This window comes from Labrus mixtus, chromosome 2, assembly GCF_963584025.1.
Source record: "Labrus mixtus chromosome 2, fLabMix1.1, whole genome shotgun sequence".
NCBI lineage: Eukaryota > Metazoa > Chordata > Actinopteri > Labriformes > Labridae > Labrus > Labrus mixtus.
Window position 1 is genome coordinate 18,433,005 of NC_083613.1, and position 140,786 is coordinate 18,573,790.

Here is a 140,786-nt window from a genome sequence, read left to right on the forward strand (position 1 = left end):
CCAAAGCTACCCGAACAAAGTCAAAACGTTTGAAGAAAATGTTGGGCACAATTTCGATTGATTTAGCTTGGCAAACTCAAACCATGATGTTCATTCAGTCTGTGGTTCAAACTGGAAACGTTTTAGCAACAAAAAGCTGAGGTCAAGCCCCCTGTCATTGCCTGGAGCTTTTCTACAGCTTTCTATCAGGAAATGAGAGGCAAGGAGGAAGAAAGAAGAGAAACATCTGTGCAAATGTTTTACGGGAGGAGCCTTGTAATTGTGAAACCAGACCATACTCAGCAGTTTCTCACATTTTACAAGTGGGTGTCGAAGAAAGGGGGTTGGAAAGAGATTCAATATGGGGAGTTGAGCAAACCTTGAGAACCACAGGTGTGTCAGCCACCCTTTGTTTAGTCGCACTTTGAGATATGAGAGCAGTTGAAGGACAGTTGGTATATCTGCTTTTAAAACTGGCAAAAGTCCCTATAGTTTCTGTCCTAATTGGGATTTTGTTAAGTTTAGAACTGCAAATAACTTTTTACATTGTTCACTAATTCAGGCGATCAGTGTTCCGTAGAGCCCAAGGTGATGGTGTCAAATGATTTTTTTTTGTTTTGAACTCAATCACTGTTTTAGAGGAGGAAGAAGAATTTTAATTATTCATATAAATGTTCGTTTTTAAATATGAAATCAGATCAGTTTAACAGTTTTATTATAGAATTCATCGCTAAACAAAACATCTGTCAATTAACTGAACAGTTGACACCTTACAATTGTATTGTTGCAGCTCTACTTTATGTAAAGATTGGGTATTATTAAATGTGAGGTACAGTATGTAGGAGTGAAAATGAGTCAAAGTACAGTATGTGGTTCAGACTCGACTCAGTGTGCTGACTACTGCCAAACAGCTGCATCGGTTTGCACTCCTCTGACAGAATCCTCAGTAGTGAGACCTTGCACTCCTTAGAGGACAAAGATAAGTAGAGCTGAAAGCAGAGAGGAATATATAATACAGACTTCTTTAGTATGACTTTGATGTGTAGCTTGTCCAGTTGGTTTTAAGTGAACCTAAAATAATGCATGCATTCAAAATGTTGCTTTCTAATTGTCTTGATTCCTATTTAAGTCACATAAAAATGATCTTATGACACTGTAACACAGATATTTCTGACTAGTGAGGAATAATGCCCAATGGAGTCTTCTTTTTCAGGTAATAAGAGAACTGTCCCATAATTCCCAATGATTGACATCTTGTCCGGCATGATCCTGCTTCAACTGTTGTCACTTACACAAGATAAAAATCAGACCATGAATTCATGTTTTCACACATTTCTGCAATCAACATCTAGAGATTTGTTGACAAGCCAAAAACTCTGCATACCTTGAATCACCCGATGCGTTAACTTTAAACAGAAACAATTATCATTAAATACAAGGTTTCTTATACAATAAAAATGTTTGTCACCCATAGACACAACTTGGCAACAGGAAATACTGTAGTCATAGAATTCTTTGGCTCAGCTGTGAGCCAGGAAGCTAACAGCATGCTAGCAAGATTCAGTTAAAACATTTTTGTATGGTTCTTGTGTTGAAAAGCAAGACTGGACAGCATTCCAAATATGTCACCTTTTTTAGATTAATACACTGCCTTCTCCACTTCTTACAGTCTTAGGAGTCTGAAGTTATCGGTTGACAAGTTAAACCCTAACTTAATAGATCTTTCTATAATAAAGTGTGATGGAGCTGTATGGCCACAGAGACGAGTCGACCCTTATTTACTAGATTTTATATTCCTTCATGGGGATATTTTCCACTTTTTGCTTTTTTTTTACGAGAACACCACGGGGTGAATCCCTTAGAATATTCATACAGCACTCACCTTGACAGACCTGCACTTTTGTGTGTGTTGGGCAATATAAATTTAAATACGGATGAAAAAGAAGTACAATGGAGCATATTAATAGCTTGTGTCCTTAGTATAGCAAAATAACCACCATAATAAAAGTGGGAGGGGGGATGGTGGAAGACCCAAGTTTATCGATCACGTGTCTTAAAAAGATGTAGAGCTCGCGTCAGAGATCATTGTCATTCCCATGAGACGTTACCTTAAGCATTTGGGGTAAAGCTGAGGTTAATTTACGCGTGCAGTCCAATGTTACAATGTTACAATTCACTTAGCAGACGCTTTTATCCAAAGCAATGTACATCATAGAGTAGGTACAACACTAATCCATTCATACACCACCACAGTAGCAATGCAGGGTTAAGTGTCTTGCCCAAGGACACATCGGACATGTTGCTCAGCTGGGGATTGAACCCTCAACCTTTTGGTTGAGAGGCAACGACTCTACCAACACAGCAGCCCCAGCAGTCCAGTTACTGTAAAATAAATTCAAACATGATTTACTATAAGTTTTAAATAAATCAAAGATTACTGAGTGTAAAGTAAGTGATTCACAGAGATGATAGATTCAAAGAAACGTCTTTTCAACCACATGAGCAGATCATGGGTGTGGTGTCTCCAAACTAAGCAGCATAGATTATTCTTGTCTTGTCACATTCCTCTGTAGTCAGGAGGAGTAATCAAGATCATGGCAGTTATTCAGTGACGTGCGTCACTTTAATGGTTTCCTCATGCAATTTAACATAGACTGTGTCATGTGTCTCATTTCATGAGATTTGTATGACTGAGTTGGTCTGAAGTAAAGCCTCCAATGGCATGCACACACAACATGCTGCTTTGTGGTCAGAAAGTTTCCCAGGAGAAGCCTCTGTGACTGTGTGAGGCCAGGCAATGATGCATGAGACACAGGATTTTAACACTCTTGACATGATATCAATTTGTTTTTGTATTGCAAACTTTACTAAATGGTAAATTAGTTAACCATGATGCATATATACTTAATCATGAATTGACCCTTTACATGGTCCTTTTATGCTAATATGTCTATTGTTACAAAGCTATTTTATGATGAATGCAATCAAAAAGATTACATCGAATGTCTCCCTAATGCTATGCTTTAATATAACAGAAAACTAAATGAAGCCAATGAGAATGTATGAGGATTTATAAAACAGCTGCAGTGCTAAAATAATCCCACTACTGTTACACCGAAGTCTAACAGACTAAGCGTCTCTGTTCTATATTGTTCTCGTGAATTATGGTAAAGCAAGATTTAATTTACTTTTACAAAGGACGGTCCAATGTTTCTTGTTGTTAAGGGAGATAAGAAAGGAAACTCTGATGCACATTTATAGAACTGGACTGGCTCTTATCATTGCTGCCAAATCAATATCCAGTCAAGGACCATAACAGGTAGAAGAATCATGAACCCACAGACAAGTCAGTGGTCAGGTAGGCAGTGAAAGGCAGGTAAGCTAGGCAAATGCAAACTAGATTGGCAAAGATAGCATGCAATTGGGCGGGGATATAACCTGCTGTACTTACTAGGGAAATGGGGGAACAGGTGTTGCAGAGATGGTTAGGCCAATGACAGGGAAGGAGTTACTGCAGGGCAAGAGGGAGTGGTTGGGTCGGTTATGACAAAGAGTTGTTTAAGGACAGGGAAAAGGTTAGAGCAGGTTATTGAATTAATAATTATCTGGATGAAGTCAAAAGAAAGAAGTCTTTGTTCATAGGGTCTTTGATTAGCACAAGGAAATAGATAAGGGTAGGGATTATCAAGATTTACCTCACACTAATCAAACTATAAAGAAATACTAGACTTGATCATTGCTTCATGAAAGCAAGATTTAAAACGAGACTCTTGCATTGGTAACCAGTAATTGTATCCAGGAGCCAACCCCATAAAATAGTTTAAAAAGATAAATGGATTTTCAAATGTTCAAAGGTAAGAACATTGTGCAGTTAAATGCTGAAGTGCAGTCTGTTCCACGGTACAACTGAAATGGCTGTTGAGGCTATCATTGACTTTATTTCAAATTACATTAGAGTACATGACTTAATGGCATTTGGCTAACCAAGGACTGTAACCTAGTAAGGCTGCGAGGCTATTCATAGTTTGTCTACTGTATGTCCATGATAGCAAAGCAATCTGACACACTATTCTGACCCTGCACTGTTCACAGGTCTATTCCCAGCTAATTTGAACTCTCACACATGCAGAACTTGTGAAGGATAAAAAGGATAAGCTAATATTATAATTGTGATACATTATGGAGTCAACTTGGAGTTAAAGCAGGCCCAACCTTGTAATTTATGGGACTTGAGATCTCATGAACTCCTATTTATAGATTAGAAACCAAGCATTAAATTAGGTTGTGTGGTTTATCCTGGTTTGTTCAAGGAAGTGTTGGCATATCTATGCTACAAAGCAACGTGTACAGGGTTACAGTATTTCTCACTGTTAATTTGCATTGGAAAGTTCCCCTACCAAAATGACTTCAACTTTGAATAAACACAGAAATACCAGGTCTGTTAGTTGTAATTTCTTGCATATTTACTGATTTTGTTTGTCTTCATCTTTCATTAAACACTATTCCCCATAGGTTATTTTAAACCAATGTTTTTTTAGCTGTGAAAACACCCAAGATATCTCCCAAGACTAACCCATCAGACATGGACCTGTCACACATGTCCCACACTGAGGGAGGTGGTCTAACCTGCTCTCACAGTTGCAGAGGAACTCAGCTAAACGTGAATGACGTCTTCACACCATCCCTTTTGTTGTTTGCATGAAATAAACCGCTTAAAGTTCAAGTGAACAGAGCCTGATATTTTTTTTAAATAAAAATACCCAATCCAGAGGATGTAAGGACATTTGTGGGAGAGTAGTGCATTATGTGTAAAGGGATAAAGATGTGATTCAGGGACTTTCCCCTCCATGATTTCTCAAAAGCAAGGTTTAGTATTTTTCCCAGCAAATTATCAGATTTTAAAGATTATTGTCACGAAGCCATGGTGTTTATTAAACAATTTTAAAATTAAACTAGCTAGTTGTTCATCTCAGGGAATTTAAAATAATTTTAAAATGGGAAAAAGTATATAAAAGTATGAAAAGTTAGAATCTGTATGAGAAAGCGCCATAATACTTATTCGGTCTATAATGGAGAACAGACAATGGCTTGGTTACAGGAGCAAATCCACATCAGCTGCAGGCGTGAACATCACAGCTCCTTTTTTTGTCAACATGACCTGGAAAAAGCCAGATATACTCTTATTAAGTGCACGTGGCTCAGACATTAAACAGACCTTTAACATGGTACATGTGCAGGGTGTTAGCTAGAGTCAAACAGAGACACAGAAATGTCACTCATCTGGATTTCTTTAACCCTTACATGAGACTATTGGAAGTATGCAAAATATTCAGTGGGCTTTTTCAGTTTCATTAATAACAAGTCAGGGTTTGTGGTCACTGTTGGACATCTGGGCTTGATTAGTGCGTAACAGTTTGTTACATAATCTCCTACATTTTTTTTCCACTTTAAACCTCTCTCCCTCACCACTAAAAAAGTAAAAACAAGAGATATATGGAGTAGTAATCTTGTATATCGTTTTGTTACTGTAAATTAATCCTTTTTGTGAAGCCTAACTGCTCTTTGTTTTGGGTAAATGTTACTATTTTCTTATTAATGCTTTAAACGCAAAACTGTGATTGTGAAGGCAGTACTGCTCTCGAGGCCTGTGTCCACTAACAACCTGAATTTCACATTGACACCGTATACCGTTGCAACGTCAGGAAAGCTGTCACATGGAACTTCTGCTTCCCTTGGTATAGTGACCATTAAGTCTGATCAAAATAACTCAGTGCTTCTATTAAAGGAAATTTGACAAAGAAAGCAAAAAACAACAGATTAGCAGTAGCCTTAAACCTGTTAATTGTACCCTTGAAAAAACTAGTCTTGGTGCATAATATTATGGTATACAAGGGATATGATCCAATGCCAAAATTTACCTTAAAAATGTGACCATCTGCCTTCAAATAGTTTTATATTGACAGTTAATTTTACAATGTTTTAGAGGTGCTAACACCAGACACACATGTAAAAGGTGAACTAGAGAAATATATCTAGGTATTTCTGTAGTGCCCCCGTAACTTTCACCCTGGGTGACCCTCTCCCCTCTTGCAGGATGAATCATCGTGCTGGTCTTCAGCTGAGACGCTCCGCAGAGGATCTCTGAGCAGCTGAGCTCATTACCGAGGTCATGGGCTTCAGATTAGGAAGACAGATTTACTCTCAGAAAGTGGGACGACACATTTATTCACTATGACCCACTGTCAGTCTTGAACACCAAAATAACTTATTTTGTCATGTATCGGATGTAATGAAACAAAAACATTTCTCTGCATATGTTTAAGAGTAAATGCCAAGGGAGTTGTCCGTTTGTTTAAGGTGATGAATAAAGTTTTATTTTCTAGTGTTGACATTTATGGCTGACCTACACTTTTAAATCAATTGAGGAGAAGCAAAAACACATCCCCCCTCTTTATCATAATGTTCCTTTTTATTGATCTCTGATTTATCAATATAATTTCATTAGGACATGTTCAGGTGTGAGGGGGCAGTGTGGTGCTTGTTTTTCTATCTTTGTGAGGACTAACGTGACATTTAAGAATGAGGAAATGTCTGACAAATGGGGGGTTTGTCCTGTCTTCACTTCCTCAAATGACTGTCTAGTTGCTAGTTTAGACTTCTTTTTGGGGTTCAAGATTTAAATCATGTCAAGAGGAAATTGTAGAATGAATTGTTGTTTAAAAAGCAAGGTATACATATACTCCGTATTAAAGTACCAGTGTGTATGCGTGTGTTTGACTCGTGTCAGGGTATCGTAAATGAGAAATGGGCGGGGAAAGACGAGAAGGATGTTCACAATGTGGACATATTTCAGTCGAGTTTCTGCAGAAGGAGGAAGTGAGTAATACCTGTGGACAAACTAGAGATAAGAAGGTTTCACTCTGGCGAAACTGAAAATCTGATAAGATGATGATGACGAAAGAAAAATTGGAATGAGTCAAAGGGTTTTATTTTCCGAAATGATGTTTAATTTCGTTGCCATTTCGCTATTCTACCAGTAAGCGATTCCCTCGCGTTCGTCTGCAGGTCAGTAGCGCCCCCTGCTGTTACTTCTTCAAACTGCAGCAAAAGTTGTAACCCATTGTCTGAATGTCTCATGACGCTGTGAGGGAAACTTACAGTCTATGGTGTCAACAGGTCACAGGACTTCATACTAGACTACAGATCAAAGTCACCCTGAGAAAAATGAGTGACATGGCCCTGTTTTTATTCAGTCTTTATTTATATTTACATATTTTTGAGGCTATTTTTTAGAGCACATGTGATTACATATAGCCTATATATTTACTACAAATGTCTTAACACAATATCACAGTTTATCTTAACACTAATAGTAGACAAGCAAGCATTCTGTGAGGATTTTTTTAGTTAGTTTTGACTTTGTTATAACAAAGATTTTTTTTTTTTGTTGGGTACATGTTTTTATTTTATTCAAAAAGACCAACCTGGCTCTTTCAACAATCAAATTCATAATTTATTGAGAATCTTTGCTGTGGAGAAAAGTAAAGCAGTTGATCACTTTGTCCCCTGGCAGCATCTTCAGACATTGATAAAAACAATATAGCCTAGCATCAGTATTGCCTCTGATGACCAACCCTTTGCCTTTGAAGGTTATAAAGGGAAATATTCATTTAAGTCTGTCTCCTAACCAGATACAAACTTCTAACAGAAGCTTTAAATGAAATATTAGGAAATAGCCCTAGCCATACAGGAGTTAATTTAAAGTAGGCTACACAATGAAAAGTATTTCATAGCCTATAACTTTAGGTAGGCCCTATACTAGATGGATTCAAAAACATTGCCTTTTTTTAGATTACAAGAAATTTGCCTTTAAAACTTTATTAACTAATTGGCATAACAGATTTTCCTGAGAAACATGGTATCCCTACTAATCCAAACTGTATTAGTCCAGCAGATGGTGGTATTGCACGATTAAACCATAGACTGTAAAAATAATAATAAATAGCGGGGCGTGTTACCAGGGCTCCTCCCACCGGACCCTACTGCGCAGACTCTGGCTCCAAATGACGTCAAAATCGCAAGACGGAAGCGAGACGGAAGCGCCCCTAAGCGGCATATTTTGGCTTCAAGAACGTTGAGTGGGAACAGTTTTCGTAACATCAACAGAGGGTCAATGAGTGTGTTGAGGAAGGAGTAGCCAGGTGTGAGGGACATGAGTGTTTAATGCATGGATGTAGGTTAACTGAGCATAAAGTCATTTTAAATGCCTCCATTTCGCTTATGTTTGCACTGACGGATGTGTACACGTGGAAAGCGGAAACGACCGTGTTGAATTTTGTTGCTGTATGTGCTTATTGAACTACTCGAGGACGAGCAGAGAGAAGCGACAAAAGGTCGGTTTAACCCTGCTTAACTTTATGCTGTTCACAAGATTTATTAGCAAAAGGTAAGTAGGCCTAAGCTCAATGTGTGTGAATCATTAACATTAAGAGTAGGCTACCAAATGCATTGCTCGAAGTTATCTGTCCAGTTAATTGTTAAACCAAACCCCATTTTAAAATCAGGTGTTTGACAGCAAATGTATATTTTTCACAGTGAAAACGTTAGTTTCAACATTAAAAAGACTGCTGTCTTATTCGCTTTGATGTCAAGTAAAATTCGGCATTAGTCATTAACTTTGATGCCTCGAAGTCACATGAGCGAAATAAGAAGTAACACAAAACCTTTCTTTTTTGTCTTGTTATTTAAACATTTAGACTATTTTAAAGAACATTTCTGGCGTTCATCTGCTCGACTTTGGGACACACTATAGTCCTGAAGTAAACAGTCATTAACTCGAGTTAACAAGTCAACAAAGTTGCCCTTTTTTCAGCTGTCTTTGTGATTGGCTTGCTCTTGGCGTCCATCATCAGCGTCACGTGGTAGTGACGTGGCTTATACGTGTGCTCTAAAATATTGAACCTTTAAATCGTTATATGTCCTATTTGGTTAAAACAGATATGCTTATAAATGTATAACGATTTCTGGAAACTTTTTTACAATTAATTATGGTAGTTGTTAGTTAAAGTAGCAACACTGTAAAAATATTTCTACCAAGTAAAAGATTCGTACTTCGAGTTTTACCGTAATCTCACTCATGCTCTTCCACTACAGAATGTCCTTCACTCCTCCCCCTCATGTCATCTGGGAGTCGGAGGGTCTGTTGGCCTACCTCCATCCCCAGCCCTGGACCCCAGGATCTGTTGTTCTGGAGAGCAGCACCCCTGGCAGCCTTGGAGGCAGCATCTTCCACCTGGAGAAGCGGGAATTATTAGCCTGGCTGTTGGGGGCGAGAACTGTTGCAGAGCTGCTGTGTGACAGACTGACAGTAAGAAGGTGTGCGCTAGTCAGTAGACCCCGCAGAGACAGACCGGCACAGGTGAGTGTTGTATGGCCTGAGGATATTCTGATTTTCAGTCCATGGAAAGCAAAAGAATAATAAGTCTGATAGAAAATAATGTTCTGTATTTGTTTTGATGCTGAGCAGTCAAGCATTTGTTAAATGTTAGTCCTGTACTCATGTGAGAGCCTCAAAAGCAATTACTAGAGTTATTCCCTGGTGGTAAAACCAGTGATTGTATTAGGATTTGTAACTACAATCCCATGAGTCTGAGCAGCAAATGTGCTCCGAGCACCTAGTGGGAGGCATTATTAACAATTATAGTTCTTGTGGGGATACAATGAAAATATAAGCTTATTAATTTCAAGGGATTTAAAGTGTAAATAAAAAAATAGTTTTGAAATTATAAATGAAAAAACATGTAGACATTTTGTTTGAACCTGTCATTTTTTTTTGTAAATAATTTCAAATGGTTAGGTGTTAAGTTGGGGAAAAAAATGTCATTTTGAACAACTAAATACACATTTATTACAATTTCTTCAGATCCTTGTCCTCCCTCTACATGGTCTTGATGCAGACTGGCGCCCTCACCTGGCCGAAGATGAGGAGCACAATGCTCAGGACCCTGGATACTGCACCTCAAAGACAGCTCCCCGATGGAGTGACTCCAGCTTGTCAGACATTCAAGCTAAGATTAGAGCCAAACTCCCACTACCTGACGCTCCACACAATCTGACTTTCCTTGGGGATGATCCAGCTCACCCCGGTCTGTTTTCACGCATCGTTCGTGGGGAGGAGCAGCAATGGCGGGTGTGGGACGATGAAAGCCATGTTGCCTTTTTGACTCCTTTTCCAAATTCTCCGGGTTTTACTGTACTGGTCCCACGACGGCCATTGACCTCAGATATATTCAGGCTAGAAAAAGAGGACTATGAGAAGCTGGTACTGTCGACCCTGAAGGTGTCAAAGCTTCTGGAGGAGGGTTTAGGTGCCTTTGGAGTGGGGCTTATTTTTGAGGGTTTTGAGATTGACTACGCCCACGCCAAGTTGATACCACTGTTTCTACCTCCATCAGGGACAGGAGATGTCAGCAATAAATCATCACTTCCTGAGTTTTACCAAACTTACCCTGGGTATGTGACGTCAGAAGATGGACCTATGGCCAGCCAAGAATGTCTGAAGGAACTCCAAATGAAAATTACTCGGACCTAAGGCTTATACCTACAGCTCAATAGTTGCTTTTAGCTGTAAAAGGAATCCCTCTCTGCCTTAAGTGGTAAGAAGAAGTACGTAAACTAAACGTACAGCTACTATTGCAAAGGCTACAGGCTGTAAAGGTTTGCATGAATAACCTTAACTTAATAATAAAAATATTATAAATAAACTGCACGGTACATTTAAGACTGACATAACCCTTTGGAAATGTTCCTTAAATTTAAATTGAACATATAGTTACTAAAGAACCTGAATACAATAAGGATAGACCAGCAAATTGTAAGAATTTCTGTCTTTTTCTAATTTATTAACAAAGTAAATTGTAACTAAAAATATTAAAATTCATGTACAGTTAATGATTTGTAAGGACGTTATATCATCATTCTATCCCTCTCCAATTATCAGAAACATTAGTGATTCTTTACAATCATTTTTCATTCTTTGACAAAATGAAGCTTTACTTCAGTGTAAAATTATGTTTGTATAATCAGCATTAAATGCTATGACAAAGTTCCCTCGTGGAGTAAAATAATAAAGACCTTCTGAAATCATAAAGCTGTCACGATCTTTATCTGTTGTTGATGGACGTTGCACTGAAACCGAAGCTTAATTAAAACTGAAAATGGAAAGGAAAACCACAGACATAAATTACATCAAAGCATTTTCACTTGAACACCACTTGTTTCTTAAATGTTATTATTCTAGTGGATACAATTCTAATCTTGAAATTTTCCAAATTGAATTCCCTCAAAATAAAAACAGTTACAATGTAATGCAATCATTAAACTCCCTGTTTGTGTTCCTTTATTAATTGCAGTGTGTTTTGTACTTAGTTAACCAATCACACAACCTGCAGGCTCACGCATTACATTGACGCTAATTGGTCCCAAAGTGGATTCCTGATTATTAAGCTTAATTAATGACTTGCTAAGTGCTAAATCAGTGCTCTCTAAACCCGATTCCCCCCAAGGCTTTCATTAAAAGGGACACAAATAGGCCTCTGTGTTTTTGAAGGGGGTTTTTAACAGCGGTCGCCATGGCAGCTAAAGAGAACAAACGCAACTCTTCACTCAACATTCTTTTTTTCTTACTCTAAACCTGTTCTGTGATTTTATTGGATGTACTGAACATACATTTAAAAATGTAACTGCCTTAGAAATGTTTGCTATCATATTGTGTAATACATAACAAGGTTGCAGCTTTTATTACATATTAACACACCTTCATTACTTATTATCCCCAACGTGAAACAAGATGACGCACTCTGCTTTTGGATAAGTGTCCTAACAATGGATTTAGAAAAGTGCGCCTTTAGTAATAGTAAATGCAGATTTCATTTGCGGCTTTCACATAAATTCAACATTTTTTTCTCACAGTTAAACAAATGACAAAAAGATGATACTCTCAGTCAATAGTCAATCAATTATGAAGTTATTGTGATAAGGCTTTGCAGTGCATATCTCTTACAGGGTAAGAACCTGAGCATATCCATTTTTTATTTTAACAAGACTAATTTGATTCAGATGAGGCTTAATCACACCATGTCATCCTGAGGCTTCTTAGAAACACTCTGTGCACAGCACCTGCCTTCCACACGCTCCATCTTTGTGATGTAGAGGAGAGGCTCAACGCTGCAGCTCAGATCCATGATGGCGAACACGCTGATGCTGATCTGGCAGCGGAATTGCAAGAACGTGTAGTAGGGCACAAAGGGCATGAGAGCCACAGGGGGCAGGTAGTTGGCTACGATGATGCCGAGGATGATCAGAACCATCTTGAAGGCCTTCTTCTTCACTGGGTGCATCTCCTCCTTTCCTGCCACTGAGCGTCTAAGGACCCAGATAACAGAGATGTTGCAGAAGACCATGACCGCAAAGGAAAAGAGGATGACACCACTGAAGACCTCGTTGACACTCATGACTCCTAGGAAGCACTTGGTGAAGCCGTAAGCTAGAATGAAGCCCCAGACCACAACAGATATACCAATGCGGATCTTATTGTCTCGTATTCCACTGAAGAGTACAGGGTGGACCACAGCCATGTAGCGGTCTAGGCAAATACACACCTGGAACAGCAGATCCATTAAGGCATGTTAGAGTATAGAAATGCTTTTAAGTAAGAGGTAAGACAATCTGTTTGAGTTTGTGTGGAGGGAGAGAGTTACATTTGACTACAGATGTGATGTACTCAACAAAACAGTTTCAAGATGTTAACTGACCTGATGTCATTTAACAATATGTCTGAAATTAACTATTATATTGTTTGTGACTTGAAAGGGGTTGAAAAACAAAACAAATAATTTATTTTATTTAAGTCTTTTTGGGCCTCAAAGGACCCGGTATTATATGGGCAACAGGTAAAAAAGGCCATGGTCTAATGTGTAGTTTCATAGAAGTCCTAGATATCAAGCATTGATCAATCTGCTGTACTGTATGTTAACATGTGTAAAAACTCACGAGAAAGAGTGGAGCTACATCTTTGATCCCGTAGGCGAACCGCTGAGAGTACCAAATGCGGCTGTCATCCAGTAGTAGCCTGTTGGTCATCTCTATTGGCGTCATCAGACCGAAGTATGCGTCGAGAATGGCCAGGTTGAAGATGAAGATGTCACAGGTGGACGCGTCGCTTTTCCTGGTGGCAATCTGCCAGATGACCAGGAAGTTACAAGGTGTCCCGACTGCCAGGTTAAACACCTTAACCCCGAAGTAGAAAATGAAGCCGTAAGGTGCAACTGCGCATACAGGGAACTGATACCATGGTGGAGTTCCACGGGGGCCACCAGGGCTGGTGGAGTTAACATAGAGGCTGGCAGATGGGCTGAGACTGGAGTTGAACATTGTGGAGAGGAATTTGCTTCTGCTTGAGGGAGAGGCTCGGATGCTAAGAGAAAGAAATTGGAGTAAAGGGTTAGTTATACTTATTTACATTTCAGTGACCCCTAAATAGGCACTTCATCAAGATGCAGAAAACCTACTATTTATTCTTCAGTCACATATTAACACTCTCTTCAAAGAACCCCCACAAGGAACAACACCAGTCAAAAGCAGTAGAACCAGACTTCAGATAAAAACAAACGTACCTTAACACAATTCCTTGTGTCATGCAGTCCTAGTCCTCTTCTAGTCCTACAAACTTTCTTGCGCACAGCACATTATCTGTGCGGACAGAATCTTATAAAGACGCTCCACGGGGACTAATGCCATGGTTGGATTGGGCCCGTCTAAAAGGGCATTGTTTCTCTCTTGTTGTATGATTGGGTGTTAATGCAAGTAAGGGTTTCTGAAACATCTTGCCTGATTGGATGGTTTGGATATGAACAACAGGGAGGTTTTAGATTTAGTTTGATAGGGTTGGCCATAGTGTCCATATATAGACATATTGTTATACATGCTGCATGAACAGAGATTTTCGCTTTCTTGTCATATTCTCTAGTGCTTGAGTCATTCATGTGTTAAGACGACCCTTTGCTTTTGAGGAGTCTATATTGTTAAACAACCTGCATGAAGGCTAATAATGTCCGCACAATCCATTCAATTTCACTTTTGTTGTGTGGCACCAAAGTGTTGATACGCCTTTGCCCGGTTGTTGCATTATGAAGGCATGAGTCTTGTAGTTTCGCATTGCTTCTGATGTGTTGATTCTTCTTCATTTCTGGAACCTGCAATGGCATCAAAAGGGTAATCTGATTGCAGGGTTGTTCTACAGCCCCGCAGCTGAACATTTGTTCTCACTGATGCAACTGTACACTTTCAGTAAACAGGTGATGCAAGGTCAGCATAAATGAGAAATCTAATGCAAGGTGTTACTGATGTTCTGTGGTAGGCGTTGAGAATACCCTGTTTAGAATACGCGATTGCAAAGTCATGACAAACACCCACTTGCATAAGTTATGTTGTGATGTTATTTTAAAATGTGTCATTACATAACTGACTAGATGAGTGTCTACGATGAGTTTGGAAAAAGGTTGTATCTGTGTTACACAAATTTATGTTAGAGCTATGCAAAATAACTGATACATTTTATTATATATAAATGCTGCATGACTCAAGAATGCAAACAGGTGTAGGTCTTTGCTGCATGTGCAAATGCCATGAGAGAAAACGTCAGCACTGGTTAACACTCATGTAAGAACTGAAAAGGAAACAAAAAAAACATTTTGTAATGCATGCCAGGACAACTAACAGCAAAGATGACACAGTTCTATTTTTGCTATTTTAGTATTTTAATCCGTCACCCAAACATTTGTCTTGACATTTGAAAAAATAAAAGATCAAATATTAAGGTGTTAATGTCAATTCTTTTCTGTGGGAAAAAGTCCAGATCACCAGGACCCCACAAGGTGTTAAGTTATTCTAAGGATAATAAGGTGTTACGAATATGTAAAGTTTATAAATAATAATAATGGTTTGGTAGGGTTGAATTCACAAGAGGCTCTGAATGTGCAGAAGAAAACAAGCGTGTAGACAATATGTATGGCCAAAGACTATAAAAACATTCTGTGGCATAACTACTCATTTAACAACAGACACTATCAAAACAGAACTTCGCTAGCAATAACAATAATTGGTTTAACGCACGCCATTTAAGGGTATTTGCATCACGTTACCAAGCTAGACAGAGTGCACAAAAGAACACCTGCCATAAGATAAATACAATTTGCAAAGTATAAAATAATGTTTGTGGTGATTGTGTGCAAACATACAACACCAGGATAATGCAGCAGGACACCAATATTACTGTGCTGGGGGGAATAGACAGATCTGGGAGCTAGGTTGACATGAAATGTGCTTAAAAAAATCTCACAGGGTAAGTGAATAAACGTTACTATTTAATGCTCTACAGTAACCGAAAAAAAAAAATCGGAACAATGGTTATTTTGACATGGTACTACAAAAATAATTTGTGTACTTTTTTGCTGTTAGTAGTGTCCTAGCAAGCTTCAGGCTCTTGGTGAAGTTTATCCTGGACCTCTGATAGTACTTACTGGGACAGCTAATGTAATTGTATCGGATACAACTAAGTTTTCTCAGAGGAAAGCGTAACAGAGATAACTGCTAACACTTTTGACACAACATATTTTTTTACCGTGAGAACATGTTCAGTGTTATGAAATTGCATCATTGGTTCATTTAAGTAAAGTTAAATATTTTCATCTTCTGATGCAATGCAAATGCACTCATAAATCCAATCTCCATAAAAAAAGAATCGTTGTGAAAATACCTGGTAAAGCATGACTTTATAGTAGCCTATTTACAAATCTGCATCATTACATCATTACTTGTTTGGGCATCTTTTAAATTTAAAGACCAATCAGATTAAGTTTCTGTAGAAGGCGGTGAGATTCACTGAGTGGTGTGAGCTTTGGGAGGGTGCTGAGAACCTAGACATAGAAGCTTCGCCACAGGCAAACTTGCACTGGTAACATAACTCGGGTGGCTGTAGCTCAGTGATTGGTCATCTCTCAGCCGGAAGGTCAGGGGTTCAATCCCCAGCTCCTGCATCCCCACATCGAAGGGTCACTCAGCAAGACATCACATCCCAAATTGCTCCAGCTGCTTTGTCAGTGGTGTATGAATGGATGTAGTTAATACTGATGGATACTTTCACCTAACAGCCACAGTGTCAATGTGGTGTGAATGGGTAGGTGTCACCGGCATTGGAAAAAGCGCTTTGAGTAGTCTGAAGACTAGAAAAGCACTATACAAGCTCAAGTCCATTTAAAAACACCATTTGCTTTTCTTTCATTCTTAACACACCTCTAATGTGAGTAGAAGTTGATGTATCCTCTCTGTTCACAGATAATTCAGATATTGACAGCACCTTGACCTTTGGGTCAGCCAAAGTGATGGAAAATTTGAACGGCAGCAAAACCAGTAATCAGACCAACACAGAAGCAGATGTCAGTGTACTTATCTGGTACCTCATGCCCACTGTAGTAACAGTGCCAACACTGGGGTTACCAACCAATGCTCTGGTCTTACGCCTTTTGCTGGGCAAACCTGGTGTCTGCTCCACCTCAGAGATCTTCACACTCAACCTGGCAATTTTTGACTTTCTGTTCTGCATCATGGTGATCGTTGAGTACAGCCGACTACTGTTGATTAAAACGATGGAGGCCTATAACTTCCTGGCTTGGGGTTTGAATCAAGCAGGAGGGCCATTGTTACTCTGCATGTTGAGTTTGGACAGCTACATGGCTGTCTGCCATCCCCTGGTCTTCTTGCGGCTCAAAGATCCAAAACTGCGACTATTCTTGTGCCTGGGGACAAGTGTTTTAACTGTTGGATCTTGCGTTTTGGTGAAGCTCAAGTCGTCGTTCAAGTGGAAAGTCATTATGGTGCTTCAAAGCTGTGTCATAGTGATCATATCAACCTGCAACATCCTGATTCTCAAGTCCCTCCACCAAGCCGGGCCAGGCAAGAAGAAGGTTCATCCTGTGAAAAAGCGGGCATTCAAGGTGGTGCTGACTGTGTTTGTGCTGGTCAACATCCACTATATCCCCCCTGTTATTGAGTACCTGATTAGAGAGTTAGGTCCCGAAATTTTTAGGCCCTTTTCATTCCTCACCTGTGTGGCCTACATAGCTTTGTCCGTGAGCTGTTTCGTTCAGCCTCTGAGTTATCTTATCCGCACCAAACGACTACCCAAGATTAGATGTCTCTGTGGCTCAATTGCGGAGAAAGAAACAGTGGCAACTGTGGCAGCGTTGCAACCTTCATGACATGTAGAAACCAACATAAGGGAAGAGAGTGACTTCAAACAACCTGGGGACTTTAATCTTCATCCTATTCTGTCTTTTTTTTGCCATTGCTGCAGCTGTTTATGTGTTTGTTGAAGGAACCAAGGATGACAGCAGGAACTGATACTGATAAGTTGTTCCTGGATTGCACATAAATCAAGTTGATTTTTTATAACTTTGAGTCAAAAAATGACTTTCAATGTATTCAAACTTGAAATTCCTAAACAACTTTTTTTTCTTTATCCCTTGAGTCTTAAATATGGTAATTTAAATCATTCTCATCTCTTATAGGCGGTTTATAAAACTAAGAATGAACCTCAATTTGTCCCAGACTTAAAATAAGCTGCTGCCTTAAATTGTTTAAAAATGTAGGTACAGTCATTGTGACTATTCCTACTTGAAGACTAGACAGACTTTCCCAATTTATCAAAATATTACTCTTTACTGGTACAAATAAGGGTTGTCACAGCTGCCAGATTGATCCTTGGACTATGGAAAAATACACCTGTACCTTAAAAACTGGATGAAATTTGTTAGAAATAGTATCATTTGAACAAATGTTAGTTACAATCAACAGAAAGGTGAGAATTTAAGCGGACATGGGACTACTGTCCTGCTAACAGCTTTGTTGGGACAAATTTCTAAAACTACTGCATTTTTATTTTGGATGTCCCAATTGTGCACTTTAACCCTATCCCTTTGGATATTTTGTATCTCAAAATGATGATGCTGTCTGTATATCTTTAAATAAATGAAAACTTCGTATGAACATTCTTTGCAGTTTATAGTATATAGACATATATAGATATATATATATATTTTTTTTTTTTACAATATTCTCTTTCATAAGTATGTCATCTTTAAGGACACATTTGAAAATATGACTTAATAAAACAATAAATGCAATGACACATTGTAATGCTTTATTTGGTAAATCAGACAAATAGGCATTGCTATTATAAAACACTTCAGGCAGTATCTGAGGAAATGAAATTGATTAATGGAGAGCAATGGCAGTGAACATCGTTCATCTTTTAGCCTTTCAACAAAAAAAAAAAATCAAAGATACATCTTGATGTGTATTGAGAAGATGAATTTGTTAACTGTGAAGCTGTGTCTTCTTTTTGCATAACACCTTAAAATCAGCAATAAAATATCACAAATGCAAACCAGATACAAACATAAGAACTGTACAGGCTGTTCAACAGCTTTCCTGTTTTACCTCTTAGGTAATATAAGAGAATGTGAAAACTGTCCTGTGTTCAGTGTATACTGTACATAATAAAACTAATCTGACATCATTTGTGTCTCAGAAGAAAATCAAGTTAGGATGTAACATACCAAATCATTTATAATGGAAAATATTGAGTATTGCAATAGTAAAAGAATGGTTGTGAACATAGGTGCCTAATGATTGACATACAATTAAAGACAATATGAGGGCTGTATCATTATTAGTTTAAATACAGAATATTATATAATTTATCAAAACATTTGATCCCTGCCCCACTAGAGAGAGAGAGAGAGAGAACATGAGCATGACAGAATGGATTTGACCTGGACTGACCTCCAGTGCACATGATAATTAAGACACGTCTCGTCTCCCCCCCACCATCTCCAGTCTAAATGGACTGTACAACAAACAAACACAGAACATGGGCAATGACAATGTACACAGTTCTGTGTGCAGTCCAAACAACATTTGAATGAACAGTCAGGTACTTTGTAATTCAAAACACCTTGATGGTTTACATGAGTCAAGAGAAATGAAAAAGGATGTAAACCTGGTAATTAATTCTTTAAAATGAATACTCCTATTTGACCAATAAATAACTTTGTTTCCTTTCTGTTTGTGTAGCTGATACAAAATATAACTGATATGTACAAGGAAGTAAGAGATTAGAAAAATAAGTTTTCAAGTATTCAAGTACCGCCAGTGATGAAAGCTGATGAGTATAAACCTGCTAAGAATGATCTTTAACTTTCCTATATGAATATTAAATTAAAAGAAATTTAACAATAAGAAATAATACCTATTAAAATACATTCACTGCTGCCCTCAACGTGATTTCTACATATTGTTCATAGGATGGATCATCTCATCAGTCACATCAGATACATGACAGGAACGTGCAGACTAAGTGGTTCCTTCCAAGTTTGTTTCTTGTCTTTTTTTTATATTAATTTCAGAATTATTTCTCCAAAGTTTCTGGTTTTAAAATCTAACAATGTTCAGATTGTATTCTTTGAGTTTTAAATTTTGGTTCTTGATATTTGCAATTTATGATTTTTATTTTTGTTACACTTTACCCATGGAAACTGTTTTAAATGTGAACACATCCTCCCTCCCCCAGCTCCACTGTAATAAGGAATCCCCTGATAAATAGCAAACATCTAAAAACAACAAAGAGATTACATTTACTCTGTGGCACTCTTAAATGATCCAAAAAAAACAAACATAAAGTTTCCAGAACTTTATGCAAAACAAAGGTTTTACTAGATAGATTTTTGGGTTGCTAGCAAATACTGAATTTTTTACACTTCTTTCTGTACAACTAATCAAAAACAAGACTGCACCCGAGATTGTGCACAAAGAAACTCATATCCTTTCTGTCACTTTAATCACTGCAGAGCCTGCAGTCTCAAACGAGTGACAATATTTAAAACAAAATCAGTAGCATTTGGCATAAACTCACCAAAGACCACCACATTACTTTTTATTTTTTTAATAATGTACCTTGCACATGTACTCTCTGATATGTTGGAGTGATGAGTCAGTGGATCTTGTTTTTCATGTGCTGGCAATCTGTCCATGAACACGGAAGCGGTACAGGCATGTGTATTCTACATGACCCCAGTTAGTGAGGACACGCAGCTCCACATATCGATACACCGCATCACTGGGATTCTACATGAGTAAAAAAAGGAGAGAGAAGTATAGAATGAAAAAAGAAGAAGACAGAAATTGTAAGAGTAGACGAAACCAGTGCAGGAAAGATAGAAGACAACAAAAGATGTTTGCAAACAATTTTTTTGTTTTTACACAGAACAGAAAGTAGGTCATGTCATGATGTTTTTATATTTGTTGATTTCTACTCACCGGCAGCTTGAAGGTCTGTGTTGATTCACCATCTTCATTGTAAGTGAATGTCCCCAGCAGAGTTCCTTCTTCTGCGTCGTCTTTCATTCCCTGTGAAGGAGAACGTTTGTCCTCTGAGATTATTCTAGAGCAGAGCAGTTATAGGTCAGTATGCTACGTTTCTAGGTCCCCAGCACTCACATAGACTTCAAAGTCTTTGGGAGCAGATTCGATGGTGCCGGTGGGAGAGTTGTAGCGAGGGAGGTGGTCCAGCGTCACATGAGTTATCCTGATGGGATGAGACAGGGAGATCACAAGAGTCCCCTGGACACCGTGAAATGCCCAACATTTCCCAGGGAGAAGCACCGGGTAGCCCTGCGAGTGAAGAGGGGGAGGACATATAGCCGTGAGTGTCCAACAAAGTGCTAAACAGATTTAACTTACAAAAGAACTGAGAGAGAAAGCAGGAGGAAGAAGAGATGGAGGAGAGGAGAAAGAACTGAAGTGAGACAGAACGGTCAGATGTTTTCAGAAGAGGGAGGGGAAATTGAGATGACAGAAAAGATGGAGGCAAGTGAGAAATAAAAATGACGAGAACATCTTTTACCTGAATAACAGTGCGTGGGCTTTCAGATGGGTACCACAGAGGGATTCCGAAAAGGGTGACACAGGCGGAACGGATTCGATACGTCTCTGAACACCTGGTGCTGATCATGCTGGCCCCTTAGCACAAACAAAACCACATCGTGTTAAAGAAGGGTTGAAATGAACTCATGAATAATTTCATTAAAAAAAAAAAATAATAAGAATAATTATAATCTGCTCTTTTAACCACAAAGAAACATGACGATTAGACACCTCTGAACTAAAGCCCTTTACAAATGTAAATCTGAACCAATACACTAATCTGTTATTATTGGTTTTTAATCATATCCCTTACCTTATTAACTATCACATGTTTTTGTTCAAATGAAACTTTGCCAGCATGACCACAGAGAAAATGTAACGTGGGTATGTAAATCATGAGACAGTGACGTGAGCACCTACCTTGAGTCTCCAGTGCAAAGTCAGCCATTTTGTCAGCCATGGGCCGTCCGCAGTCTGGGGAGCTTCCTTTGTCTCTGAGTCTGATAGCATCCTGCTCCTGATTCACATTCACAGGCAGTAAGCAACATAAGTAAGTGCATTCAGTATGGTTTCAAAATGGTCAATATTTGGATACTTGTTGACATCTCATCACATGATTTAAAACAGCACAATCTCCATTATCTTACTGATCGACGTTATCCAACAGTACAGAAACTTAAGAAGAACCTCACGTCTTGTTTTTAACCAAAAGATGCTCCGACCCAACAAAAGAGAGCATTGTCTGAAGTGCACAGATACGTTGGCAGCATTTGGCTAATTAAAAACTATAAATTAACCAATATTACATGACTGCAACTTGTATATTTGTAGCAGTGGCATCGAATCAGGTTTCACTATCCTCTGACTTTTACTAGCATCGTATTGTGAGAACATACAGAGTCAAATGTATCAACATACACCTAGAAACAGATTTGCAAACCACCATAGAATTGCACTTACAGTATATGAGTAATTGGTCTTAAATGACATCTACAGAATCTATTCCTTTCCCTACCTTGATGCGGTCTGTGAGCCACGCCTCCATGGCCTGTTGGAGCTCTGGGGTGAGATGGTTATCGATGGGGGCAGAGTTTGTTTGAGGGCAGGGGGCCGGGGTAGACAGCTGGATGGAGGACAACTCCTGGGACAGCTACAAGAAACAAGAAGTCTTATTGTAGCCACACAATGTGTAGTAAACAAGTCTGGTCGGAAGACCAAATTAAATAACATAAACGAATGATGAACACTTTGAGTTTGTCAGTTTGTACACATCTATCAGTGATGTCACCTTTGAGTTTTGGGCTTCTAAAGCTTGGATCTTGAGGGTGAGAACGGCAGCCGTGTTGCTGCTGCGTGTCTGGTGATCCACCATCGTCTTGCCCAACCCAGCAACCTCCTGCTCCAGACGGAGCCGACTGTTTGCGTCCACGACATCAAGTTTTGCTTTCATATCCTGCATGTCCATCTGTACCCTCTCCTTCATCTAAGGGGGAAAGAAATGAAGTCATCACTGTACTAACACTGAGATCGAATGAGAAATGTTGAGAATTTCAGGTAGTGTCATACAGATGAGGCTCAGCAGGTTACGAGGTCACTGCAGAGGCTACTACTGGTTAATTAAAATCTATATGACTGATGAGAAATGTACTCTTGGTAACCCACACACTCTCACACTTTCAAAACAGGTTTCTAAACCGAGTATATTTTCTACCTAAAGAAGTATTGAGCCAAGTTGGATTGATGCATTTTTCCACAACAACATTTAACTTCAGTTTATTTCCCACTAAAATCATGGACGGATATAGTTTGTAAAAAGGACTGAATATGGATCTATTTTCATTTTTCTTCAGAGTTTCACTCTTCTAGAGTACTTTAAAGTTAGACGGCACAACAAAGAAACCTACAAAGTCACAGAGGAAATCTGTATTCTCTCTGCACTTCCATGTGATCTCCAGTAGATAGTACTCTAGCACAGATGAGTTTGACCCACTCTGGCTTCTATCCTCGCATCAATAGGCAGGACTTTTCAGATTTTACAGACCAAGTCTATGAATGATAAGGAGAAAGAAATGAGCAAGGACACAGAGAATAACAGAAGAAAAGGAGGCAGAATTGTAGGGAAGTATTCTCTTACCTGGGAAAGAAGGTGTTCCTGCTTCCGCTGCAGTTCTATCTGTGTCAGCTGCAGTTCCTCCTGAATCAAACACAGATTCAGAAACATGAACTCTGATTTTTCATAGAGGCCCCAAATCATATTTGTTTCAGCACTTTTTTTTGGCAAAATGAAGGCCTCTCACTTCAACAAAAAGCTGATGATCGGCATCATACCTTAAGACCCTGCATCTTTGCTTCTACAGCAGCGGACACAATGGCTGGATCCTAGAGGGGTTGGAAAAAACACTTAATACTTCATGCTAACAGAAAAGTCCCCACATTTGCATCAAACAAAAACACCCAAAATAGCTTAATTTATTCTGTATCAGTATATACTGTATACAAAGAAGGCCACATGATACTTTTGACAATAAATTTCCCATGCACTTAAAAATCTACTTTAAATCTGATAATCTATGTGCTTTGAAGATTTAAATGTAAAAATCTCAAGACTGAAGCTTCCTTTAGAGAGGAGTGGTGGAGACATTCACAATCAGTTTTCAGTTTATAGTCAGGAAGTTTAAGATTGATCCTGAAGAAGCATATAGATTCCATGTATTGCATAATCTTTATTTAAATATGCATGACATGCATTGAATCATATTAGTTCATTGAACAGAAAAGTAATTCATCCATCAACATGTCGGTGCAATTATCTGTACCTCCTTAATGAACAGATTTTTTAAAATGTCAAAATACTGTAAATGTTACTGAACACGGGAGAAGTTTGATAATCAGATTTTATCCAAAGCTAGAAGTTAAAGGAACTCTGAGGGACTAACCATTTGCAAAAGCCCACAGATATCTATCCTCCCAGTCATTTAATATCAATGAATTTTATTTCAACCCTCCCACAGAATGAACCAGTGAGATGAAGATGAGCTTTCCTACCACCACAGGTGTAAGATGCATGGTGTTGGGTTGAGGAGGAGGAGGAGGAGGAGGAGTGGAAAGGATAACAGGTTGACTCTGAGGTTTGATTTGTGACGGGGTCTTTGTAACAGTCATGCGGGAGGTGAGAGAGGTCAACACAGGAAGGAAGAACCAAATACCTGGAGAAAACAGAACCAATGGGGTCTTAACACACAGCAGAGACACAGTCTTCACAAAGTAAACATCACCTGCTGCAATGAACCTTCGTCGATCAAAGGCCTTGACATACAAAAGCTGTGTAATGAATGACATTTGCTGTGACTCATTCAGCCTGAGTTGACCAAGCTGTGCTGCTTTACAAGTCAAACTAGGGCTGCTCGGTTGTGACAAAAATCAGAGTCATAGCCAAGTTAGTTAATGCGCACACCCTCAGGCTCAGGTTAAAATCCGACCTGTGGCTCCCTGCATATTATTCCCCACCTGCTCTCCCTGATATCTGAATCGCTCCACTGTCCTTTCCCCCCCAAAAAAACATTACAAATATAATCACGATTTGTTTAATTGATATTGAGACAATTATTTAACAAGAGTACTCAATGATTTTACAACATCTGGATCACAAGCATTCATCCAACTTAAACACTTGTTAACACTTTGAAAACAAGCAATACATAAAAATAGCTCAGTCAAAAACATCTCAATATAATACAATAAATTAGCTGTGTTTTTGAGGTAGTGTTGATGTACTCTTGTGGCCAAAATGTAACAACAAAAGCTTTGAACATTTACAGAACATGACAAAACAAAACCTACGGACAAAATGAGCACACCTCTGCATGCCATGTGCTCAGGCGGCACAGTTATTGTTTAATCTTGATTATCTTGTTTTCACGATTGTGTAAAGCCATAATCATAATCGAATTTCGATTAATTTCCAAGCCCTAACGGACATGTTGACACTCTACCCCCGCAATTAGACAAAATGTAGGTTTTAAAGGAAAACAGGTAGGAACAGAAAGGCGTAAATTGGCCCTTTATGTAGATGATGTTATATGGTTTATTTTACATCCCCATAAGAATGAGACCATAAATTAACACAAAACAATAGGTGAATATAGCAAAGTTTCAGGATGCGATATGATACGATGCAATGCAGACACTTTATTGTCCCCTTAGAGACATTTTCCTTGGACTCAAAGTGCTGACAAACATTCAAATTAAACTTTTGTAATAAACTTTGTTATTGTAAAAACAAAATAGGCAAGCTCTTGAAGATGAATATAAACATAAATGGCACAAAGAAAATAAAGTATCTGGTCATTAACATGCTACATGTGCTGCAGACACTGTGATGAGTATATTAAATAATAGAGCTGCGGCTTAGTCTGCTAGATGATGAAGGGACTTTTTCAAACCATTTCATTATTACACCAAGAACTGTTTCCTGCTAATAGAACATATAAGTATTAATTGGAAATAAAATGATATGCCAATACCCATATATATCTGTGATAAGCCTGTACCTGGAGATAATATTAGCTGAGCAATATATTGGTGTGTTTCTTATAGGTTTTAGTATAAGTTAGGTAGAGCCGGAGAGTTTTTTTTAATTTTGGATCCTGGTACCTATCCTATACAGGTCTCATGAAACACTTGGTGATTAAATGTGTTAGATTAATGCAAACGACCCACTTATTGTATTTATTACTTACATAGTAGTAGAATCAAGAGGAGGATAAACAGACCACAAGCCTTCTTCATGTTACTGCTGATTGACCCGTAGGCTGCAGTGATGAGAGGAAAAGGTTAGTTAGCAGGGATTTTGGTAATCTGTAGAACAATCACATGCATCAGTTGTGAAAACATAAACCTGCTGACACGTGAAAGCAGTATGCATGTTGACATGTGAGCATAGACTGTACAAATCCACTTGACAATGTGAGAAAAACAAACACAAGCTGGTTCAAATACTCACATATGTTTAGTTTAGGCATGGGTATCAAGAAAGGGTATCAACATGAAAGTGGTTCTACATTTCTAAGATTCATGGATTCATTAAGGCAGCTGAATTTCAAATGTGCTTATGATTCCTAACAGCAACATAATTCATTCAGGATTTAAGGTTAGATAGAATTTTAAGGTCCATAAAGTATCCATAAGTTGGAATAAAAATGTTTTTCAATATCGATTTCTTAGATACAAGTTCAGAGAGCACCACTCCACCCCTGGTTGCTATAAGTGACCACGTAGTACAGAAACTCTGTTCTTTTAAGCGATGAAGGGTAAGATGGATGAATGTTACCATGTCGTGACAAGCTTTGTGGTGAAGGGGTTGAGTCACCAACGTGAGTTTGCAAAATGCACAAATTACATCTGGGGCCGTTTCAGTAAGCAGGTTTTGTGCAAACAACCAGCCAGTTAACCCTGAAATGAGGGGAACTCTGGGTTTTCCTTTTCAGAAAGAGAGGTCACTCAGACCCGAGAAAGAGGGGTAACTCCAGCACGTTACAGAGAGGAAGGTAACTTTACCTCTGATTCAGTTACTATGGTAACTGAGTCTGTGAACCTAACCTGGTCGGGAGTTTTCTTCAGTGAACCCCGAGTTTCTCTTGGTCTCCTCCCTCTTTCAGAGCCAGAAATGTGGTTTCATTTCTTCATTCTTTCAATCAGTCCCTATCACGTGCGTTAATGAATATTCACAGTTTCCAGTTTGTTTTAATATTAAATGTTAGGTAGGCAGTACTATAGCGTATAAAACTTTCTAAAAATATAGGAATTGGAGTCAAGATTCTGTGACAACCAGATACCATAAGCAGAAATCGAAATGATACCCCTGATATGATAGGGTAAGGTAAGGTAAGGTAGGCGAGGGTGTGGTAGGATACAAAATGATGCGATAAACTTTATTGTCGTCTGGGGGACATTTGTGTTGGACTTCAAGCGCTGCACACTTGAAGCTAAACATAAATATATAAAAAAAAACAACAACAATACCATACCTAAAGCTGTGAGATGTATTACTTTAGAGTGAACTGCAGCAGCCATCAATGAGAATGAGTCTACACAAAACACAGGAAACATGAGATCATTATTTAGACATGCAGAGAGGCATACATTCCAGCAGATACACACACACACACACACACACACACACACACACACACACACACACATACGCCAATACTCACTCATCAGACCAAACAAGGCACTGCTGATTCGGCTTCTGTATCCAGCACTAGGAGCCCCACTGGTACTTTGGATCCTGCTGGTGAAGGCAGTGGGCTTCCTGTGATTCCCCTCAGAGGACGAGTACCCCGAGCTGTCCACACTGCTCTGACTCAGCTCCTTGGGGTTTGGTCTGAGGTGTAATCCTTGTATACTGGGGCTGTGGAGCCCAGCAGTGTAAAACCTTGTCTCTGGAGGTACCGAAGGGCAGCTTGTGGGCGTCCGACTCCGAGCTGACGATGGGGTCAGGGCAGGCCGAGGGGTGGCAGTAACGTAGGGTATGGTCCTCATTGTTGTCTGATTCTGACTGGTGGAGGGAGAAACACTCAGGCCTGAAATCAGAATGGAAAATAGAGAACAGTCAGCTGTGCAGATTAAATCACTCAATACTTGTTCTTGTACTAAAAGTTACAAGAATCATTTCATATAATAAGATGGATGTTTTATCTCCATTTAAATTGTACGTCATCATTAAGCAAAGACTAATTTCCATTTTGATTTACGCAAATTGGGCTGAAACAAATCATTTGAAAGTGAACCATATAAATTGATTTAAATTGATTTTTGTAATTTTTGTAGGTTGTAGTACTCAATATGATTCAATGTACCCTGGAATGAAGGAATGAATCTGAATGAAATCACAACATTTGAATTAACATCATGGAACTTCGGATTTTTTTTAGCATTTTCACTTGACTAAAAGGTGAAAATGATTTTCAAATCATTTATTGATGAACCGATCTTCATGTAGGGCTGGGATATTAATCCAGTTCCAATTACGATAACAATTTTGGCCTCCATCGATCATAAAAACAAGATAAAAAGAGATTAACCGATGACTGTGCTGCATGCCTTGTTGCACTCGTTTTGTCCACAGGTTTTGTCTTGTGTGATAAATGTTTCAAAGAGGTTGTTGGTATATTTTGGCCACATTAGAACATCAACGACCTCAAAAACATTTTTCATTTTTCAAAATGTATTTTATTATTATTTTGACATACTAAAATTTGTGTCACTTCTGTATTTTCACATATTGCTTGTTCAGAATGTTAAAGTGTTAAGAGTGTTGAAGTTTGTTAAATGCATGTGATGATGCAGATGTTGTACAATCAAGTAAGATTCGAATTGTGTAAGATTTTGTGTTTAATAATCGTGATCTCAATATCAATCAAAATAATTGAGTAACCCTACTAACATGTCAGAGAGACACATGTCCCCAACCGGATTCATTCTACAAATAAATATCACTTTAGTATTGACAGGTTTCTATGTCATTGTGTGTCTTGCTGATAGGAAGTCTTCATGTGTTTACCATCACACTGGTCTGCTGGATCGAGCTGCTCAGGGCTAGAAGATCTAGTATTGCTTTTGGTTCTACTCGGGGTACGAGAGCCACTCTTACGGTTTCCAGACTTCTTTTTGAAAACCCTGCAGATAAAAAAACAAGACAACCCAATCACACACACACACACACACACACACACACACACATACACACATTATCATGACAAAGAACAAAAATGACTTTGCATTACGGTTTGAAAATCAGAGCTATTGACAATAAAACAAGATTAAGACACATTAGCGCACACAAAGAGATAGAGTGACATACTTGACAGGGTTTTCCCGGTAGGAAATGTTAGTCACACTACTCGAATCAGACTCTTCATCTGAGTTATAGTAGCCGCCGGACACGAGGCGAGAACTCCTACGAGACATGGCTGAAAGACAAAGAACGAAAAATAATGAGATATCAGTGACATTTATAAATCAGGCTACCAGTGTTATTAAGCAAAACAATATTTTCTGACCAAATGTGAAACACAGAATCCGTCTTCTATAAATGTAAGATCACTTAACGTCATATTAAATACTCTATTATTTATCTGCCTTTATTTGGTGACTAAACTTGTATGGGTATAAAAGACAGATCTATACATCTATTATTATCAGTAGCTGAGACTGCTGTGCCGAAGTAGAAACAGAAATACTAGGCACAATAGCAACTCAGTAACAACAGTAGTGGTGGTTATATGTAGTAGTAGTCAAAGTGGCAGATTTAGTTGTAATATATAAAGCAGCAGTGTAAATAGAAGGAGATGCTGCAATGTGTTTACCCGTTCAATATGCTTGATCAGGAATAAAGGCAGTGTTCAAATAGTCGTTGATGTAATAGTGTCAGCAGTTATACTACAGAACTCTGACAGATGCTCTCTTGGTTAATCTCAACAGTCTGTAATCCAACTAATCCATAGAAAACTATCCTGCTTCAAAAACACTCACTGACAGTCACAGAGCAGAAGTAAAACACCAAACACACACACACACACACTGGCAACTAAAACACAACCTTACCCACCTGAGACAGACACTGCTAGTATGTGACGGTGCAGACACACTCTGAGTACACACAGTAAAGAACACTAATGCAGCCTGACAAAAACAGACACAGATGCAGCATACCTTAACTGAGCAACCATGCTTGAGGTCCAGAAAAATATTGACAAATACTACAGTTAAAACTAAAGAAAGTATGAAAACATTAATCTTGAGCTTTGCTGTATTTGTTAGACATTAGCCGCCAAGTTTAATTTCAGAAATGCTCCCATCACAGCCTTCATGTAACAGACACCTTAAAATGAGCACTCTGATTGGTCGCTGTGTTTACAGTGAAGCTGATTTGCATAAACCACAGCTCACAAGCCGTGCCACTTGCTGTGCCAACTCCTGCAGCAAGCAGCAAAGTAAAAATCCCCTTACCCCTTAAAGTCAACTAGAAGAAAATAGAAAAGCCAGAGATGTATCCGTCTACAACTTAATAGACATATCATTGATTTTACTGTCCATATTACAGGCCAATAAGATGACTTAGAATTATGAATACATAGAAGAATGATGTATTTATTCCGCTACAGTAGAGGCTTAATGCTCTCTGAGGTTGTGCTGAAAGAACACATCATCAACCACAGTTTGCCAAAAGTCAAGTTGGATATGATGATATTGTCTGTCAGTTGCCCTGACAGCTTTTTTCAAGTTACACATGAAGAGACATTATCCCATTAATTCAGCAACCACATACTGAAGCGACACTAAAGATAGTCTTCCTGTGTACTCCTGTCAATAGAAATCAAACATCAGTAGCTACAAAAATTAAGCAGTCACCAGTCTGCAGACAACAAATGGCAATTCTTGAAGAGCGCTGTGATGTGCATTGATCCATTCAATTCCAAATCATCGATCTTTACCTCTGTTTGTCATTCATCTGAACATGTTTACATTGCAGATAGTCTACCTAACATTTGCTACATTTAAACAACTCACGGTGTAGGTCAAACTGACCATTCAAAATGCGAGTTAAGAATGTAACCTGACCTTAAAAAGTTATAAACTTGAACTACCAACACGTCTTTGAAACACTCTACCTTAAGAGTCTATATATCCAAAAAAATACATCAAGCTTTAGAATGTGCTTTGTAATGAAGTCTTGTAATTCGACAGGTTATCCTGTATCTTATCCTGCCTCCTCTTGATTCAAAGCAACATCTGGTTTTAGAGGAACTAACCTGGTTACAGTCTTTCTTTGCCTTCAGATACCGTCGTCAGCTGAGGGCAGGACAGCAGCAAAGCAGAGACTTACAAATGCTACTAAAAAGAGCGGCATATGACGACTGAAGGGGAAGCTGTGGCCTACAGATAGAGACAGGAAGTCAGCACACACACACACACACACACACACACACACACACACACACACAAACCTTCACTTACACGAAGGGTGTTAAGGCCTATTTTAGCTACATTTGAATATCTTGATCAGGAAGGAATATAACACACATGCCGATGTTTTTTCTCCACAAAATCCTACCTCAATACACAACCATCCCAAATACATCCAACAATCCATATGGTATATCCATAGTTTATCATCCTCCATTTCTTCTATGCATGCATCTTTTGAGTGAGTTACATGAGAGGGATTTTTTTTCTCATATGAAGATAGATGTCAACAGACTAAGACGAAAAGAGATATAAACATCAACAAACTGTGTTTGAAAAGATAATAATAGCAACATCACACATGACTACGCCTGACAGCAGTCTTTTGCTGTGCACACATGACGTCTTTGTTTATGGTTAACAACAACAACATAGTAACAGAAACAGCTCCAAACACTTCACAAGTTTGGTCATAACAAAACTGTTTGATGGTTTGACGTTCAACATTATAAAGAAACAAGGACCACAAATGTTTTGACTCCACAGCAACAGCAGCCTGTGTTGAGAAAACAAATTCTCCTTTTTTACACGATTAGAATTCCTGTCTTAATGTCGAGAGGCTTTAGCTCAGAGTGTTGGGTAAGGAGCAGTTTGTACTATAATTCCCTCAAATCCTCCCCTCCACTTTAATTGCTCAGCTCAGGCTAGCTCAGCACTTCTCCTGTCCTGAACACCCACCCCCTCCTTATGAAAGCAGAGGTTAAAGCTATTGATCCTCTGTTTTTTTTTTTTCATTCTTCTCATTCTCATTCTCGTTCTACCGTCACCTCTTACACCAATTAACACATTTGACCGAATCCTTCTTCTTATTGTGTTCCCTTCTTGTTTCAGGGCAGGCTTTTTCTTGGATCACATTTTTTAACTGCCCATTCATTCTCTTAAAGGGATACTTCACCCATTTGCATTAAGCTTTGTATCATTAGAAACCTGGTAGTATTTCTGAATGGTCGTGCATCCCGCCCTCATTTTCCCCTGAGATGGGGAATCTTTGTATTTCTGAGTCTGAAAAGGAGCTTCCGATGACGCAAAAATCGGCATTTTGCATCATCGGAAGCTGTTGCGGTTAGCGGGGTGAAACTACAACGCCAGTTCCTCATATTTTCGACCACTGAAGCTACAGACCAATCACAGATCAGTGGGTGGGAACTCACGCCCAGAATCGCCATATTGCTTGGAAGCTTTGCTAACAGGCTCTATGGAGAAACCTGATAATGGCGAAAAAATATATAATGGTCGGCCGCTTCCAGCTCAGCAGCCGAGACATAAGGCCTGCCTGTCGGCGGCGGTGGAGACGAGGAGCCCGGGCCGGCTCGAGCTGGGGCGGACTGGTAGTGTCGGTGCTCTCACTGTTTGCCTATGGACACAGACATAGAGTCTGTTTTCTGCCAGGAATTTCCAAGATACCAATTCAATTCTGGAAGAAATCTCGGAATCAGTTGAGGAAACGGTCTCATGTGTTAAATATGTCTGTAAATGTTTTTATTACTATATTTCTACTTCTATACTGTATATTTAGGAGAAACTGTAACGATCGAATTTCCCTCTGGGATTAATAAAGTATTTCTGATTCTGATTCTGAAATAGAGGACCTTAGTGGGAGTGGCATGCGGTGCTGTGCATTCTGGGATTTAGTGTCTTTCATCCACATGAGCCAAAAAAACACTTTCTGCCTTTTCTCGGCCAAGAAAACACCAACTTCAAACTTCAAAATGTATTTCACATTTCTACTACATATATGACCCAATGTCAATACAGATTCATGTTTCAATGGGTGAAGTATCCCTTTAAATTAGAGAGCCTTTTCCCCCGAGAATGGGTTTCAAGACATTTAAACATTTCATTTGATATGTTCCTACACTGGATGGCTGCAAGTAAAGCATGTTCCATTGCTTCACTCTATGTCCTCGAGGTATGACTCCTCAACATGTGAGTGAGTGTAAATTCATGACAGGGAAAATATCATAAAACAAGGACAAATCCTTAAGAGATCACCTCTTTCAGTTCCTGGGGGATTCATGTTAAGACAGACAAAAAGGGCCTGTTCATAAGTATGAACAAAAAACTGCCAAAAGTACAATCCTTCAGCAAGACTTACTATCTTTCTTTTCATACTGCCAGTTCACGGTACGATTTTTACGCCCCTTGGCAAATCTTGCTTTCAATACGAACGTCATGGAGGCGTAAACGTGGGACCAAGTCGTCCCACCATGTCTGCCGGCATCGGAGACAACACATGTTACAGTGGCAAGACGGGATCACTCAGTAAGTTTGCATGCACTGTTAAGTCCTTCATTTGTCTTTGTCCACGTAAACAAGCACGTTATATTGTATCATATTGTTATGCCGTAAAAATATCAAAGCACAAAGGCTTTAGGGCGGCAGAGGTTCGTTAGTGTCTAAAAAAGGGCTTATGATTCATCAGGATGAATTAACCAGCCAATGGTTGAATGACAAATTAAGATCACGATATCTCTTTCTATATTTATCAATATCAAAATACATCACAACATACACTAGGATTCCATTATGCAAGCTGTTTGAGAAGCACACTTGTAATGACAGTGGCTTTATAAGAAATCAGAGGATTATTTACTTTAACTTTAGTGTAGTTTGAATGACTTGGTTGATCACACGTTTTGAGGGATATATTGATCTACTAAAATGTCCAATGTTTATCATCATTATCCTTGTTGCTGTTAATTGTATTGCCATCCCCTATCTACCAGTGTTTTTTTTTTTTTGTTAAGAATGAAACTCTGTGGGCATCAGTATTGGTAAAGCTGCTCACAGGAAGTCAGTTTGAAGCAAAACTTGAAAGTGAAACTGAGTGAAGCTATCTTACTCTTCACTTGGGTGTGTTAAATCTCCTTGCAAGAATATGTGGTAATAAAAGAAGTGTACGCTGGACCCAATGACTCAACAGAAATGTCAATATCTAAATCCTACACACGCCACATATATGCATGTGTGATCCCTACACCTCCACACATGTACGTATACAGGATTGAAATCTAAGGAAGCAGAGATTGGGATGGAGTAGCGTCTGCTCAGGGCTGGGCAGGGTGGGGCTCTATAACTGCTCTAGTATCCTGACCACAGACTCTGGCAGTGCACGGACACAAAAAAACAGAAAAGCAGGAATAAGAGAAAAAGGGAAAGACCTAGCACATATAAGGACAAAGGCATTAGGAAGGTGAAGAGTAAGACCGAAAAATTGGCAGCATGAGCACAATGACAGAATGAAAGATGGACAAAGAGATGAAATAATAGACAGGGAGGGGCGAGTAGAGAAATTGTGCTTTGAATCCACAGTAGGGAAAATGTGTAGACCACTGTTGGATTTAAATCCAGCCAGTTTTCTTAATGAGTGGAAAATAGTTTTTTTTTTAAAAAGCACAGAGAGAGAAGCCAAAGGAATGAAAGGCTTCGGAAAGTCAAAGAAGTAAATACATTTGTATAAAAGTAGGCAAAGAAAGGAATGCAGAATATGAGTCCACATGAATCCCAAACTGGATTGGCAAATTGGTTATTATACTGTGGCTAACTTCAGGGCTGTGCCTGTGAAATATGATTCAGACATACAGAGCAGATGAGTCATGTGTGTGGCATTAGATGAATTACCCCAAGCTCTTTGTAAAGTCGACGGGGAAAACACCAACTACAGTCATTAAACCGAGCAGCTACTTAAAAAAGGTATGTTTATATCAATGTGAACCAGATGTTTACTCTTCATTCTTTCAGCCTCTCCTCTCAGCTTGAAAAGAAGGCCACTCAGCTGTCTGGCAATCCCTGCCTGAGAATCTTAGGCAGTCAGATGGCACTCTATACCCCCCGAAAATATAATTTTAATGTCCAGTGTTCTCTTAACTGTTACAGTATGTCTTTGTCTTTTTTTTTTTTTTAACAATCTTTTGATTATTGTTCTTGACAATATCATTGTTTAGTTCAATGAGTTAGTGAAATAAAAATGGATAAATTGATAATAAACAGGGTTTAAACAACTGCAATTGATATGCCTAAATGCACAATACAATATTTATAGCAATTAAAAGTTAATTGATGTAAATGATGCTCAACTTTTCTAAAAACTGATGATTCTTTCCTAAGAGTAGTCACATTTTAGTCACTCCTACACTTTTCACTTGTCAATGATTAATATCATTTAAAACACTTCAGACTGGCTAAACATGACAGGTTTTTCCACTATTTTCTGACACTGAATAGAAACTTTACTTTTCAAGACACACGCCCTGAAGCCCGTGAATGAACCCTGGTTGTCTCTGCTGGATTCACTATGGTATGTCCTGACCTCCATGGCTAAATTGTAAAGAGAGAATACATTTATGCCACTATATTGTCAACACTTAAACCAATAAATTAAGAGCACATGCTTGTTTACAGGTGTTGATGTGATGTTGATGACAGGTGCATCAACATTTAACACATAATCTTGCCAAATTAATTGAAACAAATTAGGGATGTTTTGTTTTTGACAGACAGTACAGAATATACTGCATTTCTTGAACTGAATAAATGTTATTCTTATAAATATAGTATTTAAATTTGGAACACAGCTCACATTAGGACAATCAAGTTTTTTTTTTAGATTAAATACTTAATAAGATTCCAGCTAGTAAGCCTTTATTTATGTTGGCTAACTACCTTCTTGGTAAACTTAAAAAAGCCAAATGTTAATTTAACTAACCAAACTTTGAAGACATAAAAAAAAGTCACACTTCATTAATCAGTTATTAACCACATTAACTTCTAGATACACATACCATTACATCTTTACTTTCAGAAGCCAAGCAAGGAGATGAAATGCAAAGAGTCGTTTACATGTGAGGTTTTAATAAAATGTTAATTCCTCAGCTTGTGTTACATTAAGGCGTCAATGGTGGAGATTTAAACATCCTACAGCAGCAACAACAACAACAACAACAACAACAACAACACACACTGAACACAAAAGCTTCACGTTTCAACACAAAGCTTAAAGTCACCTCCTGACGTTTGAAATGTAAGTTGCTTTAATGTTTTAGTTCGTTATCTTACCTCGGGATGTTTTGATGTCTGTCGCAGTTGAACAGAAACAGCCTGTCAGGAAATGATAATCTTCTCTTCAGCACCTCACAACCAACTAGCTCCGTTCAAAGAAACATCTCCACTCTTTTCAACTCTTACAAAGTACCAGAAACAGCGACTTCATGTTTTCATTATTTCCACAAGTGAAGTATCGCGTTTGAAGGCATTACTGTGGGCTGAATCAGAGAGACAGACCGACGCTGCTTGTCATGATAGTGCGGAGGTTTCGCCGCTACAAAATATTGACAGCAGGCAAAAATTCAAGATAGCAAAAGTAATGGTAGCGAAGACTTCCGGTTGAGGTTTACAAAATAAAGTTCTTTATCTCGATTCAACTAAAATGTTTATTTTGTATAGTGTGACTATGTTATGTTTTTATTTTATTATTTTAAAACAGACTACTTTTGGTATTATTACTACTAATACTACCACCACCGCTACAACTACTACTACTACTACTACTACTACTAATTTTAATAATGAAGCCCTAATAATAACAATAATCACAACAATGATTTTAATCTTTATTATTGTGTGACTGTCTCACAGTGCACGACCTTTTTCACAGCAGTAAAATCTGGAGCATCGTTTGCTATTATTATTTAAAATAAATACAGTTTATACATAGCATATTACGTGTTGGGATGGAATAAACTCATCTTCTATATATGTAAGACTATAAATATAAATAATTAGGTGCAGTAGCAGGAAGTTGTTATAACAGAGCCCTTTTTATTTATTTATTTATTTATTCACTGTACACGACTGTAGTGGTGATGTTGTCCACTGTGAAGCTGTTTCCGGTCTCTTTCTAGCGACTCATTGCATAGTGCATCTGGTAATAACGAAACATAGGGGCCCTCTAGTGGTTATATATGTGCCCTTCAAGAAATTAAAATGCAGCTGCATTTCAAGCTATTGACGCACAGAGGAGCCATCTGGCTGTAAAACGAAAAACAAACCTGTTATACTGTTTTGGGCCCTTGTGCGTCATCAAATTAGAATTGAATTGTAAGGCCAAAGTCGAAATTAAAATGTGAAAACTTTACCAAATTCTGTAAAGTTGGAAAATCAGATTCTAATTAAAATGACAGAACCCAAGCTTAATAAATGGCTAAAACACCTAAAACTACCAAGCAGCAAAAACTCTATGAACTCTTTCAGTAAAGCTGCTCTAAAATATGCTGCTGAGTTTTAGCTCTATGGAAGGGAAGAAAAAATGTAAACTAATATGAGAGATAAAATTAAGTCAAACACAAGAACATGAGGACGCAGAAATATAGCTGTGAATTATAATAAGCTACCACCAGCATATACAAACATACATGAATTCAATTAAACAAACAGTGTAATGTCTAGCAGAGCAATATCTTTATTAATCAGTCACCAAAATGTTTATTAAACAAAACATTTGTCTTTGTGGTGTATTGTAGTATTTAACATATGAAAGGTTTTACTTTAGAAACACTGAAGTCAAATTTAAGCATCAAGTCATCATATCTTGTCTGATGATCTCAAGGTGTTATTTTCTATAAAGACAAACAAAAACACTTTTAGACTGACCATTTGGTCATGTGCAAATCAATTAGTTTAAACAAATGTTATATATTGACTAATTGATCGACTGATTGATTGGTAAACACAACAAAACCACTTTTACATAATGCAACCAATTCAGGTCAAACCTCCCACAAAGAGAAACCAGGTTTTATAATCTATTAGATGCCAAACCCAACCCCAAAAAAATGCTTTTAAGGAAAACCCTAAAAGCTCATGTACGATATTGCAAGCTGCCCAAAATAAACCCAATCTGACCTTATCACTGGGCAGACAAGGTCCATTCCTTATTCAAACGGGTCATTTTTGAAAAAAAAAAAAAAAAAGAAACTCAAAAATGCGTCTGGTATGTCCGGATTGTTCCATATTTGATAAATAATTTCAGCAGTCTGGAGACTATCAGCAGCACAGCCAGAATCCCTGACCTCTGAGCTTCAGCCTTACACTGTGTGTGTGTGTGTGTGTGTGTGTGTGTGTGTGTGTGTGTGTGTGTGTGTGTGTGTGTGTGTGTGTGTGTGTGTGTGTGTGTGTGTGTGTGTGTGTGTGTGTGTGTGTGTGTGTGTGTGTGCGTGCGTGTGTATTTATGCCTGTTGAACCTATTGTCTCCCAGTCTGTTATCATTATGCAGCAGTTTCCTCTGGCTGGGGCGAGGGAAAGGGAGAGAGAGAAACAAAGAAATAGGGATACTCAATCATCAGACACTCAACAATGAAGAGTCTGTTAAATTGACAAGCTCATCCCTCCTGATGCCGAATCCAACGACTTTCAACAGATCATTTTTTATGGACTCTTTCATGTATGGCATTTCCCTGTTCTCTGCTTCTTAACATACACACACACACACATAAGTGTATACTCCCAACCTGCTTATCTACCAAGCTGCTGCCCCAGACACCACCACAGAACACAAACAAACAGCTGATGTCATGGGCACACATGAACACTCACACAAGCTTCCCCATTTCTGGCCTGAAGTCATTGGGTTGGAATGTGATCAAAAATAGAGTGAGAGTAAAATGTGTGCTTGTAGGAGGCATTTCTTTGAAACCAAGAGAGTGGCGGGGTGGGGTGGGGCAAAAGGGACAAAAGTGAAGAGGGGGGTGAGAGTGAAATTGCTTAACAGTTTCACAGTCATGGGGTACACCAATCTATAGACAGTGACACACACTACTCACACTCACAGACATAAACACACTGAGTCATTGCCAGCAATCCCTTATGAAGTTCAACAGGCAGCACATATAATAAATCCACCGGTCATACACTATGTACACACAGTACTGCAGGTGTCTGTACACTATGTAGCTTTAACCCAATGTGGACTATTGGCCCATGAAACTTATTTTTACTCTTTTTTTTTGCAAGAGTTGCAAATGTTAAGTAAATTAAATACTTTAAGGGAGTTAATAAAAACAAAAGACATCCAAAATATACTGACAGAAGAAGTACTAGGCAACACTTTTTCAAAACAAAAACATGGCACTTGTGACGTACAAGTGTAATTGTGCTGCAACTGCCAAAATGATTACAGTTTGGAGAAGCAGACTGCTTAAAATTCCACCATGACGCAAATTCAGTCTAAACAAATCATTGAACCATTGATGAAGTTGGACATATCTAACTATTAACCTACATGTGGATTTGGGGGTGGAAGGGGGACAGACTTAACGTACTTAGCAGCAGTAGTGGTTGAGCATTGATAAACATTTACTGTAGGGTTTAACAAAGTGGTGAAATTAGATTGCAGTGGGTGCTTTAAATATAGAGTATGAAGTAGCGAACAGAGCATGTTTTATGTTTAACTCAAGCACCCTGCGGCTCGCCGGCTACGCTTCATTTATTCTAGGTCAGGTTCAATAAATATTTCATGGTGCAGGTCTGGTGAGAAGCTTCAATTTAGATGGTTTAATCTGGGATGGAGTCCAGACTTCTATGATTACCAAGTGATGTAACTATACTGTAAGGAGCAGCAGCAGACAAAGTACAATAGTATCATGAGCCCTGCAAAAATGCTCTGGAGAGAGAAAACAAGACTGTAAGATTTGAGAATGCCTTCCAAACTCCATCTTTCAATTTGTTGACACATTGAGCTTAAAATGAAGAAAGGCTGCTTCCACAACGTTTTTAATGTGATTAGCCAATTCAAAGGAAATTCAAAGAGTTCAAGCTCCTGGATGGAGCTTTTGGTTTGTTTTGACTGTGTATAAAGCGATACCTTTTGTCTCGTTGCTGATCTTTTCCCAATTCATAGACGGTTATATATATATTTTTTTTTTTTTACAAAAAATCTCATCTTGTTCTAAGGCTTAGTTGCTTATTTAATTTAAAAAATGTTTACCTTTATTTTACCTGGAAAATATTCTCATTGAGATACAGCAAAAAATAATCTGGGTTTATTTTGTCTTTTTCAAATGTGCCAAATGTTCTTACAGTACTGTTTATTGAATATTGTATCCATTATGATGTAGATAGATCACATTAAACTTTAATTATTGTGATTTTTCATCAATGTATGTGTTTATGTCTTTATTTCAATCCCCTTCAGCATCTTTGAAATGTAGAATGCTCCTAAATATAACAAAGATTACAGTCTAGATACAAAACTTTATGTAAATGTCCTGAGACACTTAACATAAAGTTATAAGGAGGATGATGATGATGATGATCATGATGGTGTTAACCCTCGGCTGACTCAGCAAAGCGATTCATGGTTTAGCCAAAACATTTCTTGCCGTTTGTTCTTTCATTGAGATAATCATCAGAGAAGTGACATAATGATAAATAGACAAGATTATGTGTTCATGTCCAATCAACCATTATTTTCTACTTTTATTTGCAAGATAACATGGTGGTAAAAAGGTGACATAAAAGACAAAGAAAGAGACGATAATGTACAAATGTTACAGCAATGACTGAATGGGAAATCAAAAATCATGCGTGTGTTGTTATGCTGCTACCCCTCCTCACCATGATGGCAACAATAGAGGGTTACTGGAGTTTCCCTGATGGAAACAATAAAGGAAGTTCCAATAAGTAGTTCATAAAGTTTCCATTTAAGCAGCTGCTTTTTTTTAATTTCCCAGAGAACACCGTAGTGACCTGTCTTTTACGAGAAAACTGAAGGGCATTTCCACTCTGGAATCTGTTTTCCTGCAGGAAGATGACACAGTATGACCTTTGTATTATTTGGTATGTGCATAAACAGGATGGATTTTCCTCCTGTATAGCTGATGAGCGTTTCCAGCAACACAGTTTTCTTAAAGGAACAGCTCCCCTAAATGACTGAAAAATGAATTGCTTTCTTCTTATGAATATTTTTTGTTTCTTGGAATTACATTAGTCTGAAGAAATAGTCCTTATGGAAATGTTGAGAACATGCGGTCTAATGGGAGCACTACTTTTGGAAAGTAATGTTGCTGTTCTTTCAGTATCATCATAAATGTTATAGAAGTTTAAAAACATTTAACAGTCCTTATTTTCAGTCCTTTGAAAGATACATAACTCAGAAGCTGGACTAATAACAAGCTTTATTTTTTCATATTCTTGATCAGTTCTTTTTTCAGCTGAGCTGATAACTAATTTTAACACCAGTACTAAAAAGAATACCAAAACGTCTATGTGAAATGCAAGAACACAGGCATGCGCTCCGGAATGTATTTTGACTGATGGGTGCTGGACAGCACAAATGCAGGCGCTATGTGCACGCGCCTACACTCCTTCAACACGTCAAGTTACTGTCAATACGTCTTAAAACGAGATGAGCAAAGCGCACTGCATACAAAACAACATTTTCCAATCTGTGGCTTTTGGTTTTCACGAACACTGTACATACAAGTCATACCATTCGAGTTTGAGCACTTTTCACAAACAAAAATCTAATTTTTTTATAGTTCTTGCCCTTTTTAACAAATACAACCGCTGCAAACTATTTATTGAACAAACAGTTATTCTGTCAGTTACAAGATCCATTCACATTATTCACACACACTATTTATGATTATTTGAAGGTTGTTACGTTTGGCTACGACCCAATATTAAATTAGACTGTGCATTTATAGCCAAAAGTAATAACTATATTAGTAGTAGCTAACATGTTTAAATTGTGGACTAGATGTGTGTTAAAGGCATGATGACCAACCTCTCCAACATATCCTGAAGGAAGTGAAGCATTTATTTTGGGTGGGTGAAGGGCAGGTGCATTGTTGGGAGACACTGTGGAGCAACCCAGCGTCCTTTCTCTCAGTTTTCATTTTGTTTTTGGGACTTTCAATGTAGAAAAACTCTGTGTAATTTATTTGCTTCTACTGCTGAATGTCTCCCCAAGATAGGCTGACTCGCAGTCGACCCTGTTGCACTTTGGCTTGATGTGATGCTGTTTTCAGGTCTGAGCAATGGATTATTTTCACACATATTTATCCATTTTTTTTTTTTCAGGCACTGTATAATATGTAATTATAAGTGTAAAAAAACAAATGTTCAGAGTGTAGTTATTTTAAGATAGTTAACTTTTTACACATTGCGTGTGTTCCTCCTATCAATGACAGGGGGTGCTGCAGAATTCAGCACCCACTGGACACGGGGATGAAATAGAATATGGGTCAAATGCAGGACTCAACACCATGACATCATCAGCAGCAGCATGGCACACTTTTTAATCTTCTGACACTCACAGCATGGTCAGGCTTAAACTCTCCTGAGAACAGTATGACATCAGCATACTAATCCACTGCAAGCCTTACAGGACTATGACCTCACTGCAATGATGTCATCAAGATGAGTCATTTGTGCAAGTGAGTTAGGGTTAGGAGGAGATACATTATGGTAACACTCGGACTTGGTCTTTTAGGGATGGGACTTGTTTTTGTACTGCTGTTTTTTTTCTTCAGTTTTTTATTTATTATAACGCTACGGAGAGTTTTTAGCTCAAACATCCTGAAAATAATTATTGCACCTCTCTATGACCTACAAACACCACCAAGACAATCAGGGAGTAGATTCACTAGGACAGGATCAACAAAGAGACAAGATGATGCCTAGAGTAACCTTAAGTTTCAGGTGGTTAGAAAAAACCCTCCACATTAGACTTTTCATTGCTTTGTCTACGATAACACGTATAACACTTTAATTCTATAAAAAAAATATATATATATTTCAGCCAAAACAAAAAATGCCTCTCTCTCTCTATCTGTGTGTGTGTGTGTGTGTGTATATATATGTGTGTGTGCATGTGCATGGGTATGTATTTGTGTGGTGTGTATGGTACAGAGGCCAGTAAGTCTTGTTACATATTGTCACTTATTAACTTAAACCTCCCTGCAGTCTCGCCAGTAGGGAATTCTTTATGTGTTACATCACAGGTAGTGGACACACACGTACACCCCCCCACCCCCCCTCCCCAGTTTCGGGCAGCCGGCGGAAAAACTCCTTAAAAGGAGATGTTTGTTGTTTTTCTTGCCGGTCAGATTCGTCCACTTCCTCAAATTGTCCCTAAGCTAGATCAGCAGGTTAGTGTCAGATGATTTTTTAATCACAAATCCTCTTACTGTAAGAAGAATTTGCCTCAGGACCTCTTTCTAAGTTAGTGAGTGTCATTGCTTTGTCCAAGTTTGACTTCTTCCACAAGCTAGCACATGCCTTCATCCTCAAGCTACACTTTCAAGAATGGTGCAGCTTAACCATTAAATTAATTACACTATTAAATGTCAACATAATTTATCATTTAACCACTACTGAGTTTAATTTGAGCAATCTTTCCTCACTACTACAAAAGAATAAACTCCTACTTTGGTTTGAGTGATCAAATTGATAGTTTGTATTATAATTTAAAGAGACTTTTTAGTTAGGGTTACCTCCATTGTTTATTTGTTTTTGTTGCTGTTTGAAGGCTTATAGCGGTTTAAGTATTACCCTTTAATTGTAAGGAGTAATACATTGACAGAGGAGGAATATAGAGTTTACATTAGTGGGTTTATTATTGTTGGATGTGGCAGTATACATGTAATAATGTAGTGTAAACACCGTTTTGCAACACATTAATCATTCTTTTCAACAACTTAGGTTAATATAGGCTTAGGTTAAATATTGAAAGGTGACACAGCCTGAGGCAAAGTGGATTTTCATTGTTAATATTTAACTAACACTGCAGTGTTTTCTGAGCTTATTTAAAAAGTGTTTGTTACCCCTCAGCCTAAACTCCCAATGAGTTAAACTCAGACTTAGTTTACACTTTTTCTATCATATCCATGATTCCCTATCATTAATGTAAGCAAGCAAATGCCTGAATGCTAATGTTAGCTGTATTCTGATGGTAGCCAATGAAATACCTAATTTTTTTTAACTTGAAATGAGTCCTGATTTTTCTCTGGATTTCCAGTTTCCATTGCCTTTGTTGTTGCTTATCAAACAGGAAGAGGTTAAATGAAAATAATTTGTCAGATTCTTGAAGATATGACGTTAGACCTGAAATGAAACTTCCCAAATTTAGCTTGACGTCACAGAAAAATCTGTCTTGGGAGTGAGGAAGGAAGTCTGCAAGGTTTTTACATTAGCCAAAATTAATGTAGGTGTTAAGTAATTAACATTACTGTGAGAAGATTTAAGCTGGTTAAGAAAGACATCAATGTTATGATTGATGCCTCTTTATGACCTACAGAAGCAAACATCAATAGGATTGACAATTTGATGCCTGAGCACTGCCAGGAGGATTCTCAAGGAGCGATGCAACATTAACTGTCTGAATAAAGCAGGGGAAGATTTCGGGGTTTTAAAACACTACATGTACAGGTCCAAATGACAAAAGAAATGAAAGGTTATACTTTGTCCACAGCGGGCGCCAAAACCGAGACCCAACTAAAATTCCTCACAAGATATCTAAGAGCATTTTCTGAACTCCCACTATGAATTCAGTTATTGGGGAATGATTTAACTAAATACTGATAACGTATTAAATGTCTTATATGACTTTAGACTGACCACATGAGCAAAAAAGGTTAACGGCATTGGTGAAAGTCACACGTTTCTGTTCATCTTATCATTGGACCTGTATGAATCACTGCCGATAATGACATGCTTTGCAGTCTATAAATAGTAATAGGACTGTAAAGTGCGTAACAATGGTTACAACCACATCAATAGATGTACACACAGACAGTGATTGAGACATATTTTGGAAACAGGGGATTGTAAAACTTTCAGGTAATGAAAGGAAAATCTGACCCTGATATGTCTGATGTTTGTATGTGTGAATGTTTGTATTTCACTTAATCAGACGAGCTGACTAAGTAAAACCACAGTCACAGTTAATGTGGGCCACTTGGGGGTTTCTGGATTGAATGCCTTGCTTAATAGCTTGAATCTTTCAGAAAGTTTGGTTACTTGTTCATCCCCTTCTTAAACCGTCAACCATCTTGTCTGCTCAAAGTCCTGAAAAACATATTTCTTTGAACATTCAAATAATTTGGGTTCACATTAAGTATTTGTAGGGATGAATGCACACATGCAAGTGAGTGCATGCATTACTGTGGCTGGGTGTGTTTCTAGGCAGGTATGATGCTGCACACACTTAAAGAACTTTACCTGGGTACTGCAGACACCACAAACCTTCACCCCTTACCTTCTCACCACATCAGAGGGAGTCTCCCTGTGAGCTCATGTCTGGAGCTGTGCCTTCCCCCTGTCTGAAACAGAATAACACGACACCATTGTCCTTATCTATTTATATGTTGCATTTATGGCTACAAAATAAATATATAAATTCAGTTTGGGTTTGTGAACATTTGTTTTTCACCATAAAGGGTTAATTCTCACTGATTTAAATACTAACCTCCTTACTGTTCTCATGGACAACTTAGGTCTGAACAAACATGTAGGTTAGATGGTTGGTTTATAAAAGGGTTTCATCTACAGCTACCCCTCTGCAACATTTTAGAATTATAATCGATTTTGAGCCTTTGACTGTGGTGTTTACATGGAGCAATGTTATTCTGCCGTGGCTTTAAACAGAATATAATAAGAATATTACTACAAATGTTCCATACTGACTGTTTCTCCTACATTTTTTTTGGCATTTTCTTTCCATAACTGATAGTATTTTAGTTATAACTGTTATCATGATAATCAGTGTTACTAATATAGTATCTTACTAGTATTTTAATCCAAGCTCTTTCAAACAACTTTTACGGTACACATGAACTTCCCTTCAGACTCTTTTAGAGCTATGACATCACAAACAGCCATTACGAAGCCCTTTTTAAAAAAAATCTTGTCACCAAAGTCAATGTAATCTCAAAATTAAAACTCAACATTTAACGATGCAGTATATCAAAAGCAAAGGGAAGTCTCAGATACATACAAGTTGAAACTGAAATGATTGGACACATTTGTGCCAGCCCATGCAAATGACATGAATCACATGATGGTAATATCCATCCATATTTATGTGTGTTTGCATTGTTTTATTTTCAAAAAATATGAACGAGGGGTTTGGGTGGCATTTTAGCTCAGTTGGTAGAGCAAGCAACACTTATACAGATTCTACAGTCTTCTAGACATTGAGGACCCTACACACTAGGTTTGACTTCTGGCCTCAGCCCTTTGATGCATCTCTACAGCACTTTATCCTCCTCATATCCCTCCTTCTGCTGTCAGAGCCATAAAGGTGAAAAAATATACAAAAAAATTAACTGAACTAAAAAAATTACTTTGAATCTATAAGAGAAATTCTGGTATCAGTCAGGACCTGACCTAATTAACAGATCATCAAATTTGAAAAGGCTCAGTTTAAGTAATTGGTGGCAATACAGTTAATCCAGACACAAAACCTGAAAAGGTGTTTACCAAGTTATATGCAACTCTGTATGATGTCATGACAGCAGACAAGACAACATTTAGTTTTCTGACATATTTTGAGGGGCTAATTTTGATTTTAGACTGATTTTACTATACAAGAGCAGAGTACAACTTGTTAAAATAGTATAAGCCCAATAATGCCCTCCAGCCATATTTTTCTCAAAAATAATATATCCATATTGTTTCATGTACTGCAAAGCAACTGTGACATTATGGATAAGATTGACCTCATATTACCTTTAAGTTTCTAAAAATGGCCATAATACGTATAAGAGAATATTATGACTGATTTATGAACATATGTGTGTGGAAACTTGGGATCAGGTTGTCTAATGGAAGGCTAAACTCCAACAGCAGGATCCACCCAGAGAGACTCACGCAAGCCTATCAATGGAGCCATTGATACATGAAAGACCACGATGGATGGAGGGAGTGGTGTGAGGGAGCTCAATAGTTGGAGTGTGTTCCAGTGAGTGTGTGTCTGAGAGTGTGAGTGAGAGAGATTTACGAGAACAAATCCACCAGATGTAGAGTGTGAGGCAAGCTTCACACATTCATGTTTGCCCGGGTCAGGACCTCAGAGTGAGTTTGATTTTTCCATGACCTGCAGACATCAGATGCATGTTTTCCTCCTGCAAAAAAAGTCCTTTTATGATTTGACCCCACACTATACATGGATTGTGTTCTCGTTCAATCTAATCAAGCATGTAGGTATTTGGTATGATTAATATTCTAATAAAATCCATGGAAACGGCTTGACACATTTTGATTTACTGTCAGACACCTGACAGTAAATCGGAACTGTGATAAATTAGACTATTGGCAAAAGCTGCAAAAACTTTGAATTGGCAGGAGCGCTCAATCTTAAAAAAAACCCCTATTGTTCATTGTAAAGTTTGCCTAAGAGTAAAGACTTTACCCAGGAAGGACATTTTGTAAGGGATTGTCAAATTTAATTGCGACTGAAAAGCACCAACTTGAATCCAACAGAAGAGTGTGTGATGTACATTCTACAAAAAGTATAGGTGCCTTATTCATCCCAATGAAGATTCATGTGTTAATACAGTTTGATACAGTTTTACAATTTTTCGACAGCTCTGCAGAAAGTGTTTCAGTATATTAACACTTGTTAAAAGCAGTAAAAAAAACATTTGAGTGATCAGAAAATACAAATGTTTCTTTTACAACATTTCTAATCTATAATCTAGTCGTCGTGCATAAAGGCTTCTGTTATAAGCTGCTCTAATAATGGCCTAGCTTTCTCTACAACTGAGGGCAACAGAGATAGTTTTGTTTTTGTAAACTTTTATTTAGGGATTAAAATTTAAAATATTTTTAAATTTCTAAAATCTAAAGCCTTTTACTTTTATTCACATTTCAATTACACACTAACACACTATGGTTAAAAAAGATTGAAATTGAACTTTTCTGGGACTCTCCAGTTGAGCAGCAACTAGGTTTCTTTATCACGTAAACTTACAAATGATGAATAATTAATGAACAATACTAAAAAATAGCACATGACGACCACAAAAACCTCCTTTTTTTCCAGAAGAAAAAACACATCACAATCTGAATGTCAGGAAAAAACTAGTCTGAAGTGTCTAATTTGCAGCTAGTCTGAAGCTCAAGCTAATTTACTTAAACTTTTTGAAGAATCAGTGTCTAAAAGAAATATTTTAGAGAGGCTCTCAAACATGTAAGGTGCTAAGGACAATGAACAATTCATAAATGTTCTCTGCATCTTTACCGCTTTGGTCAATGCCAACGCATCCGGTTCACAATAGTTGAACTCTACCTCGCCTTCTTTCCTGGTCTGTCTGTCACCTCTTCATATCTCATTTATCTGTGTTGCTTTCCCTTTTTCTATTTGTCTATGCTAACTCTTCCACATCACACTCCACTCTGTGTGTGGGACCAGCTGTCCGTGTTTTGATTTTCACTTGTTGCTCTGGGTTTCAGTGCTACTTGAACTGTGGCTGACACACAATTTTCATCCGGCACACCTCAGCACACAGACATACACACACATACACATGCACAATCACAAAGAGTTATGGAGGTGAAAATGCTTCCAGGGATCATAAACATCCCTGAGTTGCTGCATTAAAGAAAATACAATATGATATATTTGTCAGCTGAAACTTGATTCTATCTGTCTGAGCTTGTTTTATCTTCTCTTTATCTAAAAATACAGTCAATGGCAAAAGTACTCAAATAACTCTCTGTATGGTGTGTATTACATATACTGTATGTGTTCATAGAAAGTGTCTGCACAGTGCAATTAATATGAGAGGAATAGACAGAGATTGAGTGAAAGAGAGAGAGATAGAGATAGAGAGCGATATATTTACTTTTGCTCTTATACTCAACACATAAAAATGTTCTTCTCAAGTTTATATCGGAAACTGAAGATAAGATATGATAAGATAATACTTTATTGATACCCGGAAGGGAAATTTGGGTGTTGCAGCAGCACAAAGACAAGTAGAAGAAGAGAGAAGACAATTTCTCAATCATTCTGCAACTGAAGCATCATGGGAGATGATCTGGCTTATTTGAGCACCTACATTAGTTTACCTTTCCCTTAACCCGTTTCGTTAGTAGTTTTACTTGTTTAAATCAGAATTAAATATCTAAATATAAGGCCATTTAATAAAACTTTGTGATGTTCATCTTCATATTTTCAAGCAGACATCCATGAGACTCTGTCGAGGATATTGATGTGGGCTAATCATTCATCAACATATGAGCTAACATAAAAACATAATGTGCAGATTTACCTATTAGCGATGAAAGATAGAGGAGGAATACAGTGGGTTTGAAGGGTGTTCCCTTCATCTGTTTGTGTGTGTCACAGCTCATACTGTTCCTCCAGCTCAAATAACAAAGATCAAGTAGATATAATTATTTTGCCATATCTGTGTTTGGGTGAGAAGTGATGAAAGAGTCTCTCTTAACATCAAACAGAGGGGACCTTGGCCATCACAGCAAACCAGGTAAAATGTTTTAAAAGCCTTTATTCATGGCATTAGAGGTAAGATGAAACTTTGATAATCCCCATTAAGGAATTAGGCTGTTGTGAAAGCACACAGAAACAGAGGAAAGAGCCTAGCATCAAAGTACTTTCAAATATTATACTATATACAGTAAGACCACAACAAAGGAAGCTTATTCTAATGTATAAGAGTATAAAGAGATTCTGATATTTTTATTGTTTCTGTCAGTACACCATTATGCCTTATTCCTGTTTATCAGAAAGCAGTCATGTGTTTAGTTATGGTCAAAGAGATATTGAGAATACACTTTCTACGCCTAATCTTTGAGTCCACGGGGATCTTTCCTTTGCAAGAAAAATTATAGCCCAAAATAATTCTAACATGAAAAAGATAATCTTGTGTTGATTTTACATATTCGAACATATCGTTCGAAAGACAAATCTTTTGGCCCAAAACTGAGTTACTTACATAAATTTCTGACAGGATCAGTGTCTGAGTACATGTGTTATTCAAGTCACAGGACAAATTAGGTTTTACTTTGCCTGAGACTGAGTCAGATCAGTTCAATGGCAAATCCTTTTTCTGATTGCCACATACATGTAGTTTGATATAAAATCAAGGTACTTGTGCCCTAATGAAAGGATAAGGGCTCAGTGAAGACTCCCCTCATCCCAATTATGCCCCAATGCCCTATTCACAAGTTTTATAACCTACCCTATGGCTGCCTGCAACCAAAACCGCATTTGCACCTTCAACAGAATCAGGCTATGTTGATGCGAGCAACGCCGATACTACCTACCGTACTACATGGCCCTTTCTGGCCCCCACAACTCAACCGTGTAGAATGATGGACAGCAAGAGCCAGAACATCACCAGGGTTGTAAAGTGGGAATCTCCCTTCGCTAATGTTTGTCCAATTAGTCCCATGACACCTCAGGAAGGCGGCAGTGAGCTCCAGTGTCCCAGAGTCATCCCCCTCCAAGCTAGCTCTCACTGCACATCATATCCACACGTAGAACTTCTATATCTTACCTACCCTACCACATGGCCATCACAGCCCAAACAAACGATTTATGTACAACTCATCCACTGAGTACCATGAAAGAAAACATTCCACCTTAAAATCTTTGGTTGCTGTCAAATAGAGGATTAAACTGTATGATAGTGTCACTGTCTATTTTCCAATGTAACATTCGGTTAGACTAGTTGGTAGCTGAATTATCCCTTTCCAATTAAATGACACACTACCAAGACAATGAGGCACCCCTAACCATCTCCTTATAAACTAACAAACTAACCGCTCCAGCATATTCACCTTTGATATCGACACTTCATAAACTGAGAGTGGGCCCATCAATAGGGAATAGTCCGAACTGTTAACACCATAACTTCAACATACCTGGGAGCCCTGACTTACCTATCCTTCCTCTTCTCTGCAACAGCTTTCCTAAGCTGTTCAATCTGTTCGTTATCTTTCAGGCCCCCAACATACCACCTGCCCAAGCTCTTCACTGACTTTTTCCTAATAGATGGGATTTCTTCCTATACCTAAAACGTATTCCCTATTAACCATCCTCTGGACACTAAAATGCCTCTTGATTTACTGGGCCTAGTCTTTACCTTCAAACTAGCCCAATTGAGATTCTAATTTAACCTCTCCAGTAACCTTCTTGTACATGGCACTGTTGAGGTCACCAGTGTCATCATCCAAGTAGGACCCTAATTGGTGGGAGACGGAGCCCATCCTGCCATCTCTCCCCACATATCACCCACTTTGAAGCTCAAATAATTAGAATAATGTTTCTCCCAATGAGACCCAAAGAGTGCCAGCCGACAGAACAACACAGGTCACAATATGGCAAGTTAGGAATTGGTCTCTCTTGATTGGGATTGGCATAAAATTGCCCTTGGTAGAACCCTGGGATACTCCTTTGCTGATCAACATGAAGGCTGCATCATCTGCAACTAACCAGCAAACTGAACAGAATTTTCAATGTAGTTGCAATTAAGTATGTGTGACAAAAAAGTTGAAGGGAACTAATCTTTTTGACTCTTTTAAAATATTCGTCTTTCAATGATACTGAACACTGAAAAATACTTAACCCAAACATATGGTCCTAGAAGTGGCCTATATTTATATAATATTCAACCCTAGATGTTAACATGCATGTTTAAAACAGATGTCAAAATCCTTCTTGTAACATAAACCAAAACTAAATGGCTAAATGATGACGGGAGAGATGGCCAATTTCCCAAGAAGTTTAGGATTAGTTAATCACTGCTGAGTGACCACAGGAAAGGCTGCATGGATGGATAGATGCATGGTGTCATGCAAGGGGTCAGGGATTATAAACCGAGTAAAGGATTTCCAGACCAGAGAGTAATCTAGACGTGTCGGGGGGAAAAATACCGGGCCATGGAGATTATCCTGATGATGATTGCATAATCTTGGTGTGTTCATGTGTGTGTGTGTTATGGCGAGCAGACGGCACAATTAGTCACTCACTCAGTCATTCCCTCAGGCTGCGACCAGACACACACGCACGTCACATCAGGCATGCAGCTACAGAGCTTCAAGCACACGTTGACACAGAGGTACACATGCCAAACCATTGATGAAAGAGTTGTTACTTTCTCAACAAAGGTATAATGAGTAACTTGGATTTTCCCATTTTATCCCCTCCCTCTTTACCAACTTTTATTCTTTCCTCCTTCCATTCTTTAAGCTCTATTTGCTTCCCTGTTTTTATAAACCATATTCTTCTGCACTTTCTTGAGTTGCTCAACCTCTTCTTTCTACTTCTTTCAAACTTTTTTCCATGCCTTACAGCTGTACCCTGTTTACCTTTTTTACACATCACATATTTCATACATCCATTCCTCCATCACTTTTCATTTTCAAATGCCCTTTCACCTTTTTCTCCATTGCCATCATCTTTGGAGTAGTTTCTCCTTCATCTATTCCAATCTCCTCTTTTCACCCTTCCTTTTATTGTTACCATCTTTGCCACTCGTTCAATGAATTACAACAATTCATTTGTTTGGTCTGTGGCATGATATCCTCCAACCCCTTTATCCTTTCATCTATATAGCCACTACATTCTTCCCATCCATCATTTTCTGTATCACATCTTTATTGAGTTCTTCATTCATTCAGTTATTTGATTATATCTTTCTTTTTTCATCATCGATCATCTCTACCTCCTTTACTCAACCTCTTCCCTCTTCCCTCATATCATTTAGGCCTATAATTTCGCCTTTTTTCCCTTTATTCCCTCTTCCTTTACTCTTCCTCATCTTTCCTTTGTCTGTTCTTCCACTTGCATAACTCCAAAACCAGATGTGTTTTTAACCTCAACCATTACGAACCAATTAAATAAATGATCAGATTTTGCTACACTTGTTATGATCTCAATCTTTTTCAAACAATTCTTCAAAATTTCCCTTCTCCTTTTTTCCTTTTCCTTTGCTTTCATAAACTCCTCTGTTGTTTGCTTAGTGATGTTCATTTTCCTCCATTGTCTCAGTGCTGTAAATTCCCCCATCTGTTATAAATGCAATAGTATTTTCCATAACCTGCAATGGACCATCAAACACTTCTCTTTAGGAGTGTATGTGTTTCTGTGTCTGCAGGAGTGTTACGATTGCAATGACTGGGCGCCTTTCATAGAGGCATATGGAGATAAAATGGATTAATTTGCTGATGTCATGTGTTTAAATAAAGTTTTTTGCAGAGACATGATTGTGCCAAATAGCATGTCAAAATGTATCCCTAAATAAAAAGCAAAGGGTCAGGCTGTTAAGTCTAGTATACAGACTAAGAAAGTAGTCTCAGCTGTACACAGCCACAAAGGAGGGGAAAATAGAAATTTTTAAAGAAAATTAGAATTTTAAATAGATGTTAGGGAACAAGAGAGCTAAAAAGGCTTAAATTTAATTGTTTTTGCTCTTGTTTTAATCATCTAAATGAAGAAATGCCGGGCACGTTACACAGTCGCTTTCAGTTTTTATTCTTACATAGACTGGACTCCGGCCAGCTCATAAAATTTCTCTGCTTTTATCGTGCCCCTGATCACACATGACACACACAAGACACTATGAAAGATGTTGATGGCAGATAGAAGTTATGTTTCACTAAATTATTCAGTGAATATTTCTGCATAAGGCACAAAAGCGTATTAATTATTTGAATCTTCCGACATGGATCTCTGAGTGAACATTTATTAGTATATATTAAATAGTATCTAAAAACATTGCCCAACAACAATGATTGGTTTAGGTTGCAGTTGAGCATAAAAGAAAGAAACGAGATGCTAGTACCAACATGCTAACAAGCACGCTCAATTTGACGATGCTTGATAATGTCACTAGCATGGCTAATAAACAAAGATAACTTCATAAAAACGTTCCAGAAAATTAAATGAGATAGATTGAAGGTTGAGGAAAAATTTTCCTGTCAAAATGTGCAAAGGAAGATAAGGATTTGAACTAGTACAGATAATATTAATACATTTTTGTATGGGTATTTGTGTGTACTGTAAACACCAGTGTGCAGGTCTACTTAATCTGTACACGCTCGACAGCTGCTCCACTGATGTAGATGGGATCATAGGAAGATCAGGATAGCCATTATTATTGGATTTAGAAGATTAGCACACACCTGCATGGCAAGACATTAGAGAACTCTTAGGATAGTGTTTCAATTTATGTGTGTGAGCGGGTGTGTGCGTTTATGTGTATTAAACATTAAACCATCTTGAAAGCAAAGGAGATAAAAGAAATTGTGGCCATTTGAGCCCCTTCAACTTTTTAGCTTCCTGCTATTAGACTCAACCATTGATCAATTTCTTCAGACGGACAAAAGAGGCAAAAGAGGCTAATGTTGCTTAAAGAAAAATCTAACTGTGGTATTGTTCGTTGACTTATCCAGAGAGAGGTAGAAGACAGGTCTTAGGTAAGTTTGTGTGTTGTGAGAGAAGATGTCTTGTGAAACAGGAAAAAGTGAGGACAGTGGCTGTGACAGCAATGGGGGAAGTAGGGCTTGATCCAACATCAAACACATAGGCTAACATTAACCAGACAGAGAAAATAAATTAAGTTGCTGTGAAAATTAAATTCTCTTCACCGTTTGCAAAGTAGCCTAGTATCCTTGATGTTATACAGCAGTTATTATAGATCATTTTTTAATCTTTAAAGGAGAATAAAAAACATTTGGCTTGAGTGTTGTATCCCGTGACATTTTTGAAAGACATTTGAAGGCCACCATTATTAGACGTTGTCTGTTATGCACGGCAAGTAACATAAAACACATGTCTGTTTACAAAATGTAATATTTGAGAGGACCCATAATGCAGTATGTTTGTAGTTCACTCATAAAGCGAAATGCTCAGCTTGCCAAAGTTTGCTAACATCTCAACACCTGCTGAATCAGGTAACCCTGCAACTCTCATCAACTCAGTGTGATGCTCTTCACAAAAGACAAGAGGCAGTTAATCTAGCATTCGCTGCCTCTCTTTCACAGGTCTAGTTTTCAAACAATCAATATGCAGACTGTGAAAAACTCACAGTAACAGCTGGTCCTGCAGCCTCACACCATTGTTGGATTACTGAATGGGCCTATTGGGAATCAGCCTTTGGGGCCGAGGTCAGGAGCTCTGGTAAAAGAGGCTGCTAGCATTTGTTGTTGAAAAGTCAGTCACATCAAAAAACAAAAATGAAATGTAAAACAAACAAAGGAAAATTAAAACAACCAGAAAGATAATAAAATGCCTAGAAATAGACACAACATGACTAAAGACATGACTATTTATAGCATGAATAGGCTTCTGGCATGAGTACACACACTTGAAGTAGCATGCACAAATTAAGTTTTAATATCAAAGAATGAAGGGACCCAGGATGGGGGGTGCAGGAAGTCCCCTAAATCAGATAGCGCTTGTGGGGAAAGAGTAGAAACCCAATGCCCCTGTATTACACTGTAGAAATGGGTGAGTTCTAACCGTGTGTGTGCCTGGTAGTGTGTTGCCCGGTTAGCCTTTAAGCAAAGGTGCATTCCAGAAATAGTTTACCTCAGAGTCATTTTCTCCTTCAATCTCCATCTAGTTCTTTCTCTCTTTTCTCCCTCCATCTCTCTTCTTACATATTTTATTAACCCCCTCACCTACCTGCCAGTTCTGACCCATTTTTTCTCCTATACCTCTCTGTCCAGGAATTATAATTTGTAGATTCATATTTTTTATTATTTTTCAATGGCTTGGATAATGAAAATACAAAACAGAATATTTAAACTCAATCTCAAGCATCAAATTAAATGAGTAAACCACTTTTTCATGTACCTAAAACAACAAGACCGAGTGGAAAACTTACCTGCATGAATTTCGCTTAGGCTTCAGTACAGAAAAATCAGTTACTTTAAGCTATTGCTAATATGCTAACTGAATATTGGTATGCTTATTACAGCTGTGCTAACATATTAAAGTTAAGCAAGTAATTGTTACTATATTCAACATCAATGCTAATTTGCCAATTAGCTAATTAATTACAATATTTGATCAGTTCTCCTTTAAAGCTGCAAAAACATTGTGGATTATGTCTTTTGATTTAAATTCTAATGGTTATATATCCAGTACTGCTTCTGTTGTACAATAATGAATCATTCTCCAGGTCAAAACTTCAGATTTAAATAACAAGTTATAAAGTTTGTAGCCCGAGATGTACACCCTTAAGATTTTCAGTTCACAAACCGAGTTATATGTTTGGGAGATAAGATTGTTTTTTCACATCCACACTCTGTTTACAATGGTAAGACAAGGACCTAAGCTAGTTTTGGCCATACAAACCTTTATAAAAAAGACCCAATATCGGTGTGTGAATTGATGAGCTTGTCCTGAGAGGTAAGTAAATCTCCTTCCCGTCCTGATGCGTATCCTCAGCTCCAAATGGCTTTACTGACTTTTCTTAGTAGCTCTGCAGAAACCGCAACTGTGCAAATTTACACAGAAAACCACCAAAACTTCCCCAGATGGGAGGTTTAGGGAAGTGGCTTTCCTTCAGTCATTGGTGATGTGTGTATTTCCCTCTGTGTACGTGCTTTTCAAGCCTTGCTTGTGTGCCTACTTGCTGGTGCTCATCATTCACACCACGCTGTGCCTTTTCTGTGACTTATGATGCTTTGTTCCAAAATTAAAAACTTGAGTCCATGTTTGTTTTTGTCCGTTTGCTTGTTGGGAGAATTACCCTGGTTGGAAAGACCTGTGGTAGTACCCTGGTCAAAGTCATTCATCACTAAAGGTTAACTGCTACATTTTTACAAGGGGGTAAACAGATGCAAAAAAGTTTGAGTTATTTCAGTTATTTTAGACTGCAGCCTGTTCTCTTTATTTTTAAACTGTGTGTAAAGAAACTTAACTGCAGCCACTCTCAGGCAGACCTACAGTACAGTGTGTTCTGTTGCATAGATTGCACAGGTAACATTTTGGTTGCACGACTGTCTCACTACCTCCTGTCATCTAAGTATTTGATGTAATGTTAAACAAAACGAGTGTAAAAACAAATAAACACTTTAATTTCCAACATGCACATATATAACTTTGTTCTTTGAACTAGCTTGCATTTTAAATGTGGTTCCTTGAAGCATTAGAACCTTAAGTTCCTGCATTATTAATTATGAAAGCTGACTACTACAGCTCAAGTACCAAAACTTCAGCAAAATCAGAAGACATTACACCTAAGAATCTCCTCATCATATCTTTGGCTCTGGTTCTGGGTCCCAAGCAGAGAATGCAAACTTAATTCCTGAAGGGAGCTGAGCTGTGGAGGGTGTGAGCAAAGGAGTTGCTTCAAGGCCATCATTTGTTTTTACAGCGGAAAGTCTTGTCAAAGCTTCCCTGCACTAATTTGAAGACATGGCAGGCCAACATTGCTTCAAACTCCAATGAAAGTCTCAGTCATTACTATTTAAAAAAAAAATTCCTTAATAGTTCACTTGAAAGATTCAGGAGAAGGACTGAGACAACCATTCACACTTGACAAGTCTCCTTCTTTCTTTAAGCTCTTTTCAGCAACACAGTGAACATGTTATGAAACCACATGAAGGGGGTGTTTGATGTATGACACCGAGACCTTATAGAAGACCTACTGAAACACATGGTGGCCCTAGTGTGGAAGGATCACAGGACCACAAACAACGAGGAGGATTGATTGTGGACGCGAGACGAGGAGTGTGCAAGGCTTCCAACCCCAAAGGGCATCCCCTGTGAAGTTTCAGAAGAGATGGTGCAAAAGAAGGTTTTGGGAAGGTAGAGGAAGCAACAATATGAGGGGAAATTCCCACCGATGATTGAAAGAACCACCCCTCAGAACAAAGGGTTGGTTTGAGCATTTATGTATGTGTATTTAAAAACAGTGCTATACATGTGAGCAGAGCCACCCGCATCTTTAGAGGTTAGAAAAATATGAACTGAAAGGTTTGAGAGGAATGTAGGCTTTAAAAACAGCTTTGAAACCCAAGACTGTCATGTTCCAGCACAACCAAGCTCAGCCCAACACTGTTTGTTTTCTTTGCAATGACACACAACTTATAGACTGTATGGTAACACTTTACAATAAGGGTACATTAATTAACATTAGTTAAGGCATTATTAAGCCTTAACTATTGGTTACTAACAGTTAACTAGACACTAATGTGTCTAGTAATAATTTATTAAGGGTGTTCATGTTAACTACGGTATTAATTAATGCATTATTTAATCCTTATTAAGGATGCTATTAACATTAGTTAATGCAGTAATAAGCCTTAATTAACAGTATATTCATACAATAATGAACATTAAGAAACCCTTAACAAATGTCTCTTGTTAACATTAATGAAGGGTTTACATGTTAATTAAGCCTATTAACTAATATTACTAAATGGTTGATAAAGATGTTCATTTAGATGCATGTCTTGAGGTTCACAGCTAAGTCATGTCATTAAGAAAAAAGTGTTTCTTTTTATTAATGTTTATTTAAGGTTAATGACTGTTCACTTACTTGTCCATCCTCAAACTGGTGACTTATTTTTGGTAAAGGTTGAGATCAGTGGACTAACTTACAGCCTAACCTATCATTATTGTTGATGTTATATAAGCATTACTAAACCATAATTAACCATTTATTAATGATCTGAATGAGCCCTACTTAACCATAATTAACCATTTATTAATGATCTGAATAAGCATTACTTAACCATAATTAACCATTTATTAATGATCTGAATAAGCATTACTTAACCATAATTAACTATTTATTAATGCTCTGAATAAGCCTAACTTAACCATAATTAACCATTTATTGATGCTCTTTGTGACCCTTATTTACATAAATCCCTTAAGTAACATAAATCCCTTAAGTAACACTTTATAAATGCTTAAAAGTGCTGAATAAGCATTACTTAACCATAATTAACCATTTAATGCATTTTGTGACCCTTGTAAATTTGAAACAATTACAGAGCTATTAAACTTCAAGGAAACATTAACAAATCGTTATGACAACCATCTGTTTACCACACTTATTTAAAATTTTCAGATAGCGACTTTTTACTTCATGCTCATCATCCTTTATTTAGAAATGTAAGACTTTTAGCATGGTAGGCAGGTAATTTTTGCTTGCATGCTGTCATATATTTGTAGTATTAGAATACAAAAACATTTAAAATTTCCTGAAAAGGGTTTGGAACTCTATGTGGTTTGTTGACTGTAAGAATAGAGAATAAAAGTGACAGGAAATATGTGCGTTGGGAAGAGAGTGATTTTGGCATTTGACCTCCATTAGTGTCTCATCTCATCTGTCATTTAAGAGGAAAAGGGCCTGAAATACGTTAAGGAAGCAGCCACTACCACCCACATGTGCAAACACTAGCACATACAATAACAGACAGAAAACACCAAGATGTTAGTCTACCCCCCCCCCCCCCCCTTCAGCTTCAGTTAAAAATTGAAAAGATATTTAAGATACTTAAATACCCAGCTGGCTGAGGAGTGGATATAAAAGGTTTTAATGCTTGCAGCACTGCAGGTAAAACTCTGACAAAATGTGTTTCGCTGTGTTGTATTCTTACAGAGCCATGTGGGAGTCACAGTCTGCTGTAAATGGTTATTAGGCTGATTAATGAGGCGAAGGTGAATGCTAGATGCTCACTGTTGTTGTAGAGGGGGAGAGAATGAGATTAAAAACAGCCAACACAGACCTTTTCAGTGAGCTTCAAACTAATTTCAACAGAATACACAATAACGTGTGAAATAGTATGCTGTAAAATATTTCCTTACAAGGTTTAAGCAGATGGTTACAAGGCAATTTAAATACATTTGATGAGTCAATGAAATATAAAATGAAACGATACAGTGTGATGCCTCATAATGGTTAAAAATCTGTTAGTGTATACCAGCCTTTAGATGGAGTGTCTCCTCCTTCCTCTGCTGAGCTAACATGAGCTGCACCTGGTGTTTACAGCACAGGGCTTTCTGACCACTAGTTTAGTAGAATTGTGATGTTTAGCTCGGTACTCCATGAGATTAGAATTACTATTCTTGGCGGTGGACACAATTTTTCTTCCTGCAGATAGACTACAACTCACCCCTAAATTCTAGTTGTTTAACTCAAGCAGGGAAAAATAATATTGACATTTCTGAGAGCTCACGCCTGAATGATCATCAGCCTGTTTGTGTGTTTACAGCCCAAAATGTTTCTCCCAGTAGATAACAGCTATTTAACATAAAGTAAAGATTGCTTTTAATTATCGGCAGGCGTTATTGAGTTAGAAAAGTAACTTGATTTACGACTAGTTACCACAAATAGTAGTGGTGTTGCAGTAGCACGTTAACACTGTAGTTATATGACATAAAATGGTACAAAACTATTGTAAGTTACTATTTTTCAGTGTTATCACAATCTTTATTGTTCAAATGAGCTTTCCCCCTTCATTGATTGCTGGTGTGCCTTTGATATGAAGATACAATATGTAGATTCCGCTTCTAGGGGCTCTCGATCAAAGCTACGATAAAAAAAGATGACATTGAGGCTAATAGGGTATCATGGGAGTTCTCACTGCAGCTTTCAGTAGCAATTCCCGCGTCCTTATTTAGCCATCTTTAACGTAACATCCTGTGTATCTACATCAACGATAAATATTCTGTTTGTCAAAGCGGCTCTAGAGGCGGCCGCCTGGACAATATACATCCTGTTACAACTATAAAATTAGGGATTGCTCTGGCTTGGATAGAACGGGGGTATAGCTCAGTGGTAGTGCATTTGAGTTGTCACAACCTGGCTCAACAGAGCAGTGACAAAAGAGGGAGACCACACATAGTCGGCAACATCATTCAACGTTGTTTAATTAAAGTATTAAATTACATAGTGTCATGCTTGTGAGGAGGTCAGTGTGTATGCAGTGATGAGAGTGTGTGAGTATGTGTGTGGATGAAATGAGTATCAAACTCCAACACAAAACACAAACAACAAATGCTAACAGCAGTATGCAGGAGAGAAGAGAGTGGCCCTTTCCGAATTGTCACAGTTCAGTATGCAGTACGTACTATTCAGTATGGAGTTTCAGTATACTGAACTTTAGTGGTCATTCAGTATGCATTTTTGGGTCCGCGCAGTATACTGAACATTTCAGTATGGATACTAACTTCCGGGTTTCATACAGTATGGATCGGATGCGTGCTATCAGGAAATGAATTGTATTTTATCACCCACAATGCTGTGCGAAATTAAACGTAAATCGGCACGTCACGTCCAAATCAAAACAAACGAGCGTGGATTAATTTAATCAATTTTTAATCTAGAGTTAAAGTCCTGACTGAAATCGCTACTTTTAATTAACAACAGAAAATATAACAAATATCTGCATTATTATAAAACCTTTCCCCCTCTAGTTAAATAATGATTTCACTATTTAAATACGTCTTTATTTGTTTATTTTACCTTATATTCCGTATCTTACTGTATTTCATTTGTACTTTCCTTTATGTACAGTATGTTATTTACTTATTTAATCTGCCTTTTACTTGATTTACATTGTAGTATTGTTTTTTGTTTACCTGACTGTATATGCGCATTACTCTTCTTGAATAAAGCCAAACAAAAAAAAATGGGTGGATGCGGTTGAGACTCCCAAAACCAGCCTGCTCAGGTGTGCTGCATTAGAGTCCTCCCTGACTCCACCCACATCTACCTGCAACAAGGAGAACACAGCGGGAAACAAACAGGAAGAGGCCAACCTAGAGGCAGTCACAGAGTGCAGATCAAGAGGTCCCCAGTTCAAAGCTGGGTGTATTGTGAACATTTGGTTCAATGAATTACACCTTTCTGTCAAGTTGAAGCACCCACGTATTCATTGTTCTGGAAGTAAGAAAATCGAATGATTGTGGCCTACCATTGACAGTTACATTAAATCAGGTTGACCAGAGAAATGTTCTCCATTAAGTTAGAATAAAATGGCAACCATTCAATTTGAAGTACATTATAACTAGTTTGAAATCTAATCAACGAGGGAACATAAATTGGTCAACCATGCATTTCACCATCATGTGGTAGACGAGCATTAATGCTTTTTTTTCTATGAATAAGAGCATGTTAGAAGAACGGGGGTATAGCTCAGTGGTAGAGCATTTGACTGCAGATCAAGAGGTCCCCAGTTTAAATCTGGGTGCCCCCTTAGTTGAATAGTGTTGTGAACATTTGGTTCAATGAATTACACCTTCTTATCATGTTGAAGCACCAACCTGTTCATTGTTCTGGAAGTAAGCAAATCTAATAATTGTTGCCTACCATTCACAGTTACATTGAATCAGGTTGACCAGAGAGATGTTCTCCATTAATTGAGGATAAAATGGCAACCATTCAGTTTGATGTACATTATAACTATTTTGAGATCTAATCAATGAGGGAAAATAAATTGGTCAACCATGCATTTTACCATCATGTGGTAGACAAGCATTAATGCTTTTTTTTATGAATGAGAACATGTTGGAAGAACAGAGGTATAACTCAGTGGTAGAGCATTTGACTACAGCTCAAGAGGTCCCCAGTTCAAATCTGTGTGCCCCCTTTGTTGAAAAGTATTGTGAACGTTTGGTTCAATGCATTACAACTTCCTATCATGTTGAAGCACCAACCTGTTCATTCTTCTGGAAGTAAACAAATCTAATAATTGTTGCCTACCATTGACGGTTACATCAAATCAGGTTGACCAGAGAAATGTTCTCCATTAATTGAGGACAAAATGGTAACCATTCAGTTTGATTTTCATTATAACTATTTTGAGATCTAATCAATGAGGGAAAATAAATTGGTCAACCATGCATTTTACCATCATGTGGTAGATGAGCATTAATGCTTTTTTGATGAATGAGAACAACCTGTCAACGTAATGGGGGTATAGCTCAGTGGTAGAGCATTTGACTGCAGATCAAGAGGTCCCCAGTTCAACTCTGGGTGCCCCCTTCATTGAATAGTATTGTGAACATTTGGTTCAAACAATTACACCTTCCTATCATGTTGAAGCACCAACCTGTTCATTCTTCTGGAAGTAAACAAATCTAATAATTGTTGCCTACCATTGACGGTTACATCAAATCAGGTTGACCCGAGAAATGTTCTCCATTAATTGAGGACAAAATGGTAACCATTCAGTTTGATTTTCATTATAATTATTTTGAGATCTAATCAATGAGGGAAAATAAATTGGTCAACCATGCATTTTACCATCATGTGGTAGACAAGCATTAATGCTTTTTTTTATGAATGAGAACATGTTGGAAGAACAGAGGTATAACTCAGTGGTAGAGCATTTGACTACAGCTCAAGAGGTCCCCAGTTCAAATCTGTGTGCCCCCTTCATTGAATAGTATTGTGAACATTTGGTTCAAACAATTACACCTTCCTATCATGTTGAAGCACCAACCTGTTCATTGTTCTGGAAGTAAACAAATCTAATAATTGTTGCCTACCATTGACGGTTACATCAAATCAGGTTGACCAGAGAAATGTTCTCCATTAATTGAGGACAAAATGGTAACCATTCAGTTTGATTTTCATTATAACTATTTTGAGATCTAATCAATGAGGGAAAATAAATTGGTCAACCATGCATTTTACCATCATGTGGTAGACAAGCATTAATGCTTTTTTTTATGAATGAAAACATGTTGGAAGAACAGAGGTATAACTCAGTGGTAGAGCATTTGACTACAGCTCAAGAGGTCCCCAGTTCAAATCTGTGTGCCCCCTTTGTTGAAAAGTATTGTGAACGTTTGGTTCAATGCATTACACCTTCCTATCATGTTGAAGCACCAACCTGTTCATTGTTCTGGAAGTAAACAAATCTAATAATTGTTGCCTACCATTGACGGTTACATCAAATCAGGTTGACCAGAGAAATGTTCTCCATTAATTGAGGACAAAATGGTAACCATTCAGTTTGATTTTCATTATAACTATTTTGAGATCTAATCAATGAGGGAAAATAAATTGGTCAACCATGCATTTTACCATCATGTGGTAGATGAGCATTAATGCTTTTTTGATGACTGAGAACAACCTGTCAACATAATGGGGGTATAGCTCAGTGGCAGAGCATTTGACTGCAGATCAAGAGGTCCCCAGTTCAACTCTGGGTGCCCCCTTCATTGAATAGTATTGTGAACATTTGGTTCAAACAATTACACCTTCCTATCATGTTGAAGCACCCACCTGTTCATTGTTCTGGAAGTAAGCAAATCTAATAATTGTTGCCTACCATTCACAGTTACATTGAATCATGTTGACCAGAGAGATGTTCTCCATTAATTGAGGATAAAATGGTAACCATTCAGTTTGATGTACATTATAACTATTTTGAGATCTAATCAATGAGGGAAAATAAATTGGTCAACCATGCATTTTACCATCATGTGGTAGACAAGCATTAATGCTTTTTTTTATGAATGAGAACATGTTGGAAGAACAGAGGTATAACTCAGTGGTAGAGCATTTGACTACAGCTCAAGAGGTCCCCAGTTCAAATCTGTGTGCCCCCTTCATTGAATAGTATTGTGAACGTTTGGTTCAATGCATTACAACTTCCTATCATGTTGAAGCACCCACCTGTTCATTGTTCTAGAAGTAAACAATTCTGATGATTGTTTCGTATCATAATCAGCTATATCAAATCAGGTTGACCAGAGAAATGTTCTCCATTAATTGAGGACAAAATGGTAACCATTCAGTTTGATTTTCATTATAACTATTTTGAGATCTAATCAATGAGGGAAAATAAATTGGTCAACCATGCATTTTACCATCATGTGGTAGATGAGCATTAATGCTTTTTTGATGAATGAGAACAACATGTCAACAGAATGGGGGTATAGCTCAGTGGTAGAGCATTTGACTGCAGATCAAGAGGTCCCCAGTTCAACTCTGGGTGCCCCCTTCATTGAATGGTATTGTGAACATTTGGTTCAAACAATTACCCCTTCCTATCATGTTGAAGCACCAACCTGTTCATTGTTCTGGAAGTAAACAAATCTAATAATTGTTGCCTACCGTTGACGGTTCCATCAAATCAGGTTGACCAGAGAGATGTTCTCCATTAATTGAGGATAAAATGGTGACCATTCAGTTTAATTTACATTATAACTATTTTGAGATCTAATTAATGAGGGAAAATAAATTGGTCAACCATGCATTTTACCATCATGTGGTAGATGAGCATTTAATGCATTAATGGGTATAGCTCAGTGGTAGAGCATTTGACTGCAGATCAAGAGGTCCCCAGTTCAACTCTGGGTGCCCCCTTCATTGAATAGTATTGTGAACATTTGGTTCAAACAATTACACCTTCCTATCATGTTGAAGCACCAACCTGTTCATTGTTCTGGAAGTAAACAAATCTAATAATTGTTGCCTACCATTACAACTTCCTATCATGTTGAAGCACCCACCTGTTCATTGTTCTAGAAGTAAACAATTCTGATGATTGTTTCGTATCATAATCAGCTATATCAAATCAGGTTGACCAGAGAAATGTTCTCCATTAATTGAGGACAAAATGGTAACCATTCAGTTTGATTTTCATTATAACTATTTTGAGATCTAATCAATGAGGGAAAATAAATTGGTCAACCATGCATTTTACCATCATGTGGTAGACAAGCATTAATGCTTTTTTTTATGAATGAGAACATGTTGGAAGAACAGAGGTATAACTCAGTGGTAGAGCATTTGACTACAGCTCAAGAGGTCCCCAGTTCAAATCTGTGTGCCCCCTTTGTTGAAAAGTATTGTGAACATTTGGTTCAATGCATTACACCTTCCTATCATGTTGAAGCACCAACCTGTTCAGCATTTGACGGTAACCATAAATTGGTCAACCATGCATTTTACCATCATGTGGTAGACAAGCATTAATGTTTTTTTTTATGAATGAGAACATGTTGGAAGAACAGAGGTATAACTCAGTGGTAGAGCATTTGACTACAGCTCAAGAGGTCCCCAGTTCAAATCTGTGTGCCCCCTTTGTTGAAAAGTATTGTGAACGTTTGGTTCAATGCATTACAACTTCCTATCATGTTGAAGCACCAACCTGTTCATTGTTCTGGAAGTAAACAAATCTAATAATTGTTGCCTACCATTGACGGTTACATCAAATCAGGTTGACCAGAGAAATGTTCTCCATTAATTGAGGACAAAATGGTAACCATTCAGTTTGATTTTCATTATAACTATTTTGAGATCTAATCAATGAGGGAAAATAAATTGGTCAACCATGCATTTTACCATCATGTGGTAGATGAGCATTAATGCTTTTTTGATGAATGAGAACAACATGTCAACAGAATGGGGGTATAGCTCAGTGGTAGAGCATTTGACTGCAGCTCAAGAGGTCCCCAGTTCAACTCTGGGTGCCCCCTTCATTGAATAGTATTGTGAACATTTGGTTCAAACAATTACACCTTCCTATCATGTTGAAGCACCAACCTGTTCATTGTTCTGGAAGTAAACAAATCTAATAATTGTTGCCTACCATTGACGGTTACATCAAATCAGGTTGACCAGAAAAATGTTCTCCATTAATTGAGGACAAAATGGTAACCATTCAGTTTGATTTTCATTATAACTATTTTGAGATCTAATCAATGAGGGAAAATAAATTGGTCAGCCATGCATTTTACCATCATGTGGTAGATGAGCATTAATGCTTTTTTGATGAATGAGAACAACCTGTCAACGTAATGGGGGTATAGCTCAGTGGTAGAGCATTTGACTGCAGATCAAGAGGTCCCCAGTTCAACTCTGGGTGCCCCCTTCATTGAATAGTATTGTGAACATTTGGTTCAAACAATTACACCTTCCTATCATGTTGAAGCACCAACCTGTTCATTGTTCTGGAAGTAAACAAATCTAATAATTGTTGCCTACCATTGACGGTTACATCAAATCAGGTTGACCAGAGAAATGTTCTCCATTAATTGAGGACAAAATGGTAACCATTCAGTTTGATTTTCATTATAATTATTTTGAGATCTAATCAATGAGGGAAAATAAATTGGTCAACCATGCATTTTACCATCATGTGGTAGACAAGCATTAATGCTTTTTTTTATGAATGAGAACATGTTGGAAGAACAGAGGTATAACTCAGTGGTAGAGCATTTGACTACAGCTCAAGAGGTCCCCAGTTCAAATCTGTGTGCCCCCTTCATTGAATAGTATTGTGAACATTTGGTTCAAACAATTACACCTTCCTATCATGTTGAAGCACCAACCTGTTCATTGTTCTGGAAGTAAACAAATCTAATAATTGTTGCCTACCATTGACGGTTACATCAAATCAGGTTGACCAGAGAAATGTTCTCCATTAATTGAGGACAAAATGGTAACCATTCAGTTTGATTTTCATTATAACTATTTTGAGATCTAATCAATGAGGGAAAATAAATTGGTCAACCATGCATTTTACCATCATGTGGTAGACAAGCATTAATGCTTTTTTTTATGAATGAAAACATGTTGGAAGAACAGAGGTATAACTCAGTGGTAGAGCATTTGACTACAGCTCAAGAGGTCCCCAGTTCAAATCTGTGTGCCCCCTTTGTTGAAAAGTATTGTGAACGTTTGGTTCAATGCATTACACCTTCCTATCATGTTGAAGCACCAACCTGTTCATTGTTCTGGAAGTAAACAAATCTAATAATTGTTGCCTACCATTGACGGTTACATCAAATCAGGTTGACCAGAGAAATGTTCTCCATTAATTGAGGACAAAATGGTAACCATTCAGTTTGATTTTCATTATAACTATTTTGAGATCTAATCAATGAGGGAAAATAAATTGGTCAACCATGCATTTTACCATCATGTGGTAGATGAGCATTAATGCTTTTTTGATGAATGAGAACAACATGTCAACAGAATGGGGGTATAGCTCAGTGGTAGAGCATTTGACTGCAGATCAAGAGGTCCCCAGTTCAACTCTGGGTGCCCCCTTCATTGAATGGTATTGTGAACATTTGGTTCAAACAATTACCCCTTCCTATCATGTTGAAGCACCAACCTGTTCATTGTTCTGGAAGTAAACAAATCTAATAATTGTTGCCTACCGTTGACGGTTCCATCAAATCAGGTTGACCAGAGAGATGTTCTCCATTAATTGAGGATAAAATGGTGACCATTCAGTTTAATTTACATTATAACTATTTTGAGATCTAATTAATGAGGGAAAATAAATTGGTCAACCATGCATTTTACCATCATGTGGTAGATGAGCATTTAATGCATTAATGGGTATAGCTCAGTGGTAGAGCATTTGACTGCAGATCAAGAGGTCCCCAGTTCAACTCTGGGTGCCCCCTTCATTGAATAGTATTGTGAACATTTGGTTCAAACAATTACACCTTCCTATCATGTTGAAGCACCAACCTGTTCATTGTTCTGGAAGTAAACAAATCTAATAATTGTTGCCTACCATTACAACTTCCTATCATGTTGAAGCACCCACCTGTTCATTGTTCTAGAAGTAAACAATTCTGATGATTGTTTCGTATCATAATCAGCTATATCAAATCAGGTTGACCAGAGAAATGTTCTCCATTAATTGAGGACAAAATGGTAACCATTCAGTTTGATTTTCATTATAACTATTTTGAGATCTAATCAATGAGGGAAAATAAATTGGTCAACCATGCATTTTACCATCATGTGGTAGACAAGCATTAATGCTTTTTTTTATGAATGAGAACATGTTGGAAGAACAGAGGTATAACTCAGTGGTAGAGCATTTGACTACAGCTCAAGAGGTCCCCAGTTCAAATCTGTGTGCCCCCTTTGTTGAAAAGTATTGTGAACATTTGGTTCAATGCATTACACCTTCCTATCATGTTGAAGCACCAACCTGTTCAGCATTTGACGGTAACCATAAATTGGTCAACCATGCATTTTACCATCATGTGGTAGACAAGCATTAATGTTTTTTTTTATGAATGAGAACATGTTGGAAGAACAGAGGTATAACTCAGTGGTAGAGCATTTGACTACAGCTCAAGAGGTCCCCAGTTCAAATCTGTGTGCCCCCTTTGTTGAAAAGTATTGTGAACGTTTGGTTCAATGCATTACAACTTCCTATCATGTTGAAGCACCAACCTGTTCATTGTTCTGGAAGTAAACAAATCTAATAATTGTTGCCTACCATTGACGGTTACATCAAATCAGGTTGACCAGAGAAATGTTCTCCATTAATTGAGGACAAAATGGTAACCATTCAGTTTGATTTTCATTATAACTATTTTGAGATCTAATCAATGAGGGAAAATAAATTGGTCAACCATGCATTTTACCATCATGTGGTAGATGAGCATTAATGCTTTTTTGATGAATGAGAACAACATGTCAACAGAATGGGGGTATAGCTCAGTGGTAGAGCATTTGACTGCAGCTCAAGAGGTCCCCAGTTCAACTCTGGGTGCCCCCTTCATTGAATAGTATTGTGAACATTTGGTTCAAACAATTACACCTTCCTATCATGTTGAAGCACCAACCTGTTCATTGTTCTGGAAGTAAACAAATCTAATAATTGTTGCCTACCATTGACGGTTACATCAAATCAGGTTGACCAGAAAAATGTTCTCCATTAATTGAGGACAAAATGGTAACCATTCAGTTTGATTTTCATTATAACTATTTTGAGATCTAATCAATGAGGGAAAATAAATTGGTCAGCCATGCATTTTACCATCATGTGGTAGATGAGCATTAATGCTTTTTTGATGAATGAGAACAACCTGTCAACGTAATGGGGGTATAGCTCAGTGGTAGAGCATTTGACTGCAGATCAAGAGGTCCCCAGTTCAACTCTGGGTGCCCCCTTCATTGAATAGTATTGTGAACATTTGGTTCAAACAATTACACCTTCCTATCATGTTGAAGCACCAACCTGTTCATTGTTCTGGAAGTAAACAAATCTAATAATTGTTGCCTACCATTGACGGTTACATCAAATCAGGTTGACCAGAGAAATGTTCTCCATTAATTGAGGACAAAATGGTAACCATTCAGTTTGATTTTCATTATAATTATTTTGAGATCTAATCAATGAGGGAAAATAAATTGGTCAACCATGCATTTTACCATCATGTGGTAGACAAGCATTAATGCTTTTTTTTATGAATGAGAACATGTTGGAAGAACAGAGGTATAACTCAGTGGTAGAGCATTTGACTACAGCTCAAGAGGTCCCCAGTTCAAATCTGTGTGCCCCCTTCATTGAATAGTATTGTGAACATTTGGTTCAAACAATTACACCTTCCTATCATGTTGAAGCACCAACCTGTTCATTGTTCTGGAAGTAAACAAATCTAATAATTGTTGCCTACCATTGACGGTTACATCAAATCAGGTTGACCAGAGAAATGTTCTCCATTAATTGAGGACAAAATGGTAACCATTCAGTTTGATTTTCATTATAACTATTTTGAGATCTAATCAATGAGGGAAAATAAATTGGTCAACCATGCATTTTACCATCATGTGGTAGACAAGCATTAATGCTTTTTTTTATGAATGAAAACATGTTGGAAGAACAGAGGTATAACTCAGTGGTAGAGCATTTGACTACAGCTCAAGAGGTCCCCAGTTCAAATCTGTGTGCCCCCTTTGTTGAAAAGTATTGTGAACGTTTGGTTCAATGCATTACACCTTCCTATCATGTTGAAGCACCAACCTGTTCATTGTTCTGGAAGTAAACAAATCTAATAATTGTTGCCTACCATTGACGGTTACATCAAATCAGGTTGACCAGAGAAATGTTCTCCATTAATTGAGGACAAAATGGTAACCATTCAGTTTGATTTTCATTATAACTATTTTGAGATCTAATCAATGAGGGAAAATAAATTGGTCAACCATGCATTTTACCATCATGTGGTAGATGAGCATTAATGCTTTTTTGATGACTGAGAACAACCTGTCAACATAATGGGGGTATAGCTCAGTGGCAGAGCATTTGACTGCAGATCAAGAGGTCCCCAGTTCAACTCTGGGTGCCCCCTTCATTGAATAGTATTGTGAACATTTGGTTCAAACAATTACACCTTCCTATCATGTTGAAGCACCCACCTGTTCATTGTTCTGGAAGTAAGCAAATCTAATAATTGTTGCCTACCATTCACAGTTACATTGAATCATGTTGACCAGAGAGATGTTCTCCATTAATTGAGGATAAAATGGTAACCATTCAGTTTGATGTACATTATAACTATTTTGAGATCTAATCAATGAGGGAAAATAAATTGGTCAACCATGCATTTTACCATCATGTGGTAGACAAGCATTAATGCTTTTTTTTATGAATGAGAACATGTTGGAAGAACAGAGGTATAACTCAGTGGTAGAGCATTTGACTACAGCTCAAGAGGTCCCCAGTTCAAATCTGTGTGCCCCCTTTGTTGAAAAGTATTGTGAACGTTTGGTTCAATGCATTACAACTTCCTATCATGTTGAAGCACCCACCTGTTCATTGTTCTAGAAGTAAACAATTCTGATGATTGTTTCGTATCATAATCAGCTATATCAAATCAGGTTGACCAGAGAAATGTTCTCCATTAATTGAGGACAAAATGGTAACCATTCAGTTTGATTTTCATTATAACTATTTTGAGATCTAATCAATGAGGGAAAATAAATTGGTCAACCATGCATTTTACCATCATGTGGTAGATGAGCATTAATGCTTTTTTGATGAATGAGAACAACATGTCAACAGAATGGGGGTATAGCTCAGTGGTAGAGCATTTGACTGCAGATCAAGAGGTCCCCAGTTCAACTCTGGGTGCCCCCTTCATTGAATGGTATTGTGAACATTTGGTTCAAACAATTACCCCTTCCTATCATGTTGAAGCACCAACCTGTTCATTGTTCTGGAAGTAAACAAATCTAATAATTGTTGCCTACCGTTGACGGTTCCATCAAATCAGGTTGACCAGAGAGATGTTCTCCATTAATTGAGGATAAAATGGTGACCATTCAGTTTAATTTACATTATAACTATTTTGAGATCTAATTAATGAGGGAAAATAAATTGGTCAACCATGCATTTTACCATCATGTGGTAGATGAGCATTTAATGCATTAATGGGTATAGCTCAGTGGTAGAGCATTTGACTGCAGATCAAGAGGTCCCCAGTTCAACTCTGGGTGCCCCCTTCATTGAATAGTATTGTGAACATTTGGTTCAAACAATTACACCTTCCTATCATGTTGAAGCACCAACCTGTTCATTGTTCTGGAAGTAAACAAATCTAATAATTGTTGCCTACCATTACAACTTCCTATCATGTTGAAGCACCCACCTGTTCATTGTTCTAGAAGTAAACAATTCTGATGATTGTTTCGTATCATAATCAGCTATATCAAATCAGGTTGACCAGAGAAATGTTCTCCATTAATTGAGGACAAAATGGTAACCATTCAGTTTGATTTTCATTATAACTATTTTGAGATCTAATCAATGAGGGAAAATAAATTGGTCAACCATGCATTTTACCATCATGTGGTAGACAAGCATTAATGCTTTTTTTTATGAATGAGAACATGTTGGAAGAACAGAGGTATAACTCAGTGGTAGAGCATTTGACTACAGCTCAAGAGGTCCCCAGTTCAAATCTGTGTGCCCCCTTTGTTGAAAAGTATTGTGAACATTTGGTTCAATGCATTACACCTTCCTATCATGTTGAAGCACCAACCTGTTCAGCATTTGACGGGAACCATAAATTGGTCAACCATGCATTTTACCATCATGTGGTAGACAAGCATTAATGCTTTTTTTTATGAATGAGAACATGTTGGAAGAACAGAGGTATAACTCAGTGGTAGAGCATTTGACTACAGCTCAAGAGGTCCCCAGTTCAAATCTGTGTGCCCCCTTTGTTGAAAAGTATTGTGAACGTTTGGTTCAATGCATTACACCTTCCTATCATGTTGAAGCACCAACCTGTTCATTGTTCTGGAAGTAAACAAATCTAATAATTGTTGCCTACCATTGACGGTTACATCAAATCAGGTTGACCAGAGAAATGTTCTCCATTAATTGAGGACAAAATGGTAACCATTCAGTTTGATGTACATTATAACTATTTTGAGATCTAATCAATGAGGGAAAATAAATTGGTCAACCATGCATTTTACCATCATGTGGTAGACAAGCATTAATGCTTTTTTTTATGAATGAGAACATGTTGGAAGAACAGAGGTATAACTCAGTGGTAGAGCATTTGACTACAGCTCAAGAGGTCCCCAGTTCAAATCTGTGTGCCCCCTTTGTTGAAAAGTATTGTGAACGTTTGGTTCAATGCATTACAACTTCCTATCATGTTGAAGCACCCACCTGTTCATTGTTCTAGAAGTAAACAATTCTGATGATTGTTTCGTATCATAATCAGCTATATCAAATCAGGTTGACCAGAGAAATGTTCTCCATTAATTGAGGACAAAATGGTAACCATTCAGTTTGATTTTCATTATAACTATTTTGAGATCTAATCAATGAGGGAAAATAAATTGGTCAACCATGCATTTTACCATCATGTGGTAGATGAGCATTAATGCTTTTTTGATGAATGAGAACAACCTGTCAACATAATGGGGGTATAGCTCAGTGGTAGAGCATTTGACTGCAGATCAAGAGGTACCCAGTTCAACTCTGGGTGCCCCCTTCATTGAATGGTATTGTGAACATTTGGTTCAAACAATTACACCTTTCTATCATGTTGAAGCACCCACCTGTTCATTGTTCTGGAAGTAAGCAAATCTAATAATTGTTGCCTACCATTCACAGTTACATTGAATCAGGTTGACCAGAGAGATGTTCTCCATTAATTGAGGATAAATGGTAACCATTCAGTTTGATGTACATTATAACTATTTTGAGATCTAATCAATGAGGGAAAATAAATTGGTCAACCATGCATTTTACCATCATGTGGTAGACAAGCATTAATGCTTTTTTTTTTATGAATGAGAACATGTTGGAAGAACAGAGGTATAACTCAGTGGTAGAGCATTTTACTACAGCTCAAGAGGTCCCCAGTTCAAATCTTTGCGCCCCCTTTGTTGAAAAGTATTGTGAACGTTTGGTTCAATGCATTACAACTTCCTATCATGTTGAAGCACCCACCTGTTTATTGTTCTGGAAGTAAACAATTCTGATGATTGTTTCGTATCATAATCAGCTATATCAAATCAGGTTGACCAGAGAAATGTTCTCCATTAATTGAGGACAAAATGGTAACCATTCAGTTTGATTTTCATTATAACTATTTTGAGATCTAATCAATGAGGGAAAATAAATTGGTCAACCATGCATTTTACCATCATGTGGTAGATGAGCATTAATGCTTTTTTGATGAATGAGAACAACGTGTCAACAGAATGGGGGTATAGCTCAGTGGTAGAGCATTTGACTGCAGATCAAGAGGTCCCCAGTTCAACTCTGGGTGCCCCCTTCATTGAATAGTATTGTGAACATTTGGTTCAAACAATTACACCTTCCTATCATGTTGAAGCACCAACCTGTTCATTGTTCTGGAAGTAAACAAATCTAATAATTGTTGCCTACCATTGACGGTTACATCAAATCAGGTTGACCAGAGAAATGTTCTCCATTAATTGAGGACAAAATGGTAACCATTCAGTTTGATTTTCATTATAACTATATTGAGATCTGATCAATGAGGGAAAATAAATTGGTCAACCATGCATTTTACCATCATGTGGTAGATGAGCATTAATGCTTTTTTGATGAATGAGAACAACCTGTCAACATAATGGGGGTATAGCTCAGTGGTAGAGCATTTGACTGCAGATCAAGAGGTCCCCAGTTCAACTCTGGGTGCCCCCTTCATTGAATAGTATTGTGAACATTTGGTTCAAACAATTACACCTTCCTATCATGTTGAAGCACCCACCTGTTCATTGTTCTGGAAGTAAGCAAATCTAATAATTGTTGCCTACCATTCACAGTTACATTGAATCATGTTGACCAGAGAGATGTTCTCCATTAATTGAGGATAAAATGGTAACCATTCAGTTTGATGTACATTATAACTATTTTGAGATCTAATCAATGAGGGAAAATAAATTGGTCAACCATGCATTTTACCATCATGTGGTAGACAAGCATTAATGCTTTTTTTTATGAATGAGAACATGTTGGAAGGACAGAGGTATAACTCAGTGGTAGAGCATTTGACTACAGCTGAAGAGGTCCCCAGTTCAAATCTGTGTGCCCCCTTTGTTGAAAAGTATTGTGAACGTTTGGTTCAATGCAATACAACTTCCTATCATGTTGAAGCACCCACCTGTTCATTGTTCTAGAAGTAAACAATTCTGATGATTGTTTCGTATCATAATCAGCTATATCAAATCAGGTTGACCAGAGAAATGTTCTCCATTAATTGAGGACAAAGTGGTAACCATTCAGTTTGATGTACATTATAACTATTTTGAGATCTAATCAATGAGGGAAAATAAATTGGTCAACCATGCATTTTACCATCATGTGGTAGACAAGCATTAATGCTTTTTTTTATGAATGAGAACATGTCCAAAGAACAGAGGTATAGCTCAGTGGTAGAGCATTTGACTACAGCTCAAGAGGTCCCCAGTTCAAATCTGTGTGCCCCCTTTGTTGAAAAGTATTGTGAACGTTTGGTTCAATGCATTACAACTTCCTATCATGTTGAAGTACCAACCTGTTCATTCTTCTGGAAGTAAACAAATCTAATAATTGTTGCCTACCATTGACGGTTACATCAAATCAGGTTGACCAGAGAAATGTTCTCCATTAATTGAGGATAAAATGGTAACCATTCAGTTAGAAGTACATTATAACTCATTCTATATCTGATCAATGAGGGAAAATAAATTGGTCAACCATGCATTTTACCATCATGTGTTAGATGAGCATTAATGCTTTTTTGATGAATGAGAACAACATGTCAACAGAATGGGGGTATAGCTCAGTGGTAGAGCATTTGACTGCAGGTCCCCAGTTCAACTCTGGGTGCCCCCTTCTTTGAATAGTATTGTGAACATTTGGTTCAAACAATTACACCTTCCTATCATGTTGAAGCACCAACCTGTTCATTGTTCTGGAAGTAAACAAATCTAATAATTGTTGCCTACCATTGACGGTTACATCAAATCAGGTTGACCAGAGAAACGTTCTCCATTAATTGAGGACGAAATGGTAACCATTCAGTTTGATTTTCATTATAACTATTTTGAGATCTAATCAATGAGGAAAAATAAATTGGTCAACCATGCATTTTACCATCATGTGGTAGATGAGCATTAATGCTTTTTTGATGAATGAGAACAACCTGTCAACATAATGGGGGTATAGCTCAGTGGTAGAGCATTTGACTGCAGATCAAGATGTCCCCAGTTCAACTCTGGGTGCCCCCTTCATTGAATAGTATTGTGAACATTTGGTTCAAACAATTACACCTTCCTATCATGTTGAAGCACCAACCTGTTCATTGTTCTGGAAGTAAACAAATCTAATAATTGTTGCCTACCATTGACGGTTACATCAAATCAGGTTGACCAGAGAAATGTTCTCCATTAATTGAGGACAAAATGGTAACCATTCAGTTTGATTTTCATTGTAACTATTTTGAGATCTAATCAATGAGGGAAAATAAATTGGTCAACCATGCATTTTACCATCATGTGGTAGATGAGCATTAATGCTTTTTTGATGAATGAGAACAACATGTCAACAGAATGTGGGTATAGCTCAGTGGTAGAGCATTTGACTGCAGATCAAGAGGTCCCCAGTTCAACTCTGGGTGCCCCCTTCATTGAATGGTATTGTGAACATTTGGTTCAAACAATTACACCTTCCTATCATGTTGAAGCACCAACCTGTTCATTGTTCTGGAAGTAAACAAATCTAATAATTGTTGCCTACCATTGACGGTTACATCAAATCAGGTTGACCAGAGAAATGTTCTCCATTAATTGAGGACAAATTGGTAACCATTCAGTTTGATGTACATTATAACTATTTTGAGATCTAATCAATGAGGGAAAATAAATTGGTCAACCATGCATTTTACCATCATGTGGTAGACAAGCATTAATGCTTTTTTTTATGAATGAGAACATGTCCAAAGAACAGAGGTATAGCTCAGTGGTAGAGCATTTGACTACAGCTCAAGAGGTCCCCAGTTCAAATCTGTGTGCCCCCTTTGTTGAAAAGTATTGTGAACGTTTGGTTCAATGCATTACAACTTCCTATCATGTTGAAGTACCAACCTGTTCATTCTTCTGGAAGTAAACAAATCTAATAATTGTTGCCTACCATTGACGGTTACATCAAATCAGGTTGACCAGAGAAATGTTCTCCATTAATTGAGGATAAAATGGTAACCATTCAGTTAGAAGTACATTATAACTCATTCTATATCTGATCAATGAGGGAAAATAAATTGGTCAACCATGCATTTTACCATCATGTGTTAGATGAGCATTAATGCTTTTTTGATGAATGAGAACAACATGTCAACAGAATGGGGGTATAGCTCAGTGGTAGAGCATTTGACTGCAGGTCCCCAGTTCAACTCTGGGTGCCCCCTTCTTTGAATAGTATTGTGAACATTTGGTTCAAACAATTACACCTTCCTATCATGTTGAAGCACCAACCTGTTCATTGTTCTGGAAGTAAACAAATCTAATAATTGTTGCCTACCATTGACGGTTACATCAAATCAGGTTGACCAGAGAAACGTTCTCCATTAATTGAGGACGAAATGGTAACCATTCAGTTTGATTTTCATTATAACTATTTTGAGATCTAATCAATGAGGAAAAATAAATTGGTCAACCATGCATTTTACCATCATGTGGTAGATGAGCATTAATGCTTTTTTGATGAATGAGAACAACCTGTCAACATAATGGGGGTATAGCTCAGTGGTAGAGCATTTGACTGCAGATCAAGAGGTCCCCAGTTCAACTCTGGGTGCCCCCTTCATTGAATAGTATTGTGAACATTTGGTTCAAACAATTACACCTTCCTATCATGTTGAAGCACCAACCTGTTCATTGTTCTGGAAGTAAACAAATCTAATAATTGTTGCCTACCATTGACGGTTACATCAAATCAGGTTGACCAGAGAAATGTTCTCCATTAATTGAGGACAAAATGGTAACCATTCAGTTTGATTTTCATTGTAACTATTTTGAGATCTAATCAATGAGGGAAAATAAATTGGTCAACCATGCATTTTACCATCATGTGGTAGATGAGCATTAATGCTTTTTTGATGAATGAGAACAACATGTCAACAGAATGTGGGTATAGCTCAGTGGTAGAGCATTTGACTGCAGATCAAGAGGTCCCCAGTTCAACTCTGGGTGCCCCCTTCATTGAATGGTATTGTGAACATTTGGTTCAAACAATTACACCTTCCTATCATGTTGAAGCACCAACCTGTTCATTCTTCTGGAAGTAAACAAATCTAATAATTGTTGCCTACCATTGACGGTTACATCAAATCAGGTTGACCAGAGAAATGTTCTCCATTAATTGAGGATAAAATGGTAACCATTCAGTTAGAAGTACATTATAACTCATCCTACATCTGATCAATGAGGGAAAATAAATTGGTCAACCATGCATTTTACCATCATGTGGTAGATGAGCATTAATGCTTTTTTGATGAATGAGAACAACATGTCAACAGAATGGGGGTATAGCTCAGTGGTAGAGCATTTGACTGCAGATCAAGAGGTCCCCAGTTCAACTCTGGGTGCCCCCTTCATTGAATAGCATTGTGAACATTTGGTTCAAACAATTACACCTTCCTATCATGTTGAAGCACCCACCTGTTCATTGTTCTGGAAGTAAGCAAATCTAATAATTGTTGCCTACCATTCACAATTACATTGAATCAGGTTGACAAGAGAGATGTTCTCCATTAATTGAGGATAAAATGGTAACCATTCAGTTTGATGTACATTATAACTATTTTGAGATCTAATCAATGAGGGAAAATAAATTGGTCAACCATGCATTTTACCATCATGTGGTAGATGAGCATTAATGCTTTTTTGATGAATGAGAAAAACATGTCAACAGAATGGGGGTATAGCTCAGTGGTAGAGCATTTGACTGCAGATCAAGAGGCCCCCAGTTCAACTCTGGGTGCCCCCTTCATTGAATATTATTGTGAACATTTGGTTCAAACAATTACACCTTCCTATCATGTTGAAGCACCAACCTGTTCATTGTTCTGGAAGTAAGCAAATCTAATAATTGTTGCCTACCATTCACAGTTACATCAAATCAGGTTGACCAGAGAAATGTTCTCCATTAATTGAGGACAAAGTGGTAACCATTCAGTTTGATGTACATTATAACTCATTCTATATCTGATCAATGAGGGAAAATAAATTGGTCAACCATGCATTTTACCATCATGTGGTAGATGAGCATTAATGCTTTTTTGATGAATGAGAACAACATGTCAACAGAATGGGGGTATAGCTCAGTGGTAGAGCATTTGACTGCAGATCAACAGGTCCCCAGTTCAACTCTGGGTGCCCCCTTCTTTGAATAGTATTGTGAACATTTGGTTCAAACAATTACACCTTCCTATCATGTTGAAGCACCAACCTGTTCATTGTTCTGGAAGTAAACAAATCTAATAATTGTTGCCTACCATTGACGGTTACATCAAATCAGGTTGACCAGAGAAACGTTCTCCATTAATTGAGGATGAAATGGTAACCATTCAGTTTGATTTTCATTATAACTATTTTGAGATCTAATCAATGAGGAAAAATAAATTGGTCAACCATGCATTTTACCATCATGTGGTAGATGAGCATTAATGCTTTTTTGATGAATGAGAATAACCTGTCAACATAATGGGGGTATAGCTCAGTGGTAGAGCATTTGACTGCAGATCAAGAGGTCCCCAGTTCAACTCTGGGTGCCCCCTTTATTGAATAGGATTGTGAACATTTGGTTCAAACAATTACACCTTCCTATTATGTTGAAGCACCCACCTGTTCATTGTTCTGGAAGTAAGCAAATCTAATAATTGTTGCCTACCATTCACAGTTACATTGAATCAGGTTGACCAGAGAGATGTTCTCCATTAATTGAGGACAAAATGGTGACCATTCAGTTTGATTTTCATTATAACTATTTTGAGATCTAATCAATGAGGGAAAATAAATTGGTCAACCATGCATTTTACCATCATGTGGTAGATGAGCATTAATGCTTTTTTGATGAATGAGGACAACATGTCAACAGAATGGGGGTATAGCTCAGTGGTAGAGCATTTGACTGCAGATCAAGAGGTCCCCAGTTCAACTCTGGGTGCCCCCTTCATTGAATGGTATTGTGAACATTTTGTTCAAACAATTACCCCTTCCTATCATGTTGAAGCACCAACCTGTTCATTGTTTTGGAAGTAAACAAATCTAATAATTGTTGCCTACCGTTGACGGTTCCATCAAATCAGGTTGACCAGAGAGATGTTCTCCATTAATTGAGGATAAAATGGTGACCATTCAGTTTAATTTACATTATAACTATTTTGAGATCTAATTAATGAGGGAAAATAAATTGGTCAACCATGCATTTTACCATCATGTGGTAGATGAGCATTTAATGCATTAATGGGTATAGCTCAGTGGTAGAGCATTTGACTGCGGATCAAGAGATCCCCAGTTGAAATCTGGGTGTCCCCTTCATTGAATAGTATTGTGAACATTTGGCTCAATGGATTACACCTTTCTGTCACAATTAAGCATCCACCGGTTCATGGTTCTGGAAGTAAGCAAATCTATTGGTTGTTTCATAGCATAATCAGTTACATCAAATCAGGTTGACCAGATAAGTGTTCTCCATTAAATAAGGATAACATGGTAACCATTCAGTTTGAAGTACATTATAACTAGTTTTAAATCTAATCAATGAGGGAAAATACATAGGTCAACCATGCATTTTACCATCATGTCGTAGATGAGCATTAATGCTTTTTTGATGAATGAGAACAACATGTCAACAGAATGGGGGTATAGCTCAGTGGTAGAGCATTTGACTGCAGATCAAGAGGTCCCCAGTTCAACTCTGGGTGCCCCCTTCATTGAATAGTATTGTGAACATTTCGTTCAAACAATTACACCTTCCTATTATGTTGAAGCACCCACCTGTTCATTGTTTTGGAAGTAAGCAAATCTAATAATTGTTGCCTACCATTCACAGTTACATTGAATCAGGTTGACCAGAGAGATGTTCTCCATTAATTGAGGACAAAATGGTGACCATTCAGTTTGATTTTCATTATAACTATTTTGAGATCTAATCAATGAGGGAAAATAAATTGGTCAACCATGCATTTTACCATCATGTGGTAGATGAGCATTAATGCTTTTTTGATGAATGAGGACAACATGTCAACAGAATGGGGGTATAGCTCAGTGGTAGAGCATTTGACTGCAGATCAAGAGGTCCCCAGTTCAACTCTGGGTGCCCCCTTCATTGAATGGTATTGTGAACATTTGGTTCAAACAATTACACCTTCCTATCATGTTGAAGCACCAACCTATTCATTGTTCTGGAAGTAAACAAATCTAATAATTGTTGCCTACCATTGACGGTTACATCAAATCAGGTTGACCAGAGAAATGTTCTCCATTAATTGAGGACAAAATGGTAACCATTCAGTTTGATTTTCATTATAACTATTTTGAGATCTAATCAATGAGGGAAAATAAATTGGTCAACCATGCATTTTACCATCATGTGGTAGATGAGCATTAATGCTTTTTTGATGAATGAGAACAACATGTCAACAGAATGGGGGTATAGCTCAGTGGTAGAGCATTTGACTGCAGATCAAGAGGTCCCCAGTTCAACTCTGGGTGCCCCCTTCATTGAATGGTATTGTGAACATTTGGTTCAAACAATTACCCCTTCCTATCATGTTGAAGCACCAACCTGTTCATTGTTTTGGAAGTAAACAAATCTAATAATTGTTGCCTACCATTGACGGTTCCATCAAATCAGGTTGACCAGAGAGATGTTCTCCATTAATTGAGGACAAAATGGTGACCATTCAGTTTAATTTACATTATAACTATTTTGAGATCTAATTAATGAGGGAAAATAAATTGGTCAACCATGCATTTTACCATCATGTGGTAGATGAGCATTTAATGCATTAATGGGTATAGCTCAGTGGTAGAGCATTTGACTGCAGATCAAGAGATCCCCAGTTGAAATCTGGGTGTCCCCTTCATTGAATAGTATTGTGAACATTTGGCTCAATGGATTACACCTTTCTGTCACAATTAAGCATCCACCTGTTCATGGTTCTGGAAGTAAGCAAATCTATTGGTTGTTTCATAGCATAATCAGTTACATCAAATCAGGTTGACCAGATAAGTGTTCTCCATTAAATAAGGATAACATGGTAACCATTCAGTTTGAAGTACATTATAACTCATTCTATATCTAATCAATGAGGGAAAATAAATTGGTCAACCATGCATTTTACCATCATGTGGTAGATGAGCATTAATGCTTTTTTGATGAATGAGAACAACATGTCAACAGAATGGGGGTATAGCTCAGTGGTAGAGCATTTGACTGCAGATCAAGAGGTCCCCAGTTCAACTCTGGGTTCCCCCTTCGTTGAATAGCATTGTGAACATTTGGTTCAAACAATTACACCTTCCTATCATCTTTAAGCGCCAACCTGTTCATTGTTCTGGAAGTAAGCAAATCTAATAATTGTTCCCTTCCATTGACAGTTACATTACTTCAAATCAGGTTGACCAGAGAAATTTCCTCCCTTAATTGAGGTTAACATGTTAACCATTCAGTGTGAAGTACATTATAACTTGTTTGAAATCTAATCAATGACGGAAAACGAATCGGGAAAATGAATCGGTCAACCATCTTTAGGCATTTTACTATCATGTGGTAGATGAGCAGTAATGCTTTTTTTCATGAAAGCAACCAATTTGTCACCTGAATGGGGGTATAGCTCAGTGGTAGAGCATTTGACTGCAGATTAAGAGGTCTCCAGTTCAAATCTGGGTGACCCCTTCCTTGAATAGTATTGTGAACATTTGGTTCAATGATTTACACCTTTCTATCATCTTTAAGGACCCTCTTGTTCATTGTTCCCAAAATAAGCAAATCTAATGATTGTTGTGTACCGTTGTCACTTACATCAAACAAGGTTGACCAGAGAAATGTTGTCTGTTAGAGAAGGGAATATAGAGCCATTACAATCAGGTTTCAAACCTTGGGATGTTAAGATTTGAAAAGTCAACGAGGTAAAGGAAATTGTATTGAGTTGAAATGAATACATAATTTACCAATTAGTCCTCTGAAGGCAACAGTTTCAACAGTTTGACATTTCCGTCAATAAATCTGTCCATAAGTCTATAGTCCAGTTTACGGAGCTTGCAGTATTTTAAATCAAGCCGGCTGTTTGTATATAGAGTGTCTCTACCTTGGTCTGTAGAGTTACCTTGAGCTGCACACGATGCAGCTGCTGGTCTCTGTCAACAAGTTTAGTTGAAGCGTGTTGTTGTTTAGCTTGGTGCTTCGTTCTTCATTGCCTACAATTCACTGCTTTATTCTTGTCGTTAAACTTGAGTAGGGGAAAATAATGTCAGTATTTCTGGGACAGAAAGCTCATGGCTCAATGACCAACTGTCTCTGTTTCGTACAAAGTTCTTTCACCTAGGATGCTACTATGCTGACATTACTGTGCTGTGTAACCTCGCCCACTTGTTGTCAGCTGACATAAAGTAAAGAGCAACGGGTGCTTTTCGATGTCAGTTATTGTACCGGCGTTATGAAATCTGGAAAGTAACTAGATACGCTACAGCAAATAGTTGTGAAGTTAAAGTTATGCTCCCAACACACCTTATAACTTCATTAGCTGGTACTTTCTAACCTCTACTCATCTGTACATGTGTTTGTGTTAATTGCTATTTAAAAAAAAAAGAAATTACTAGAAATTGTGCCTCCTGGTTGTCTTGATACAGCTTGAGTCTTTGGATTTAATTGAATATATTAGTTCAATACAGTGGCAACAGTAGTGAGATTTAGAGAGAATAGCAATAAAAATAACTGAATGTAATTTAGATAAATTGGAAATCAATGGGCCGAGAAGTTGTTCTAAATTGCTGACCAAAGTGATGCAGAGGGGGAAAAAAGGGGGAGAGAGTTTTTACAACATAAAGCAGCAACACAGGCATCATTTAGATGAAACGTAGATCAGTGCTTTAATTTTTTCTATTTACCCTGCATGGAGTCAGGAAATGCAGATACAATTGTCCTTTAAAACGCAAATATAGTCTGGTTCTGTCGGGGCATCCCTGGGATGCATGGAGCTTGCGCTGGCTGCAGGGTTAACTGAGCCCCGTTGCATTGTTTTTATTATTTGAGGCATGTTTTAATTGTTGTATTGGTTTTGGACCATTCCATCTTCTTTGGAATAAATATAATTTCCAAATTTGCTGCATGTTTTTCCTAATGTACGTCCTTTTGGCCATTGCAGGTTGTTTGCTCTTCTTGGTTACCATAGAGTTACAGTCAGGTCCAAATAAAGTCATGACAACTGCATCCCCTGTTTCCACAGTAATGAGGGACAAAACATGGGCTGGATTTCTTCTTGTTTTTTTCCCTGAGCCAAGAGGTCGAGTTCCCAGTGGGTAAGAGTGAAAGAGGACACACATTAACACCATCACTCCCACAGCATATCTATGAGAAAATGAATATGTTAATTTCTTGTTTTAATATGACAAAAAATGCGAATGCAAAATAATTATTAATATTTTTTTATATCTGTCCATTAAGCAATTCAGATTTGTCATTTAAATAGATTCTTTATTGTAATGTGCTTTAGATTTCAATAATATGATTTTAATATTATGTTGTCAGTAGTGATTAACACTCAAATTAATTTAGCTTATTTCTTGGGTTTCACCCAAAATCTACAATAACAACAAAATGTCCTCTTTGAAAAAGTTACTTTTAAGGCTTGTTGAAATAATGACTACTTGCTTTGGCTAGTGAGCGAATAACTAACATGCTAGCATTTGCTTGCTACAGCACCTAAAGTCTTAACAGCTGGCTTCGCAAAAGCCATACTTCAAAAAAGCTTTTATTTTTTTTGCAACCTACTTGTTTTACTAATTCTTACTCACAATCTCTATGTTGCCACTTGGGCCCACAACGATGCCCTCTTGCATTACCATCTGTAGGTAAAGAAAAATCAATAAGTTGGCTCTAAACTGCTGCCACCAATTTAAAATAATGGCAAAATCTTTAGTTCTGATAGAGGAGTCCTGGGGGGGATGTGAAGAGTCCCTTTTTTTCCATTATAATTTCATCATTAAGTAACATAGGGGCGGCTGTGGCTCAGTTGGTAGAGTCGTCGTCTCTCAACCGAAAGTGTCCTTGGGCAAGACACTTAACCCTGAATTGCTCCCACTGCATGTGATATGCAGTGTAAAAGTGCTTTGAGTAGTTGGAAGACTAGAAAAGCGCTATCAGCTCAAGTCCATTTACCATTTAACATAATGACATGCGCTTCATAAACCGACCGACTAACATGCACCAGAGAGCCACAGGGCTAAATCATGTAAAGTAGTTTTTTCATGCTAACCTTACCAGACTGCGGTTGTACTGGTAATCTCTGCTTGGATTTGAACCTGTGTTGACTGTCTGGATGAGGTATCTGAGAAGCAGTGTGTACTCATGTAAGTCATCTCTTCCTGTATGAATAAAAAGCAGTCCTCTGTGTTTCACACTCCTGAACCTGATGACAGCCGTGTTCCACAGCTGCTACACGCTCACTGCCTCATTGTGCTGTTTGTATATTTAGCTGCTCCGTTCCACTTCCTCTGCTGTTGACGGTGGGAAAACACACAACAATAAAGCCGTGATTCTCTGCCCCCTCCCTCCCTTTCCTCTCCTCCCTCTTTTCCTCCCTTAAGCCTTACCTTGACTCAATGATCTCTCATTCACTTTCCATCTTACAAAGCATCCTATGAGAAGGAAACTGTGAAGTGATTCACAGAGCCACAACAATGCCAACAGGCGGCCATATTTTTCCAGATCACACTTACTATTTGATTAGCATCATTCATTTCTAATCCAGCTTAAAATGGAATAAGAGGCTATACAATCCAAATCAACACCTGGCAGGGAAACACCACCAGATATTACTCATATAATCACAATTTGGAAAAAATCACATCCTTTTACTTTGCTGCTTGGTTTTGTTTTAACGTTTCAATTGTTTACTTGAGGGTACAGAACAATACAGTTTTTCAAGATTCATATTAGCAGGTGGCTGTCAATGCCAATACTCATTCTTTTTGAATGGGTTCATATTGGTGCACATTATCACAAACCCAATCCGTGGACAGAAACAATTGATAAGACCCTTTTCCATGTTTTTCAAGTGTAATGGATGTCTTGTCGAAAAGTGGATGTCTTTTTGGTATATCAGAAAAAAACTTTGCTGCTATGAAGATGATGAAATCCATGCCTGACTATAGCTTTAAGTTTAGAAAATTCATGTATATTTAGTATTTAGAAACTTTGCTTTTCATTTCATTTTTTACAATATTTTCTTTTCAGCTGGTAATAGTTGAAAATGTTCATCAGGCTGAAATGATGTGTTGTGACTTGTAAACGTTAAATTGTATACATGTATTTAGATTTCTAGGGCTGTCAACAATAATGTGTTAACCGTGATGGTCTAAAACTAATGCATACATTTTTTTAAATTGCATTAATTGCACGCTATTTAACCTCCACACCATTTCGCTGTTGTTACACTGATGGAAAAGAACGACCGTTGAATGTTGCATTTCACTTTAAAAAAAACCCTAACAGCTCAGTTGAGTCAAAAGTAATAACCACCACTTTTATATAGCAGACTAATAGCCACACATTTCCTTTCTTACCATTCCCTTTAGCTGTTTTTATTTAGGTTTTCATCCATAACAAGTTCTTATTTCCATGGTTAAGTTAATGTTAAGGTAAATTAATGTAGTTGTGGATTGAGGCATGATCACTTGTTAAAGAGTATAGTTTCCACATGATTCTTTAAATCATGACACAGATGTCTTCAGTCATTACCCTAGTTGGCTGTGTAGAAATCATAGCATTTCAAAGAGATAACATTTTCCCTGCCAAAGTGGTTGGCAGAGTGTAAATAAACCTGGCAGCTAAAACCAAACATTCTGTTATTGATCATGTTGGATTTATCAGGGATAATCTTTACTAGAAGATCCACAAATTCCCTGAAGACAGGCTGGTTGAACAGCAGCAGAGTACGTTGTAGCAGGTTGCATGTTGAGTCTTTGACCCGCATTTGAACTCTGGCTAGGAGCACAGCGGCTGTTTGCCTCATCCTGCAACCTGCGCCACAAACAGAGGAAGTTGGCACGAGGAGAGGAGTATAGAAACTCACTCTATTAATTAGATAAGGATATTGGGCAGGACCTTCTTTTACACTGACACAGACATATCGAGCAAAGTTAAATAATGGAAGAAAATTGGAGGGCGACAAGGAGACAAAAAAAAAACAAGTTGGATGAAAAGGATTGGTAAGATGCTGCTTTTATGTCTTTTAACTAAATGTTAGAGGAAACATAAGCCATTGCTTAAAAAGTTTTATTTACAACTAAAACACGTTGCATATGTCAAAAACGTGCTCAAAAAAGATTCAACAACGTGAAACATGAAGCAAATACAGAAACAATATGTAGTTCTTTTACTGTCCAAAGAGCTATGTTATCTCTTCACCAGATGGTTCACCAAAAGGAATAGGTAAGTGTCTCAACTAATGTAGCACTGAATAAAAAATCAATTAGTTCAAGTTATTTATCAAGTGTAGGCTACACAGTAACTAATAAAAAAAGACGTGCAATACACTATCCTGGGCACACAAACTGTTAGTGACTACAGAAGTGTAGTGTGATACAAAATCACTTGACACAAATAACAAAAAGTACACAGGGAGAAATAGCTGATCATAATAACATTCCTGATCCAACCAATGAACTTCACAACACTCTGTAAGAAACAGTAACTGCACATGATTGCACAGAAAATAATGTGTATATAACACTACGAACAAATAAACAGCAATAAAAGCAATGCTTTCGGAGCTTCTACCTCCCTGTATAGTTAAACCGGGATTCAATGATGACACTATGTCTGTCAAATAATTAACTAAATTAAAACATATTTTAAAACTATACAAAACTATTTCCTAAAGTGGGAAAAAACAGTGACAGTTATTGAACTCAACATTCCTAAAGATAAATGCACAGGCACTGTTTAATTGTCTCGCCTTTTTTGTCTTTTAAGATCGAGCCAAAGGCTTCAAGCAAAATGAGATCTGCCATTTTCAAGTCATTTTGGAGAAAGTTCCATGCAGAGGGAGCAGCAAAACTAAACGCTCTTTTCCCGACCTCAGTGCGGACATTAGGAACAGACAGTTTAAAAACATCACAGAAACGCAAGGCATAGTGGCTTCTGGTTCTTTGAAGGTATGAACATAAATAAGAAGGAACTAAACAAAGAAGAGCTTTATAACTGAGACTCAGCCAGTGTATACCTGCGCACCTTCAAGGATGGCCACGTTAATAACGTTACATGAGGACTAGCCATTACTATTGACTATCAAAGTGTCAATACAGCGTCCAGTTGTCCTCCCACTTGCAATGAACTGAACTCTATAAGAGTCAATACATTATGCTTTAGCAACCTTCTTTCATGTGCTTTCATATTTCATAGAGTACGATTTTAAGCTGATAAAATGCTAACCGTGAGCAAATGTTTGTCACGTGTTTGCACCCCATGCTGCACTTCCTTGTTCTGCAAAAACCTAACAGAGATAGCAATTGCTTATTCATAACCCTTATAGAGCGCCACAGGAATGAGTCCTAAAACCCGGAAGTAAGTTAGTATTTCAGCGCCATGGGATCTAACGTCTAAAAGTCAATGGGGATTTTGAATGGGTTTGTGGTTAGACGCCTGAAATAAGGTCTGTGGTTAACACAAACTTAAGAGATGTTGCCGTTTTGTTAGACCACATAAACTACGTTAGGTTATACCCCCACTTTTTTTGAATTTTGAAGTTTTTACGCGTCTTTAAAAAGGCGGTTGCTAACAAGTGGCTAAATGTGACTACAGTGGTTGTCGGGGACATTAAACATCATCACGCCGGACACAGAGGCCAGGAACTCTCTCACTAGTCGGCGATGTCTCATGTAGGTTTAATCTTTAGGTTAAGGTGGATTCGTTTATCAGAGATCGTCTGAAGCATAACGCTAGTGATGTCACAATCATCCGACCGTGGTGTAGTTCACTTGTATAATGTTAGCTTTTTACTTCTGTCGACCGCATTAACGCTTCAAACATCATAAAAATGGTGTTCATCTGTGAATATCATCCTGCTGAACAAAACGCCTACGCTTCAGAAACATGCGTTTGCCACAGCTTATTTTCTGCAATGATCCAAAATCCAATGCAAAAATCCCATAGGCAAATTCTCGTTAGACCCCATGGCGATGCTACTTCCGGGTTGGCCTACAAAAATACGTCATATGGTTTGTTCTCTATAGCCTTCTGGTTATGTTGCACGCCTTATGTCCCCATGAGGCTATAGTCCTCACTGCAGCGTCCGTGGGTTTGAAGCTGACGTTGTCCCTTTGCTGCATGTCCTCCCCCACTCTATCCTCCCAACATTTCCTGTCTCTTTTTAGCTGTCCTGTCCAATAAAGACAAAAATGGCCAAAAGAAAAACGCTGCCAATCCTGTTTTATACAGAAGTTCTCCAGGCCTGGGAGGGTTCCCAGTAGAAAAGTTTATTATAAAGTTGAGATAGTGAGGGAGATAGTGAATTCATTGTTAAAATGGCTTAATTTGACCACAGAGATTAATGTTAAAAATACAGCTACTAGTTGTCCAACCTGGACTCTGATAGGATGAGAGAGCTGAGTTAAAAAGTTAAAAAGAGGACATTGAGGAATGAGGACTGATAGTAAGTAGCATGGTAAACATGATTACTTTTGAAGTTGTCACAAACACACAAATCTACATCCAATCCACATATCAATTGCTCTGTTCACTGTGCATGAAGGTAAAAGGTCAGTGTTTACATTGGTACATGACTATGTGTTAGTGTTTGTGTATGTGTATGTGTGTGTGCGTATGTGTGTGTATGTGCGGGCGCATATGTGTGCTGTCCAGGAATAGCAGCAGGGCCTGCTTCCTCTGTCTCTGTGTCCTCAGGGAAGAAGAATCTGCTGTGACCTCCAGCTTCCATGGTGCCCCATTGAGCCCTGACCCTGAAATGAAACATGGAGCTTACTGAAAAACAGTTAAGGTCTACTTTGGAAATGCTTGCAAACTTTTCCTCCGGTCAGTGACCTGCTCAGCTCAAGACACAACATAGTTACAGAACACTACGACACAACAGTTACAACAAATTAATTAGGATTTTAGAAATACTTTTAAATACTAAATCTTTGAGATATCGTGGGTAAAATGTGGTACAAAAGAACTATTTCTACCCCCACTAGAAAATCTTGAAAGTCTAATAATACCATCATAGCATTTAGATATTCAAACTACTGCCATTTTTATCTGTCCATCTCAGCTCAATGAATGACTGTAGTTTTTCAGTCATACTCATTTCAATCCAAATTACAGAGATATAAATCAAACATGGATAAAGATCGTCTTGTTGTGTTGTGGAGTTTTCACAGAAAGATAAGCGTCTAACACAGTAGTGTTGTTGTTTGTGGCGTGAGACACCTTTATTTACATAATTGTAGAGTTAATTATGGAAGCGATTGACGTTTGAACTTTAATGTTCTGTCTTGCAACAGATGCTTCCTTTCCACAAACTTCAATACATAGTTCAACAAAACAGGTATTTTCTTATATGGCCTTATGTACTCAAGAAAGTGTAAAGTGGAACAAAGCTTGACAGGAAACCTGGCTGGGATTAGCGACTAAGCATTGTTGATGCAAATAATAAGCATCTCTTCATGATTGCGTGTTGATAGACCTTTCCTGTGGTGTTGCAGGTCTGGGATGGACCAACCAGGCAAATAAAAATATAGTTCACCTTTTTTGACACTTGGCAACAGGAAGTCTCATTGCTCGCTTTTTGTGGTGGCAGATAAACAGAAAAAGCAAGTGGAGAGAAACACGGAGAAGCTGTACTTTATTAGTAGTAGTAGTTAGTTTATGCTAACCATGCCATATGAGTGCATTGCCGTCAGTATGTTGTTTGGCTTGTTAATGGTAGACCCCATCTTGTATAGCTGTATTTTATGTCCTTGCCGTTGGCTAGGCATTATGTCTTAATACACAAAAAACAACTGAATAATCTCTGGATTCAATGTTCTGGGCTTGACCCCAAACTTGTACAAAATTGCATGCGTCAAGAGCTTTGTATGCCAGTTCAGTGAGCCCCATGAACCATCCCTAACTGACCCATTTGGTATTAAATCTACTTTTAGTTTTGTCGTTTTTTAAATGAAACGCTGAAATCCGTTTTTAGTCAACATATACTCAAAGCAGTGGACAGTCTCATTCTATTTGGGTCTACTGGGTTTATTTAAAGCTTGTTCTTGGTTTCACATCCAGCGAAAATCTAAAGTCTTTTCAATTTTGTTTCTTGATGAACCCCCAAATATATGTGGTTTAAAAGAATCATTTCCCATGTTACATTTCTCATTTTGTGTTTCCTCACAAATCCGAACTCTTCGTTCCATGTTTTTATGTGTGCCTCGAAAGCCCTTATGACATAACATCTCATGACACATTGTTCGTGTTTTTCTAGTAGTCATCAGTGTATTTATGCTATTATATTTGAAAATGGCAATCCCTTTCTAACAAACTAAATAAAACATGTCAATATAATCAGAATTGGTTTTGGCCAGTAAACCTCAAAGCTATTTGTTTATAGGTCCGACATTTTTAATGTAAAATAATCACTTTAGCAAACAACTCTTTTAAATGTTTTAATTATTTTCATAATATAAGATGTGACACCATTATAATTAACAAAACATATCATGGCTCCATGCTTTCTCTTCAAGAGCACCCATGGGTGCCCAAGTCTCCTGTGTAAGTAGGTGGTAAACTCTGACTTCAAGAAGAGAGGAATAGGCAGGGGGCCCTGCCATAAATTTGGGAAGGAGAGTCAAGTAAGCAACATGAGGATTTGGATTTCCTGTACCTTTCAGAGTAAAATGATTAATTTCTGACTGTGCCATTTTGGCAACGTCATAGCTACTACAGTATCAAGTGACAATAATAATAGTATTGCAAATATCCACACAACTAAGAGTCACATAGTAGATCTGCTAAATGACCCAAAATCAGTCCCTGTCATGAACTTTCTGAGATAGACTACTTTTTTTAAACTATATTTTCTTTTTTGTTTCATGGTTTTTATTGCTGTAATTATTGTACAAAACATATTTCCAAGTGTTGATATCATTTCCCCTTAAGTTTTCTCAAGATTTCCCTCCACATTTTATTTGTTTTTGTTTTTACAACAGTGTTCAAGTTTTAGCAAAGTGTCAACCTCCATGTGTTACAAAATGAGGCCAATGCAGATTTGCAAAGATCTGCAGTTCCTCAATTATACTTGAAGCTGGCTGCTAAAGCAAGCATGCCCCATAAGCTCAATATTAAAATGCTCTTTTAACAACAGTAATAAACATATTTAAGCCTGGTTCAACAAATTCGGTATAGCTTAACACTGTACATGTGGGGTTTTATATAACTCATCTGTTTTGATTTAATCAAGCCTGAGATTTCATCATAAGCTTAGATAATCAGGAGTGTAGATGATTTGAGTAAAAGGTGGATTCGTTGTTGAGTTTTGCTGGGAATCTTAAGGCCCGGCTCAGTTCCACCTCTTGTATCAAGATTGATACAAAATTAGAGTTGAGATTTTGAGGGTTGTGCATGTCCCTTGTTGGGCTTCATAACCAATTCGTGACGTCACTGACTATGTCCGTGTTTAATGCAGTCCATGCGTTTTGTACAGAACAGGTTTGTTTTGCGTTTCAGTTCAAATGTAGTCTCTTATTTTGAAAGCAAAAACGCGAGGTTTCCGGTATGATCCGGTTTCCCTTTCAGACTCGACGCCTGAAACTTCAGGAGGGAGGCTCTGTTCCTGTTAGGATTAAGCTAAGCACCATTCAAGAGGCACTCAGAGAGAAGAAGCGCGGAGCGTGAGAACAACCTGATCCAGCGGAGTCTGTGAAAGATGAGAGCTACACCGGGAAAAGGGGCACTGACAGGGGTGGAAGAGTAAGACATGTGCAGGGAGCAGCTATCGACAAGAGAGACGCTGAGATAAGACATATCTCGTTTGCATCCAAGTGAATCGAGCTGAAGTGAGAATAATTTGACTTTTGCAGTGAAGCGTCTAGAGACATGCGCACGAACGCGCCATTCTAAAATGAACCAACTTTTACGCACGGACCTTTGGAGATGCGGGCTTTATCTAAGGAGGAATTTCCTGCAATTTATAAACGGGAGCTCCTTATCTGGGAATTGTTAACTGGAATTTTGAAGGCCCACGCTGTCTTTCATTGTATTTCTTTTTAAAATCTCACATTTGGACACATTTTTGGAATCTTAGTGGAGGCTTTGAGGTACCCTTCTAACATGCAGAATGATACAATATAAAGTAAGTGTTTGCCCATAGCCTTCGTATCGTAAGACCTTGCATTACGCACCTGTCCCACCAGCGTTGACGTCTCATTCTATGAGTTTTCAAAACAGCGGCATGGAAAGAGTCAGACGTCTAGCCTGCTTGTGAGTCAGCGTGAGCAAACATTAAGACGCGCTACGCTTAATAGCAGTGACACATTTGAGGATATCTACCAGTGGCAGCCTTGCACCAGTGCACAGCACACGACCCCGAGACGAGGCTCGGCACAGACGGGGAGAATTGGACGCCGAGGTGCTAAATGCCCAGCCGGTCGCTTGCGGCTCCTCAGGCTGGGCGGCGACATGAGGTCTTGGGTCCTGCTGCTGCTGCTGGCTGCGCTCTCAGCGGCCCGTCTGCGGCTCGGCAGCGCTGAGGTAAGACCGGGGAATGTGCCGGTGAATATATCACCAGAAACTAACAGAGCTGGGTTCAGTTTGCATGTTTTTAATAGTCTATAAACGGTCTATTCGAAAAAGAAAAGTACTCGTGATTTATGGTTAATACTACTTTTGTGATCAGTATCAGCTGGTGGAATCATGTTGTGTTTTTCTTATTTTACCATGAAGGCAGATTTAGTCAGCTTTGATTTGCAGCCTCAACAGCTTATGTCAGTTGAGTTTTCCCTGCATCCCTGGTTCTTGGTACTTCACTGATCTTTTACCATTGCTTAGAAAACTGTGAATCATTTCCAAAGAGTGATCAAAGCATGATTAAAATTAAATGTCCTGACTCAGTTGTCACATTAACAGCCAAGAGATGATGTCATATCTGGACCAGTGAGAATTTTCTTCACTCTGAAGGAGCATTTGACATACATCATCTCCACCATCCCCTGCGGTGACTCCACAAACTGTGGGGTGGATGTTTTGAGTAACAGTTTAACTGCAGGGCAAAACACAATGTACTGTTGTGTGTGTGTGTGTGTGTGTGTGTGTGTGTGTGTGTGTGTGTGTGCGCGCGCGCGCGTGCATTATAGGAGTTCATTTGTGTGTGTGCCAGCCTGCACATCAGTCTAACTAGTTCTCCCTGCATGTGACTGTGCTCCGGGTGTCATATGAGGGATCTGTTTCTCGCTGCGGTTCCTTTTCATCTTTCATAGCCTGAAGTGTCTCAGTGAAGAGCCATACTGTGTGAGTGAGTGAGAGAGAGAGAGAGAGAGAGAGAGAGAGATTTATTTTTTATTTTTACACAATTTATTTGCCGCTCACATACAATGTACACATTTATATTAACATTTCAATTATTTATTTAAAAACTATTCTTTGTTCTTTGTTGTTGAATAAATAAATAAATATATACATCATATTGTCAGCAAATTCCCAAACTCCAGGTCATCATCTGCCACGTCACATAAAACACTCTTAAAACACCACACAGTCCTGAAAGTGTTCAGATCTCCCGAAACCTTGTAAAAATTAAAATCCAGGAGAATCCTGGACCTGATGAGTCCCACACACACAGTGACAGGGGAAGTGGTCCCCCCCCCCACCCACCTTCCTCCTCCGGCTCACATACACCGCCATCTTGGCTCAGTTTGTTTCTGTTCAGTGTAATTACCATCAAACGATAAAAAGCCTTTCCTGAGGCATCCTTCAGAGAGGCCTGAGGACAGTGGTCCAGAAGGATACCTGCACAGTTTTTCAAGTCCACATTGAGCTGGATGGAGGGGAAGGGGTAGTCTGACCAGAGGAGAAAGAGTCCAACATCTGGAGCCCGTGACCACTTAGTTTCTCCTTCCAATAATCCAGGAGCTTTTGGGTGACTCTGCTGGACCTCATTCCCAGTTTAACAGTCAGTCCTGCAGAGTTCTGCAGCTGGGGTCCAGCCAGCTCCACCACCTGGCCCAGAGTAATGACCCCTGCAGTCTGGAACAGAGACGATAGATAGGGGCTTGCCCAGCTGGGACAGTCCAGAATTGTCCCATGAAGGACCGGTTCCTGCAGCAGCCAGTGTAGGGAATCTGCCTGGTCCTGTCTCCGTTTTTTTACAAGGTTCCAGACATTAAAAACACTTTTAAAAACACTAGGCAGAGATGACCTGTTAAAATGGGTGCTGTCCATTAAAAACAAATTAAAATCCATACCCAGGTTATTAAAATGGTTCAGGATGCAGCAGGCTAGAGGTCTCCACAGAGTGGATCCTGACCGCCCTCCTCTTTAGGGAGAAAAAGGACACTCTGTGGGATCCAGTGCATCCTGTCCCAAATAAAATCAACTAAAAGACGTTGTACCTGAGCTAGGAGAGAGGCTGGAGGATCCATGCAGGCCAGTCTGTGCCACAGGGAGGATGAGACCAGGTTGTTGGCGATGAGGGTCCGTCCTCTGTAAGACATCTTAGGGAGTAGCCATCTCAACTTATTTAATCTGCCTTTTACTTTTTCTAGGACCTCTTCTCTTCCATGTGAGTTCAGCAGGCAGACTGAGCCGACCCCCCAGCCTCTCCCCCACCATCACAGCCTCGCTCTTTCCCCAGTTCACCTTTGCAGAAGAAATAGTGTCAGTTAAAACATCAATATCTTTTTGTGAATTAAGAAGCACGATGAGATCATCGGCATACACAGATATTTTAAAAGACACGGGGCAGCTGGGAAAATACACACCTGTTAGTTTCTGTCTCAGTTGGTGGAGCAGAGGCTCGATGGCTACAGAGTACAACATGCCCGAGAGAGAGCAGCCCTACCTCACCCCCCTCTCAATTTTAAAAGGGGCACTCAGCCCGCCATTAATCTAAAGAATACTCGCAATGTCACTGTAGAGGACCCTGATCTTGACTATGAACCCAGGGTTGAATCCAAACCCGGCTAAAGTCTGCCACAGGTACTGGTGTTCAACCCGGTCAAAAGCCTTTTCCTGGTCTATGGAAATAAGACCAGTTTCTATGCCAAATTCACTGGAAACCGCCAGAACATCTCGAATTAAAGTGATATTATCACTTATGAGCCTGCCAGGCACACAGTAGGTCTGGTCAGGGTGGATGATGGACGCCATCACCTCTCTCAGTCTGAGGGCCAGAGCTTTGGACAGGATCTTATAATCCGTGCACAGCAGAGACACAGAGAGAGAGAGAGAGAGAGAGAGAGAGAGAGAGAAGGTTAGAGGCTAGTGGATCATAATTCTAGACTAAACTTACCAATACCATTAAAAACAAAAATAGGGGTCTAACCTTTTTTTATCTGAAAGCTACTTTGATGAAATGAAAGTGGCCGATAGCCACTTGGATCACACCCCTTGTCTTTATTTACATAAAGTTTCAAAACATATATACATGTATCCATATGTCAAATGTCTATACCAAAGCTAAAAAGTGGCAGAAGCTGGAACAGGATTACCGTTTTATCTATATTATTTTTTATTGGAGGGGGCGGGGCATCGGTGTATTTGATCTTATTTAAGTGGAGAGACTCATCAGATATTTAGGGCCGGTCTGTTAACCACTTGGTGAGCTTCAAAGACCAGTATCTCATCAGCAACGTGTTAGAGACCCCTGAACTGAAATATTTATCAAAGGTCTCAAAGGGTCATAGGTATCAAAGTGTTGCTATAGCCTCAGCCTCACCATTCAAGCCCTTATCTGGTCATGTCCCATCTCTTTTTTCTGAAATGTGGATTAGCTGTCCGATGGCTTCTGTCTAAGCTTGGCTTGCTGTGTAGTGATTATAGCAACCTGTCATGAGGCTGCACAGTGTGAGTTAAATCAGCGTTATGAATTAAAATTGTTTGACATTGCAAGAAGTTATCGATCCATCCAATACCTCTTCTTCTGTTGGGGGGGGGGAGCAGCTACAGTACAAACTGCCAATTCTGCTGAGATTTTGTAGCTTTCTTTCTTCCACCAAGATAGGAAACTTATTGCATGTCATCCTAAAAGGTATTTTATTCTGAAAGAGTTGGAATCTATGTTTGGAGATTGGGGAAGATACAACTCACAACGTATATAAATAAGACAAATACGATGCTATGAAAACTCTATGAGCCCTTTAAGCCTTTGCTGGAGTTTAACCTGGGATGCTGTTGTCTGCAGGATAATTACGGAAACTGTTAACATGCTTGACATCATGTGCACGATGAGTTATGCTGCAGCCACACTATCAATGACATCCTTGGGACAGCTGACTTTTTTACATTTTAAGCAACACTGACTTGCCACATGACCTTCTAATCCCCCTCATGTCACCATGTTTGGAAAAAAAATTGTGTCATCTTTGACGTCCAAGTCTTCCACATCTGTCCGTGGGAAAAGAGTCAGTTACCACCTTCTCAAACACAGATTGTGCAGCAAAGTCACCACAAGTTCATGGAGATTGATGTAATGAATACATCCAGAAAACTTGCTCATAATATCTAGAGAAATAACAATTATTTTAAGCATGCAACCCAAGCATTATACAATACAAATACACAAACATATACTTTCACACGGAGAGTTAAACAAAAAAGGAGTTAAATACAGGCTCACAAAAACCCTCACACATCAGGTCAGACCTCAATTCTCTCATCATCTGCTGTTCAAAAGACAAATGCTACATCAACAGACACGTCATGTTACACACAAATACACACAGCTTATTGGTGGCTTTTGAACAGGTTGCGGTCAGACTATTGTCTCTGCAGAAGAGCTTGGATGATTTGCTGCTGCTGGCTTGATCCATTTTACATAAGAACAACAAATAATCTGCCAGGGATTTCATGGACGTAGTGTGTGTGTTTGTGTGTGCGCGCGCAAACACATCTGGTTACATGGCCTGCTGCTTATGTGTTAGTGGACATATGTGCTTGTGTTTCTGTGTGTGGGCAGCAGAGGGGTGGTGGTGGTGGTGGTGGTGAGGGGGGGGGGTTGTGCATCTGTGCAAGCATGGGATGTGTGTCAGATAGAAAAGCGCAGTGTGCATAAGAGTATTTGTTTGTAAGCTCTGTGTTGTGCAGAATGAAAATGTAGTCAGAGTGCAGTGGAGAGTTTAATATAATAGCATTGATAATTATAGATTTTTTGTTGGTATTTTTGAATTGTGGATAATGGTATCACATTATTTAAAGGATAATATCAAACAAACTGTATAAAAAAGGTCAGATATAGAACTTTTCCTAGAATCAGTGTAGACTTGGATCATTAATATTAAATCAGAGCTGTAAACAATATGATTTCTGACTTATTTTTACATTTCAGTAATGACACAGTAATATATTTCTCTGGATGAAGGTTAACACAGCTTTGTAAATTATGCAATACATTTAGATCACTTTTAGTTATGCATTAAGACAACTCCAAGCTGAATCCAAAACTCGTCTTAATAAGCCTGTGGCTGCTTCATATTAAAAAACCTCCCGCGATGCTTCATTGCTGTCAATCACACTCACAGCGGCCTGAGGGCTTTTACTTTGAATTTGCTTCATGCATGCAACTAACAGAAACAGTTATCCTGAGAAATTAACAATGTTATTTTTTTCATGTGGATGGAAAGGGATCTATGTTGAGCAAAGCTGCAACCAATGAAACTAAGATTTACAGTTTATGAGCTGTCTATTGTCTTGACTTATTACTAAATCTGATCTGTAAAATGCCAAAAAAAAAAGTTCTACTGTAGTGTGGTCAAAACTGAGTTTGTAAATGACTGTCAGCTAAGCAAGACATTAAAGAGCTATGAGTGCTTAAGCAGAACTATTGCAAGTTTAGTTAAGTGTTTGATTAATGTGACACTCACAAGTCAAATCTCTTTCAGCAGTGTGGATAAAAGTACTCATTCAAGAAACGGTTGTAATATCAACATGTAGAAATACTCTGTTACAAGCACGATTCCAATAATTGAAAATAACTTGAGAGTTAAAATGATGATAATTAAAACATTCATAAAGTACCATAATGTTACAATGAGTAACATTATGTGTCAGCTATTTCAGAATTCTACTAAATAACAATGGTTTCAAGTTGTTAATGCAAAACTATCGTCATCACTTGTTGCAGCTTCTAAATATAGAGCTGATTCTAACTACTTCATAAACTACTGGTGTTTCTTTTCCTAAAATACACCATTACCTATTATCTTATTTTGTTCTGTAATCATAATCTTACAAGCCAGTAACGAAAGCCACCATTCAATCCATTGACAGAAAAGTGCAATACCTACCTCCACAATTAATTGAATCAAGTATTAAAAATAGAAATACATGCACAATGTCCTCAAAATTGCTTCTACACATTCAGTACTAAAGTGAAAGTATTTAGTTACTTTTTACAACAGTTTTTAATAAACCCTTTTTAGGTCAACCAGCCATTTGCACTTTTTTGTTTGTGTTGGACCTCCAACCCAGGTTGTCTTATAAACAACCTTTTATCCAGTTTTTCTAACTCTTTATATGATCTATCAGGACAGGGAATGCTATACTATATATTGTTGCATTTACACAATTCCTAAATGTTAAATGAATTCCAGAATTTGCTGCCTTGAAGATCCTGCTCATCCCTCAGATAACTTCTCACCCCATCCTCATCATCCTCCTTTTTGATAAGCATCTTCTTTAGTTTCCACCTCGCCTCGGTCTGTTTTCCATCTATCATCTCTACCTTTATCTCCGAAGCCTCTATCATCTCTGCTGGTGTATATGTGTGCGTGAGAGAGAGAGAGAGAGAGAGAGAGAGAGAGAGAGAGAGAGAGAGAGAGAGAGCTCTGCAAGTCTATCACTTTTATAAAGCAGTATGTTTGGCCATCTGCCATATATCTGATAAAAGAAGGTGTCTGTTGTGACAGCGGGTTGTGATTGTGAGTGTGATTGTGAGTCACACATCACACACTTGGATTCAGTGGGGATTTTGTCTGTTTACTTTTTGTAGCTTGGATTGCATGTTTGTTTATGTGCGACAGTGTTTATGTGCGACAGTGTGTATCTGCGCGTGTGTCTGTGCTTGTGTGTATCAGCAGTCAGCTGGCCCCATAATTACATTCCATTACACTTCACCTTTCTCCTCTAACATTCCATACAATCTCTTTGCCTCCCAGGCTTCCTTCAAGGCCCCATGCTGTGTGTGTTTTTCCTTAAGAGTGTGTGTATATAAACTACCAGACTGTCCACTTAACATGAAACATTAGAAACACACTCACCCAGTGTAGGACAGATAAGAAAGTTAATTTTGGCTGCTGTAAAAATGAGCAAACAACAGAGCTCTATTTTTGTGTTCATGTGTGTGCGTGTGTGTTGGTAGGTTGGTAAATAAGGAACTGTACTGTATGTCAGATCCATTCTGGGTAACATAGCTCACTATTATTAGCTTGTTCTCTAGTTCTTGGTCTTTTTTTTACTGTGTGGTTTGGTGTTTGTGCATGTCAGGAGCTATGCTGTCTCTGAGTTACTCTCTTTAATTTCTACGTGTTTGTGCTTGTATGTTTTGTGTGTTTTCCATTAACATAGTCCCAGGTTTTTACACAGTGAAAACGGCCTGTGTGTGTGTGTGTGTGTGTGTGTGTGTGTGTGTGTCTGTTTGTCTGTGTGTCTGTGTGTGTGTGTGTGTGTGTGTGTATATACATTTCAGTGTGCAAGGCTCTCAGGACAAATTGGGCAGACAGTTAAGTGGTTAAGCATCTGTGTGTGAACTGGAAAAGAGGGGGCAAGTGTGCGTGTGTGTTTGCTTAACTAGGTCAGCCAATGGCTCGTGAAAGTCATCCAGGTGTCCTGCGCCGCCACCGCCCACAAAGCAGACAGGGAGAGAGAAGAAGAGGGAAAGGGAGGCAGACAGATGATGGAAACGTGTCATGAATAAGTCATGAAATGATATTCAAAGGCATCTCTGAAATGATGTAGGAACAGAAAGAATGGACCTACTGCTAGTGTAGAAAACATCCATAATGTGATCTAAAATAAAATACCTCTACAAATTACAAAATGTCCCATTTCAATAACTGTACATGATCAGGTTATCTTTTTCAGCAACAGTAAAAATGGTGAAACCATGGTGACTACAACAACAAAAAACGTAAATGGCATTGTCCTGCAATTATACTAAAGCAAAAACCTTCCCCTTTCCCATAGGTCTTCATCTGAAGTACACAATATTAGAAGGATATTTAACTTAACAGTGTTTTATACAGTTAGTCAGGGAAAGAAACACAAAAATAAACAGATACAGAATTTAAGTGATTGTCAATTTTGATACATTTTAGGCATGAAATAACCCCTTAAAATGACCGTTTTTGAAATTGTATATGGCTTATATTCACATTCATTTCATTTTGTAAGAACAAACTTGAGTCTTACCTTCAGAATAGACAGCAGTGTGTGAAAGTTGACCAAGAAAAATCCTCTCCTTTAATCAATAAAATGGGTATTCCCCAAGGGTCAATTCTTGGCCCTTTGCTTTTCAGTCTGTTTATAAATGATTTGCCTAAATCCTGTGCAGTAGCCGGCTTCCAGCTTTATGCAGATGATGCAGTCATATATGCTCCTGCTAAGTCACCAAGCAAGGCAGCTGAGATCCTGACTGAGTACCTTTACAATGTCCATCAGTGGCTGGAATGCAACCATCTTGTTTTGAATCAGAGTAACACAGTTTCAATGTGTTTCTCCATTAGGAAAAAGTGCTCACCTGGAAGTTTTAACGTTAAGATACAGAATGGAGAAATAGAGGAAGTTAGTGAGTTTAAGCTCTTAGGAATCATTGTAGATCCACAACTCAAGTTTGATAAACACGTAAGTAAAATCACAAAAACAATCAAGAACAACCTGAACTGCTTTAAATTAATAAGACACTACATACCAACTCAAGCAGCACAGGTGTTCATGCATTCAGTGATTTTCTCTCATTTCTCATACTGTATGCCAGTTTGGTCACAAGCTTCACCCTCTACAATCAGAAACCTCTCATCACTATACAACCAGGCCCTGAAAATAATGGACAAAAAACCTGTCCGGTGGCATCACTGTCGCATACTGAAAAAACACAATCTACTCAGTTTTGAGAGCTTTATGCATTTATGTTTCCTCAAACTTGTTTTTAAATGTATCAACAATCTGGCCCCTGAACTTCTCTTCAGATATGTTCAAAGACAGGACGGAAACAGGGTAACAAGAAGCAATGTGAATGGAAACTGTAGCATATAACATCGTAGATCTACGTTTGGTCAATCAGCCTTCTCCATCAAAGGCTGCACATTCTGGAACACATTACCACCTGAAATAAAATTAATCTCGAACTTAAAATCTTTTACAAAACAGGTGAAATGCTGGCTCAAAGCAAGCCAGAGCTGTACCCACTTTTAATTAGTATTTTAACATTTTATTTTAAACTGGTTTATAGCATTTGTATTGTTGTACATGTATTTTAATGTATCCTCATATAGTGTTATGGGGTCTTATGTAACCGAATGTTGTACATTTGAATTTGTTTGTTTACACAAAGGCCCAACTGGGGACACGAGTTGGAAATTAGCAATAGCTATATACTCTTTATGCAGCACATCAGTTTCATGCTTTGTATTGAAATTATGTTAAATTGCATTGTCCCTATTAATATAAATAAATTCAAATTTCAATCCTAATGTGCAGTCAGACAGTCCAGATCATTGATTCACTTTACAGTATTTGCCTCATACAGGCAGTAATACTACAAAAGGCTACTTTGGAACCAGCGTCATGGCTGACAGACTTGAGCTCATGACTTATAATAGTCTAATATTACATATTGCCAAATCCAACAATAGAGGAAACGAATGTCATTGTTTAAATGTTTTTATTTGTTGCCTGACAGCTCTCTTCTTCTGCAATAGTTTAAAAGCATGTGACTGGAGAGAAGGTCCCGCACCCTTTATTTGATTAATGAAGACATGCGGTTGGAACTTCATCAGAATTCCTAGTTGATGTTTTTTGCAAGTTTTTGTAGATGGGTTGAACATTTTGTATAGATTTGATCTTAAACTCACCTAATAATACACCATGGCAATCTAATTGTCCTATAGCCCTAAGATGACTTTTATGGTAATTTTTAAACAGCTCTCTGAGTGTTCAAAGCTCTAATTAGCAGTTGCTTCAGACCAAGCCTTTTACCCTAGCAGTATTCTAGTAATTTGTCGATCTAGAATAATCACTCTCAATAAGTTTTAATAAACATTTTCAAATGCATATTCTGCCTTTAACATGGCTATATGTGGCTAAAGAGAGTTCAGGTGAGGTTAACCGGTGCTACAACTCATTCTGGGTAAACAGTAACTACCTGCTGTCTTCAGAGTCTGGGTGAGTGCCTGCATAGATACTTGGTGTGAATGTTACTGAAAGTAGTGGTAGAGATGCTGTTGGTATTATTGTTGTTTGGCCTAACATTGTTGATTTTGTGTAACACAGGTTTGATGAAATATAAACCTGAACATTTAATACAACGAACAACAGACAGTCCTCAAGTGATTAAACAGTTTTTTCCTAAGCTTTTGATTACTTCATAAGACAATCTTGACAACAATAGAGTGCAACATGCGAGTTTGTCATATTTCAGTATATGCCAGTATCGTCCTCTTTAAAATCCATGTTAGCATCTTCAACAGGCCACTTGCATTCAGGAAGAGGGATGGCAAAGTCAGTGAGAAATACTTTAGATTGAAACGTATCTTACTAACTGTGTTTTATAGTTTCAGTCTCGTTTTCTCCTTTCCTTTGAGGACCAAACGGAGGGGCCAGATGTTTACTTTTAAGATAATGTAAACATGTAATATCCATAGTCATAAATATTGCATAATGATTGCAGTGAGCCGATAAGCATTGAACATTTTCTTCCTGGCATCTTAGCAAGTGAGCCCAAATATTTTCGTCTCACATTCTTAACACTCCTTAATTTGTTTTGGCATCTCTGTGGCATGTGACTGTATCAAGTGATGCTCCAAGCGCTCTGAGATTGTATCAATTTACAGCCCAGCAAAGAGCAAAATGTGACACAGAGCACGGAGTAATCTGCCTTTGATCTTGGCACAGAAACCACACGAGTCTGTCCTTAAAACCAACCACACTGAATCCTTAATGAATTCCTGCTATGGCATTCATTCAAATCTAATTAACTCACTCTATTTCTTAAGATATAATAAACTTCTTGCATAACTTGTTGATTAAAAAAACAGATCCGACAGCATTTTGCTCTTTGAACATGTTGATCATTCTGCTAATGGAATCCAATGTTTTAGAACATTAATCAGCAACAACAAACAACAACAATCGTAGACTTCATTTGCTCCACATAGTGACATTTTCTTGAAATTATGTGCTTCAGTGTGATGAACTGAACTGCAGTTGCATTGAGAAGAAGGGAGAGAGAGCGAGAAGGGCTAATTTCCTGTGTTATACCAGGAGCAGCAGGATGGTGTTTGTGGGTAAACAGATAACAGGGAGAGAGTGACAACAGCAGCAACAAACACCCATCATAACCATCATTTCCTCTGCAGGAGGAAGTGAAACTGGAGCAAGTGTTGACTGGAGATGAGGAATGAGATACTATACACCAGGTCTCTTTGTCTACATGTTTCTCTCTCAGTTCGCAGTGTCTTTTACTTTTCCTCAAACGTTTTCTTTTATTTTTTTTTTCAGAGCCTAAGGGTGAGCAAAGATCAATGCAATACCTTCCTACTATTAGCTATTAATTATTAAACATTTTCTGGTCGTGGAGCTTATTAGAAAAATGCAGAGGCTTTTTGCCAGATTCCATCGCTGCAACAACTGTTAGTTTGCCGTGAAAACTGGCTTCATTTCAGGCAAACTGAGGGGCTTGTGGGGGTGCCTTAAAACTGCCTACCTTCTCTGGTCAAAACAAATAAAGATCATTCCAGATCATTGAGCCTGGATCCTCTTGAGGACGGAGCCCATAAAGGATGGGTCCTCCTGAGGACTTGAGAAGTAGGCTGAAAAATAAAATAGATCTGCAATTTATTATTAATTATTGATAATATGTTGAAAAAAAGAAGCCAGTCTGGGTTCTAGGATCTTGCAATAAGCATTAGAATAGTTCAACTGGGCAAGTTATACCTGATTTTACAGGAATTTTGAAATAGGTAATTGGAAAGTATTTGTTACTTAATTTTTTTTGTGGTTTGTAAATAGCAGATGCAAATAGAGAAGATGAAACATAACGTATTGGTTGAAAGATGGCTCTTGATGTCCATAAAACAACTTACGGTGCACAAAGTCAGTATATAGCCGATCAGATACAGCAGATTAAAATTTCCAAAATTTTGACATAAACATCAACTCTGTTTATTCTAATAAAAACTCAAACTTTATTGGCACACATTATATCATGTTTTTGAATGTAAAGGTAGAAATGCATTACAAATGTTCTCAACATGTGACTTCACAGGGTGATCCTCTCCCGACGTCGCTGGTCGACTTGGTGAGGAACTCTCCCATCTCCTCTGTGGACGACCTGAAGCTTCTACTGCAGCAGGAGACCAATATAATAGGTACTAATCACCACTACACACACACACACACACACACACACACACACACACACACACACACACACACACACACACACACACACACACACACACACACACACACACACACATAAACACACACACAAAGACACATACTTACATACAAACACTCACTAATAACACAGACATGGAGGAGGTAAGTGTGTGGGTGTGTCTACAGAGGCCCGAGGGGATAGGAACGCAACAGCATGCCAAGCCCCATGTTAAGGCAATATTTGCTCAAGACAGAAGCGAGAATGATGAGCTGGCTTGATGAGAGAGAGAGAGAGAGAGAGAGAGAGAGAGAGAGAGAGAGAGAGAGAGAGAGAGAGAGGCTTTGACCTTGATGTGCGTTGGTTAAACTATTGCAGAGAGAGACTTCCAGCACAAGGTTGCTGCATTGTTCTCCTGCTCTTTATTCTGTTCCAAGTTTTGAAATATAAATGTGTGCGTTTGTGTGACCGTTAGAGCCCCCCAACACACACACACACACACACACCGAAAACACAAACACCTCTTCATACCCCCAGAGTCTTAAACAAACTTACGCACACAGTCAGACACATGCACAAACAACCGGCAGCTGATTAAAAAATTCATTAATCTTATCACTCTGAGGAACAGGGTAACACATACATATATTAATGGGGAGTTCTTTGATCATTCCTTAATGCAAAAACAACACAGTGACATAACTACGACCAAAGAGAGGAACCCTCAAAGGGAAGGATCCTCAGAAACAGGACATGAGGAAGTGACTCAGTTTGTGTCAATAAAAAAACTTAAGGTTTGTGTGTTGAGGCAGTGATTAATGATTCATTTAATGCAATTACTTTGAAGCAGTATTTACTGCCAGAAACAAAACAAAAAATGGTCACTGTGGCTTAAATTTGTTTACAACTCACCTGTATATGTATTAGTCTGCATATCAAGGGCTTGCATGTTGAGTAAAAGGTGGATGCTGCTATTGGTCTGCTAGACATCAGCAGCTAATTCAGTAAGTGAACATTTTGGCCGTGTCTGTGTTGTTGAGGAATTATTTGATGTAAATTTTGTACTACATAAAATATGTGGCTCCATAAATCCAACATGATGATGGCCACAATGCCAAACTAGAGGCTTTTTTTTTTTTAGAGATAAATACTAAGATAGAATTATCAAAAAACTGCTTTGAAGAATGAAACACTTCTCTCTTTATTGACCAGGCAGTTAATTACGTATAAAATGCTTTTGCTTCTGTGTGTTAGACACACAAAGTGACCGACGGCAATCTGCAGCAGGGATATAATTAGGACTAATTGCTACCGTATGGAATGACAACATATGTTATAGTGCAAACACACACTCACACAAGAGCTATATTTAACAACTCGTATCTCTCTTCACCAGTGGTCTTGACAGCGCTGGGACAAGTAGCCGCAGAAAATAGCCTAATTGTTTTAGGGACAGGAAAAAGAATTGGCTCGCTTTCTCCAGTGAACAATGAGCTTTTTGAAAATCTGCCCAAAAACCCCAATATGCTTCACAGATTTCTGTCATGGCTTGTTAGAGTGCTGGCTCAGTGTTTCCCAATTATCTGTGGGAAAATAAAAATCAGTTAACTTAATAACTCTCTGTTATTGATTGTGTTTCATTCTCTCCCTCCTTATCTCTCACCCCCCAAACCTCCCCTTCCCCCTTTTCTGTAGCAGAGGAAGAAGACGAGCATGATATACCCTCCAACCACACCCATGGACGTTACACAAGAAGTCTGGGTAGGTCTCGACATCTATTTCTGTCCCTTCCTGTCTGCATTTGGAGTCTTTTTTTGTATTCGTCTGTTTCTGCCATCTGCCTCTCAACACCTCTTAAAATACACATAATCATAAAATACTCCCTCTTATTCTTTTCTTTTCTTCCCCCCTCTCCTTTCCCTCCCAGTGGAGGCGCCGATGGCCCAGCAGGCTGCGTGTAAAGTTCGTACAGAGGTGATGGAGGTGACAAGGTCCATGCTAGATCGCCGCAACGCCAACTTCATATTGTGGCCACCCTGCGTGGAGGTGCAGCGATGTTCTGGATGCTGCAACACCAGGGTTCTGCAGTGTGTCCCCTTAGTCACTTCCAGCAGATACCTACAGGTACACAGAAGTTACAGCTGCCATGGCAATAAACAGGATTTCATGATTATACTTTTTTTTATACTTTACCAAAATCAAGAACAAATTCTCAATCTTGGTAGAAATTGCAGATGGTGAGAATGTTTGGAAGAATTTTTAAAACACATTACAATCTGGACTTTTGAAAAAACTACTCTAGATTGTTACTGTTTTCCTTCTCCGTCTCTGCAAAGTAATTGCGTACCTCTTCAGCTTGTGGGTGCAAAGCAGTAAAACATGTTATAATTAACCCTGCTTGTTAAGAAATTGCACGTTAACATGCATATCCTTGTACACTTATACAAGCAGAAATTTGCAGACCTTTATACATGATATAGCCTTAAAAAGATGCAATTCAACATTCAAAATTATAGAAATGTTAGATTTAATACCTTTGCAAAAGAAGCCACCTAATTTTGCTGAATTGTTAAGCTTGTCCGGACATGTCTCCGATCAGTCAGATTGCTTTGCCAATTGTTTCATGCCCATCATTGCCAAAATACATAGCTACTTTACAGCATTTAATTGGAATGAAAAAACTTGATGCTTTTCCTGGTTCTTTAAAAAAAGTACTTTTTTCCAGCATACCAGGAAACAGAAACTTCATTAGAGATATACATTTTAATAGTATACAATTTTCTGTTTCTTTCTGCCTCTGTACCAGGTGTATAAGATCCAGTACATAAACAGGAAACCCCACTACGACAAAGCCATCATCTCAGTGGATGACCACGTTACCTGCCGGTGCCAAGCTCCTTCATCTTCCTCATCCTCTTCATCCTCATCTTCTGTTTCGATTCCTCGGCCTCCTATTTTAAGCAACCCCAACCCACCTCCACCACAGCAGCCTCCCCAATCCTCCCACCTCCTGCGGCCTGTTAACCCTTCTCCTCCAAAGACTCATTCTTCTAAGGCCGACCTTCATCGCCATGATGACCTGAAGCACAACCAGCAGCACTACAATCCTGAGGAGCGAGATCCAGTGGGCAGGCAGTGGCAGCAGGGCAGTTACACCCAGCTGGTTCACTGGACACAACCCAGGGTGAACCAAATGCCAACGCACTTGCAGCCAGGGGTGCACCAACCAATCGTTGGGGTGCTCGCACCAGTAAGCAGCTGGCCATCTGAAGCCAGGGCAGAGCATAGCATCATGGGAAGTACACAATCTGTCGGGCATGGCAGCGGGTTTGACGGAAGCAAGGAGGAAAGTGGCACACAAGTAGCAAACAGCGGTGGGGAGGCTCATCATTCAGATCACATGCAAAGGCAGCAACAGTTGTTGCAGCATCAGCAACGACAGCAGCAGCTTCAGCAACAATATCAGTATCATCAACAGCCGCATTATCCAACACAGTTCAACCCTGCAGCAGCACAGGAGCAAGAGTTGAGGACACAATATCGACTAAACGCTCCACAATCAGACAGCGCCTCTCCACCTGCCCCCCCAACCACACTGCCCACATCAGAATTTATCCCCACCCTTCCTCTCACCACCAATCAGAAAGACTCAGTGTCCACCCAAAAAATTACAACGGAGGTCACAAATCACAAACAGACTGAGACTGCAACAGCCAGTCAGAAAGAAGGGAATGAGAGGGAGGAGAGTGGGTCAGCAAACAGTGGGGCCGGGGTAGAGCTGGCAAATCAGGGGAAGACAAAAGACTCAAAAGTTATCAGTGGGTATGGTCATTTGACAGAGGAGGAGAGGAGGCGACTCACTCTGGAGACTATACAGAGGGAGTTGGAACGAGAGACTCATCTTCATCCTCATCATCCTCAGCAAAGTCCAAAACCGACCACATTTAAAACAGGTACTGATCAGCTGTGTGGTTGATGGTCACTGGTTACTTTGGTCAAGTGTTTTTTATGTCAGTTTCCTCTTTTGAGGAGCGTTACGTCACACCAGAGTTGACTGTGTTTGATAAAATGATTTGACTAATGACTTAGATTTTGTAGGTTTTGTACATGCAGTGCTCCCAACCTTCTGAGTCATAAAACTGACTTCAGGGGACATTCAAATAAAATGTCCAACTGGGAATTAGTAGAGTCCAACTTCTCAGGTCAAAATAAAGAAAATATAATTCAGCTTTGCAACAAGTTTAGTTCAAGATCCAAAAACACTGGATCCAACATTCTTTATTAAGAAACGCAACCGTTCCTGACCATCACTTTTCACTCTGAGCCCCAAGTTTATAACACAGGCTTCCAATTAAATGAATGAGTTCAATCTGAGAAAAACCCTGATGATATAACTATAACAACAAGATTATATTCTCAGATTGAAGAAAGCCCTCTTCAGAACTGCAGTAGCTCAAAGTTACGAGTAATGTTTATTACAATGAATGCATCACTGGGATGGCAACTACTACTACCTCTTCATTACAGCAGTCATGTGTGTGTTTTTCTGTCAGAGCATTCCTTTTTATAGTTCTTAATGTTTGTGGGAAGTAGAGGCGAGTTTCCCAGGCAGGAAGCAGCCCACTGGACATGTATGACTAAACATTGGGCTACATGTGTCCTGCTATTCTTCTACCATCCCCTGAGAACTCTATAGTCAGAGAGCTGGATTTCCCACTGTTTCATGTTTGACTTTTACCTACAGGCTGTCACTGGCTCTGTTAGACAGACCTCACCCAGTTTTTATTATTCACTGGTACTTTGTACTGCTAGTGTATGTGAGGGGAAGGTCCTTACTCATTAAATGCACCAGTTAGTGTTTTATCTGTTGATAAGTTATTACACTTTTTCTATCATTATTTCATCTAGGCTGTTTTTATTTGTTTATGATATCTTTGTTCCAAAACAGTCAAGAAAAGATTGCATATTCTTCATCTGGTACCCAAGTTTTTAGAGCAAAACACAACATCATGGCCCCCCCCCCCATATATACCATATATGTGGTATATTAATTGTGCTCTTTCTTCTATTTTCTCTTCGTTTGTTTCAGCGCTCTCCACAGTGTCTCCTGTCATGTCTTCAGCACGGCAGACCCCGTTCCGACCAGCCTCGCCTCGCCGCAGGAGGAGGAAACACCGCAAACGCATTAGCAAGTCAGCCATCAGAGCCATGATCATGTAGAGCTGCAGGTAATTGAATAAGCCTGATGGATTGATAAAAAAGTTGATAGTCCTGACATAGCAACCTGAGATGGTTAGGCGCATTTGCTTATTTAATATAGAAGAAAATTCAAAGACAAAAATATTTATCATACTTTCCCCTCACACAGGAAATGGTCAAGCTTACCAGAAGCTTTGGAAGGACTCATTGCACCAAAGGAATATGGAGAAACTTGTGGGAATATGACTCTGTTGACAAATGAAGAGATGATGGACACCGCTGCTGTTTTCAATGGAAAGCTTCTGCGAGAGTCATCTCTCCTTCTTCAGAGCCGCCACAGAGCATCAAGCTTGATGGATATAGTAAAAGTGCAATCTTATAAACTCCTTGAAATGGAGGATCTCTGACAAACTAAACACTGGATGTTTTTTTGTATGAACCACAAATCCAGTTAAAGTGGACTGATTCTGATCAGATTCCCAGAAATTGACTGGTTTGAACACTTTGGACTTCTAACTCAACTACTGATGGGTCCATTAATGGTGGACTATGATTTTACTAAGAAGTCATAATTGGGGTCTAAATGTGGAGCTCAAGATGAAACTGGAATCATGGAAAATGGGATTCATACACTGGGATGATAACTGGAAACTAGAGTGTTCAGCTCAAGCATCTATGTCAAACATTACTGTTATCCTACAATGTCTGAATCTAACTTTATCTAACACTGGAGTAGCCATACACTGATCATACTACATTGACTAGAGGAGTGCTCTACTGTGTACTGTAGCTTAATGTACTGGAAAATATTGATAACCTGCTCATTTTGTACTACTGCCAGATCCAAATGGAATACCAACCAAATGCCTGCCTAGAAAACATGCTATGATTATCCACATTAAAGCAAGTCTTAAAGACCTGGCTTCTAGAGAACGCTGTGAGCCAGTTATAGCCAACACTGTATGTAAAAATGCTTCTAGAAAATTATTTCTGTGGAGGAGATGAAAAACTTTATTTCTTAACTTATTTAAAAAAAAAAGGAGGCTGGGAAGTCCTCCAGTTCTCAAGTGTAATTATTGTTGCAGACGTCTCAGACTATAATTATTGGTTGTACAATTGTTACTGTTATGAATGTTATTTTTAATAAAAAATCAAAATATTCAACAAATATACAGTTGTGCTTGTGTTTCATGTTTTATGTGTTTGTGGGTATTTGAATGTGCATGCATGTGTACATTTGCATGATTGAGTGGTGAATGGACACACAAGTGAATATGGTTACATTTGGGTCTTTGTTTTGCAACCATACAGCATAGGTTTAAAAGTACAATTTACATATTAAAAAAAGTAACCCAAAGGTTTAGATGTTGCTGAGCTTAATCTGATGCTCCAATCTTAACTGAAACATCAATAAACTTTAATACATTTCCTATCTGCAATTGATTAACATTCAAGTTTGAGTTTTTTTATCACAAGTTTACTTTTCTTTGACTGTTTTCAGTATGTAAAGTTTTCTTTAAGGTTTTGAGTTGTTTGAATAATAAAATCCCAAACGAACCTCATACAACTTCATGCATTTGAGCGCATGTGCTTAAAATGGTGTGTGTGTGTGTGTGTGTGTGTGTGTGTGTGTGTGTGTGTGTGTGTTAAACTGTGTACATGCACTCATACAATAGACCCTCCTTTGGTTTGAACGTCTTGCAGCTCTGTCACGCAAAGCAAGGCAGGGGTCAGCAGAAATGTCTAGTTGCTATAGGAACTTGCAGACGGACACGTCAACAGAGAAGTATCATATGGTGAAAGAGAGACGAGGAGGGGGGGGGTTGTCAGTCCAGGAATGGAGAGAAGATGAACGGCAGAGAGGGAGACGAAGAAAGGCCCAGAGAGGGTAAAGTGCGCTGAAACCTCTCAGTGAAGAGGGAAAGACAGCAGGAACATAAATAAATGAAAATGATGGAAAGAGATTACATTTTGAAAATATATGAAGCAGTAGAAAACACAAGACAGAGGCCTGCCAGCATATGATTTAAGAAAGAGTCAGTTTAAATGTCATCCATTTATGCAATGGGGTTCCCCCTGCAAAGCTAATTCAGTCAGCAAATTCTCTTCTTTAAGAGCGATGACTCAGCGTGCACTTTACCAGGCCTCGAGGTTCATAAACACACACTTTTAAGGCTGCCTGAATATGGAAACTGTGATATTAAAATCGTAAGATGTATTTCATTCAATGTGAAGAGATAGTTTGAAGGGATACATGTAAAATTTGTCCCTGTTTTTAATCCTTGTTTTTAACTTTCTATTTTTGTAGTGTCACAAGTCATGCCAGAGGGTGAATGTCATAAAAAGAAGCTCCAATAAATATCTTAATTGTGGAAGTTAAAACAAGCTGAACATGAAGATACTAGAAGGAGGGGAGATTCAGAAAATGACAGAAAGAGGATTGTTTATACCCCATGATGTTTTTATGAAGAGGAAATGTTTGTTCATGTGTTTGTGCCTATTTTCCTTGGAGCTGTAAGCTCCTCTCTGGAACCACAAGAAGAAAAAAAAGTCATACAGGATTGCAGTCAATAATTTACACCAATTTCAACATGAATTGAGACATATATCATCTGTACCATTCATAAGTGTCTCTTTGCTGCTATAAATGTTACATTTATTTTCTTTGAACATCCTAACAGAACTATTTCTTACAGAAACACCTGATTTTTACAACTTTTAGAGGCCACCAAAAAAGACCTGTAATAAATTAGTTTAAAATAATAAAATAAATATTATAAGCGTCACACCTATTTTGCACTAATGACAGGAAAATGATATAATAAGCCTTAATTACAACACAGTCAGTTAATGGTTTCACCAGTGACAGAAATTAATGACCCATGTCACAATAAACAGGAATTTCCACCGAACAGTCATCGATGGGCTACTCCCGTCATCCCATTCTCTGGGTTGAGAAAATGATCTTACTAGTTTTGCTGACAAAATTATTTTAGACACGTAAAAAATACACAGTCATCAAGATAAAATCAAGGCAGTTTTCTTGGTTCCTCTTAAGCTGATATTTCTTAAGATTTCCACCAAACAGCCACGTTCATCCATCATCTCCACTTTTTCTCATGTCTCTTCTCTGCTCATATTTGTCACTGTTTTCGTATTCTTGACTCTAACATGCCCCCACAAATCATTCGTTCTCAAATTCTTTTTTTCCCCTCTCCTTCTGTAAGTCATGACCCTGACGTTTGGTCCAGCAGCCAAAAGACAGCTAGGTGTGAGGGTACGCGGTGTAATGAACCAATGAGGGTGAGCCAGAGTTCAGTCAGGTCATGGAGGCCAGACAGACCCCTCTAAAACTGATGAACTGTGATGTGTGTGTGTGTGTGTGTGTGTGCACATCCATGAGTGGGCGTGTGTCTGTGGCCGCCTGCCATACCTGTGGTGTCCCTCTGACGAGTGTGTGCGACTGTGTCCATGTGTTGTGAAACAAATGGAGAGTGTGTCCTCTGGCACAGTGTCCCCGTGTGAGCAGCTTAATGAGCTGGTTGCTGGCAGCCAATCACGGCTACCGGCAACCTCCGAGGTCACACCATGGCGTCGTGTGTAAACAGTGCGATCTGCCAGCCTACATTTGACAATCACCTGACAAGACGCACACCAAGTTTAGAGGAGTTTCAGCAGATAAACAGGGACTTTAACATGCATACATGCAGACAAACACATAGCCACACCTTCCTGACTCACCACTGTGTTTTTGTGTGTTAGAGATATCATCACTCTAACCTGAGGGGAAACGCATTACTATTGCCCAGAGAATGACTCACTATGAGTGAACTACAGCTGTTCAGACACCCTGCATGTAATTCATTTCACTATTTCTGCAAAATCTGCAATTCTCTTTGATACCAAGAGCCATTGCAACTCTGCTGCCAATGCCCTTATCAGCAATGGCAGCAGAGTTTAAAAAAAGGACTAAAGCAAAGACAAAAAGACAAAGAGTTGAAGCAGAGAGTAAAATCCAAATTCAGAGAAAATAAAAAAATCTGAATAATGAAAAATATTTTTTCAAGCAGGCTTTCACAACAGAGGGTTTAAAAAGACAGAGCTACTTTAAATACATCCTAAGTCACTAAATATTCGAACCAAAGCCTTGATAATAGGTCAGATCAAAAGGTCCTTATTTAAAAAAAGGTAAATTGTTTAATGGGCTATCAAAATTATATCACATTCCCTAATTCACTCGGAATACGATTTGGTATTTGCAATGATCCACTATAATTTTATGAATGTGAGACTGAACCTGCCAAAATAATATAACATCTTAAATGTACAGCTGATTGATTGTGTCATTCCTACAGCTCCTTGATGAGAATGGAGGCATAGCAATGAGTATCAACCGTCTTATCAAAATATGGTCACTTCTTTCTCCATATGTGTTAAATCTGAGGCTTCAACTGTCCACAAGCCAATGGATGGATACAGTAGGTCTACTTTCTGTGTACAATCTATTGTTACTCCACATCCACAAGTCATTATCGTAGTTCAGCAACCAGCAAAAAGGTCATCAGTGTTTTTGGAGGGAGAATAGGTTGGGATCATCAGCGGACAGTCGAACAAACTTTTTAAATCTGTCATCTGGGAATGACGGATTAAATAAAAAATGAATTTCGCACCTATCATTTGATGCTTTGACTGTGATCAAAAGTTTCGATACATTTTCAATTTGGACTCATTACGCATTTGTTTCTTTTACGTAAAAAGTCCCATGTACTCATAGATTTAGTTCATTTGCTGGACAGGCTTTCACTAAACCCTTCATCTTGGTTAACATTTTGGAATCAGTCTGCCAGTAACTGTGACAGACTGTGTCAATATTATCTGTCTGTCCCAAAAGGGAAGTGAATCTCCTTCACCCTGTTTGTTTCACTCTCTGGAGGAAACCAAGATGACCACCCCACCCGACAGACAACACACACTCACGCACACACACACAGATATAGACTCCGTCCACCACAATGGTGTTGTCATGTTGTGGGTCTGTGTTTGTATGGGCAGGGCTGGTTAGTTTGGTCTCTCTTGTGTTTGCTGTGTGGGTGTTGTGGCTCCATGTCGGCCTTGTCTCACCCCCTTCGTCTTTGTCCTCCATCTGCCCTCTGTCACAGGACACACACCCAAGCCCATGTGTACATTTGTCAGGACATTCATTTGTAAGTTTTTCTCTGAAACATTTGAGTAGTCAGAAACAAATTATAGCTTTTTTATTGACTGTATCTTATGAACTAGATTTGACCATATAGGGAGTGGCTGTGCTCTCCAAAATGAATTTTGTATGTGATGTTTTTCAAACCTCACCCTGATATAGCCATTAACTTTCAACTACAACCCTTACCACAACATTGACCTTGACCCCTACAAGACGGTCAAGTCAAGTCAAATATGAAGTTTTTTAGAACAGGTGTAAGTCAGTTTATTGAGACTGGGATCACGGAAAGCCTCAAGTTTCTGCAAACAAGAAGTCAATTTTAAATCTCTCAGGGCTCCTAATCCTCTAGTGAACTTAACTTCTATATTGCAGACTTTGAGTTCCTATAATGCAAATGCCCTTAAAATAATAAGGATATTAAAGCTTGGATCTATATTGAGATATTCCCATCATGTCAAGTCACACAGAAGTTGTATCATCTTCTTTGAAAACCTCTAGGCATGAAGTTTTGAGGTGTAACTACTTTTCCACAATCTGCCTTGTTCCTACTTTTAACACTTTTGGCAACAGCACAAGCCAACAGCTACTGAAAGGATTATCAAGTTGTCTTCTTAATGATATTTGGGGAAATGGTCCCAAATATGTTATAAGTCAGAGCTGGGCACACTTCATTCAATCGGATAACCGATAACTACCTAAGTATATTTTTTTATTAATTTTTAACGAGGACATAACTTTGAAAAAAAGATTAACGGAACAATTAACATCAGGTAAATTTGGTTTCCGTTAATGTTCTTTTTGTCACTCAAATTCCCTCAAGTAAGATGACCTCATTTGGTCCTGACTCTGTGAAAAGACATGACTGCCAACCCTGTTATCTCTGTCATGTCTAATGTCGACCACGGAGGGGACAGAAAGAAAGTCCAGTTTCTACTCAATATCTCATTGACTATAGTAGCCTAGGAACAGTGAATGGAAGGTCCTGATTGGTCAAATGGGGTGTCAGAAAGGTCAAAGTGCATGAACTAGTGCAAAAAAACAGAGGAAGTGTTGAACCAATCCATGGATAATTCTGGATGTAATATTTTGGGATTCAATATTTACTGGATTTGGATCGAGGGGACGCTCGCACATCAATGCAAGATTGCAAGAGTACAGTAGACCTTCAGATGGTAAGAAAAATGAATCAGAAAGACTTTGTGTGTTTGTCAGTGGTTTGACAGATGCATAGATTGTGGCTACTGTGTTGGTTGATTCTTACAGTGGTTAACATGGTCAGAAGTATGGCATGAGTGATATACACAGAACAGCAGTTGTTTCTATGTCGGCAAATTTGAGAAAACATACCTCCACGGTAGCGGGCAGGTGGCCTCTTAGGAGCTCTAATCTTTTGACATTGAACAAAGCTGATGTTTTTTTGTATTTCTTGATAATACCGGTTAACGCTAACAGTAAATAAAACTTCTGTTAGATATGAACTGAATTGACTAATGACTTGATATCGAAGTTAATGTTTTTTTAACTGATTAACGGTAAACAGAGTTATATTTTTGATGAACTGTGCCCTTCTCTGGTCGAAGTCCTTTAGCTTAAAGTCAATAAGTTATTTAACTTAAATCTGATGAGATTTCACATCCTAAGTCTAATTCAAACTTTTACCCTGACACCAAGTATTAAACCCCTGCACATTTCTTTGAAATTGTGAACAACGCGCCACAAACCCTCACCCTCCAAAAGTACTAAAAATCAAACTCCCAAATTTAGCTCAAAAGTACAGCAGCACACATACAAAGTACTTCAGCTGTTACCCTGCTCCATATTGTACCTCAACACACAATAGCTTCGTACTCAGTCCTCCCACACATCTTCCTGCACAATTTCCTGTTATTATCTTACAGAGAACTGAAGTCATAATTACTGGATTGTGTATGTATGAGAGAGGGGAAATCTATTGGGAGAAAGATCATTTCTTTTGCATCTATCAGCCAATTTTTTCACTCCCACAAGTGAAGTCACATTTTCCCTCTCTGTTCTTTTTCTACAGGGAATTGAGCTTTCCTCTATCGGTTTTCAGTTCACAAGGTCTGAGTAGGGTTTTGACCATGCCCTCGTGCTTCTTCAGAAAATACTTGAGGAGAGTGTATTTGCTCTCGGACTTAAAGTCGGTTCATCATTAACCCTGATTTGAGAAAAAAGCTGTAGTGGTACAGGAGCTAGCAGACCAGGACAGCTCCAAGAATTTCAACAAGTTTATTTGTCCAAAGGCTCTTGGTTACCGTAACTATGCATTCGCTTATTTCCAGATATCCAGTCAAGTTTACAGAAGTGAAACAAGAAGTGCATGTGCCTTTATTTCCTCCGCCTATCCTTTTATTTGCAAAGAAATGCGAAAAGCCCGTTTTTATAATCCTACTTTTTTTCATCACGCTGTTCTGACCATGCTCTCTGCACTTATTCTGTCCATGTAAACTGCAGAGAAGTAACATAGAAAGAGGAACCACTTCTTCTTCTTAACAGATTTAGATATTTGTCTCTCGTTTTTAGGGGGATGTGGTGTAAGGTGGCCTCCATGTTGCAACATTTTGCATGTATTCATTTCCTCAAAGGACACCCACACTTGGTTTGTTGTGCAGAACTCTAACCATTGATTTTTTTTTTTTTTTACTAGATAACCGACAATAACCTCAATTCATGGTTTCTTGGTCATTTGGTTCCTTAAAAAAAAGAACATGTTTTAAACTATGGATCCATAAAAACTGTGTAGAAATAACCTTACAATGGTTACTTATCTTGCCAAAAAGCAAAGGGCACTGGTTCTCTCTGGGAAGTCTGCCTACTGAGACCCCCCTCCCGTCCAACAGGGAAAACTTCCCGCTTTGAAGCACATGAGTGAATGAGCAACTGAGGAAGATTTCAGGGGTGATAAAGGGAAATGTTGCAATTTCTTTTGCTGCAGTTTGGGAAAGGTCCTTACATGTTTCCAAAGCAAGAAAATGCCCTTTTTCATGTAGCAAGGTTTTTTTTTCCAGATGAGTGGAGCTTTTAAAGTAGTCTCTTTGATCTCGGTGTTCAACAAATATAATGGTTTTATCGATGTAGAAACTACTTTTGACTTTATTTTTTTTGCCAATCTTCTTCAGTGATGACCAGATGCCAAGTTGATTGGATAAAGAACAATTTGCTTCATTAGCCGCATTTCTTTCCCAGTGATTTACACCCTCTCCTCCTTGTAACTTCTTGATTTTATTGTCCTGTTCAACACTCATCTCTCTTACTCTGAAAAGACCCTGATCTCCCTTTCTTTCACTCTCTAATCCGTTGTTGTCGTCACTGGCCCAATTGTTACTGCGCTGAGCACAGTTACCCTGTCACAGTCTGGTGTCCCTTTTTCTGTGTGTGTGTGTGTGTTTGTGACTGTGTGTGTGTGTGTGCATGTCTGTGTGTGTGTGTGTGTGTGTGTGTGTGTCTGTAACGTTTTGATTAAAGATTTCTAAGCACTGATTCAGCAAGTCTAGCTTGCTAAACCATCAACAATCGGGTCACACACTTTTAGACACGTGACAGATATAAAAAAAACAAACGAGGGCCTGCATATGATGTAAAAAGCATGTGAACAGTGTGAATAAAGACAGAATATACTTAAAATTAAGATACACTATACGTGCGCACTTTGACCATAAAGTATATAAAGTATAAACAACATGTGATATCTAAATTAGGGCATGTTTGACTCTGTGTAAAGTGTATGTGTTTTATTTGTGTTTGTATACGTTTGTGATAATTATTCTGTATTTTTGGGCATGTATTGAGTGTTTGGTGCATCTCTATCCATGAACTTGTAGTTCAAATTTTAGAACACTGTATCCTGCTTTTTGCATGTGTTTAATTTGCATACTGTACCTGTATATGTGTGTGTGCATGTGCCTGCATATCATCAACGTGAGGTCAGTGCGGTGGAAACTCTGACAGCCAAGGTGTGCTGGAGCCTTTTAGTCTCCAGCCTGTGTAAGAGGCATTTCACCCATCCATTGCACAAAACACACAAACATTTGATGTGTTTTAAAATAATCGGTGATCCAAAACAAAGATTGTTGTTATCAAATTTGATGAACTGCTACTTCCCCTATTTCTTGACCTAATGGGAATACATAAAGTGTCAACACTAGAGAACCAAAATAACCCACTAATGTCACGACCAGATAATGTACATGTTTCAAGTCATTATGACAAAGGTGCATGACTGTATTACATCATGCACTAACGCCCAACTCCATCCATGTGTCCAGTCAGTCAGAGGTACAATGTTTTAAACAACAAAGCTTTATGTGCTGCTCTACTGTAATGTATGGACTCCCTCCGGCAGCATTATGTTTTCATTTGTTCTCGAAGTTTGCTCTTGGAGGAGGTTAGAGGTGAAACACAGGATTAACACCAAGGAGTATGCTATGGTTTTTTTTTAACGTTTTTTTTTTCCCTTTCAATCCCTTTGAATGTGATATTTAAGGCAACAGAAAAATATTTTTAAAAAAGGGATTCCGTATTTTACTCCTGTGACTTTCTGGTGTGAAAACCTCAAATGTATAGAATTTTCCATTTCATTAAATTTATTATACAGGGAAGATTAAAAGTAATATTACAAAAGTTGCAGTTAAATGGGCCTGACAAAAGACACGACCAACAATCAGACTAAACAGCAACACAGACAATCAGAGGGGGGATAACTGAAATTAACACACATTAGTTAAATCAATGGAAGAACAACCTCTGACCACAGCATATTTTGTAAATTGGTACAGGGATTAATGCTTTCCAGAGGGATTTGGTGATGCGTTCCTGACTCGTGTTGGATCTTAACTCGGGCACTATAAGTGCTGGAGACGAGTTATTGTTATGGATCTGATGGTAAAACTTCATGGCGTGAAAAAACATGCCGTTACAGTGAGAAAGTACAGTACAGTGATGAGTGTAAGAGGGAAGGTTTGACTCTTATGAGCTCTATTATACAGTCTGGCTATGGGTTCAATGGTTTCCTTTGTTGTTTAAGACCAGATTGGGAGACAGTGGGATATTGCTGAAAGAAGGATTGCATGCAGGTATGTTTCAGAGACTGTATTACTGAGAAATGGTCTGATCGAGTTATAAACATACAGTTTCTGGTTCAGGTTGTTAATGGGATTTTGACAACTAAGATGCGGCTCAAGGAGTAATCCAAGATAATTTGTAAGTGTCAAGGGTGATACTTATGGATAGTATTTGACCAGCAAAATGAATAGTAATAGAGTCAGAAGTGGGTATAGTTTTCTTGGTTGAGTGGAAAAACATTAATTCTGTGCACAATAAAGAATGCATGCACACAAAACAAAATGTAAGGTGTTTATGGTTGATTTCTTTTAAAAGTTGAGTTCTTTGAAGGCTAAGTAATATAAGTTAGTAGTTACAGTATGTAACTTAAGTTACATCATAGTAATAATGAAAACTTAATGACACATATTTTTTTTGAGATTGAGTTATACAAACTACGACAGACTACTGAGAAAGGGAGTCTTTGGTTTATATTTGCATCATTTAACATTTGTATTATTATTTTGCTCTTTTCTAATGACATAATTAAACTAAACTAATCTGGACATTTTCTAACACCAACAAAAAAATATACAGTGCTTAAACAGAACTAAGTTTCAATCATTTCACAATGATTGATGGGCTTTTCTATTTGTTTTAAAAGCCCATCAAATCGTCAGAGATTGTATATTGTGTAGTGTGTATTGCAATTGAGAAATAATTTTTGATTGACAGACAGGCTGAAGTGAAACCTTGTTGTTTATTTAAAAAAGGAATTTACTTTGACATTATGTCACAAGGAATCTTTACAAAGGAGGACTAATGGTTGAGAACCTGAATTTTGCCATTTCTCATCCCAAACATGATGTTATCTGAACATTGAACTAAATGCATAACTTTAAAGAGAACATCAGCCATTTAACACTTCAGCACCAAACATATCAGTCCTTCTTCTTTTCACTAGTTATCTCTCCGTCTCTGCTCTTTGCTGACAGCTGAGAGATACGAGAAGAGCCCTGTCAAAATGGCACAAGTCAACACTCAATAGCCCCCCCCCCCCCTTGCTGCAGTACCACAGCCTCCCCCCTCACTGTCTGTTCCTCTGGATATTGACAATGGTATTTTCTGTGAGCAAGAGTGACCAAGACTCAAAGAATGTGAGTCTGTGTGTGCTTTTTTGTGTGTGTCCCGCCGTACTGTCACAGACTGTCAGAGAAATGAGTCCGACAAAGTGACAGCAGGACTTTATTTGAGTCTCCATGTGACCAAGTCGGGGGTCACAGAGCTTGTGTGACTGTTTAGAAGCAAAGAGAGAGAGAATCTGGGTGGAAAAAAAGCAGGGCTAATTGTCATTTTTAAGTACTTTCACACGTACCGAAACGAAAGCCAGTTGGGAAGCAAGCTCACGAAAAAGGAAGCATGACACACTTAGCAAATACATTTTTACTCATCTCCAGCTTGTTCTGTGTCCAGGACGACCCATGTTACAGTAATGCCAATCGCATAACTTCATCGACAGTTTTTTCTTCTTGAATTTTCAGCAATATAGTCAAAAAAATATTATCACCAATTTTCCTTGCCCATGATCTGCTGTTTGTTTATTGTTATCCAAGTTGTGTTTGACCGCAAGAGATTTTGAGAGATTTGTGACTTGTCACTCTGGTTGTTATTGAAGGAATACATTTGTGTAGTAAAAATATTTTTCTTAAGTGCTGTACATGCAGGCTAGATATTTCTCCTCATGTAATGAGAATATACTCTAATATCTGCATGGCAACAAAATGTTTGTACACGGTTTGTGGGCAAATACAACTGTGTGTGTGTTTGTGTGTGTGTGTGTGTGTGTGTGTGTGTGTGTGTGTGTGTGTGTGCGCGCGTGTTTGTGTGTGTGCGTGTGTGTGTGTGTGTGTGTGTGTGTGTTTTGGGCATACGTATGTGTTTGGCATCAGAGCAGTGTTTTCCAGCTCCTGAGACAGGAAGTGCTACCTAAGCAACATGAGGAAAACACAGGAAGTACAAAGCGCGTGCTTCAAATTCCAGCATTTTTCTTACTTTAGAGATGAGAGAGAGAGCGAGAGTGAGGAGAGAGAGAGGAATAGAGAGAGACAGAGCGAGAACAATGAGCAGCTCACAGTTTCACCAAAAAGACACAAATGTTCAAACTGGAGAGCTTGAGTCACACAGATGGCTAGACACACACAAAAGGTCAATTATGAAGCTGTGGAAAGAAAAGACAATTATGGCGGCTATGGGCGAATACGCACGTATCTGCAGAAACAGTCGCAGCAGGAATGTCATTCCTGTCTTGCAGCAATAATACACCAGATGCACAAACAACATCCACGTTTACCTCAGATGGAAATCCAAAGAATTTAATCCCAGGTCAATGGAAAACTGGATTTTTGAGCAAATCAACATTTGGGGTAGGATATTGCAAAATGTTGCCCAATGCAGAAAAGAAGGTCATATAACAGCCAAAGAGAATGATAAAGGAGATGCATATCCTTATGCATTTATACAAAGTGATAAACTTACCTCAGATCAATCAATCAAGCAAGCAAGTAATGTTTACCAAATTTTAAATCAAAGCATATTTAAGTGAGAGTTTGACCATTCACATCTGCAGAATGTGCAATAGAAATCACTAAAAAGCACTTAAAAAAGAGCCAATGTGATGACATTTCCAGGACATTTTCCAGGCTGAGATGAAGTCAAAGTTGCACTCCTGAAAGCTGAAATAGTGCAAGAACAAAACTTTAGCTTCTACTCCTAAAACGTAACAAGTTGTTGTAACAGGCACCATTAAGATCAGTCCACTTCTTTCCATAGATAAAGTCTTTATTTGAGGTGGATTGCATTTTCTCCCTGCATCAGCTTGCTTCTTAAACTCAATCTCCCATGACCGTCTGTGATTGGATTTTGCTTTCCCATTAATGGCTCTAAACACTTTTCTAAATTGCTGCATGCATTAACATTGACTTTATCTCTGAGGACACAGTTTGACCAAGAACACTTAAGGAGTTATGTTAAATTCATAAACAAGAGAAGTTAAGTTTTTTGACTCCTAAACTTTAAGAATTGTAAGTGTGTATTTTCACCCTAGCCTTCAGAATCTTTTCAGGCTGTCATCAATCGAGTTGTGCAAAGGGCGGATAAAATCCAGAGTTTCAGGTAACGTGCACACAATTACACATTACACTCCAAAGCAGTCAAATGCATGTCTGGCCACTTCCAAAGTTGGTTTAAATAAAAACATAATTGGTTTGTCTTTGTCTCTGTATTTTAATCTATTTGACTGTGATCACATAAATATTAGAAAGTCATGTTATCAAGCTGTCTAACATGCTTACCTCACATAAAGAAAATAGTTTCCATAAAGTCCCCTTGTTGTGTTGTTCTTGTTGTTTATTGATATGAACGGTTGACGTTAATGTTACTTTTAACTTCAGTTAAATATTAACAGAATGAAAGGATTAACTAATATTGAGGTTAACGTCTTAGTTAACGAATCATTGGTTAAAAGAGTGAAAATTACCTTTGCCCAACTGTCTCCAACCAAACTTTTTGGCTCTGATCAGATCAAGTTTATAAAGTCAGATCTTCAACCTGTTAGCTGTCTGAAAGGATAATTATTCATCCTAAAGTCCAACTTTTCTTTTTTTGTAAGTTATATTTTGTTGCCTTTTGTCTTTATTAGGTAGGACAGACGAAGAGAGACAGGAAATGAGAAGGGGGGAAGGCAGCAAAGGACCAGGGTCGGATTTGAACCCACAGCCGCTGCAACGGGAACTACAGCCTTATTACAGGGGCACGAGGCATAACCTCTAGGTTTTCTGGCACCCCTCCAACTCTTTTCTTCGTACTGTGTTCCTACCTTCCTCCTCCTCCTCCTCCTCCTCCTCTGTGTTGCCTTGCATCAACTCTCTCCACCGTCTACTGTCTCTCCCTCCATCACATTTCTTCTCCTCCTCCTAGCCCTGCTCACTCACCCATGCAGTTTGTTAGCTCGTGAGTGACATTATTATGTTGGCATAGATTACGCCAGGCCCAATGCAGGATTTACTCCTCTGCTGCCTACCCCTCTCACTCTCTCTTTTCTCATGCCTCCCCTTCGTTCGGAGAGTCTGAAAGTCTTCCTTCATTTGCGTCCATCTTACTCATCCTCCTCCAGTTTGTCTACCTTTATTTTTTTCTTTGTCTTCCTTCCTAATGTAGCATCTATTTTTTTTCACTTTCGACCTCCTGATCTCTTCATCACTTTCCCATCCATTATCCTACTCCCCTCTTGTCTCCGCTTAACATTTTCTCTACCTGTTTTTCCTCTTCTTTCTTCCCATGCTCCTGACTCTCACCTCTCTATCCTGCCCATCACTCATTACTTTCTGCACTTTTACTTCACTCTACATCCTTTCATACCAAACAACCCTTAATGCATTTGGGAACATAAACTCTAACATTTTTTGGTAATATTATTAACCAATTTCAAAACTATAAGTATTATTAAAGCTGGGAAAACTGTGATTATTTGTTATTTCATTTAAAACTAGTGGCTCTTGTTGTATTTGAAAACAATCATAACAGATCTCTTTAGTTGGCAGAGTTTGATCCCTGGAGGGGAAGTGTTTACTGTCCCAGAATAGATAAATATCAGTTGAATAAAAACAAAGAAAATGTCCCCTGCCCTAGTTACAGTATGATTTAGTTCAAGTTCAAGTTATCTTTATTAGTCAAATGCACAACATAACAGGCAAAGCAGTCATAGCTGGCAATGAAATTTTTGTGTTCCAAGCTCTCCTTAACAATGCAAAAATAAAAAATAGTATATAAGATAAGAGTAAAAAGAGTAACAACATATAGTGCAATTAAGAACCAAAAGTTTAAATAAAACTAGAATATATGTACAGAATATATATATACATATATATATATATATATATATATATATATATATATATATATATATATATAACAATAAAGTAAAGACAGTCTCAGACAGTATCTGTGTAGTGCAGTGGCATACAGTGTGCAGTAGTATGCTTGTGTGTGCAAAAATATTGTGTGTGTGTGTGTGTGTGTGTGTGTGTGTGGGGGGGGGGGGGGCAGGATCTTAGGATTTAGGAGTTCAAGGGGCTTGTGGAGCTCAGAAAGAAGCTGTTCTTGAGCCTGGTGGTTCTTGTCCTGATGCTCCGATGCCGTCTGCCTGACGGTAGCAGAGTGAACAGTTTCTGGCTAGGGCGGCTGTGGTCCCTGAGAATGGTCCGTGCCTGGTCCAGGGTGTCAGGCAGAGAAGAGGTGATATGGGTTTTGACTAGCCGCTCGAAGCACTTCATGATGACCGATGTGAGAGCTATGGGGCGGTAATCATTTAAACAGAGGGCTTTTGTTTTCTTGGGTACAGGAACAATGGTGGTTCTCTTGAAACATGTCGGGACTACAGATTGTTGTAGGGATGTGTTGAAAAGGTGTGTGAATACATCCGCCAGCTGGTCCGCACACGCCTTGAGTACTCTGCCCGGGATGCCATCTGGGCCCGGGGCCTTGTGAGGATTTACTTTTTTAAAGGATTTGCACACCTCTGTCCTCGATATTTCCAGTGGGCAGGGGTCCTGGTCCATAGGCATCTCCACGGCAGGGGTGTTATGCTCAAAGCGTGCATAAAAAGAATTCAGCTCATCTGGAAGAGTTACAGACACCTCCTCAGCATTGTTGGTTTTTCCCTTGTAATCCGTAATAGTCTTTAATCCAGACCACATGTTTCTGGTGTTGGAGCCATGGTAGTTTGCCTCCACCTTGGTTCTGTATTGCCTCTTTGCATTGTTTATTGCCTTCCTGAGCGCATACCGGCATTTCCTGTATTCGTCAGGATCCCCCGATTTGTGAGGGTCAAGACGTTGCTTAAGCCTTAAACTGACTTCCCCGTTCAGCCATGGATTCTGGTTAGGGTATGTTTGAATCTTTACCGTTGGTACGACGTCTCCTATGCACTTCTCAATGAATGAGACCACTGACTCCGCATATTCGCTGACGTCCTCACTTTCAAACACACTCCACTGTGTCATGTTTAAACAGTCACGGAGGGCAGAGTCTGATTGGTCGGACCAGCGATGGACGGACCGCGTCACAGGCTTATCCCGTTTGAGTTTCTGCCTGTAGGCAGGGATCAGTAGAATGGAGGAGTGATCTGATTTGCCAAACGCAGGTCGGGGGAGGGACTTCCCGGAAGAGAGTGTAAACACAATCCAGCGTGATGTTGCCTCTCGTTGGAAAACTAACTTGCTGGTGGAATCTCGGCAGTACTTTCCTCAAGTTGGCTCGGTTGAAATCGCCGGCTACTATGAAAGCAGCCTCCGGACGTGAGGTCTTGTGCCTGTCGATAATTCCATATAGCTCGTCCAGTGCTCTTGAGGTGTCGGCTTGTGGTGGAATATAAACGGCTATTAAAATGACTTCTGTAAATTCCCGTGGTAGAAAGAAAGGTCGACAGGCTATCATTATGTGCTCTAAATAAGTGGAACATCCCGAATAAATTATTTTTACATCCGAGCACCACAGACTGTTTACCATGATACAAACACCACCTCCCTTGGTTTTCCCCGATTCGAACGTTCTGTCCTGCCGGTAGATTAAGCGCCCAGCTGGGGCTACTGCGTAGTCAGGAATCGATGGGTCTAGCCAAGTTTCAGTGAATATCATGGTGTTGGAGTCCTTTATGTCCCGTTGAAAAGCCATCCTACTTCGGAGTTCATCCAGTTTATTATCCAGCGACTGGACATTTGCTTAAAGAATGCTCAGAAGAGGAGTTCGATGTACTCGCAGGAAAATCTGCGAAAGTTGTTTGTGTTGATGAAAAATGAGTTTCTGCTCTCATTCTGATGTCTAAGAGCATTTGTCTATCATACTGTATGATAGCGCTGGTACATGTTACAAAAGTACTAAGAAATAACAACAAAATAAAGATAAAAAAGCAATGTCTTGTAGGAGCTCGAAAGACTGCGACCGTGCGTGGCGCCATCTTGTTTGTTGTTTGTCGCCATCATTGTTTTACAATATACAGTATGTAGATTCTACAGTATCTACAGTATGTAGATTCCGCCGCCAGGGGGCAGCGGGCTCAATCAATACTACAATAACAAAAGATGACGTCGAGGCCAGCGGGTAATCACGGGAGTTCTCTCTCCTACTCCCCCCGAACGTTGTGTTCATGACAAAACATCCGGTGTTCCATTGTAACAACAACAACAACAAAATATAACATGGTTTTAGTCAATTTTTTATGAATTTAGCTAGTGGTTAGTTTGTGCGCCCCATATACAGAAGTTGTTGTCCTCGAAACGGTCGGCATCGGTTTAAATCCTTTCCCGCATCTCCACGCAGAGCAAATGTGCATCAGGCTGTTCTCCACATTGAGACGCAAAACAAGAGCAAACTGCACAGAGCAGGACAACTTTGTGGGCACTGATAGCACTGGCATATCATTTAGTGCCAATTATTTTGTAGATAGAGTGAAAAAACAGGTCAGATTGTGGGTGCAATTTCTACGCAATCCATGGTGCTATTAGCAGGCACAATACATTCTTAGTGGATCTGGCCATCTGTCCGTTGTCCACACAAAGTCCATTCACATTTCTCAAGTTGCTAGTCAGACTGAAAATAATGACAAAGCACAGAAAAGGAAGCCTTTTGAATGTATTGCTATCAACTGGCTACACCAGAAGCCCAAAAATTAGGCAATTTCTCCCAGAGGTTTTATCAGCTTTAGACAATTGAAGATGGGTTCCAAGATTGCATCTCACCAAACCAGAACACATACATGAAAACCTCTTCGTCACCAGCACCCAATTAATTATTTTGCATTTAGCTCATGTTTTTTCCCCCTTCCCCACCTCCCTCTTCTTTACCATACCTCCTTTTTGTGTGCCTTCTGTCCCCTTCCAGCTCTCTTAAATCCTGCATCCCGCACTATGAAAATCTTTGAGAAAAACTTTTTCTACTTTGCCTGCTCTCAGTACCTGCATCCCTCCCTCACCTGTCTTCCTCGCTCTTCGTCTCTCTCTGTTCCGACAGTGTGATCCATGGGGGCATTATCTTTCCATTATCAGTCCATCCCATAATCGTTTCCTTCACCTCGCCTGGCGTCTCTGGAGAATATTAATCAGCTCACAGACAAGTCTAATCACTGCTGTGAGGCTATAACGGGAGCCACACTCCATCAGGCACCAACCACACAGACACACACACACACACACACACACACACACACACACACACGCACGCACAAAGTCACACAAGTGAGGACAGTTTCCAATTAGTCTGTAACTCATTCTGTCCTGCTTTCTCTCCCTCTGCTAACATAAATCATAACATAAAAAGTTAAGCACATACAGATGGGCCTTTTATAAAGACTGATAGACAAGCACATGCAGTTTGTCAGGTAAACCCCCTACCTGCATGCATAATGTGCATTCCAACAAGTTATTTACGACATTACCATGGTGTGTGGTATAAGTCGGGGAGACAAGCCTTAAGTTATCTTGGAGACATTGATGATGTCAAACTAGATGTGCTAAGCAAGGCATCTATCTGACTTTATCAGACCTGCTTTCTTATAATAATGAAATCTTTACTAAATTCATACAATTTAGGAAATAGTTCCATTGGCTCCTTTGCAGCAGATACGCAAGGCTTTTATGCTGGATGCCTGAGCAGGGTGCATCTATTTGCCACAGAGTCTGACGTTATGACGCTAGTTCATATTTCACTGCACTACAGCAACAACACATCGTAATACTTACTTACCTATGGTAAAAGCACAAAAATCAAAAAAATCAAAAAATCCAAGCAAGTCCATCCTTCTTCAACTCCTTAATTTGGTAACAATGACACACAACACACAATTATATGTGTTTGTTGTTGTGTTTATACCGGTTTTATACCACATACATCGTATTATCTGACGCTGTCACACATTATTCTGTAATTATTGCAGTAACGTCTGGGTCCAGTGACTCCAGCTGATCAGTTTTGATCCTTTGTGCCGTGCTCTGAAAACGCAGCCAGTGAGTGTTGAGGGTCAAGGGAACACAGAGGTAAGGGTGCATTCACACCTGAGCTTTTTTATCCATTTGAAACAAACTCTGGTGTGCTTTGTTGGATAGTTTGTTTGGTTTGGGGTGGTGTGAATGCTCAATCGAAATGTGGTGAGGACCAAAGAACGAACTCTGGTCCACAGGGGTCTCGGTTTGCTTCCAAGTGCACTAGAGTTCAGTTTGCATTATAGGGGAGCACATGCACAATCCAAATCAAACATGGGAAGTAAACCAAAAAGCAGTGTTGAATTTGGCCATCTGTAAACAATGTCAAATAGGTTTGCTGAGTGTGGCTAACATTAGCATTGCTAACAACACCAGCCTTCAGTCCTCCTTAGGTGAACGTCCACATGCCTGTGCTACATGTCATAGTGCAGCATTAGGCCGGATGGCAGTAACTACTGGCTGGAGCTACAGCTCCAACTATAGACTTCATTTACAGACAAAATCATGCCGCAGGACCAATATGTAACTGACAACTAGTGTTTAAAATGGGTAATGCAGTCCAAATTCAAAACACTGAAGAGAAGTGTCCGTGTTTAAGCTTTCTACGCTCTATGCTGCGATGTTGTCAGGGACATAACATAACAACATAAGATGTTTCCTTAATGTCTGATGATCACTCTGTAATTTATTCAGTAGGCTACATATCTTACTATGTTAATGTATATGCTTATGAATCATTTTCTGCCGGTGTTGTTGGCATTTAAAACATAACGTTTTCACAGGTAAGCCAAATATTAAGATATGCACCATTTTAGATATGCACCCTCCTTCGTACTTCCTTCCTATTTCAAATGTCCTTTATGTTACCTTTTGAATATCAAGATTTTTTTCCCTCTTCATTTTCAGTTACTGGATATCTCAGTGTACACACAATCTCAGTATCACACTGAATCCATCACAGACTGCAAGCCAGTTTCCACCCATAAATCATTCTGCAGCTTTTTTTATTGAAGCAGAATTTAATCCAAATGGCAGATGAAGAAAAGCACAAAAGATGAAAGGATATGAAGATTTTTTTCTCTCCAACAGACCTCTTTTCTTCCAGAATGATCTTGATTATGAATGGCTGCCCTGAGGAGGATGAGAGGAGGACGACGACGAGAGAAGAGGAGGAGTGAAAGGAGGGGAAGACATGAAGATCAGAGGCTGAGGAATGTTAGCAATGGCAGTGCACGAGACACACAGAAATCTATGAATGGCCACATGCATGTGCATGTACACATACAGCCAAAACTGGCATGACAGGAGTGATGCAATTAAGTATTCCACTGCAAACATTTCCAAATGTGCAGATACATACGGTTGGATATGCTCACACATATTATGCACATTGCACATCTCTACACACACACCATGTTAAGTTTTCGTGTGCAGACCCATCTACAAATATACAAATTCCCCCTCTCTCTCTCTCTCTCTCTCTCTCCAAGTTGAAGATGGGTTAGGGAGGGTTTTAGTGTGAGATGGGATGTTGTGGAAAGATAAGGGATGAGGGGTTGCGTGAGGAAGTATCTGAATGTGTGTATGTGTGCGTGGATAGGCAATAAATCCCAGGGGGGTGCTGAAGCAGACACAGCTGTTTCACACCCGTCCAGATGTCAGATGAGACAGAGAGACAGAGTTACATGGAGAGGGAAAGAGACATGCACAGACCTATACTGTACACATCAAAGACAAAAGAGCTACACACATGCTAACACAAAAACACACGTACACACACTACAGATGGTGACATTAAGACTCATTGAGAGCATCAGAAAAATCTTGACACTGAGGGAACAAGCTCTTCTTCCACACTACATAAAAGGTTTAAGAGTCTATATCATAAAAAGGCTGCAGATGGAGGTTATGGTGAATGGTAGCAGCATGGTATGTATAAATGGAATATATAAACATGGACGTAATCTCAGTGATGCCACACATTGGGATTTCGCAAAGGAGTTATAAAGCCGAACAGAGGGGGACGCTATATTTGAAATTATTTATAAGGTTTGGATGAGCAGGTGATCGTTTAGTTAAATTCTGTTAGCATGTACAAGATAAATTATATGTAAGGCATGAGCATTTGACCTATGAGATTCATATTCTTGTATTTAATTTGTTTGTTTATCAGATTTATTCCTCATTATATGACTTACAGTAAAGTGAACACAGCTTCTTTGAAAGGGTCTCTTCTGGACATGAGGTTGATTGTCTGCACCTTAGTGTACTTTCAGATTGATTTCGCAACCAAGCAATATTGGTGACAACTGTCACCTCTGTGATTTCACATTGCGTTACAGCGTTGTGGAAGCACAAAATGTAAACTAACACCGGGAGCTCCACACACACACTCAGACATTCACACAGCGCAGATCTCCACAGCTGTCTCAGCTGATCCTGTACTGCCCCTGTAACGCCTCTGTTACTACCTCTGATGGTGGCACAGAACTGGAATCACCCCCCTCCCTTACACCTATGTGACACTCAAAGGCTTTCCTTTATAACTCCGTAAAATCTAAATTATTTAATGATTTAATTCATATCTTATCCTTAAAAAATACTCGCTGTCCTAGTATTAGAACCTTAAATATTAGACATAAAAACATTAGCGATTGCACATTTTAATGAGATAAATGTAACAAAGACTTTTCTCAAGAAAAGAAAAAGACTGCATAAGCTTCAGAACCTCCCATCAGGTTTGAGCATTTAAGCTGCACAAATAATTTAACAATTCCATTAAACACAAAAAAAACCTTAGGGATCCATCTTTTGCTCACATTGCATTATTAATCACTGCCCTAAACCCCAATGTAAACTACTCTTGTGCTTATATATTTTTTTTCATTACTATTTGAAACAATTACGAATGTGTTTGAAAGTTGAGTGGTACGGTACACAGTGAATGTGACTTCAGCTTGTGGCTCAGTGGATCTGCTGTTTCTGAGGAAGAAACAAAGCTCTGTTGTATCTTATGAGGGCGACCGTTGGTGCAGACACTCCAGCTTTAACAAGGCGTAACAGCTCTGTTTCCACCGAGGGCCTGACACCAGAAAGGAACAAAACGTTCACATCCAGCTACTTACTGTACCACCATGTAACATCAAAGGCTCTGAATACTCTCATTCAAACACAGTGTCTGTCTCCTTACATAAAAGAAAAAACAGAAGAAGAAGAAAGGAAACTTATGTTCACACTAAATGCCTTATGTTCAAGTGTTGGCAACATTGCCTTTGTAATGGTTATCTGCTTGTGCATTTCCCAACACAGCTACTTAAAAAGACTGCAGTTCAAAACACAATGAAAACGTAAAAGACATTAAGAGCACAATGTAAAGTTAAGGCAAGCAAACTAAGGTTAGGTATCTTTGCATGAGTTACTGCATGGTGATCAGAACTGCACCAGTCGTGGAAAAAAGCAGCAAACTGTCCAGATTGACAGGATGATTGACTTGCCTGCAAGCAGCCCACAGTGGGAAGTGTCAGCGGATCCAGCTGGCCTTGACACACATTGACAGGAAACAAAAAAGGAAAGGCAGACTTGCTTTAGGTAATAGATCAAAGACAAGTTTTTCTTTGACTGTAGGTTTTAAACACCAGCAGCATTTCCAGTTTATGTACAGCTAACGATATATGATACACTGTGTTATCGCCTTAGGGAGATTTGTTTTGTATTCCAACTTCTGCATACATTTAGATGCCTCTAAAGTGAATTACTAAATAAAAAAACAATGAAAGCCAACAGCAATCCACAATCTCAGGAGTCCAACCGCATGATACAGACTTGTTCTTCTTTTCTGCTTATTTTACAGTTAGACAGATAAGATAAGATAAAATGTATAAAGCACATTCACTGTTATTAAGCACTCTCTTCTAAAACAAGCCGTTGAAATTACGGCTGCAATTTATGGTTATTTTCATCATCAAATAATCTGTGGAAAGGTTAAACAATAAAACATTTGGCTTTAGTCTTTAAAATGTCAAAAGGTGGATAAAAGGTATTCACAATTTCCAATGGCCGAAGTGAAGTCTGACTAAGAAAATGAGCAAATCCCCACATTGAAGAAGCTGGAACCAGCAAAGGTTTGACATTTGTGATAGAAAATCTGTGAAAAAACTAATATACCAGTTGGCTGCCAATTTTGTGTTTTATTGATAAAATATTTGTGGCTGTACCGGCACTTTTCTGCTTAGGTAGAGCAGATAATTTGGAGGTATATAAAACGACTTAACAGTCAATATGACTTGATATCTTAAGACTCTGACCTAGTGAAAAGTAAGACCAGTTTTGTCAGCCCTGTATATGCAGGTCCTACGTGTCTGTGTGTCCTTAAATTGTTAAAAGCTGTAGTAGTGGAAGTGATTTGTGTGTGAAAAAGGATCCTTCTACTATCAGGTCAAGTTGTTGATAGGGGATGAAGGCACTTTGGCTAACATCTATTCCTTCACACACGCTGTGGGTTTCACTGTGGAAAACACTGTATCTATTCCCCTCTCCCGGATGTTTGAGAGTGAAAGTGGAGCCTCTGTCTGTCTTTTTTTTTTTTCTTTGGTCTATACGGGTACACATACACACAGACGCACACAAACACACCCTGCATCTGTCGCCTCTTTAAGTGGAAATGTTAATGCGGTGCAGGCACAGCTGCATGTTAAGGGTTGATGGAGAAGACAACACAAACACACATAAAGGCAAACAGAAGGGAGTCTCCTCTTTGAACCTTAACTGACATTTTAAAGAGCTCGTAGTAGTTTTATATTTGTGATAAAAGGCACAAAACAATCCTTTTAAAATTCACAAGCTGCTGGGCGACTGTCAAGCTTTTGTTTCTGCCCTTTGATTTTCTGTTACCCTTCATAAAACAAAGAGAAAAGTTTGAAGAGGTGAAACGGGCCAACTATTAACCCATTTTCATCCAGTTGTATGATTGAATTGAGCGATATCTCATCAATGTACTTACGTCAGAATTTAAAAAAAATACTGTTTGGGTGGAAGCTCCCACAATCAGTTCAGTGTTCTGCGTCTTAACAGTTTCAGACATTTGGAACAACTTTGTGAATAAAATAGCCAACTTTACACGAGAGCTCTCGTAATTATATTGTAGAGTACAATTGTTAATGAACTTTGAAAATTTCTCATGTGTGCTTTCCTACAGTCAGTGTGACCATTTATGATGTATGACCAAAGCCTTGTAAGAAAAACACAGTTCAGCCAAGTTGCATCATACAATTCAAGATACTGTCAGCGGCCAAGGTAAAAAAAATATCGCTGTTTATGCAAACTGTTGGGAGTGGTGGCCTGGGTGATTTTAATGGCTTGTTTTAATGATTTTTAAATGTCCTTGTTTAATGTTTCCCTTTCCCCCCCAACGTGGTGTTTTAATTACTTGTGTTAAGCACTTTGAATTGGCTTTTTGCTGAAATGTGTTATAAATAAACCTGCTTTGCCTAAACTCTGGCTCTGCCCTCTGAGCTGCGAGGACAATGAGATTTAAAATGAAGATCAGGTAGAAGAGATAGTAAAAGAAAAAGTTAGTTACTCAAATGAAGTGTATGATCTCTGCATGAAAGGCCAATGAACGTAAGAGCAACTGAAATTAGAGTTGTGTAAGGACCTAAAAGAAAAGAGGTTATAAACCTTACAGGCTAATTTACTAAATAACACCAAAATCATTTTATTTTACATTTAGTTTTAGGAGATTTGTGGAGTAGCATGAGTTTGAAGAGGCGTCTTTTCTCTTTTTAATACTAGAATGGAAGAAAGTGTAATCTTTGAAATAGTGATGCATTAGACTCCATTAGTCTACAGCACCAAACTCCTCCAGCAGCTCGTTGTCTAGGATTTCTCTTAGTTGTATTTAAAGCTGGATCTTTGTCCATCGTATCGTCACACAGTTCTAGTCATGACCTACTATCATTAATGGACTGCTATATATGAATCAGTCAGTGCAGTAAAGATAGAAGTCCCAATATCAGGGGCAGCATACACGTTAAGAATTGTAATGTTTTCACTATATAAAGATCCATGAATTAACACGTACCATCAGACTGAATGTGATTGACAACAGCTGATACATTTTTATGTATTAATATTGCCACACCTCTACTTTTGCTAAATAAGGAAAAGTACACCAGTCCTACCCATTCCCCTTTTGAGCTTTTTGTGTTCTTTTCAGTTAAATGTGTACATGTCTGCCTCAGTGGTTGCTATCTCTTTTGAATGTTTTGTTGTATCTTTGAAGTAAACATATCACAACAACTTTCAGTTCTGTTTTTTTCCAGCCGCAAAACTAAATGACAAAACAAATGATGACTTAATGTTTAGCAAACACTTTAAGACAAACTTTGGTAATGGACGCAAGAAGGCAGTCTGGAAGCTAGACAAATCATTTAAGAGTCATTTTTGTCAACAATTTTTTTGCACGAGATTTACTTTCATTGCAGTTTATTCCTTTCTGAGGATTGGGTTATATGCTGACGATGTCATAAAATGAAAGAAAAAATATTTCACTTCCAGCAGTCTAATAATACTGTAGAATGTCTGTAGAATTTATTATGGCAATATACGGTTTACAATCATCATTATATAGTGCAACATATAGATTTTTTTTTGAAACATGCTTTTACCACTTACCTTTATCTTTCGGGCACGGCTGTGGCTCAGTTGGTACAGGTGTCATCTGTCGACCGGAAGGTCAATGGTTCAATCACCAGCTCCTGCAGCAACATGTCCGATGTGTCCTTGGGCAAGACACACAAATTGCTTCCGCTGCTTCGTTGGCGGTGTATGAATGCGTATCAATGGGATTAGTTACCTCTGATGGTCTCAATATATAACAACTCTGCCATCAGCGTTTGAATGGGTGTGAATGTGTAGGTGTGACGTGGGTGTAAAAGCGATACTTAACTGCCCCCAAACATCACTGGAGGTGTGAGTCCTTCAGTAGTTTATCCTCGCAAGGCCCATCAAGGGCAGCAGCTTTTTGTATGGGCAAACCCTAATTACAGTTTGGACCGTCATGAAAAAGCTTCCGCTCCAACATCAAATACAAAGTCATTGAAGTACAAAGGCTTTCATTTTTTCCTTTGTTTCAGATGCCAGCACGGCAGAAGGAGCGGAGCGGAGCATGGAGGAGGAAACGGCGGAAAGATAACGGGATTTAAAAAGCGCCGGCAGAGAGAGCAAATTGGACAGAGACAATAGTGGAGACGAAAATGGCATAAAGAAACAAGGAGACGGACAAGAATGAACAAAATATGGAAACATGATAAGAATAATGGGTGAAGAAAGAATGAACACCACACACACACACACACACACACACACACACACACACACACACACACACACACACACACACACACACACATCAGACTGCTGGAAATGCCTTTTGAGAGTACGAAATAATGATAGATGAATCAGATCAGATCAATTAAGTAATTTGTAACGGTTTACACTTTTTGACTTTGTTACATATGTGTGACAAAGATATTTGGTGTCTTTGTTCCTGTTTGTCAGGATTGGACAGTTTATAGAGTAAAGTCTGTAGGTATGTGTATGTGTGAGTTTTTCTCTCAGCTGCTAATGTCCTATTCTACCTTTGCTACAAATGTGTCTCTGTTTTGTCTTTGAAAAATGACTTTTATTGTTGTTGGAGGATGAAAGATGTCTGTGTCACTATTGTGCACTGACAGCACTTTCCCTCCTCTCTTGCCTAGTTGAAGCAAATGGAAAGTAAAACAAATTGGTACAATTGAACACTAATCATGAAATGGTAACATTCATTTAGACCCTGTTTAATCTGAAAATTAGACTATTAAGACACTGTTATGATGAGTACTCTGTACTCCAATTATGAAGGAGTTAAAATACTAAAATTATACAATTTCATAGTCATTTAAATCTCAATAAAAAAATCTAAGTCAGGTTTGAGCACCCCAAAAGTAAAGAGATCACAGTGCCCTTACAGTACCTTTGATCAGTCAAGGATGGAAGAGACACTGACAGTAGGATTATTTTTCTTAAATCTCTGGTGGTTATACTGGAGACAGTTTGATATTCTTTAAAGACAGAAGTTGATCTCTGATCTCTGTCCTAAAATAAATTCTTGACCACCTCATACTCGTGCAATAACCCACGCACACAATAATCAATCTGCCCCCTTTGCTGTAATCCAGGATCATGGATTTGTCCTCCTGGTTTGGGCTCTATTTTATTATTGTCTTGTACATCCAAAATCTCTGTTCCTTTTTCTCAAATCCCCCCTTTATTTCCCTCCCTCCTTACAAACAGTATCCTGACACCAACATCTCAACCCAAGTTCTTGACAACAGACTCCCAGCAGTCTCTGCCTCCTCCACAGCTTCATAATTGACCTTCTGTGTGTGTCTGGCCATCTGTGTGACTCCAGCTACCCTGTTTGAACATTTTCAGTGTGAGTGCTGCTCCCTGGTGCATCTCCACTCATTTTATCTGCCCTCTCTTTCTCCTTCTCTGTCTGCCTATGCCTTCAAACCGTAAAGGCCTAACAGGAGATGACAGTATTGAACGATTTCCCCGTAAAATCTTCTCTCGCTGTTGATGGAAAATTCCCCGCATTGTTGAGCACTTTAACACAGCCACGCTTCTGTCCAGACTGCAATATTGTGTTATATATATTTTCCATTTTAGCATTCAGGAGAACTTGGAAGAAGATAAAGAGGTGTACAACAAAACATGTTGTGGGTTAGAAAAACACTGAAAACAGCCATAAAGCATGGAGAAGTTCGTCTCATGTGCAGCAATTCTGCAACAAAACTCAATTAAAACAGAAAGAAAGCAGTGTGGAGAGCAGGAGGAGGTCATTTTGTTTCCATTTCTAAGAATCTAATCTGTAGGAAGCTGCTCATGTTGATAATGATAATGATCCGCATACTGACAACCAAGATGATGCTGGTTATGTTGATGAAGATGAACTGTGTCTCTTGCAGTGTTCACAATCATCTAACATCTGTGCAGAGTAGATTACCAGCGCCCCCCTGTGGCCAGAACTGACATGTTCAATTAAGAGAAAATTGCATTGTGATGGGTTGTTGCTACAGGAGTCACATTTAGAGTGAGCTCACACATTTTTGCCTTACATTCAATACTTATTAATGTACAAGATCACAACTTGGTCCAAGCCTTACTGCTCCCACTGCATGGTTTTGCAAGATGCTAAAATTGTGGTAAGGGGGCATAGTGGGGGGATGGATGTGAGAGGCTGAAGTTGCTCAGTGACACTGGTTATGGGGCACTACAATTCTTTATTTGTGTTTGTAAATGTAATGACAATGTAAGACCCAATCTTCTGACTCAGTAACAGCAATAGCCATAAAGGGTTCAGGAAAAACAGTAGATGGCTCATTCAGCAATTTCCAATAAAAAATGCATTTGTGATAAACTTGGTAAGAAAAGTTAAAATCAACACCTATTTTTATATGTTTCATTACAGTATTTTTTAAAAATTTTGTTAAGAGATTTTATCACATGATTTAGTGTGCAGTACTTCAAAAATCATTAGCATCACACTCATACACAAATATTCAGTGGGGAAAACAGGTAAACTCTGCTCAAAGTCATTGAATTGAATTGACATTTTTAGAGTCAGTGTCAGAAAACACAGCCTTGAGTGGTAAATACTTCTTCACCAGCTGTTTTTGAGAGATATTTTCTGAAAAGCTTTGTAAAATGTTGTATTCATCATGTCCGACACATTCCCATTCCAGGGTTGCAATTACACGCGTTCTGATACGACTTTAGAAAATCAGTTTTATGGACTTTTCTTGATGTCTCCTTTGAAACATGCGGTTGAATAGGTTCGGGACTAATCATTGCTAAAAGATTTCTTCTGTGTCTTTGTTACTTAAGGGGCAAAACATGAATGACCATTTTAATTAAGAGTAGAAGAAGAGAGTGAGACTAGCCTCTATGTGTTCATCCC

General features: G+C 38.6%; 4 protein-coding genes and 31 non-coding genes across 40 annotated transcripts; 33 read left to right on the forward strand and 2 right to left on the reverse strand.

Moving 5' to 3' along the window:
* The first annotated feature begins 6,847 nt into the window (after window positions 1-6,847).
* Window positions 6,848-11,380, forward strand: LOC132987229 (uncharacterized). 3 transcript variants are annotated; one of them, XM_061054152.1, is made up of 3 exons: window positions 6,848-7,044; window positions 9,133-9,397; window positions 9,902-11,380. In XM_061054152.1, exons 2-3 carry the CDS (start codon window positions 9,134-9,136, stop codon window positions 10,568-10,570), a joined length of 933 nt encoding a protein of 310 aa, XP_060910135.1. In that variant the 5' UTR covers window positions 6,848-7,044; window position 9,133; the 3' UTR covers window positions 10,571-11,380. The 3 variants fall into 3 exon arrangements, with proteins under 3 accessions (XP_060910135.1, XP_060910144.1, XP_060910125.1); XM_061054161.1 differs by lacking the exon at window positions 6,848-7,044 and adding an exon at window positions 8,121-8,372; XM_061054142.1 differs by lacking the exon at window positions 6,848-7,044 and adding an exon at window positions 8,123-8,425.
* A 727-nt stretch (window positions 11,381-12,107) lies between these two features.
* Window positions 12,108-13,675, reverse strand: LOC132954358 (G-protein coupled receptor 4). The gene is made up of 3 exons (XM_061026906.1): window positions 13,653-13,675; window positions 13,030-13,453; window positions 12,108-12,638 (listed from the first exon to the last, which is right to left on the reverse strand). Exons 1-3 carry the CDS (start codon window positions 13,673-13,675, stop codon window positions 12,108-12,110), a joined length of 978 nt encoding a protein of 325 aa, XP_060882889.1.
* A 6,353-nt stretch (window positions 13,676-20,028) lies between these two features.
* On the reverse strand, window positions 20,029-36,376 carry sun2 (Sad1 and UNC84 domain containing 2). 3 transcript variants are annotated; one of them, XM_061054181.1, is made up of 17 exons: window positions 36,103-36,376; window positions 30,834-30,957; window positions 28,883-28,991; window positions 28,583-28,698; window positions 27,234-27,602; window positions 27,045-27,104; window positions 25,758-25,829; window positions 24,064-24,224; window positions 23,347-23,397; window positions 23,153-23,212; window positions 22,307-22,501; window positions 22,034-22,168; window positions 21,439-21,535; window positions 20,999-21,114; window positions 20,593-20,766; window positions 20,413-20,502; window positions 20,029-20,220 (listed from the first exon to the last, which is right to left on the reverse strand). In XM_061054181.1, the coding sequence occupies exons 3-17, from the start codon at window positions 28,987-28,989 to the stop codon at window positions 20,104-20,106; spliced, it is 1,920 nt and encodes a 639-aa protein (XP_060910164.1). In that variant the 5' UTR covers window positions 28,990-28,991; window positions 30,834-30,957; window positions 36,103-36,376; the 3' UTR covers window positions 20,029-20,103. The 3 variants fall into 3 exon arrangements, with proteins under 3 accessions (XP_060910164.1, XP_060910156.1, XP_060910173.1); XM_061054173.1 differs by lacking the exon at window positions 30,834-30,957; XM_061054190.1 differs by lacking the exons at window positions 27,045-27,104; window positions 30,834-30,957.
* A 25,787-nt stretch (window positions 36,377-62,163) lies between these two features.
* trnac-gca (transfer RNA cysteine (anticodon GCA)) lies at window positions 62,164-62,235 on the forward strand. The gene has a single exon. It is a non-coding gene; the product is annotated as a tRNA-Cys (tRNA).
* Window positions 62,236-62,951: 716 nt separating this feature from the next.
* On the forward strand, window positions 62,952-63,023 carry trnac-gca (transfer RNA cysteine (anticodon GCA)). The gene has a single exon. It is a non-coding gene; the product is annotated as a tRNA-Cys (tRNA).
* A 1,109-nt stretch (window positions 63,024-64,132) lies between these two features.
* On the forward strand, window positions 64,133-64,204 carry trnac-gca (transfer RNA cysteine (anticodon GCA)). Its single transcript has one exon. It is a non-coding gene; the product is annotated as a tRNA-Cys (tRNA).
* Window positions 64,205-64,920: 716 nt separating this feature from the next.
* On the forward strand, window positions 64,921-64,992 carry trnac-gca (transfer RNA cysteine (anticodon GCA)). Its single transcript has one exon. It is a non-coding gene; the product is annotated as a tRNA-Cys (tRNA).
* A 293-nt stretch (window positions 64,993-65,285) lies between these two features.
* trnac-gca (transfer RNA cysteine (anticodon GCA)) lies at window positions 65,286-65,357 on the forward strand. The gene has a single exon. It is a non-coding gene; the product is annotated as a tRNA-Cys (tRNA).
* A 1,043-nt stretch (window positions 65,358-66,400) lies between these two features.
* On the forward strand, window positions 66,401-66,472 carry trnac-gca (transfer RNA cysteine (anticodon GCA)). The gene has a single exon. It is a non-coding gene; the product is annotated as a tRNA-Cys (tRNA).
* Window positions 66,473-66,795: 323 nt separating this feature from the next.
* trnac-gca (transfer RNA cysteine (anticodon GCA)) lies at window positions 66,796-66,867 on the forward strand. The gene has a single exon. It is a non-coding gene; the product is annotated as a tRNA-Cys (tRNA).
* Window positions 66,868-67,976: 1,109 nt separating this feature from the next.
* Window positions 67,977-68,048, forward strand: trnac-gca (transfer RNA cysteine (anticodon GCA)). Its single transcript has one exon. It is a non-coding gene; the product is annotated as a tRNA-Cys (tRNA).
* Window positions 68,049-68,341: 293 nt separating this feature from the next.
* trnac-gca (transfer RNA cysteine (anticodon GCA)) lies at window positions 68,342-68,413 on the forward strand. Its single transcript has one exon. It is a non-coding gene; the product is annotated as a tRNA-Cys (tRNA).
* A 1,043-nt stretch (window positions 68,414-69,456) lies between these two features.
* Window positions 69,457-69,528, forward strand: trnac-gca (transfer RNA cysteine (anticodon GCA)). Its single transcript has one exon. It is a non-coding gene; the product is annotated as a tRNA-Cys (tRNA).
* Window positions 69,529-69,851: 323 nt separating this feature from the next.
* Window positions 69,852-69,923, forward strand: trnac-gca (transfer RNA cysteine (anticodon GCA)). Its single transcript has one exon. It is a non-coding gene; the product is annotated as a tRNA-Cys (tRNA).
* A 1,109-nt stretch (window positions 69,924-71,032) lies between these two features.
* On the forward strand, window positions 71,033-71,104 carry trnac-gca (transfer RNA cysteine (anticodon GCA)). Its single transcript has one exon. It is a non-coding gene; the product is annotated as a tRNA-Cys (tRNA).
* Window positions 71,105-71,820: 716 nt separating this feature from the next.
* On the forward strand, window positions 71,821-71,892 carry trnac-gca (transfer RNA cysteine (anticodon GCA)). Its single transcript has one exon. It is a non-coding gene; the product is annotated as a tRNA-Cys (tRNA).
* A 293-nt stretch (window positions 71,893-72,185) lies between these two features.
* trnac-gca (transfer RNA cysteine (anticodon GCA)) lies at window positions 72,186-72,257 on the forward strand. The gene has a single exon. It is a non-coding gene; the product is annotated as a tRNA-Cys (tRNA).
* A 1,436-nt stretch (window positions 72,258-73,693) lies between these two features.
* trnac-gca (transfer RNA cysteine (anticodon GCA)) lies at window positions 73,694-73,765 on the forward strand. The gene has a single exon. It is a non-coding gene; the product is annotated as a tRNA-Cys (tRNA).
* Window positions 73,766-74,482: 717 nt separating this feature from the next.
* Window positions 74,483-74,554, forward strand: trnac-gca (transfer RNA cysteine (anticodon GCA)). Its single transcript has one exon. It is a non-coding gene; the product is annotated as a tRNA-Cys (tRNA).
* A 323-nt stretch (window positions 74,555-74,877) lies between these two features.
* On the forward strand, window positions 74,878-74,949 carry trnac-gca (transfer RNA cysteine (anticodon GCA)). The gene has a single exon. It is a non-coding gene; the product is annotated as a tRNA-Cys (tRNA).
* A 1,496-nt stretch (window positions 74,950-76,445) lies between these two features.
* On the forward strand, window positions 76,446-76,517 carry trnac-gca (transfer RNA cysteine (anticodon GCA)). The gene has a single exon. It is a non-coding gene; the product is annotated as a tRNA-Cys (tRNA).
* A 323-nt stretch (window positions 76,518-76,840) lies between these two features.
* trnac-gca (transfer RNA cysteine (anticodon GCA)) lies at window positions 76,841-76,912 on the forward strand. Its single transcript has one exon. It is a non-coding gene; the product is annotated as a tRNA-Cys (tRNA).
* Window positions 76,913-78,015: 1,103 nt separating this feature from the next.
* Window positions 78,016-78,087, forward strand: trnac-gca (transfer RNA cysteine (anticodon GCA)). Its single transcript has one exon. It is a non-coding gene; the product is annotated as a tRNA-Cys (tRNA).
* Window positions 78,088-78,410: 323 nt separating this feature from the next.
* trnac-gca (transfer RNA cysteine (anticodon GCA)) lies at window positions 78,411-78,482 on the forward strand. The gene has a single exon. It is a non-coding gene; the product is annotated as a tRNA-Cys (tRNA).
* Window positions 78,483-78,805: 323 nt separating this feature from the next.
* trnac-gca (transfer RNA cysteine (anticodon GCA)) lies at window positions 78,806-78,877 on the forward strand. Its single transcript has one exon. It is a non-coding gene; the product is annotated as a tRNA-Cys (tRNA).
* Window positions 78,878-79,200: 323 nt separating this feature from the next.
* Window positions 79,201-79,272, forward strand: trnac-gca (transfer RNA cysteine (anticodon GCA)). The gene has a single exon. It is a non-coding gene; the product is annotated as a tRNA-Cys (tRNA).
* Window positions 79,273-79,595: 323 nt separating this feature from the next.
* trnac-gca (transfer RNA cysteine (anticodon GCA)) lies at window positions 79,596-79,667 on the forward strand. Its single transcript has one exon. It is a non-coding gene; the product is annotated as a tRNA-Cys (tRNA).
* Window positions 79,668-79,990: 323 nt separating this feature from the next.
* trnac-gca (transfer RNA cysteine (anticodon GCA)) lies at window positions 79,991-80,062 on the forward strand. Its single transcript has one exon. It is a non-coding gene; the product is annotated as a tRNA-Cys (tRNA).
* A 323-nt stretch (window positions 80,063-80,385) lies between these two features.
* Window positions 80,386-80,457, forward strand: trnac-gca (transfer RNA cysteine (anticodon GCA)). The gene has a single exon. It is a non-coding gene; the product is annotated as a tRNA-Cys (tRNA).
* A 688-nt stretch (window positions 80,458-81,145) lies between these two features.
* On the forward strand, window positions 81,146-81,217 carry trnac-gca (transfer RNA cysteine (anticodon GCA)). The gene has a single exon. It is a non-coding gene; the product is annotated as a tRNA-Cys (tRNA).
* Window positions 81,218-81,540: 323 nt separating this feature from the next.
* trnac-gca (transfer RNA cysteine (anticodon GCA)) lies at window positions 81,541-81,612 on the forward strand. The gene has a single exon. It is a non-coding gene; the product is annotated as a tRNA-Cys (tRNA).
* A 323-nt stretch (window positions 81,613-81,935) lies between these two features.
* trnac-gca (transfer RNA cysteine (anticodon GCA)) lies at window positions 81,936-82,007 on the forward strand. Its single transcript has one exon. It is a non-coding gene; the product is annotated as a tRNA-Cys (tRNA).
* A 688-nt stretch (window positions 82,008-82,695) lies between these two features.
* trnac-gca (transfer RNA cysteine (anticodon GCA)) lies at window positions 82,696-82,767 on the forward strand. Its single transcript has one exon. It is a non-coding gene; the product is annotated as a tRNA-Cys (tRNA).
* Window positions 82,768-83,115: 348 nt separating this feature from the next.
* On the forward strand, window positions 83,116-83,187 carry trnac-gca (transfer RNA cysteine (anticodon GCA)). The gene has a single exon. It is a non-coding gene; the product is annotated as a tRNA-Cys (tRNA).
* A 10,138-nt stretch (window positions 83,188-93,325) lies between these two features.
* pdgfba (platelet-derived growth factor beta polypeptide a) lies at window positions 93,326-112,663 on the forward strand. Of its 2 annotated transcripts, none has more exons than XM_061054235.1 (7): window positions 93,326-94,239; window positions 106,181-106,283; window positions 107,993-108,055; window positions 108,222-108,418; window positions 109,101-110,247; window positions 111,384-111,522; window positions 111,663-112,663. In XM_061054235.1, the coding sequence occupies exons 1-6, from the start codon at window positions 94,168-94,170 to the stop codon at window positions 111,512-111,514; spliced, it is 1,713 nt and encodes a 570-aa protein (XP_060910218.1). In that variant the 5' UTR covers window positions 93,326-94,167; the 3' UTR covers window positions 111,515-111,522; window positions 111,663-112,663. The 2 variants fall into 2 exon arrangements, with proteins under 2 accessions (XP_060910218.1, XP_060910210.1); XM_061054227.1 differs by having other exon boundaries at window positions 93,327-94,239; window positions 107,990-108,055.
* Window positions 112,664-140,786: the final 28,123 nt, after the last annotated feature.

Coding starts and splice junctions, on each gene's coding strand:
- sun2 (XM_061054173.1), bottom strand. CDS start 28,989: ATGTCTCGTAGGAGTTCTCGCCTCGTGTCCGGCGGCTACTATAACTCA. Junction 20,503..20,592: donor CCAAAGACTTTGAAGTCTAT/GTGAGTGCTGGG, acceptor TCTCCTTCACAG/GGAATGAAAGACGACGCAGA. Junction 20,221..20,412: donor CACAGACCTTCAAGCTGCCG/GTGAGTAGAAAT, acceptor TTACTCATGTAG/AATCCCAGTGATGCGGTGTA.
- pdgfba (XM_061054227.1), top strand. CDS start 94,168: ATGAGGTCTTGGGTCCTGCTGCTGCTGCTGGCTGCGCTCTCAGCGGCC. Junction 106,284..107,989: donor GCAGGAGACCAATATAATAG/GTACTAATCACC, acceptor CCTTTTCTGTAG/CAGAGGAAGAAGACGAGCAT. Junction 108,056..108,221: donor ACGTTACACAAGAAGTCTGG/GTAGGTCTCGAC, acceptor TTTCCCTCCCAG/TGGAGGCGCCGATGGCCCAG.
- LOC132987229 (XM_061054142.1), top strand. CDS start 8,325: ATGTGCTTATTGAACTACTCGAGGACGAGCAGAGAGAAGCGACAAAAG. Junction 8,426..9,132: donor ACAAGATTTATTAGCAAAAG/GTAAGTAGGCCT, acceptor CTTCCACTACAG/AATGTCCTTCACTCCTCCCC. Junction 9,398..9,901: donor GCAGAGACAGACCGGCACAG/GTGAGTGTTGTA, acceptor CAATTTCTTCAG/ATCCTTGTCCTCCCTCTACA.
- LOC132954358 (XM_061026906.1), bottom strand. CDS start 13,675: ATGACACAAGGAATTGTGTTAAG. Junction 13,454..13,652: donor ACACAAGGAATTGTGTTAAG/GTACGTTTGTTT, acceptor TCTTTCTCTTAG/CATCCGAGCCTCTCCCTCAA. Junction 12,639..13,029: donor ATGTAGCTCCACTCTTTCTC/GTGAGTTTTTAC, acceptor CTGCTGTTCCAG/GTGTGTATTTGCCTAGACCG.